Here is a 144,179-nt window from a genome sequence, read left to right as displayed (position 1 = left end):
AATGACAGCAAGCAGAGATGTAAAAAACTATGAGGAATCGGTACAGAAAGTATATTGGAAAACCTTTGTATATTGTATAACTTTTTCCTGCAGAAACCATATAAATTATTTTATATTTTATAAATTAAGTGGACAACCCCTTAAATATTTAGGAGCACAGTGTGAGAAGTAGGTGTTAATCAGGGAGCCCTATATTGTAAGTAACTGTTACATTTTCAAGGTTTGGTATAAAGGTTTCTGCAAAAGACATCTGAGTGGCAACATCAACAGTGACAAGTCACGACCAGGAGAAGGCGCCATGAATTTCTTACGTTTGTGAGACAACGCTTAGCATGTGTGGTGTTAGCAAGACTGGTTTGCCTCCTAAATATAAGTTGAGGGCACTGGCTAGGGGTGTTATCATTTGTCAGCATTTCTGATTTATGGTGGGTGCTTATTCACCCAAATGTCTATGTGGTGTCTGAAATGGATGTGTATTGGTGGGTCCATGAAAAAAACAACCAAACACATACAGATGTTTAGCATCTTCACATTTGTCTAATTATAGCCTTTGTGTGCATGATATAGCGAAGACTCAGGGGTAAGAGACAAATCTATGATATAGATTTAAAAATTCTTGAAATTCTTTTCCGACGATTTGCTCAAAAAATTCTTCTGCCAAATTCTACTTTTTTGCCGTCAATAGGAACTCAATCCAAGTCTCGCCTCCATTGGTTATATGTCAGAAAACTGTAGGGCCACTTATTTTAGGTGCAGAACTTGTATTTCTTGATCTCCATAGATATAAACATGGTGATGGCTTCTAGGCATCTAGTACTACTATGGGGGTTCTCCTTCTGACTGGTCTGTAATACTCCTCGATTATTGCTGCTATAAGAAGTAGTTATGCTGCACTTATGCTTCATACTCTTCTTTTTATGGCCGACAAAGTGATACTTTCTAGTTATGAAGCCGTAATGTCTCATCAATATGCATAAGCAGCAAAGCCAACATCATATACATAAAATATTCCTGAATAATAGATACAATGTATATAAATGATATCATAAAACAATGTATTTTAATGAACAGCGCAGCTCCTTCTACCCACCAGTACAGATATTACAAGACTGCTTGGATTCTTAGGTTCTGTATACCAGCTCATAGCCTCGGGGCTTTTGCTTTTATACAGCTACACTCACACAACTCCTTGGTGGCTCTGCACAAATCTATATTTTGTTTTGCCTTCTTGAGATTTACAGTTCCATTTTTCTCATCCTGCATCATTAAAGTACATGTACTGTCCACAAGAGGGAGATCATGACAAAGCCCTGCAATAATAAGCAGCTATTCCGCAGTTTGAGGCTCGGAAACATAAATTAATTCTGATTTAATGTAGTGTAATTAATGTTTTATATAAATACCCACACTACTGTATTTCAAATCCTTATTTTGCAATTATTTGACTGGAAGACAAACTACATAAATAAAATACAATATAGAACAGCAAAAGAAATTGCAGAGGAAATGTTAACATAAAAATATGGATAAAGCTTATAATGCACCTCGAAAAAAAACATAAAATATATATATATAATTTAAAGGGTTTATGTTTAATTATAATTTACATATTTTTGTCATTAATGTAACTTGTGGGTACATAGTTAAGGATTAGATGTCCTGAAAAGAGTTGTCTAAGAGAGGACATGATTAACTTATAAAGAGATAACATACATGAATAATACCAAATATAAATAGTGCACACAAAAATTATGGTAAAAAGTTATTTCATTTAAAATCCACTCCGAAGAAAAGGGGCAACTATTGTCTCCAGTGGTAGTTAAGTTTCTTTATCAGAAGAACTGTGAAATCTGGGGAATAGCTGATCTCAGGTACTGGACACAGCAGGAACAGCAGAAGGCTTTAAGAAGAGGTTATTATGGGGCACATTTACTAAGGGCCGTGCGCCAGTTTTCTGTCAGACTTTGCATGTTCTTTTTAGTGCAAACTGCTTGCACAGGTATTTAAGAAGTGTCTTCACCACAAATGAGTGGCACCTGCACTAGGCATCATCCAACACAAAATAGGAGGCATTACAGTGCTCAGTCGGACCATGCGCCAGATTTATCATGCAAATCCGATAGAAGTGTATCCCCGCCCCATGTTAAAGATTGACCAGAAAAAAAGTGGTGCACTCTGTCAATGCAGTTCAGGGAGTTCCAGATTCATGAAGAACGGGTGCCAAAAATCCTGAATCTGGGGCACCCTGCATTATACACAGGCGAGCCACACTTAGGGGCATATTTATCAGGATCTGTAATATAGGACCTATTGCTAGCACTTGCTACTATTAAGCCATCTCCGCCAACTTCACGCCAGTGGGGGTTCTCCTGTAGCAGCAAATGCAACAAATGGGGCTACAGTAGTTCTTCCAAAATCAACTTTTAAAATTATGCCAATGATCCATAAGGGCTCTGGGGGAGTTATTAGAGCCCTCCGTGATGCATAGTCACAGACTTTTACACTGTGCAGGAGCCCATGGATAACAATTATTAGAAGATTACAAAGTCATGGCGCCTGGACTTAGTGTCATTTGTTATCAAGCAAAGTAACATTAGTAATAAAGTAACAAACAAAAGTACATTGAAAATGAAAGACTGGAAGGAAATAACCTACATGATTTACCGTAATAGTTTGTACAACCAGCTTTATATCAATAATTGATTTTTCATCAGCTCTGACTTTTTTTTTACTTTTTAACTTGAGCTCATTTAGATTTGTGGGCCCAATTTTTTCGTTCCTTTGTGGCCATTTTTTCTTGCTGTATTTTAGATTATTAACTTGTTTCATTAAAGGGGTTATCCGGGTGTTAAAAATTACTTAGGGCCGGACTGGCTATTTAAAAATAATAAACATCTACTTACCTCATCCGTCTCATCTGTTCACCGGTTTGATTACAGAGGCGCACAGGGAGGTCCCTGTGCGCGGCTTCTTTGCCCCTGTAAACAAACAGGGTCACGGATCAAACGGACCGCGGTACGGGACATCGGAGGCGCCGGAGGAGGTAAGTACAAGTTTATTATTTTTAAATAGCCTGCACCAGCCCGGCCCTAAGTAAATTTTTATAACCGGATAACCCCTTTAACTGGTTGCATCCAAGCTTTAACCTCCACTGTTCTTAACATATATGCTGTTTTAAATTTTTTTCCATTTCAGTCATTTGTAGACATTATTGTAGATTTCTTGTAGTAAGTCCGGAAATAACTTAGCAAACTTTTTGCCATGTTCTTTTGGAAAGAAGATTTCTCTTCTGTCTACCATTTCACCCACGTCATACTTCTTTAGTATCTTAACAATTGTTTTGTCATGAGCTTGAACATTTAACATACTGAGACTTGTAGGTGCTTGGGTTCTCTATGGGGAGCGAAGTTCTACCTTTTCAATGCATAATCTATGCTGCTGGTTACGATACTACAGCCTGGATATTATTGCTGCAGATTCCTAACCAGAATCATAGATCATTTTATGTTAAAGGTCTTTCCCCATTCATTATGCTGCTAATGTAAATTGCTACAGGTTACGGCGATCCAGTTTTGACTTACCCGAAGCAATTGATTGCGCCCAGCGGTGCGACCAAGAGTGATAAATTTGGCGCAGTCTTTCCCTGTCCTGTCTTGGTTTGGTGTAATTTTACTTTAGAACAGTAACATTAAATCTCCACTGGAGTTCCAGTTGTGACCGGTAATATTTGTATTCAGCCGTTTATTACCATGATACATTTTTTAGTCACTACCATAAATTTCACTACAAAGAAGAAGTTGCTACGGATGAATGTCAATGAAAATGAGTCGCCTAATCAAAGTAAGTGTCATGTGTGGAACACAAGAGGACTGTACATTTTTATTCCTTCTGATCCAGCAGAGCACAAAAGATTTCACCTTCTCACCTTTCAACAAGACGGAATAACTTTGATCTTTTCAAATTTGCTTAACTTCACAGAACCAGTAGTTGCCAAAACTAGTGATCGTTTAGATGATGAGAAGAGAACTTCTGACTTGGCTAAATTGTGCTGCAATTTTTAGGATATTATTCACTTTTCATCGGATTCATTTAAAGCTTTTTCACAATGAAAAACCACCGGCAGTTTTCAATTACATTGTCCTAGTATGACCCCATCATTTCTTAGGTATTTGCCTCTCATCTGTGATGCAAAGTTAATCTACTATGTAACATATTATTATTAATTTATTTATTTATAGGTCACCATTAATTCCTTGATGCTGTACAATCAGTCAATCAGTTAGGGGCTCACATACAGTACATTAAAGGGAACCTATTACCAAAGATCTAATTTTCACGAAAGACAGGTTGCCGAAGCTCATTACACCTGCATTACAAAGATGCCTTAGTGCCTTCTCTAGGACAGGTGTTAGGAGTGGCAAACTGGGCATTTGCCCACTTAAGGTGCCCCCTGCATGTGGACTTTTGTGGGCAAATGATGTATTGCTCCTTTAATACCCCTTGATTGAATGCCTGGGTATTATCTGTCTCGTGTCTCTATATATCTATCTGTCTAGTTATCTATCTCCTATTTATATATTTAGTTTTGTCCAGGGTCACACTTTGTCTAAAATTGGCCATATCCTTCTCTAAGCATTTTATTACAATATAATTGTGTGTTTTAACTTACATGGCTACCTGCCAGAATCCGGTGCTGAGCCCCAGGGGTTGGGCTTTGGTTTAGATGCATTTAAAAAAAAAATCTGTCTTTCCTGCGCTGCAGACTCTTCAACTCTCAGCCCCCACCTTTTTGCTTATGTACAATTCCTCCCTCCTCCACTTGTGTCAGCCCACCACATGTGGTGGGTGAAAAAGCAGGAGAGAGGAGTTGTACACAAGCAGAACAAAAGAGGTGGGGGCTGAGAGCTTAGTAGTGATTAAGCAGAACACACATGTTTTTTTAATGCATCCAGACCAAAGCCAAGCATTTTTAATCCAGAACAAACACCTAAATAGTATCCCTTAAAGGGGTTCTCCCAAGTTTAGCAGTTGTTTGCTATTCACATTATAGGGGATAACTCCCTGATCGGGGAGGGTTCGACTGCTTGGATTACTACAATCACGTGATCCGTAGAATGCAGATCCTGTTTTTCACTAGAGGGTGAAGCGGCAGGACAAACATGTCCCCTTCCAATCCATTCGATTTTAAGAGAGTGCCATATATAGCTGAGCGCTGTGCCACCTGTCGACCATTAACAAGTGAAAATGGGATCCCCATTGTCCCATAGAGTCTCTGCCGGAGTCCCATTCTTGTGGTTGTGGGGGAGACCAAGCAGTCAGAACCTCACTTAGTAGCTAGTTATTCTCTATCCTGTGGATAGGGAATCATTTCTAAACATGAATCATGGACTTCCAGTTGCCAGATTTCACAAACTGACCACAGTTCGGGGGACGGGACTCCATGAATCTGAAGAGGGGAAGTATCTGAAGGGGAAGTGTCTGAAACAGCCCTTATATGCATGCTAACAGTCATGTATTTTATGAGTTTTTATGGCTTTTTTAACACGTTTTAGGTAGATTTTTTTGGATTTTTTGTTTAGGTTTTTCTGCTACAAACAAAAATCATGCGATTTTCAAAAATGTTACAAAAACATCAAAGATCAAAACACTGGGGCACTTTTGCTTACCCGGTCCAGTTGCGATCCAGCGGCGCATTCTCCGATGATGATTCGGGTCTGCCGGGATTCACTAAGGTAGTCCGCCCGATATCCACCAGGTGTCGCTGCTGCTCTGAGGTCCGCCGGAGTTTACCCTCTTCGTCTCGGTGCATGTGACTGATGATCTTGCAACACAAATTCTTTTTTAAATTCCGTGTTTTTTCCGAATCCGTCCACGCCCCCGATTTCTGTCACGTGAAAGCCGGCACCAATGCGCCAAAATCCCGGGGTAATATGGCAGAAATCGTCGGGAAACCCATCGAAAGTGCGCAATTTGGACCCTTAGTAAATGAGCCCCACTGTATGTTGCTATTCTTTCATTCCAATCCTATTTTTCATATTTTCAATTCAGTAAACAGTTTGTGGTTTACAATTATCTGAGCAACTTTGAGGTTTACAAAAAAATAGAAACTACAAATGTAGATATTTCTATTTCTTGTTCTATACTGAACTGATTATGTCCCCAGTTATTTTTAGCCATTGGCTGCTAAAAAGTTAAAAAAAAAAAAAAAAACATTTATAGTCCTACCTGAAATCCCAAATGTAAAACTTTGGGATTTCGAGTTGGACATTTCATTGTTGAAGGTTTGGGTCACAATTGAGTTCAAATCTATATTTATTTGGAAGCATATATATTCATAATTGCTGATTTTTATTATTATTTATTTATTTAGTCATTCGGAATTCAATTATTGCTGCTCAACTATTAACATAGTAAAAGAATAAAAAAGTATGTCTGTGTTTATGATTGAAAAGTGACAGATATATGTCAATTTAGAATATTTATAAATGAGGAGCCTTAAATCATTTTGACATGCATGATATGATTGAGAGGATGATGTGACAATAGTTCACGGAGACATATTATACCTGCATTAGGGAATCAGTTATAATGGTTATGGTGTAAAAAATGAAATATATTAAAATTAAGGATACCTGCCGAATAATGTTACACTTCGGTTAACATAAAGGGTTGGCCACTTATAGGAAACTAACTGGATAAGTATAGGACCATAAAAGGATCACCCATTCTATACTTACCCTATTAAAGTATGGTGTACAGGTAGGAGGGGGAGATAAGCTGTAACATCATCTATAGTTAGTAGTGATGTAATGATGGGTCAGTGTTATCTATATAGAGGTCATTGAACAGGGAGGGGGGGATAAGCTGTGACATCAACTATTGTCTGTAGTGATGTAATGATGGGTCAGTGTTATCTATATAGAGGTCATTGAACAGGGAGGTGGGAATAAGCTGTGACATCATCTATTGTCAGTAGTGATGTTATGATGGGTCAGTGTTATCTATATAGAGGTCATTGTACAGGGAGGAGGAGGAGATAAGCTGTGACATCATCTATTGTCAGTAGTGATGTAATGATGGGTCAGTGTTATCTATATAGAGGTCATTGTACAGGTAGGGGGAGGAGATAAGCTGTGACATCATCTATTGTCAGTAGTGATGTAATGATGGGTCAGTGTTATCTATATAGAGGACATTGTACAGGGAGGGGGAGGAGATAAGCTGTGACATCATCTATTGTCAGTAGTTATGTAATGATAGGTCAGTGTTATCTATATAAAGGTCATTGTACAGGGAGGAGGGGAGGAGATAAGCTGTGACATCATCTATTGTCAGTAGTGATGTAATGATGGGTCAGTGTTGTCTATATAGAGGTCATTGTACAGGGAGGGGGAGGAGATAAGCTGTGACATCATCTATTGTCAGTAGTGATGTAATGATGGGTCAGTGATATCTATATAGAGGACATTGTACAGGGAGGGGGAGGAGATAAGCTGTGACATCATCTGTTGTCAGTAGTGATGTAATGATGGGTCAGTGTTATCTATATAGAGGTCATTGTACGTGGATGAGGAGATAAGCTGTGACATCATCTATTGTCAGTAGTGATGTAATGATGGGTCAGTGTTATCTATATAGAGGTCACTGTACAGGGAGGGAGAGGAGATAAGCTGTGACATCATCTATTGTCAGTAGTGATGTAATGATGGGTCAGTGTTATCTATATAGAAGTCATTGTACAGAGAGGGGGAGGAGATAAGCTGTGACATCATCTATTGTCAGTAGTGATGTAATGATGGGTCAGTGTAATCTATATAGAGGTTATTGTACAGGGAGGAGGAGATAACCTGTGACATCATCTATAGTCAGTAGTGATGTATTGATGGGTCAGCGTTATCTATATAGAGGACACTGTACAGGGAGGGGGAGAAGATAAGCTGTGACATCATCTATTGTCAGTAGTGATGTAATGATGGGTCAGTGTTATTTATATAGAAGTCATTGTACAGAGAGGGGGAGGAGATAAGCTGTGACATCATCTATTGTCAGTAGTGATGTAATGATGGGTCAGTGTTATCTATATAGAGGTCATTGTACAGGGAGTGGGAGGAGATAAGCTGTGACATAATCTATAGTTAGTAGTGATGTAATGATGGGTCAGTGTTATCTATATAGAGGTCACTGTACAGGGAGGGAGAGGAGATAAGCTGTGACATCATCTATTGTCAGTAGTGATGTAATGATGGGTCAGTGTTATCTATATAGAAGTCATTGTACAGAGAGGGGGAGGAGATAAGCTGTGACATCATCTATTGTCAGTAGTGATGTAATGATGGGTCAGTGTAATCTATATAGAGGTTATTGTACAGGGAGGAGGAGATAACCTGTGACATCATCTATAGTCAGTAGTGATGTATTGATGGGTCAGCGTTATCTATATAGAGGACACTGTACAGGGAGGGGGAGAAGATAAGCTGTGACATCATCTATTGTCAGTAGTGATGTAATGATGGGTCAGTGTTATTTATATAGAAGTCATTGTACAGAGAGGGGGAGGAGATAAGCTGTGACATCATCTATTGTCAGTAGTGATGTAATGATGGGTCAGTGTTATCTATATAGAGGTCATTGTACAGGGAGTGGGAGGAGATAAGCTGTGACATAATCTATAGTTAGTAGTGATGTAATGATGGGTCAGTGTTATCTATATAGAGGTCATTGTACGTGGATGAGGAGATAAGCTGTGACATCATCTATTGTCAGTAGTGATGTAATGATGGGTCAGTGTTATCTATATAGAGGTCACTGTACAGGGAGGGGGAGGAGATAAGCTGTGACATCATCTATTGTCAGTAGTGATGTAATGATGGGTCAGTGTTATCTATATAGAAGTCATTGTACAGAGAGGGGGAGGAGATAAGCTGTGACATCATCTATTGTCAGTAGTGATGTAATGATGGGTCAGTGTAATCTATATAGAGGTCATTGTACAGGGAGGAGGAGATAACCTGTGACATCATCTATTGTCAGTAGTGATGTAATGATGGGTCAGTGTTATCTATATAGAAGTCATTGTACAGGGAGGAGGAGGAGATAAGCTGTGACATCATCTATTGTCAGTAGTGATGTAATGATGGGTCAGTGTTATCTATATAGAAGTCATTGTACAGAGAGGGGGAGGAGATAAGCTGTGACATCATCTATTGTCAGTAGTGATGTAATGATGGGTCAGTGTTATCTATATAGAGGTCATTGTACAGGGAGGAGGAGGAGATAAGCTGTGACATCATCTATTGTCAGTAGCGATGTAATGATGCGTCAGTGTTATCTTTATAGAAGTTATTGTACAGGGAGGAGGAGATAAGCTGTGACATCATCTATTGTCAGTAGTGTTATAATGATGGGTCAGTGTTTTCTATATAGAGGTCATTGTACAGGGAGGGGGGGGGGAGATAAGCCGTGTCTATTGTCAGTAAGACATAACAAAGCCCATACAGAATTAGTAATAACAGTCTATTGTCAGACTTGGTGAACATACTGGAAACAATACTAAGATTAATTTTAAAATTTTAAGAAATATGAAACATTCTTAAAATATATTTTGAAGAAAATCTACCATCAAAATCCATCAGGATAAACCGGGGACACTTACTCATAGATCCAGGCACTGTGACTGTGGTATCTTCTTATATTTGTTATCAATGACCGCCTTCCTTCTATAATTAATGTTTCAAATTATGCTAATGAACCAGAATGATGATGGGGTCGTTACCAGATCTGGATCTACGAGTAACCAATAATCAATCAATAATCAAATAGCATGGCAAACACACCGATAGATAATCTTTTCTTCTTTTATTAGTAGAGAATAATATTTACATGGATATTCTATAGCCTTCACCATAGTATAAAGAACAAATTGGGGCAGATTTACTTACCCAGCCCATTCGCGATCCAGCGGCGCGTTCTCTGCGGTGGATTCAGGTCCGGCCGAGATTCATTAAGGCAGTTCCTCCGACGTCCACCAGGTGGCGCTGCTGCGCTGAAAAGCATCGTTCCGAGCTCAAGTTCACCGGCCTATTCCTAGTGAAGGTAACTGCAAGCTCCGCAACACATTTTTTGTTTTAAATGCGGTGGTTTTTCCGAATCCGTCGGGTTTTCGTTCAGCCACGCCCCACATTTCCGTCGCGTGCATGCCAGCGCCGATGCGCCAAAATCCGATCGCGTGCGCCAAAATCCCGGGGAAATTCAGGGAAAATTGCCGGAAATATTCGGGTAACACGTCGGGAAAACGCGAATCGGTCCCTTAGTAAATGACCCCCATTGTATCATATAGAATGCAGATCAAAATTATACAATGTATCGGTCCTCTCGACCTTTGTCAAGATACATGTGTGTTGTAGGTACATGAGCTGGGAGGACTGTCACTGGTTTATCATGATGGATGTTAATGGTAAATTTCCTTTAAATGAAAAAAATTTATATTGACATATTTCCTTTAAGGCTGCCACTAACTTTTTTTCTTTCCTAAACTGCTCCCACCCAAATAAAACCATTGAATAGGTTCCTCTTTACTCTATAGCATATAATAGACTCCTGTACACACTATAGTACATAATAGACTCCTGTATATACTATGACACATAATAGACTCCTGTATACACTATTACACATAATAGACTCCTGTATATACTATAGCACATAATAGACTCCTGTATACACTATAGCACATAATAGACTCCTGTATACACTATTACACATAATAGACTCCTGTATACACTATAGCACATAATATACTCCTGTATACAGTATAGCACATAATAGACTCCTGTATACACTATTACACATAATAGACGCCTGTATACACTATTACACATAATAGACTCCTGTAAACACTATAGCACATAATAGACTCCTGTATACACTATAGCATATAATAGACTCCTGTATACACTATAGCACATAATAGACTCCTGTATACAGTATAGCACATAATATACTCCTGTATATACTATAGCATATAATATACTCCTGTATATACTATAGCACATAATATACTCCTGTATACACTATTACACATAATATACTCCTGTATACACTATTACACATAATATACTCCTGTATACACTATAGCACATAATAGACTCCTGTATAAACTATTACACATAATAGACTCCTGTATACACTATAGCATATAATAGACTCCTGTATATACTATAGCACATAATAGACTCCTGTATACACTATGACACATAATAGACTCCTGTATACACTGAAGTACATAATAGACTCCTATATACACTATAGCATATAATAGACTCCTGTATACACTATAGCACATAATATACTCCTGTATACACTATGACACATAATAGACTCCTGTATACACTATAGCACATAATAGACTCCTGTATATACTATAGCACATAATAGACTCCTGTATACACTATTACACATTATAGACTCCTGTATACACTATAGTACATAATAGACTCCTGTATACACTATTACACATTATAGACTCCTGTATACACTATAGTACATAATAGACTCCTGTATACACTATAGTACATAATAGACTCCTGTATACAGTATTACACATAATAGACTCCTGTATACAGTAAAGTACATAATAGACTCCTGTATACACTATAGCACATAATAGACTCCTGTATATACTATAGCACATAATAGACTCCTGTATACAGTATTACACATAATAGACTCCTGTATACACTATAGCACATAATAGACTCCTGTATATACTATAGCACATAATAGACTCCTGTATACAGTATTACACATAATAGACTCCTGTATACAGTATAGCATATAATAGACTCCTGTATACACTATAGTACATAATAGACTCCTGTATACACTATTACACATAATAGACTATTGTATACACTATTGTACATAATAGACTCCTGTATACACTATAGAATATAATAGACTCCTGTATACACTATAGCACATAATAGACTCCTGTATACACTATAGTACATAATAGACTCCTGTATACACTATAGCACATAATAGACTCCTGTATACACTATAGTACATAATAGACTCCTGTATACACTATAGCACATAATAGACTCCTGTATACACTATAGAATATAATAGACTCCTGTATACACTATAGCACATAATATACTCCTGTATACACTATAGAATATAATAGACTCCTGTATACACTATAGCACATAATAGACTCCTGTATACACTATAGCACATAATAGACTCCTGTATACACGATAGTACATAATAGACTCCTGTATACACGATAGTACATAATAGACTCCTGTATATACTATAGCACATAATAGACTCCTGTATACACTATAGTACATAATAGACTCCTGTATACACTATAGCACATAATAGACTCCTGTATACACTATAGAATATAATAGACTCCTGTATACACTATAGCACATAATATACTCCTGTATACACTATAGAATATAATAGACTCCTGTATACACTATAGCCAGGGCCGCATCTGCCATGAGGCGAGATGAAAATCTCGCTTCAGGCGGCAGAATGCGGGTCCCTGTAAAGGGCGGCGAAATTCGCCGCTCTAAAGTGGGCGATTCGGGCGTCCATTAACGCCCGAATCGCCCACCAGCTAAATAAATCGCGCCTGTCTCTTTAAGACACAGGCGCGATTTATATGCGGAGCGACGCAGCGCCTTTCCGGCAGCTGCGTCGCTCCGTTCTAAGCAGTGACACAGGCGTCATGACGTCACGCGCCTGTGTCACTGTGCGGAGCCGCGTCTCACAGGAGAGCCGCGTGAACACCGGAGCCGCGCCGAGGGAGCAGCTGCCTGCAGGTGAGTATGATTTTTATTATTTTTCATGTATTTAATTAATTGTGGCTAATAATTAATACTGCGGGGGGGGGGGGGGGGCTATATATATATCATATGGGGCCAGAATTATTTTAAACTGGGGGGGGGGGGGGATCATGGAATGCTATTTTATTTGGGGCTATAACTATTTCTTTATTACTGGGGGGGATGCAATATATATTTATATTATTTGGGGCTATACTGTAATTATTTTATACTGGGGGGAATGCTATATATATATTATTTGGGGCTATGATTGTTTAATACTAGGGGGATGCTATAGATATTATATGGGGCCAGAATTATTTTATACTAGGGGTGGGGGTGGGGGTGGGGGTTCTGTATATTTTATTTGGGGATTTGGAGCTATAATTATTTTATACTGGGGGGGGGGATGCTATAGATATTATTTGGGGCTATAATTATTTTATACTGGGGGGGGGGATGCTATATATATTATTTGGGGCTATAATTATTTTATACTGGGGGGGGGATGCTATATATATTATTTGGGGCTATAATTATTTTATACTGGGGGGGGGATGCTATAGATATTATTTGGGGCTATAATTATTTTATACTGGGGGGGGTGATGCTATATATATTATTTGGGGCTATAATTATTTTATACGGGGGGGGGATGCTATAGATATTATTTGGGGCTATAATTATTTTATACTGGGGGGGGGGATGCTATATATATTATTTGGGGCTATAATTATTTTATACGGGGGGGGGATGCTATAGATATTATTTGGGTCTATAATTATTTTATACTGGGGGGTGCTATAGATATTATTTGGGGCTATAATTATTTTATACTGGGGGGCACGCTATATATATTATTTGGGGCTATAATTATTTTATACTGGGGGGGGATGCTATATATATATTATATGGGGCCAGAATTATTTTATACTAGGGGTGGGGGTGGGGGTTCTGTATATTTTATTTGGGGATTTGGAGCTATAATTATTTTATACTGGGGGGGGATGCTATAGATATTATTTGGGGCTATACTTATTTTATACTGGGGGGATGCTATAGATATTATTTGGGGCTATAATTATTTTATACTGGGGGGGGGATGCTATAGATATTATTTGGGGCTATAATTATTTTATACTGGGGGGGGGGATGCTATATATATTATTTGGGGCTATAATTATTTTATACGGGGGGGGGATGCTATAGATATTATTTGGGGCTATAATTATTTTATACTGGGGGGGGGGATGCTATATATATTATTTGGGGCTATAATTATTTTATACGGGGGGGGGATGCTATAGATATTATTTGGGTCTATAATTATTTTATACTGGGGGGTGCTATAGATATTATTTGGGGCTATAATTATTTTATACTGGGGGGCACGCTATATATATTATTTGGGGCTATAATTATTTTATACTGGGGGGGGATGCTATATATATATTATATGGGGCCAGAATTATTTTATACTAGGGGTGGGGGTGGGGGTGGGGGTTCTGTATATTTTATTTGGGGATTTGGAGCTATAATTATTTTATACTGGGGGGGGATGCTATAGATATTATTTGGGGCTATACTTATTTTATACTGGGGGGATGCTATAGATATTATTTGGGGCTATAATTATTTTATACTGGGGGGGATTCAGTATATATTATATGGGGCCAGAATCATTTTATACTGGGGGGTGCTGTATATATTATATATCACTATATCACTAAGCTGGGGGGATGTATATGGGATACAGTATATTACTAAGCTGGGGGGATGTATATGGGATACAGTATATTACTAAGCTGGGGGGATGTATATGGGATACAGTATATTACTATGCTGGGGGGGGGCTGTATATTGGGTACAGTATATTACTTAGCTGCAGGGGCTGTATATGGGATACAGTATATTATATGTATATAGATTTTATCCCTATATAATGAAGGGATGTGTTATATGTGGGGTAGCGTGCGGTCAGTTGTGTTGTGAGGGGTATATATTATTTAGGAGCGCAGTGTTGTTTTCCAGGAGACTTTATACTGTAAGTGACTGTGGTATTTTTAGGGACGCCGGGTGGAGATGCTGCACGGAGCTGAAGATATCCGGCCGTGAATTCAGCAGTGATACGTCATGGATTGGAGAACCCGGAATAAAGTCCTCCTGATGGAAGAGATTGTCATCTATAAGGTACTAGATGCCACTAATGTCTCTCAGATCCTGTAGTCAGTCACACAGTGTCAGGGAGCTGCCTGTAGGGTTGTTAATTGTTAGTAAAGTTTTCAGCATTTACTTAACAGGGAGCGGGGGGGGGGGGGCAGCATTTTAATATTCGCCTCAGGCAGCAAATATGCTAGAATCGGCCCTGACTATAGCACATAATAGACTCCTGTATACAGTATAGCACATAATATACTCCTGTATACACTATAGCACATAATAGACTCCTGTATACACTATAGCACATAATAGACTCCTGTATACACGATAGTATATAATAGACTCCTGTATATACTATAGCACATAATAGACTCCTGTATATACTATAGCACATAATAGACTCCTGTATACACTATAGCATATAATAGACTCCTGTATATACTATAGCACATAATAGACTCCTGTATACACTATAGCATATAATAGACTCCTGTATACACTATAGCACATAATAGACTCCTGTATACACTATAGCATATAATAGACTCCTGTATACACTATAGCACATAATAGACTCCTGTATACAGTATAGCACATAATATACTCCTGTATACACTATAGCATATAATAGACTCCTGTATACACTATGACACATAATAGACTCCTGTATACACTATAGCACATAATAGACTCCTGTATACACTATAGTACATAATAGACTCCTGTATACACTATAGCATATAATAGACTCCTGTATATACTATAGCACATAATAGACTCCTGTATATACTATAGAATATAATAGACTCCTGTATACACTATAGCACATAATAGACTCCTGTATACACTATAGCACATAATAGACTCCTGTATACACTATAGCATATAATAGACTCCTGTATATACTATAGCACATAATAGACTCCTGTATACACTATAGCACATAATAGACTCCTGTATACACTATTACACATTATAGACTCCTGTATACAGTATAGCACATAATATACTCCTGTATACACTATAGCATATAATAGACTCCTGTATACACTATAGCACATAATAGACTCCTGTATACACTATAGTACATAATAGACTCCTGTATACAGTATAGCACATAATATACTCCTGTATACACTATAGCACATAATAGACTCCTGTATACAGTATAGCACATAATAGACTCCTGTATACACTATAGCACATAATATACTCCTGTATACACTATAGCACATAATAGACTCCTGTATACACTATAGCACATAATAGACTCCTGTATACACTATAGCACATAATAGACTCCTGTATACAGTATAGCACATAATAGACTCCTGTATACACTATAGCACATAATATACTCCTGTATACACTATAGAATATAATAGACTCCTGTATACACTATAGCACATAATAGACTCCTGTATACACTATAGCACATAATAGACTCCTGTATATACTATAGCACATAATAGACTCCTGTATACACTATAGCATATAATAGACTCCTGTATACACTATAGCACATAATATACTCCTGTATACACTATAGCACATAATAGACTCCTGTATACAGTATAGCACATAATAGACTCCTGTATACAGTATTACACATAATAGACTCCTGTATACACTATAGCATATAATAGACTCCTTTATATACTATAGCACATAATAGACTCCTGTATACACTATAGCATATAATAGACTCCTGTATACACTATAGCACATAATAGACTCCTGTATACACTATAGCATATAATAGACTCCTGTATACACTATAGCACATAATATACTCCTGTATACACTATAGCATATAATAGACTCCTGTATACACTATGACACATAATAGACTCCTGTATACACTGAAGTACATAATAGACTCCTATATACACTATAGCATATAATAGACTCCTGTATACACTATAGCACATAATATACTCCTGTATACACTATGACACATAATAGACTCCTGTATACACTATAGCACATAATAGACTCCTGTATATACTATAGCACATAATAGACTCCTGTATATACTATAGCACATAATAGACTCCTGTATACACTATTACACATTATAGACTCCTGTATACACTATAGTACATAATAGACTCCTGTATACACTATAGTACATAATAGACTCCTGTATACAGTATTACACATAATAGACTCCTGTATACAGTATAGTACATAATAGACTCCTGTATACACTATAGCACATAATATACTCCTGTATACACTATAGCACATAATAGACTCCTGTATATACTATAGCACATAATAGACTCCTGTATACAGTATTACACATAATAGACTCCTGTATACACTATAGCACATAATAGACTCCTGTATATACTATAGCACATAATAGACTCCTGTATACAGTATTACACATAATAGACTCCTGTATACAGTATAGCATATAATAGACTCCTGTATACACTATAGTACATAATAGACTCCTGTATACACTATTACACATAATAGACTATTGTATACACTATTGTACATAATAGACTCCTGTATACACTATTACACATAATATACTCCTGTATACACTATAGTACATAATAGACTCCTGTATACACTATTACACATAATAGACTCCTGTATACACTATAGCACATAATAGACTCCTGTATACACTATTACACATAATAGACTCCTGTATACAGTATAGCAAATAATAGACTCCTGTATACACTATAGCACATAATAGACTCCTGTATACACTATAGTACATAATAGACTCCTGTATACAGTATAGCAAATAATAGACTCCTGTATACAGTATAGCACATAATATACTCCTGTATACAGTATAGCACATAATAGACTCCTGTATACAGTATTACACATTATAGACTCCTGTATACACTATAGCACATAATAGACTCCTGTATACACTATAGTACATAATAGACTCCTGTATACAGTATAGCAAATAATAGACTCCTGTATACAGTATAGCACATAATATACTCCTGTATACACTATAGCACATAATAGACTCCTGTATACAGTATTACACATTATAGACTCCTGTATACACTATGACACATAATAGACTCCTGTATACAGTATAGCACATAATAGACTCCTGTATACACTATAGCACATAATAGACTCCTGTATACACTATTACACATAATAGACTCCTGTATACACTATAGCACATAATAGACTCCTGTATATACTATAGCACATAATAGACTCCTGTATACACTATAGCATATAATAGACTCCTGTATACACTATAGCACATAATAGACTCCTGTATACACTATAGCACATAATAGACTCCTGTATACACTATAGCATATAATAGACTCCTGTATACAGTATAGCACATAATAGACTCCTGTATACACTATAGCACATAATAGACTCCTGTATACAGTATTACACATTATAGACTCCTGTATACACTATGACACATAATAGACTCCTGTATACAGTATAGCACATAATAGACTCCTGTATACACTATAGCACATAATAGACTCCTGTATACACTATAGCACATAATAGACTCCTGTATACACTATTACACATAATAGACTCCTGTATACACTATAGCACATAATAGACTCCTGTATATACTATAGCACATAATAGACTCCTGTATACACTATAGCATATAATAGACTCCTGTATACACTATAGCACATAATAGACTCCTGTATACACTATAGCACATAATAGACTCCTGTATACACTATAGCATATAATAGACTCCTGTATACAGTATAGCACATAATAGACTCCTGTATACACTATAGCACATAATATACTCCTGTATACAGTATAGCACATAATATACTCCTGTATACACTATTACACGTAATAGACTCCTGTATACACTATTACACATAATATACTCCTGTATACACTATTACACATAATAGACTCCTGTATACACTATTACACATAATAGACTCCTGTATACACTATTACACATAATATACTCCTGTATACAGTATAGCACATAATATACTCCTGTATACACTATAGCACATAATAGACTCCTGTATACAGTATAGCACATAATAGACTCCTGTGTACACTATAGCACATAATAGACTCCTGTATACACTATGACACATAATAGACTCCTGTATACAGTATAGCACATAAAAGACTCCTGTATACACTATTACACATAATGGACTCCTGTTTTATCATGTAACATCTTTGATTTTATTCAGATTTTGTTCATCTATCACTCGTCTATAACTTGAAACTACAGGTATATTCCGCCTCAAAAAGTCAAGCGCTTCATTATAATTAGACAGTAAAGCCGGGGAGGTAGTGATGTGGAAATCTGTTGCAATTAATTTAGTGATCCAGAAGGGCAAATTTGCTAAATAAAACTGTTTGCCAGATGTTAGAACAATCAGGATTTGAAGTATGAAAATGTATACAATATGTTCCCATCTCTGGGTCAGCAGCTCCAATCCGGAGGGAGCGCCGTTCTGTCGTATTCCCATTCATTCAGAATTCTAATTTGTACCTTCCTCAGACTCGTCTCCGACACCCGGTACGGCTAAGGTTAGTGTCTAAAGTCACCGCGAGGCGATCTCCATAACAATATGCTAGGTTATTGTCCATGAAGTCAAGCATCAGCTGATTACACTAGAAGTAGGAATCATGCACAGCGAATGAATATAACAATAAAAGACGTATAATTATTACCTTTAGGGGGAGATGTCATAAAAAGCTAATTCACACGAGATAATTGGCGACATTTTATTTGCAGTTCATGTTGTTTTAGTCCATTATGAATTTCCAATACACTGAATATCTAACAGAACATCCATCATGTTCACTCAGTGATGCCCCTCTCCATTCAGCTGCATGTAACTTAGTGAATGGTAAGAGCCACACTTATCATCTGTGACACTACATTTTTTTGTGATACTTTGTGAACCATAGAAAACCTTTAAAGGACATCTACTACCAGGATGAAGGATTGTAAACCAAGCACACTTCCTTGCTGGTGTGCCCCTATGCCAGGATCTGCTTTTTGTTTAGCTTCTTATGCTCTGGTTTAAAAAAAAGAAGCTTCTAGAAATATGCAAATGAGTCTGAGGGGCATTCCATAGGTGTTAATGGAGCCTGGAGCCCCTCAGGCTCATTTGCATATTTTTTCTTAAAACAAGAAGCTAAAAGAAGATAGGATCCTGTCAGGAGGGGCTTGCACCAGTATGTCAGTGTGCTTGGTTTACAATCCTTAAACCTGGTGGTAGATGTCCTTTAATAAATGATCAGTTCATCAACCCTGGTGGTTCTTCTTATACCCCCATCAAGCACTTGATTCCACTTTGATAAACCTTGATGAGCCAGGTGTGTTCCCTTTGGTGGATGCAGGGGTGCACCACACATGTGATGAATTGAGCCTCTTTCCTCAGGCAGCACCACCTGAAGCAAGAAGGGGGACAACATCAGAGGCAAAGTAGGAAATGCCAATAAATTAGCAAAGCAGGGTATGTAGATACTCCGGTTTTACTGTTAGACATTAGCGCCACCCTCTTTGGTCCTCTTAAGGCCAGTGTCAAACACGTTATCTACCTGGAAGTTTCGACATTTTGGATCCACATGGATAACTGCACTTCTTCATTCAAATTACGTCAGTTGACAATTTTTTAACGCAGTCGGTAGTCCGGAGCACTGTCAGAACATGTCAGTGTCTAACCCAATCCACATTATTTACGGTATATTTTCGGATGAGGAATAACATATGAAAGGTGCATATATGAGTATATGAAAATGCTATGTATGTCCATTATGCTACATCATGCATTGATAGGATCCCGGACAATCATCAAGCACCAAACCGAGACCACTATTTCCCTACCTTTACTTACTTTTGGAAAAAAAATCTTTGCAAATGATTTTTCTTTGGCTTGCAGTTAAATGAACAACATTTTCAGAGGCAGATTGCAAATCATCATGGACGTCTGGGTCAGTAATTATTTATAGCTGGAGAATGCACTAAAACATGTTCTCGGGAAGAAAATCGCCTAATTCTGAGCGCTAAGCCCTGAAAGCATGGTGGGAAAAGTTAATGTAATTGAAGAAAAAGGAAGTACAAAACAAAAAAAGTAATAAAATTATATTTCTACCCGAGGAGGTCAGGACTACAAATTACAGTGTTTTAAGAACATTAACTATATAAAACGTCATCTTTAATATCGATGATTTAATGATATAAAAATAAAAGGTTCATAAAGAACACGGCTGTAAACCCAAAATATATAGAGGAAAAAGCCAATTTGCATTGATGGCTTATACTGCAGAATCTTTACTTCAGTACCAAGACGGAGGCACATGTGTTACTGCCGCTCATCTGATCACTTGAGACTGCAATACCAGACACAGCCACACACATTTAAGTGTCACTATGTCAGGATAGTTCAAGCCAAATTAACTGCGGCACCTGAAAACAATGTATTGACACCATGGCCATGGGGATCTCCTGCTTGTGTGACCACCTATTAACTAATCATGTGCTAATAACTTCCCCTTCCCAATGTACAAGACATGACATATTGATTCTCATTCACTACTGTCGGCGAGTTTCCTGACAATTTCCGTTTTGCACCTCATTTAACAGGGGATTTTGGCGCACGCGATCGGATTTTGGTGCATTGGCGTCGGCTTGCACGTGACACAAGCCGGGGAGTGGGCCGTCGGACAACCCGATGGATACGGACTACGAGCGGGATCTATAACTCACCTTTCACCGTGCGCATGTCGAAGAAAGAAGGCAGCTGCAGGCGCTGCTCCGGGGGAACGAGGAAAGGTGAGGGGTTTTTTTTCTTTCCCAGAGGGGGGCAGTGTGACTACAGGGGGGAGAGCAAGGGGCAACCTAGTATAGCTACATGGAGAGGGGGGAACCCGTGTGGCTACAGGGGGAGGGGGGATCCAGTGTGGATACAGTGGGTGGGGGAGATCCAGTGTAGCTACAGGGTGTGGTGGAATCCAGTGTGGCTACAGGGGGAGGGGCGCTATAGTGTGGCTATGTGGGTAGGACAGTGTAGCTACTGGAGGGAGGCCCACAAAGTTGCTTACTAAGGCTCTGTTGCCCAGGGGCTTACTAAAACCTGGAGCCGGCCCTGGCTGAAAACATAATAAAATTGAAACATGACCATTTTTATCTATAGTGGGATTGCCTAGTGTCTTCACTCTTGTACTGCTGCAGTTCTTTATATAAGCTCAAGACACCTCTTTAGTGTTCATGGTATATGCATAGCTAGATTACTTTCACAGAAGGTTTGTGGTGTCAACAGACAATGGGACTTGGAGGGGTGCCGTCAACAGATTTTACTCCATTAATCCTTCAAGACGCAGACTTTTTTTCGTTCATTTATATATAGCTTTTTCACTTTTCTGTGTAAAGAGCTGTGTGAGGCTTGTTCCTGAGTAACAAATTGCACTTCGCAGTGATGTTATTTATTATTTCATGCTGTGTACATGGAAGCAGGAAAAAAAATCCAAATGCATGAAATGAGTGAAAAAATGCATTTGCACCATTTTCTTGTCATCTCAGTTTTTTACGACTTTCACAGTGCACTCAAAATAACACCTCTACTTTATTCTTTGGTTCGGTACAATCACGGAGATACTAATTTTAAACAGATTTTATTGTGTTTTAACATGTTTAAAAAAAAATTAAAACCTTGTGTACTAAAAAAAATAAATTTGTTTTGCCATCTTCTGACACCAACAACTTTATTCATACTTTGAAGTACAAAGCTGTGTGAGGTGTCATTTTTTACAAGAGGTATCATTTTGACGACTGTACAATTTTTGTTACATTTTTTTAAATGTTGCAAAATGCCAAAAAGCTTTATTGTTAATCCTGGTTCTTATGACAACCCAACATTTTTCAAATCCAATTGTGACAGAGACCAATAACATTTTCTCTGGGGTTACAATTAGAGATGAGCGAGCACTAAAATGCTCAAGTGCTCGTTATCCGATACGAACTTTTCCCAATGCTCGAGTGCTCGTATCGAATAACGAACCCCATTAAAGTCAATGGGAGATGTTCGCGCACATCTCCTAACTTAGCAGAAGACACGCGCAAACACCTGCAAAGTGAAGAATAGTGTTCTTTCAATGTGTTCTTACAAGCAAAACATCTGTAAACATGTGTAATGTGTTATTCTTCACTGTAAACACTGTTCTTCACTGTCTGTTTTTAATTTAATGCTCGGTCTCATGCCGTCGAGATACTTGTCCGAGCAACGAGCCGGTCCGAGTATGCTAATACTAGACCGAGCAGTACACTCGGACGAGTATACTCGCTCATCTCTAGTTACAATTATAAAATATACAGTTCCGAAATTCAACAAAGATGGTGGCACCCTATGGTGCCATAGCCATTAATGGGGGAAGTATATCCGGTCGCAAATTTGTAGTCCCGACGGTCATGTGAATGGGGCCTTAGACTGACTTTTATGTTAAATGGTGTTTCTATTTGAAAATGTGCTGTAAATGAGGCAGGTAACTCCACTGATCCTCTCATATTCTGCATAGTGAAATCACAGCTTGAGAAACATATTCCCAAACTACTCCAATTGCAATTCAATACTGACAAAATAATACAATCTTAGGATAATCGTAAAGCTGTAAAATATCTGTGATACTCGCAGCGAAATAATCTCTAAAGAAAAATGCCTAGAACTTCTCCGCTTCTCCTCCAGAGAGAAGTCTTGATATGTTTACCAGCTATAAAGCGTTGCCTCTGATTTCGCAGTCTGTGACTGCACACATCCCAAACCTATTGATGTGTATGACCCAAGCAGAGATAGAAAAATGTCATCGTCCCTGAAATGGAAACTGTACGTTATTTTGTCTTTGATTAATGTGTCTGTTGTCAAAACGCTATATGAAAGAAACTGTCAGACTGAACAAAGGCAGAAGATAAGTAGATCCTTGTTTTATATAACATTTGTGCACAATAGAAAACTATTTCAATCATTCTATCCCGGTAACATATTGCAGAAAGTGAAGATTAGATTAGGAGAGGTAAATTACCTTTTTGTTGTCGTAAGTGCCAGTGGAAAGGAGGTCTCATGTAATTCTATGAATATGTGCTTGGAAAAGTGCGCACACAGTAAACCAAATGTAGATATTGTTTTAATAGAAGACTCTAAATTATATTAAAATGAAAGGGGTGTCTTCTGCAAATCTTCTACCTTACTGCGCTCATATAAAAAGGACATATCTATATAATAGGTCCTCATTTTTAAATAGGCGAGTGTTCAAACCCCAGCACCAGGGCTGGATTATAAGGTGGGATCCAGGGGCATGCGCCCTGGGCCCCCATCAATTTATCAGTAAGGGGGCCTCCATCAATAGCAATGAGGGGATTGTGTGGACTGCTGCAGCTGAATGTCTCTGCAAGCGATTGTGTTGCCACAGGCTAAACTCAGACATTGCTGCTGATGGAGGTCCTTTTACTAGTAAATTGGTGGGGCTTCTGGGAGTGATGCGCAGCTGCACACTTCTAGGATCATATGACTAGTGAATAGTAAGCAGAAGGTCCCACCCCTTCAGTGATATTCCGTTCAGTGGGGGCCTCCACCGGATTTTGCACCCAGGGGCCCCCACCAATGTTAATCTGGCCCTGCCTAGTGCCCCCACAGTTTAAATTTTCTCAGAATATAATAAACAGAGAATGAAACAGGAGGCTGACATCTCTGTTTTCAATGTAGTGGAGAGACCAGGTTTCTGCATATCATCTCCAATGCATTTGAATGAGACATAAGCTGCTGTAACTCAGTTCAGCCACAACACAGAGAATGGAGCTGTCTTCTTCCTTCTCTATTCTCTGTTTATTAGATTCTGAAAAGAGCTGATCTGTGGTGGTGATCAGTGTTGATAATGTAATCAATTTTTCTAACCTGGAAAAGAATAAATTAAGAATAAATTGCTCCAAAACGCACACGGTTTTTGATGCAGTTTTGACTAGGGTTGGTGGAGAAAGGTTTGTGGGAAAATACTTGTACCACAAATAATGTAAATATTAACAACCAATCATGTGTTCTAAAATAATTTCACATTCTATGTATAAATCTATGTATAAATCTAATACAACATTTTAGCGATCTATTACTTTTACCTATCTGGAAAGTAAAGAACCTTTTATCTAAGTGAACAGTGAAGCCATCTTATCTCCAAATGACCTCTTGCTATTTGCACAGGCCTTTGTGAACAAATAGACTCTTTATTGACTATGGCTATATTTATCTAACTAAATTAGGACACGTCGAAAATACCTTTTTTAGAGAAAATAAAAATCTCCTAAAGTGACTTTAATGCTCAGGACACAAATCACATCATGATTGTGGAAAAAGATGTAAATGCACAGTAAAAGCCTACACAGCACTTATACAGTATATGGAGGGGTGGAAAGATAATCAATATTCTATGTGTATAACAAGGAGAATTCCTGTGTCTTTAGATAAAGTGAAAGGCAGCTGAATATGGCGGAGAAGAAACAAATTGATAGAAATATCAATTACATTCCAACACTTTTTTCATCAGACAATTTCTTGCTGTCCACCAGCAGAAATCAGGAGGTCCTGCAGATTATTGGCAATGGTCAGATGTCAGAGTCCACCAAACCATCTGGTGGGAGAATGAGAAGCTGATCAATGCATAGATGAAATTTTCTAGTGCCTGAAGGGTTAATACTAGGGATGAATAGACCTGATTAGGTTTGGGTTCAACTCAACCTGAAAGTTTTGTTTGGGGTCTGGATATTGAACCCCAACACTGACCTTCTCTGGTAACACCGGGCACCAATCGCAGGTGTTATCTTTTAAATGCTGCCAGCAAAGTGGAAGGGCCATGTTTTAGCGAACAGTTAAAACCTATGGTTATTACCAACTGGAGGAGGGGCCTAAACTTGCCTAACCTTGCAGTTCAAGTCTGTTCATCACCAGTATAAGAATGATCATTGACATTGAGATAACACTTAACCCCTTAAGGACGCAGCCATTTTGTAGCTTAAGGCTCAGCCCGATTTTTTGGATTCTGACCTGCGTCGCTTTATATGGTTATAACTTTTGAACGCTGTTACTTATCAAAACGATTCTGAGATTGTTTTTTCCCCACATGTTGTACTTCATTTTAGTGGTAAATTTTGGCTGATAAGTTTTGCGTTTACTTACAAAAAAAAAGCAAATATGATAAATTTTTTGAAAAATTTGCCATTTTCGAAATTCAAAATCATTGCGTTTTCAGGCAGATAGATTTACCACCTAAATAAGTTGCTGAATAACATTTCCCATTTGTCTACTTTACATTTTCATAATTTCTGAAATGTCTGGATAATTTATTTTGATGTCACGCGGCTTACAAAAAGAATATCGCTTTTCCGGATTTTCAGAATTGACTATTTTGGGGATAAATACAGTTTTGAATGAAATTTTACATATTTAGCATCAAAACCCCCTATATAACCAACCCATTTTCAAATCTGCACCCCTCAAGCTATCAGAAACAGCATTTACAAAGATTGTTAACCCCTTGAGATCTTCATAGTAATTGAATCAAAATGGAGGTGAAATTTAGAATGGTCAAATTGTTCCCTTATACGTTCATTTAGCACTAAAATTTACACATTTCCAAAATATAAAAAGAGAAAACCCACCATACAATTTGTTCTACAATTTCTCCTGAGTACAAAGACCCCCCACATGTGGCCGTTACTTGTGTTATGGGGGCACAGCGAGACGCAGAAGGGAAGGAGAGCCCTGCAGCTGCCAGGATTTTAGTTTCCTCATTGGCCCCTTTTGAAGGCTATAAAATTTTCGCTTTTTCGTTATTTGGGCCATGTGATGCCATTTTTTTTGCGCGATGAGATGCTTTTTCCATTGTTACCATTTTGGGGTTAGTATCACCTATTGTTGAAAATTTAGGAACTTTTTTTGAGGGCAGGAGTAGAAAAGCATCAATTCTGTACTGGATTTTTTACTTTTTTTTTTTTGGTGTTCACCGTATAGACTAATAATCATATTATCTTCATTCTATGGGTTGATACGATTACGGGGATACCAGACATGAATATATTTTCTTACGTTTTACTAAATTTGTCAAACAAAACCCTAATGTGGGGAAAAATCTATCATTTATGTATTGCCGTCTTCCAAGTGGCATAACATTGTTACTTTTTTGGCTACGGAGCTGGTTGATGGCTTATTTTTTGCGGGACATGTTGTACTTTGCACCAGTATCATGTCGGAGTACACATGGTTTTTTGATCACATTTTATAGCATTTTTTGTGGGATTGAATAGCTAAAAATCATAATTTTTGGAAGGTTTATAGCAGTTTTTTTTTACGGCGTTTATCGTGGGGGTTCAATAATGATTTACTTGTATTCTACGGGTTGTTACGGACGCGGTGATACTATATATGTGGGGTTTTTGTTATGATTTAGACTTTTTTGGGGTTATATGTCTCTTTATATGTTATGGGGCTTATGGGCATTTTTATTGATTTATTACTTTATTTTTTATTGAATAACATTTTTTTTTTAACTTTTTCACTTTTTCCACCATGGGAAATGACCAAGCAATCATCTGATTGCTTGTTCATGATAATACTCTGCAATAATCATGTATTGCAGAGTATTATCAGTGTCAGCCTATGCACTTGCATAGGCTGGCACTATGCCAGTAAGATGACGTCACAGACGCCATCTTACTGGCAGTGCCTGCAGGCTATGCTGGGGACCAGATCGGACCCCAGCACTTCCATAGCAGCGATCGGTGCCCCCCGAAAACGATTCGGGGGGGGGCGATCGAGGGGGAAAGACACCCCAGAGACATGCTAGATGCCGCGGTCGTGCTGACCGCGGCATTTAACGGGTTACACACCCGCGATCGGAGCCGACTCCGATCGCGGGTGTTACACTGGGGTGCCGGCTATTAGTTACAGCCGGCACCCCGTGTTTCCCCATGCCGGTTCGGCTCTGATCCAGAGCCGAGCCGGCATAAGCGCCGTGGCGGATATATCCGCCACTGAGCGCTAAGTCACTGCGCTCCGTGGCGGATATATCCGCCACGGAGCGTGAAGGGGTTAAAGAGTCAACTGACTTCAATAGGGCTGGCCAATTATGCATACAGGGGTGTCTAAAATCTCCAAAGAGGTAAGATAACTAGGTAGAGAATGATCAAGCACATTGAATTTAAAAGAGTTTGCCCGTGAAAGAAAGTCTCAAATTTTAATCCCCTACTGATGTTTACACAATATATGTTTACTCCGTTTTAGCTCCTATCACTCAGTGATGGTCAGTGTAAAATTCCAGGGTGTGGACGGGGAATCTCTAAGCTTAAACTTCCTGATTCCCCTGTGCTGTGAGATGCTGTGTGCTGACAATGTGCTTAGATTATCAGGGTCCAGGTTTATATACACTTTCATTTAGCTTCAGAACATTGTACTAGTATTTAACACATAGAAAAAGAGATGAGACAGGTCAGAGATGAGAGATGATGACATCAATGATTGTGTATTACACACATTGGGGCACATGTAACATCAATCCAGCTTGTCCGCCTGCTTTTTGGGACTTTTCTTGGCTTTTCTGCTGGTCAGATGTATTTTAGTGGTTTTTAGTGCAACTTTTTAAAACAAAAGTAACAAAAAGTCTACAAAAAATATCTAGACAACTACAAACTTTGAAGGGAGACTGTGCCATAAAAATTAAACAAAAAGGCAAGCCACAAGTTGGATATATGTGCCCCAATGACACACTGAGCTATAACACAAACACAGAGTACCTCCTCCCCCTGGATAAAGAGGATAATGACATTATCTTATCTGTAGCTTGTAGAGCAAGTCTCTACACACTGCTGCTGCTTGCAGGCAGGAAGTGTCTGTGTGTGAGCTCCTCTTGTAATGGATTGGAGAGGGGGACTGGAGGCAGAGAGGAGATGCAGCAGAAGCTATTCATGAGAAGAATCTGCCATGCCCGACCATTATCAGAAGATTTATGGTCGGATCCTGGGGCAACCAAAATTGTGAACACCAGGACTGATAGAGACAGGTTGGAAATGCTGTATATTTGTTAATAACAGTGAAGTAGAGAATATGTTATGTCCGCATCTGATACGTAACAGTTTTGACTCCCATTATCCCCATGCACCAAAGTGTCAGTAATTGGGTTTGGCCCAGACATAAATGAAAGATGGCCGAAACCAAATGCATAAAATATGCCCACATCCTGTCATCATGGTGGAGTTACCTTACATTAAATTACATTTCGGTAACAAGGCAAGACACATGTAATAAATTCCAAGATAAACAGAAAAATACTGACAAATTCCATAAATTATTTGCTTTCTACATTATAAATAGGAAAAATGTCATCTTGATCAAACGAGAGGAAACAAAAACTGAAAGTCTGGTGTGATTTCCCCAAATGATTGTTCGCCAAGGCAAGGACATATTTCGAGGAACAAAACATTGCAGGATAATCAAAGCTAATAAGCAATGCTAATATTATAAGAAATACCGGCGCATATGTGAGATTATAACATTTCTGAGACACCAGTGGTTTATGTGTAGCTCTTCAAGTGAGACGCGTTTCACTGCGTCTGGCCTATACCTCTTCAGCGCAGATGGTGTACATATGCAAATGAGACATACTGCAATCAATACAGTGGCACTTGGGAATATCTTTAAGGTTGGTAATAATGCATTAGGAAGAAGTGATGTAGGAACATACTGAGATCATGCACATAAAACCAAAGTATTTTGTGTAGACACTTCAGGGGGGACAACTTGCTAAGGGCTTGCCTGGGGCTAAGTATACATTAGGGAATTCAATATTTTAAACAAAAAGAAAGCACAGATAATATAAAATTAACAGCATTTTTAATGAATAGAATTTGTTTTATGTCAAGTGACCGGAATTATTTTATTAACGATTTTATTGCACAAAAACAGCCCAATGCTTGTTCACCTGTTTTTCACCGTTCACCTTCGTTCTATACATTGCTGAATGGGCTCCCTGGAAATTCACATATTTTTGTTATTTCTGTATATACAGTGGTTATGGAAAGTATTCAGACCCCTTTAATTTTTTCACTATTTTTTTTATTGCTGCCAATTGGTAAGATCAAAAGAGTTGTTTTTTTGCTCATTAATGTACACTCTGCCCCCATCTTGACAGAAAAAAGCAGAAATGTAGATATTTTTGCTAATTTACTTAACAAGAAAAACTGAAATATCACATGATCATAATTATTCATCCCCTTTTCTCAGTATTGAGTAGACACAGATTCTGAGCTAGTACAGCCAGGAGTCTTCTCGGGAAAGATGCAACACGTTTCTCACCCCTGAACATTGGCGGAGGCCATTTTCTGTCAGTCCAGAGATGCTCAATTGGGTTTAGGTCAGAGCTCTGGCTGGTCCAGTCAGGAATAGTCACATAGTTGTTCTGAAGATTCTGCTTTGTTATTTTAGCCGTGGGCTTAGGGTCATTGTTTGAAGACGAACTCTCGGCCCCGTCTGAGGTCCGGAGCACTCTGGAAGTGGTTATCATTCTGGAAGTCTCTGTACTTGGCCGCATTCATCTTTCCTTCAATTACAACCAGTCATCCTGTCCCTGCCCCCATAGCATAATGCTGCCACCACCATGTGTCACTGCTGGGATTGTATTTGGAAGGTGAAGAGCAGCACCTGGTTTTCTTCACACATAGCACTTAGAATTAACACCAAAAAATTCAATCTTCATCTCATCAGACCAAAGAATCTTATTTCTTATAGTCTGAGAGTCCATCATGTGCCTCTCTAATCTTCCTGCAGACTCCGGGACCTTGATTTCCAAATGAAATGTAAAATTTACTTTCATCTAAAAATACCTTAGTCCAGAGAGCAACAGTCCAGTTTTTTCTATCCTTGGCCCAGGTAATATGCTAATGGTTTTGTCTATTGCTCAGAAGTGACTTGACACGAGGGATGCGACACTTGTAGCCCATGTCCTGGATATGTCTGTGTATAGTGGCACTTGAAGCACTGAATGCCTTGTGGAGAGTGCCAATGACTGCTGACTTCTGGGCATCTGTCAAGTCAGCAGTCTTCTCCATGATTTGTATCACCTATTGACCCAGACTAAGGGAACTTTCAAAAAGTTTAGGAAGCTTTTGCAGGTGTTTTGGATAAAAATTATAATTTTCTGAACAGTATTGTGAACTGCACTATGTACAGTTTGCCTCACTAATGTGCAAAGTGTGCCAGATTATTGAATACTGGGGTGTGGTCTTCATTAATCTTGGTATCCTGCTGTGCTTGGTGCACCTTCAACATAAAGCATGCAATGCAATTCTGTCGAGTTGCAGTAATAAATGTGGCGTGCTGTCCAAATCGGCACCGCAGAATCGGAGGCCCTGCGGACACAGTGCAGCCGCAACACAAAACATGTGGAAGCAGTTTGCACGTTCTTTTCAGTGCAAAGTCAGACTTAAATAAAACTTTAATAAATGTGGGCCAATGACTTTTGGTGTTTCCTTGGTTGTAAGCCATAATCATAAATAATAACATAAATAAACACTTTAAAAAGTTCACTGGGCTAACATTAAAAAAATAACTTTTTGTTACTATTCTCATTTGAGAATTGAGAAGCACGGTAGAAGCATTGGTTTTGAAAAAAAAAGGCATTTACTCCCCTCTCCTTTGGACTCCTTGGTTCTCTTGACTTCGGTGATTGGACCTTTGGATGGATTGCCTTTGCAGTAATGTTGAAATGAACGGAAAGTGACCACTGAGATCAGAAACAGGCTCACCTGTCTTGTGCACATTACATGTGACATCAACTGGAAGCACCAGAAACCACTGGAACCTAGGGGAGCTTCCTCTTGGAAAACATTCCATGATTCCTATAGTTAAAAATTAAGGGCGATTGTCCAATCATACTCCGACTTACCTTGTATAACTTACATTGTACCCTGACAAAATCCTCAGTTTAGTCCCAGGGGTTGGGCACTTCAAAAACAACATGTGATTTGTCTGTTTTACATGTTACTCACTCCTAAGCTCTTGGCTCCCACCTTTGTGCTCCTTCACAGGAATGTAGCTCACAGCCTGGTGACATCAGTGGGGGAGGGAGGAGCTGTACAGGAGCACAAAGGTGGGGACTGAGAGCTGAGGACTGAGCTGCACAGACAAGTCACATGGTGCTTTTGAAATGCATTCAAACCAAAGCCCAACCCCTGGGACTACACAGAGGCTTCTGTCAGGGTACAAGGTAAGGTATAACACACAATTATATTGTAATGCGAATGCTTAGAGAAGGCAGAAATGCAGATTTGCAATGAAGATGTAATAATTTTCTGCAACTTGTCTTTAGTGAAAATAAGGTCCTTGGTGACAGGTTCCCTTTAAGACTACAAATTGGCTACAGTTTATGGGTCCAATTAAGAAGAGGATCTATGATACTTATTGGATATAAGACGATTCCTCTTGACATCCCTCTTTTATCTCTTTGTGCACTGACATGATGTTAACTTAATGTAGACTATCGGTGTCCAAAGATAGATAGACAGATATTATTTTCTTACATGTAGGTCTGGGAATATAACTGTGCAGAGTAACTAAAGTAAACACGAAAACTATGAAAATACAATTCCATGGCACAGATACTATATTTAGATATGTAAGGGATTCACAATGTTTTAAAGAACAGACAGTTCTAAACCTCATAGGAAATTTAGCTGTACAGCAAGTCAGAGATTATACACATTTTGTGCTATGGTGGTTTCAGTGGGAGCTGGGGAATGATAGATAATAAATGATCATTCGTTACCGGTGGTTTATGTGAGAAGAGTGTCAGGGGAAGAATGGGGAACACTACTGACAGGCCAGGGTCAACATGTCAACGATGAAGGGAACAGACAGCAAAGCTAAACCACTAATACGCGGAGCTAATGCACCCGACACATATAGCCGGCCCCAATACTGACACGTTAGAAATACCTAGTATACACTGCATCATAAAAAGTACATTAAAAGGGACAAATCCTAAGGAACTGCAGAGAGTCTGTAAGAAGCGTTACACTGATTGGCTATTAGCTGTTCTCTTACTAAGGAGACAGAGATTATTTTTACTAACCCTTTTCTTCTCTACCTGCCAGATGTATTAGAGAGTGACCTAAGTCCAATTTTCAGATACATATCTTGTATTGTAATCCTGCGTTTTAATGATAGGAGTGAATAGGCAAAAAGGAAGGTACAAGTGTAACTCCTACTATTAACTGATGCCCTGCAGATATATGTATGTATCCGGAGACTTTTATAAAAATTCTATATCCGAGACAGGTTCATACTTGTGTTTTATATTAAAGCATTCCAATAATAATCCTCTTACGAAATCTGTGTTAATGTGTCATGTGTGATCTGTATTTAAAAACATGTACTCTTTATTTTTTTATATTTTACTATGCTTAGGAAGAGAATTGCAGGACTTTATTTTTTTTCCAGCTGGAGAAGCTGATACAGGAGTCCTGTGATTACAGCAGCAGCAGCAGCATTTACCAGAGTCCTGTGATTACAGCAGCAGAAGTACTGTAGATACAGGAATTTTGTGATTACAGCAGCAGTGGCAGATACCAGAATCATTTGATTACAGCAGCATAAGCATATATTGCAGTCCTGTGATTCCAGCAGAAGCAGATACAGGAGTCCTTTGATTACATTAGCAGTAGCAGATACAGGAGTCCTGTGATTACAGCAGCAGAAGCTTATACAGGAATTCTGTGATTACAGCAGCAGTGGCAGATACCAGAATTATGTGATTACAGCAGCATAAGCATATATTGGAGTCCTGTGATTACAGCAGAAGCATATACAGGAGTCCTGTAATTACAGTAGCATAAGCAGATACAGGAGTCCTGTGATTACATTAGCAGTAGAAGATACAGGAGTCATGTGATTACAGCAGCAGAAGCTGATACAGGAGTCATGTGAATACATTAGCAGTAGAAGATACAGGAGTCATGTGATTACAGCAGCAGAAGCTGATACAGGAGCCCTGTGATTACATTAGCAGTAGAAGATACAGGAGTCATGTGATTACAGCAGCAGAAGCTGATACAGGAGCCCTGTGATTACATTAGCAGTAGAAGATACAGGAGTCATGTGATTACAGCAGCAGAAGCTGATACAGGAGCCCTGTGATTACATTAGCAGTAGAAGATACAGGAGTCATGTGATTACAGCAGCAGAAGCTGATACAGGAGTCATGTGATTACAGCAGCAGTCTCCAAAGTCAAAATTCCACTTTTTTGCCATTTTGCAAAGTATAAAAAATTCTATAAAAAGTTATCAAAAGGCTGTACAGTCCTTAACATTGTAGCATTGGAAATGTCAACAAAGTTCGCAAAAATTGACACCGTTCCGTACACTGAAGTATGAAAGAGTTATTAGTACCAAAAGATCGCCAAATGAAAAAAAAAATTTTGGTCAAGTAGGCTTAAATTTTTGTATATAGATAAAAACATTATAAAACCTATAGAAATTTGGTATCCACTTGATCACATTGACCCAAAAAATAAAGTAGACATGTCATTCGGGGTGCACAGTGAAATCCATAAAATCCTAGCCCACAAGAAAATGGTGCAGATGCATTTTTTCACTAATTTGACTGCATTTGGAATGTTTTCCCGCTTCCCAGTACAGGGCATGGAATATTAAATACTGTCACTATGAAGTGCAATTTGTTACACAGAAAACAAGTCCTCATACAGATCTTTACATGGAAAAAAGTTATGAATTTTTGAAGGTGAGTAACGAAAAAAAAAAAGGGCCTGATCGTTAAAGGAAATCTACCATCAGGACCATGGATTATAGACCAAATACATGTACATGCTGGTGTGTGCCCCTTTCTCAGGATTTGCTCTTGTTTTAATTACTTTTGCCCTCAATTTTAAGAAAATATGGTATAAAAACTATGCAAATGAGCCTGAGGGGCTCCAGGCTCCATTAACTTCATTTTGAAGCCTTTTTTTGTAAAAACAAAGGCATACAAAGCTTAAAGAAGAGCGGATCCTGACAAAGGGGGCACACTCCAGCATGTAAGTGTACTTCGTTTATAATCCATAATCCTGATGGTAGATGTACTTTAAGGAGTTAATGTCTATTAGGCTTTGCCAGACTTAAGTCATTAATGTTCTAATGCTAACCAAATCAAATATACTTAGATTCCTTCATCTTGATGGAATCTGCATTATTTTCATCATTTTCACTCTCATAACATTTCTGAAACCAAATCTGTGACGTGTAAAGGCAGTTTAGTTGTTAAAGTTACCACATCACAAACTCACATAGGAAGCATTTGACAAACTCATCTTTGCTAGACCACACGTCAAATAAAATGTTATGTTCTGCATCCATCATTTATTGTACTTGGCTTATTAGGCTATTCAGTGGCCGTCTTCACAATATTTGCTCTCTTGGTTGCATTTGGGCGGCAGTAAAAAGATATTGGCTTTATTTGCTGTTATAACACGGCTGGTTACAGATGTCCTACAAAGAGAATGGCGCGGGCAGTCATAAAATAGGATTATGTGGAGATATGTCATAGCATATTGTCTGGCCTTTGGAGTTTATGATGAGCGCGGCACCACAGGTGTTTTTCCATTAGGGGGCTGTGAGGTCTCGTCTTCCAAGCTGTTCTCTGGACCTCCAAGGTTCATTGTATTTATCTTCATCAATGGGTGGTAAATGCTGGAAGCTCGGAGATTTTCCCTTAAGAAAAACACCAGGCGCCGGCAGATGGAAATCTCACAGAACTTCACCATCTGTGTCCATTTTTATTGTGTAATTGCCAACATTTTCATATCATTTAAATGTTGAGACAATGGAGATAAGTTTGTACTGTACAATACTAGAACTACATTGTGGAACTGCTTACTGGAGCTCAGAGGTCCATAATGTTGGTGTCACTTGTGTCACTTCCGAAATGATAGAATCTACTTGCTCCAAAAAGCACCCCATAAAGTAAAGCAACATTGTTTAGGGCACCTTATAAGCTTTTCTATTTCATAGCAATCTGTTATTTTGGAGACAATTCAGATTATGTAGATTTATGCAGAATAACTTCTTGGTGCATCAAGGCTGTAGGGATGCTTCTTGGTGCACCCACTTTCTTCTTCTATGCAGGGTAGGCTCCAGGTTTCATTGGACAGATGGGCGACAGAGCCTCAGTAGGCCCCTTTGCAGTGAACTCCCATGGCGGCATTAAAATTTCATAAACTAAAACAGACTCCTGTTCCCTAAAATACTCACTAGTTTATCATCCCAAACAATCCCTTGTGGTTATTTTATATACAGCCCCCTTATGGTTATTTTATATAAAGCCCCCTTCATGCCATATAGATTTATTAGATCCAGCCCTTTCATCCCCATGGATTCCTTATGTACAGCCTTCTGTGGGCCACCCCCAGGAGTCCTTGTCCCCTGGACTTGCCCAGGTATGCCCAGTGCTACTGCCGGCCCTATATACAATGTCAATCATGGATTTGCCTTAGGCTACTAACATATGCATGTTGTAAAAAGCAAACGTGAAAAACAGACGTTAAATGAAATCTACCACCAGGATGAAGGATTGTAAACTGACATACTGGTGTGCACCCCCTCTGGTAGGATCTGCTCTTCATTTAGCTTCTTATACCCTTGCTTTTAAGAAAAAAAGGCTTTAACATAATGCAAATGAACCTTGGGGGCTCCAGGCTCCATTAGCATCTATGGAGAAATGAGCCTCTCAAGCCAATTTGCATAATTTTGAAAGCCTTTTTTGTACAAACCAGGGAATAAGAAGCTAAAAGAATAGTGGATCCTGCCAGATGAGGCACCCACCAGTATGTCCGTGTACTAGGTTTACAATTACTTAATCCTGGTGGTAGATTTCCTTTAATGTTTGTTTTTTCCGTGGATGATTTGCATCCATTATTCATGGATCCACATAACCTATAGTCTATGAGTAATTCATGAAAAAATAGACATGCTCTACTTTTTTACTTTCATACTTTAATTTAATGGGGTTGTCCCTCCTGTCGTCCCCATTTAATGGAAGAAACAAGAAAAGGTAGTAAATTGAATGCTTAGTCCACAATTATAGAAATTACTGTAATAGGTCCAAATGCGTCTCCCATCAGGCTGGTACACCCTATGTCCAACTTGGTTAGTTAAAAGCGTCAATCAATAAAATGTCCTCCACCGGATTTAAAGAGTGACCATCATTTCATATGATTTTTGATATTGTGTGGGGGGAAAGTGTTGTGATCATTTTTCTAATGTACTTTATTAAGAAATTCTCCTTAGTATGTAAAGAAACAGGCTTCAACGTGACGCTTAGTACAATGTTACTTCTATGTTGCTATGGCAAATTTGTCTACCAGATTGAAAATGTGTTTCTCTCTCTCCTCTCCTATCTGTTACACAGCTACGAGTGTTAACCCTTTCTGCTCTCTCCCTGGCTGTAGTATGCTATGAGAATTATTTTCAAATATCAAGCTGAAAGTGTAGGGGGTTAATCCTCCCTGCCAGAGCCGTGTAACCAAACACACTTAGATGTGAGCTAATGCGGCCTCCATAGATACACACTATACAGGATGGAATATGCATCTCTATAAAAGGGAGTAAGCAGGATTTATTGATGAAGTATATAAAAAGAAATTTCACCACATCCCCCATCAACAATTTGAAAAATTATCTCGAATGATGGTTATGCTTTAACATAAAATAAAGTACATAAAATGATTTCTTTCTTTATTTACCTTTATTGGTACTTTGTCTCTGTGGTCATGGACACAAGAGCTACTTCCTGTTAGGGTAAATCTACAGACATGGCATCATTTCCCCTAATGCAGCATTCCAGAACATGTCAGCTTTGTACATCCTCCCTATGGCTTTTTGTCCCTGGTGGAAGTGGTTCATAAGATTGGGGCACATTTACTTATCCGTCCCGTTGCGATCCTCGAGGTGCGTTGTCCGATGAGGATTCGGAGCTGCCGTGATTCACTAAGATCGTGTGTCCAATTTCCTGCATGTGTCGCTTCCCCGCAGAGGTCCGTCGGAGTTCACCATCTTCTTCCCGGTGCATGTAAGTGCATGGCTTGCGACACAATTTTGAATGTTAAATCCTACGCTTAGTCCGAATTAGTCGGGTTGTCCGACGGCCACGCCCCCCGATTTGTGTCGCTTGATGCGCCAAAATCCGATCACGTGTGCCAAAAGCCCCAGTTAAATGCGCCGCAAAACAGCAAAATACAAAAATGCCGTCTGTGGACACTTAGTAAATATGCCCCAATGTGTTTCTTAGCGCTTGCTACATGATTATTTAGATTAGTCCGTTTAGCTCATTTCAACAAATATATCCAAATAGAACATATTGAGATGTAGGTCAATATCACAGCACTCGTCCTTCCTTCTCTACATTGTCTGAGAGACAATCTCTCTAGAAAGTATCTGCTACAGAGGAATAAAAAAAAGATATCAGGTAGATGATCCAACAGTTACACCTAATATGGTGATATTTTTATCTGGGTAATGACCCACAGTGTGTGATTAATTTAATATCCCAGTAACATTAGTGATTTGTACGCACCGTTACCTTATATTTGAACCATTTACACTTAATGGTGAATGGCGTCATTTTGTTGCCATGCTATACACTTCATAACCTGCTCTACGAGCCTTTAAGAGACTAAGAATATTAAAGGCTCTGGAAGTCTAGAAGTTATGTCCAAATTGTTTCTCTTGCTTAAGATAGATGCAATATTTCTTTTAACTCTGTGTTGTAAAATGATACTATTCAGATTATTTTAGTGATAATGTGGATAAAAAATTATACAAAAATAATACAAAAAATAATACAAAATAATACAAAAAATAATACAAAATAATACAAAAAAAAAAATTACAGATGCCTCCTTCTTTACCATTTGGCTAAACACATCCAGGTATTTGTTCAAAGAGATGAGTAGATTTTTTACCAAAATTATGTTTTGTGATATTAAGTCCACATTAGATTAAACAAAATTGCCAATTTCATTGGGTTTGGCAGACTCCTCGAAGGCACCTCGCACCTCCAATGGCAAATGTCAGGTGCTTGAAATTCAAATTCTCAATCCTTTAGTTCTCAGGAGATAAGCTGAGGTGTCTGCACAGAGTGGACAACGTTTTACTACACATGCACTTTTGGCAATAAGGAAAGATAGCTTGCAATCTAATGCTAGTTCATCTCAGTGATACGATTTGTGTCCATGAATTTCTGCCAGTGCATGGAAAGCTTTCTTTGGATCAACCCTTGCAGGTCACAGAGTTTGGCAAACCTCATCCTGAAAGTTTAGTTCAGGTTTGGGCACTGATCGCGGGTGTTATTCTTTAAATGACACCAAGACTATCGCTCCCATGATGTCATCGGGAAATGTTGAGTTTTGGCTTCACTGGCTTATTTAAATTTTTAACACCAGTGACCAGAGCCAGCACCTATTATAGGTGTTACTAATGGTGGTGGTGGGGTGAGCCCAAACTCCAGACGTCTAGCTGAACATTGCAGGAATTGGGTCTGCTCATCCCTACTCATGGGCAGACAACCTAAATTTCATCTTCCATTGTATGCATGCAAGCTGACAAGTGCTTACTGGATGTGGCTTTGCTAAGCAAATATCATGACTTTTTTATCCCAACTTCCACCACAACTTCTCTACTTTCAATTTAACTGATGTGTCCAGTACATGGCTATATCAGAGACCCGCAGTAACAGAGATGGTCATTCAGACTAATATCCACTGGACATGTTACTGTTATATGTTATCTCTGTGTAATTTCAGTAAGATTTATGGCTTATTCAGTCTTGTTATATGCAGACACCTTTATTTTCAATGATGCACTCCAGCACTCCTAAACATAAACATTCCTTTTTTTGATCCATTAATGAATACCTATGTGTCTCAAGCTCCATATTCTAAGGGAGTTTGAAATGCATAGGTCTTCATTGTTTATGTATATCATTCAATACATATTTGAATAGATCAATAAAGATGGACTGCTTTTATATATAAGGGGTACATTTACAACTTGCCTTTCTCCATGGTTTCTGCTACTCACACAGCACAGCATGGAGTTCATAGGATTTTTACCTTTTTTCCCTTATCTCTCTTTGCAGGACTCTTTGGAATGTTGCTTCTTGGGTGAGCTGATCATTTTTTCTTCTTTGTATATTTCATATAGAACCAGATGATTTGCAGAATTACACACCTGAATGGATGAGCTGTAACTGTGGTGTTGGGAAATATTGGGCCTATCAGTCCAATTAAAAAATAATGGTTGGAGAGGGTTTACTGAGAAAAAAGACAAGAAACACACTAAGGCTGCATTCACACACATGTATGGGGGACGTATATAGGGACGACGGATATATACGGACGACGGATACACTTCTATGGGCTCACGACCCTGTATGGGAGCGGTACGGTGCAGCACACGTGCGGCACTGTATCGCTCCGTAGCCCGTAGAAAGATAGGACATGTCCTATCTTTCTATGTGATACGGTGCCGTGCGCTGTATAGGCCTATGGAGTGGGGCGGGGTGAGCTGTGAGCTCTCCGCAGCTCCGATGTATGCCCGCCGTACTACGGGCATACATTGTCTGAATGTAGCCTTAGCAAGAGAATATACTGCCGCATTTGCTTGTTAAACGGAACCTGTCACCACATTTTCACAGCTAGTGGTAGCATCCTATAGAGCCTGTCGTTGCAGCGGCTAACAGCAAGTTATCTATGGGTGTGAGAGAGTGAGAGACAGACTGACAGACATACAGAGAGAACAGAGTCATCCCCCCCATGGGAGATGGTGGGGTAGGGAGTAGGGACAGAGACACAGGTGACACGTTGTTGCTTAGTGCTCCATCCACCTTTCCCCCCCCCCCCCCCCCGAGCATTCAAATAAACTTTATTATATATAGTGAAATCCTGGGACTGACCCTCACAATCTACATAGACATGTGACTTATGACATAAGAGAACACATGATGCCATATATGTCCTTTACATAAAGCTGATGATAAAGCTAGAATGTGCAACTAAATATATAAATAGTCTTTAGTGAGGCGGGTAGTCTTGCAGAGTCCAGCTACAGCTGTCATTCACAAACTTGTACAATGTCTATTCTTGTCAGAGGTCAGTAACCTAAGACAGCCAGCACAAGGCAATAATTGTGTTCACATAAACTTAATACATTATTATTTTATTTGCATTCACAAGCCCTAGTAAACATCTCACATCCCCATTAAATCAGAGTTATAAACTTGCCTGGTATCTAGGTATTTATAGAGCAAATGGAGGGCGTGGCCAATGTCAGGTTACCAGGGGGACATCATCACAGGTCCTTTAACTTCTTTACATTAGCAAACTGTACCAAATGCACCTATCTGACCACAAAAATTGTAGACTCTAGTGTAGATACAGGTAATCTTTCAAAAAATTTAACATGGAGAGAGAGAAAGCCATTGACGCATTTTGAAACTAATCCTTAGTGATAGTCTATGCTGGAGTCTTGTATCTGCATCTCGGAGAAGCCCGACTCTTTACTCTGTACAACTAATCTACACTCGACATCTAGATTTTTTGGTGAGCTGAAAAAACTTTTTTTTTACTATTTCTAGACTTATACTCATCTCCATGCCGGCTGCTGTGAATTAATGTGATATGATAAGCAGTGATTTTTTGAGATATATACTTGGTGTTAAGGTTAGAAGGCTAAAGGATCTGCAATGATGTCACCCTGGTCCATGGCATTACTGCTGCATGCAGAGAAAGCATGGGGAGGAGCTGCTAGATTCAGCCCAAGGAGGCCGCGGCCACCTTGACTTGCTATAGACATCCTTGGATACCAGGTGACAGGTTCCCCTTGAGTTGTATATGACATGAGAGAATTAAGTTCATTTTTATAACTTTCCTTATGCTATGAATGGCCAGATAGTACATTTTATTTGTGTTCATATTTAGTAGTCAGTAACCTGAAGCATGATAACAGACATTATATATTTGTTAAAAAAAAAACATACAATGCTGATATAAAAATGCATCCAAAATATGATGAAGATAACCATGATTAACAAATCTTTCACAATATGTGGAACCTTTGGACACCAGTGTTCTAGAGCGCAGAGCTTGATAAATCCTCCCCTCCCCCGACATATTTAGTATCCACATAAAGTTTTGTTTTTGTGCTTGGAGGTCTTTAATCTCAGCTTTCTTACAAAAATAGCTTTTGTCCTTTCCTTTCCATCGAAAATTATTTATGGGCGTAAACTCTGCAAAGCCATTGACAATATCTCATACAAAATGCATGATAGCTACAATAAAATGCTGTATTAATAAAACACAGGCCATAAAATCTAAGCTGCAAAAATTAAATAAATTATTAAATAAATGATGTTCTATAAATGAGATACATTTTCATAGAATACAAGCCCATGTGTAGAAACTGCCGGGGGTTAGAATAAAATGAAAGATTTTATGGAAGTCAGTGATTTTTCACAGAATCCTGTGTGCCTGTAATAGCTTCTCAATCATAATCATGAACATATTTTAATATAGCCATCAAGTGAAAATGTTCCGGCAACTCTAATTTAAGTACTACAACAAACATGCAAATGAGGTTTCTTAATTATGGTTATTTAATGCTTCTCCTAAACAAAGCTCTTCAATTTCAAACATGTCAAAGAACTGTTCTCATTACGAGGGTTTTTACTTGTATATTAATAAGAACTAACTACAATCAAATGTGTTATAGAAATGTCAACCTTTATTAAATGACGTACTCAACACTGAAAGCTGGCAGTTTCTCCAGCTTGAAAGACTATTGGCCAAATAATACACAGTAGTTGACATAAAGCAGTTGCTAAGAAAGTAGAATACGGAGCTTAGAGTTATTTATAGTTTGAGTGCTAAACAGCCAAGAAAATATCAAAAAGTAGAATATTTCAAAAAGAATATATTTTGCCTCTATTTGTATTGTGTTGCATAATTTGAAAGAAGAAGGAATATTACCTGCAACCACATCCTTTCTGTGAGACCAAAGGAGCACCGAGTGGCCTTTGGTAAGTCATTAAGCATGACTGGGTGCGGTTGGTTGTCTCAGACCTTGTGCAATTTCCAGACCATTGCTTTTGGTCTGTTTGACATTGGTAGGGGAGCCAAGATCACACCTCTGATGTCCATAGGGAATGACTGGCTGCGTTGCAAATCCAGGCAGAAATAGGACCTGCTCTATAATTTACAATGAGTCTGGTTGGCACCTTTACCGTGTGTTGAGAAATGGTGCATCACCAACAGAAGTCTATTAGTGAATTAGCCAACGTATGGGTGGCTACTTCACAGCACACAAATCCACTTCTGTGCATGAGGCTTTAAAATGGATATGGCATAGAATTATGTCTTTCGATAAATGAGGTCGCATTTACACAAACATATGCCTGCCTGGCCATAGCCGAGCAGGCATACGTCCAGCGTGATGGAGAGTAGGAGGGGTGACCTCTCCTCTCTCCAAAAAGATGCATGTCCGTGTACGGAGTGGTACTTTGTTCCACACTGTGGCACCATATGGCTCTGTGCGGCCATTGCCATCTATGGGGGACGTATGTATGGCTGAAAGTTCGCGGCCGTACAAACGTCCACCATATGGTCATGTGAATGCGGCCTAACAAAGATATTCAAGTTTACAAGAATAAATATTCTAAGAGTTTTATAGCACCAGCACCAGATCTAACACAGTGTTAAGGAGATCGCACTGGTTTCGGACGCCATCTTGACTTAAGAAATCCCAGAATAAGGGGCTGTCCGCCATTTTAAGTATTAGCCAAGGGTCAGTTAGTCTCATGATTCAAACTTCATTTTATGTAACGTGTTTGCTCGCCTGTCAGCTAATTCCCTTTGACATTTAATGAGAAGCCAGTCTGTCCTTCATCTTTAGTTCTATATTTTGATTTTTGGTGCCAGTTTATCTCTTTCTTCTCAGGAAATTAGTATAAACAATATCTGTGTACAAGGTCCCTGAGAACTGAGCACAATTAATTAACTTTTTGTAAAATGTATTAGAGGGCGGTTGTAGTACATTTAAACTAAGCCTATAGCATCCAAGCACCTTATCTCCTCGTCACGCCGACCAATGCGGATTCTTCTGTCTTTTTATACATGCAGCTGTGATTAAACGTGGGAAGATCTTTACATACACTAAGAGACTGACGTGTCTTGGTTTTATGTTCAAGTTCCTGGTACCAGGACAACCATGAAATATTTAATATGAAAGTCGCCTGTACAACTGATAAGGGCGGTTAGGCCCTAGATAAAAATCTCTAAGAACAGGGACCTGGAATCACAGCTCTATTAGATATTTACAACCTAACGTAGGGATCTCTATTTTAGGTGAAGAAGCCCTGATGAAGGCAGGTGACAGATATGTCATTCTCTGGCTTTCCTCTTACTGATATGTGTCACCAGATGATCAGTTTTTCAAAACAATATTATTTTGTGATATGACATGGAAAGATTTATTTCCTATAACTGTCTATGTGCCACCATCCTCAGGTTGTGTTGCACATTATATTCTGTCAATGTTTTTTTTACCATGTACAAATACTGTATTGAATTGGATTCATAAATAATTGGAGACCTTAACCAAATTTGTGTTCAAGCTGGAAACATTTGTAGACTTATAAAAGACATTCGCCCTCTCTGAGCTTTTTGATAAGGACTGATTTTTCTCTACGGCGCCATCAAATTTGTGACAATCAATTTGATTTTTAAAAGTGAAAAATTGATGATAATGACACACTTAGTCTCAAGTGAAGCAAGTATGAGTGCCATTACTCGGACAGATTTAGTGGGGGAGAAAATGTTGACGATAAAGATTTGCTTTTATAAAACCGTGTTGTGTGTTGTGCCATAAATCGTTTTATGACCTGTCCATTGTTGCAATATTAAATCCTTTTAGATCAAAAAGCTGAACCAGCTACAAAGAGAATACAAAAACAAACTGTGCATGCAAAAAAAAGTAAACTTTGATGGTCGGAGATGCGAGTGTTGGAGAAACACGTACAACCTGCTGTTTAGTACTTACATCTGCTCTTACGGTTTGCTACAAGTCTTCTTTCTCCAAGACAAACAGACAAGCTGCTTTTTGTTTAGAACTAGCTAAAAGCTAATTTATGTCAAATTCCAACTGAGATTATCCTCCGGTCTAACTGCTCCATCTTCAAAGAATCCTGCGGAAAACTGCTGTCTTTTCCCTAATTGGAATCTTGGATGCCACAAACAGGTACTGGTACCATTTACTCAGTTAACAAGCACTTATATGTTTTATCCCTCTATGAAAGTGAAATACAGTTTATTCAGCAACAACTCATTGGGGCAGATTTACTTACCCGGTCCATTTGCGATCCAGCGGCGCGTTCTCTGCGCTGGATTCGGGTCCGGCCGGGATTCATTAAGGCAGTTCCTCCGCCGTCCACCAGATGGCGCTGCTGCGCTGAAAAGCATCGGAACGCGCTGGAATTTACCAAGCCGGGCTGAGTGAAGGCGGTTAAAAATTTTTTTTTAAATGCGGCGGTTTTTCCGAATCCCGTCGGGTTTTCGTTCGGCGCGCCACAATCCGATCGCAAAAACGCAAATCGGGCCCTTAGTAAATGACCCCCAATGTTATGCTTTCAGTCCCAGTAAGCCTGAAAATGAACCCAATAAGAAGACACAATTCAGCTCCTTTTTCTAGTTTCATTTTGCTGTTCTGCTGGCACTTGGGCCTCAATGTTAGTTATTCCTCACAAATATTGGATAATTACTGAGTTAGTCACTTGCTCACTGAAGTATTCATCATTCCTTGTATAGATGATGGAAATGAAGTATAGATGATAAGTCAAGAACTATAAAGTATCTCAAGTGAACATTTTAAGGTCCAGCAGAAGCCAAGAGGGCAAAATGTCTAAAAGTTCTTGGTTAGGCTAAATGCCATGACTGTGGTGTGCTCTCAGGCCACAAACAGGCAGCTGTGTATCACCGGTGTATGAGATATAGTCCCATATTGATGACAATATAAGGGACTGCCTAAACTGCAAAGACTGCCTGAGGACCTGCTCTGAGTGTTATGATCAGGTAGTCGGCACACATTGGGCCATGGAAAACGTGCCCCTGTGTATGAGCCCAGAAAGATACAAACTGGGTGCATACTGGGTGCTAGCCACTGAAACTGTCAGTACACAGCAAAACACAACATCATTGTCAAGTGCATTGAACCTAAGGCAGATTATCTATGACCAAAACAAAATAATATTAAAATTTAGGGTGAAAATTAATCCACTGGATCTATACAATATCACCACAGATCATAATATATTTTTAAGTGATCATTGTAATATTTGGTCAACTGCAAAATTATCACATAGTTATTGTGGCACGACCATAAAGTGACTGCACGAGAAAACTGCCCCCTATCACTGCCTGTACACTGACTCCTATATACTTTACCCTTCTTCCCCCAACAGATATAGACTACAAACCAATAGACAAAAAATAAAAAGATTCTGTGCACTTACCATAAAATTCAAGGGTTTATTCAGTCTTCCGAGGAAGCGGGAGTCGAGCAAAACAGTCCATCCTTCACGTGTTTGGCATGTGTTTGCATGAAATCTTTTTTCTTTTTGTACTTTGAATAAAACTTGTGTAATTATCTGTAGCACCGCTTGGCATACGATGGTCTCTGTCTTGAATGGGTTTTACCTTGAAACAAGTTAGGCCTATCCACACTGCTGATCAGTGGGTGTCTCAGTGATAACTCTGCTCATCTCTGGGAGCGACGAGGAGTCCAACGGAGGTACATCAGCCCCGACGGACCACCTATTCTTGGGTCATCTCAGAGATCAGCAAGTTAGGCCCTATCCTATATTTTTGTGAGAAAACCCCTTTAAGAATTTACTTCTTTTGACATACTATAAACCCTCTTTGCTTTCACTATAGTAAATTATTCTCCTGTTATACCCTCACATCTATATAATATATAAACCTCACACCCCACTCCAATATAATAAGACCCCCCTGTGCCCCCACTCCTTTAGTTTGTTACACATTGTCAGCCTGGTAATGGAGGAGAGAATATTCCTGCTGATGTGGATGCTCTCACTGCAACACCCTGGGCACAGTAAGGCTTGTGCCTAGTGGAAAAAATGAAATGAATGAACATAATCACTTTTTCAGGATGGGGGGGTACCCCTTTATTTTTATACTTTGAAAAAAATTCCAAAACCATGGCCGCGAAATGAATGACATGTTTTGATGAGCTCTAATGAATTTCTAGATCAATGGGAAATGCTTTGTAGAATAACACCACAGGCAATTTCATCCCCTAATTGCTCCAGGTCCTTGTATTTGTTCTTTTTAAAGAAATGGTCAGGGCAGCATTGTTTAAGGAAAACAAAATCAATACAGACAATAAAGCTGACAATAATTGTGAGAGCAAGCAAATTAAATCATTCAAAAATATACACAAATCAATACAAACAACAGCAATAATTATTAATAAATGCCTCTTATTTTAGCACCAAGACTTTGTTCCATTTATATCTGTGTATTTCACTTCTAGTCGCATTACTTTGCTTGACTTAACTATTTTGTTCCATTGACGAAAATCTTTCAGGTCATGAAATGTCCTTTATGATTGTAATGTTGCTTAGGTGTCTGAAAAGAATTTATGTTCCTGCACAAAAGGTCTTTTCAGAGTTTACCGAACAGTATGACAATCTGAAAAAGCTTCAACAATCATCTCATAAGACAAAATAAACTTTATATAAGCTAGATAAGAAATTGGTTTCATGAGTGTAGATACATAGCGCTAAAGGGGTTTACGATCAAACCTTGGAGTGGCAGAGGCAGGGGAAGCAAAAAAAAAAAAAGCCTCGCTACCCTACTCCTCCTCCCCGTTTTTGAGAAGCCCCCCACTGTCTTTGTATAAAGGACTGGACCAAAAAAGTTTTTGGACTTCTTCTACACAAGATTCTGGGTAAGGAATATGCAAATATGTTATCTAAGGTAAGAAAAGGAAAACGTTTCCTCTGGCGCAAGGCAGATCCCTCTACATCAATATCTGACTTTCAAGAAGCCTAGTGACATGACCTGGGATAATAGGCCAGCAAGTCTTACCCAAACAAAGTCTTTTCAATGACATTGAAATAAAAAGTGATCAAAAGGTAATATATTTAGCTAAAATTGTGCAAAAAGTATAAATGAAAACTACAACTTCCCTTGCAAAAAAATTGACCCCTTACAAAGTAAAGTATAATAATAATGGGTGTCTGAGTAAGTCAATGTGAATACATTTTAATTTTCAAAAGTGTTTTTTTTAGGTTTTAAGAGACAACAAAACTACAGTATACATATTTGGTATGGATCAAACTTAGAGATGAGTCATTCAAATCAGGGCCGGCGCTAGCACGGGGCATAACGTGCCAGGGCCCAGAGCTGCTGGGGGACCACATAAGGCTGTACAAGGAATCCATAGGGGTGAGGGGGCTTTATCTAATGAATCCATATGGGGTCAGGAGACTTTATATAAAATAACCATGAGGGGCTGTTTGGGATGATAAACTAGGGAATATTTGAAAGAACAGGAAACTGTTTTAGTTTCTGAATTTTTAATGCTGCCACATGACTCCCTGTCACCCAGGGGCCTACTAAGGCTCGGATGCCAAGGGGCTTACTGAAACCAGGAGCCATAGGAAACAAAAGGATTTTTATGAAAAATTTTATCCCAGGATTTTTGTCTTTATTTGAACATACAAAAATAACATACCAGCATCATGGTTCTTCTGATGTCTTTCAGGCAAAAAAGTTCCAGCAGCCCTTAATCATAGCATACAATCCATGGACACAGGTAAGGTTAAATAAGTACACTATAGCCCAGTGATGGCAAACCTTTTAGACCCTCAGTGCCCAAACTTAAACAAAAAGCCACCTATTTATTGCAAAGTGCCAGCGCAGCAATTCTAAGCAGTAATGTATTTCATTGACAGCTTTCAATCTTTCAGCCTCCCAACGACACCAACGCAGTTGAAAGGAGGAGGGCAAATTCATCTATCATTGTAGGAAGGTTCTGCAGTCAGATTCTTTGACTTCTCTCTGGGGTGATGGCCTGGGTGCCCACAGAAAGGGCTCAGAGTGCCGCCTCTGGCACCCGTGCCATAAGTTCGCCACCCCCGCTCTAGCCAATCACAAAGTGAGATGCAAGACAAGTGACCTGTCGGGCATCACACACCTACCGCAACTGGGTAATCAGAGGGTTTTACATCGTAATAGTGCATGCAAAAGAGTGCACATAAAACATACAAACATACATGTCCATGCTGAGTTCATCCCAGTGATCGGAGGTTGAAGTAGGGAGAACCCTTAAGCGCACGGATCGATTTTCACTGACTGCACCAACTTGTGGATAAAAAACCTAAAACCAACACAATCGGCACCTAAGGATCTGAAATGTGCCCACCAACTTCAGTAGCACAACATTCCTCGGTAGCCGAAATCAACACAAGATGACTGAATAAGATGTGTGATGTTCCAACCAACAATACAGAATTTCCAGAATTGCCAAGTGGACCTGGTTCTAGTTTCTAATTCCATTGTTGAAACCATAAACAACAAAATAAACCAAGCAAATAAAATCCAGAATATGTGCTGAAGACAAGCAACATCACTCATCGTAGCTGGAAATAATGGTGCCGTTCACATACTGTAGATATAGCGCAGTAAAATCTAGAACATTTTATGCATAAAACTTAAATTATAAGATATGGGAAGTTAATAGACAAAAATAAATATGCCGTCCTTTGACATTTTAAGCTTAAGCCTTTCTGTGTTAACCTTTAAAGACAATTTTCTCAGCATGTGTTAGATATTTCTGGCAAGCATTTTAACAGTGATTATCAACCAGTGTTCCTGTCAGGACTCGTTTTTTTTTTTTAAGAAAGGTTAAGAAATGTGAGGAATCCAAACCAAATTTTAATGCAAATGTTAAAGCTATCTGATTTATATTCATATGGCAGGGGATATTTTAAAATCGCATTCAAGTTGCATATGGTTTTCTGTGATAGAAAAGCGTCAGGGATTTCCGGATTCATTTGGTAAAATTGCAACGTAAAATATAATAGGAACAAGAAAGACAGAGGAAGTGATCGGCTCCCGATGTTTAGGGCTAGAGACCGACCTGCAGCACTTGCTTACTCCAGAGATCATTAAAGGGGTCTTCCCACAAAACAAGTCGGACCCCTGTGTCGTACCTGTCGGACTCCTCGTCACTTCCCATGGTGAGCGGGGCAGACGGACGCGCATATCCGTTTTGCTTCATTCATCTCTATGGAGCTGCCGTTGATTGCTGCTCCATACAGATGAATAGTGCAGAATGGACATTCGCAGCTGTCTGCTCCATTCATCTCGGGGAGCGACGAATGATCCGACGAAGGTGCATCAGACCCCATCGGTTCCCCTGTTCTCGAGATCTGTTGGTGTGTAGAGATGAGCGAACATGCTCGTCCGAGCTTGATGCTCGGTCGAGCATTAGCGTACTCGAAACTGCTCGTTGCTCGGACGAATACTTCGCCCGCTCGAGAAAATGGCAGCTCCCGCCGTTTTGCTTTTTGGCGGCCAGAAACAGAGCCAATCACAAGCCAGGAGACTCTGCACTCCACCCAGCATGACGTGGTACCCTTACACGTCGATAGCAGTGGTTGGCTGGCCAGATCAGGTGACCCTGGGATAGACTAGCCGCTGCCCGCGCTGCTCGGATCATTCTGTGTCTGGATGCCGCTAGGGAGAGAGCTGCTGCTGGTCAGGGAAAGCGTTAGGGTGTTCTATTAGCTTACTGTTAGGCAGGAGTGATTCTCCAAGAACCCAACAGCCCTTCTTAGGGCTACAATAACGTTATACTTTTTTTTTTTTATTTGCAGCTAGTACCATATTGTGAGGAATTTGCAGGGGGACTTGCTACCGTTGTGTTTAGCTCTTAGTGACACACATATCCACCTCAAACACCAAAGTGGGAAAATTTATTAGGGGTTTGATTTCAATTAGGCACAGTCTGCCATTTACTTTTTATTTTACGTTTATTTTTTTAATAACTCAGTGTCATCTCATCTTGCATAGTAGTGTGCTTTCATACTTGGCTAGAAAATAGCCATAGGAGAATCCAAACGGCTTACTTACGCCTACAGTAGCGTTATATATATTTGATTTCTGGTTGATCTGCTGGTGGCTGTACTTGCTGCAGTGCATCTACTAGCAAATTGTGAGCAATTTGTAGTGAGACTTGCGACCGCTGTGTTTTGCGCTTAGTGACGCACATATCCATTGCAAAGACCGAAGTGGGAAAATATATTAGGGGTTGGATTTCAATTAGGCACAGTCTGCCATTTCCTTTTTTATTTTACGTTTATTTTTTTAATAACTCAGTGTCATCTCATCTTGCATAGTAGTGTGTTTTCATACTTGGCTAGAAAATAGCCATAGGAGAATCCAAATGGCTTACTTACGCCTACAGTAGCGTTATATATATTTGATTTCTGGTTGATCTGCTGGTGGCTGTACTTGCTGCAGTGCATCTACTAGCAAATTGTGAGCAATTTGTAGTGAGACTTGCGACCGCTGTGTTTTGCGCTTAGTGACGCACATATCCATTGCAAAGACCGAAGTGGGAAAATTTATTAGGGGTTGGATTTCAATTAGGCACAGTCTGCCATTTCCTTTTTTATTTTACGTTTATTTTGTTTAATAACTCAGCGTCATCTCATCTGGCATAGTAGTGTGTTTTCATACTTGGCTAGAAAATAGCCATAGCAATAGGATAGCATCGTTTGGTTTTAAAAACTAAAAAACACAAAAAAAACAAAAAAACACAAAAAAAAGTAAAAAAAAAATTAAAGTTATAACTCTCATTTTCAAAATGTTTAACCCGAGGGCTAGGGGTAGAGGACGAGGGCGGGGACGTGGGCGTCCAACTACTGCAGGGGTCAGAGGCCGTGGTCCTGGGCGGGGTGAGACACCACCTGCTTATGAGGGAGCAGGGGAACGCCGCAGAGCTACACTCCCTAGGTTCATGTCTGAAGTTACTGGGACTCGTGGTAGAGCACTGTTGAGGCCAGAACAGTGCGAACAGGTGATGTCGTGGATTGCCGACAATGCTTCGAGCAATTTGTCCACCAGTCAGTCTTCCACGCAGTCCACCCATGTCACCGAAATCGGCACTCCTCCAGCTCCTGCACCTCAGCCTCCTCCCCCCCAGTCTGCCCCCTCCCAGGAAAATTTGCCATTTGAACCGGCATACTCTGAGGAACTGTTTTCTGGACCCTTCCCACACTCACAAACCACTTGTCCGGTTGCTGCTGAGCAATTTTCCGATGCCCAGGTTTTCCACCAGTCGCAGTCTGTGGGTGATGATGACCTTCTTGACGTAGTGGAAGAAGTGTCTAAAGAGGTGTCCGACGATGAGGAGACACGGTTGTCAGACAGTGGGGAAGTTGTTGTCAGGGCAGGAAGTCCGAGGGGGGAGCAGACTGAGGGATCGGAGGATGATGAGGTGACAGACCCAAGCTGGGTTGATAGGCCGGGTGAACACAGTGCTTCTGAGACAGAGGAGAGTCCTCGACCAGAACAGGTTGGAAGAGGCAGTGGTGGGGCCAGACGGAGAGGCAGGGCCAGAGCTGGTGCATCAGCGCCAAATGTGTCAACTAGTGAAGCTCCCGTGGCGAGGGCTCTTGCAGCGAGGGCTAGATTTTCAGAAGTCTGGAGGTTCTTTAAGGAAACACCGGATGACCGACGGACTGTGGTGTGCAACATTTGCCAAACCAGGCTCAGCAGGGGTTCCACCACTATTAGCTTAACTACCACCAGTATGCGCAGGCATATTAAACACCCCACTCAGTGGCAACAAGCCCGTTCACCTCCGGCCGTGCACACCACTGCTCCTTCCCCTGTGTCAGCTGATAGTCAGCCCCCTGCCCAGGACCCTGCCACAAAAACCCCATCGTCGCCTCCACAATCCTCCACAGCATCCACCAGCGTTCAGCTCTCCATACCCCAGACGCTGGAGCGGAAACGCAAATATAGTGCAACCCACCCACACGCCCAAGCCCTTAATGTCCACATCTCCAGATTGCTTAGCCTGGAGATGCTGCCCTATAGGCTAGTAGAGACCGAGGCCTTTCGCAACCTCATGGCGGCGGCCGCCCCTCGGTATTTGGTCCCCAGCCGCCACTACTTTTCCCGATGTGCCGTCCCAGCCCTGCACCAGCACGTGTCAGACAACATCATCCGTGCCCTGACCAACGCCGTTTCTGACAAGGTCCACCTGACCACGGACACGTGGACGAGTGCTGCCGGGCAGGGCCACTATATATCGCTGACGGCACATTGGGTTAACTTGGTGGAGGCTGGGACCGAGTCTGACCCTGCGGCTGGTCATATACTGCCGACGCCGAGGATTGCGGGGCCTACCTCGGTCCAGGTGTTTCAGGCCTACTATGCCTCCTCCTCCTCCCACCCCTCCTCCACCTCCTCCTCCTCCGAATTACCATCCGTGGGCATGGCGCCATCAGTCGGTAGCTCTAGGCACAGCAGCAGTGCCATCGCTAAGCGACAGCAGGCGGTGCTCAAACTGCTGAGCCTAGGCGATAAAAGGCACACCGCCCAAGAGCTATTACAGGGCATCATGGCGCAGACTGATCTGTGGCTGGCACCGCTGAACCTGAAGCCAGGCATGGTTGTGTGTGACAACGGCCGTAACCTGGTGGCGGCTCTGCAACTCGGCAGACTGACACATGTGCCATGCCTGGCCCATGTGTTAAATCTGATAGTTCAGCGTTTCCTCAAGACATACCCCAATCTGTCTGATTTGCTCACGAAGGTGCGCCGCATCTGTGCGCATTTCAGGAAGTCCAGCACAGATGCTGCCACTCTCAGGGCAGCGCAGCGCCGCCTCCAACTGCCCGCTCACCGACTGTTGTGCGACGTGCCCACGAGGTGGAATTCAACACTGACCATGTTATCCAGAGTTTACCAGCAGCGCCGAGCCATTGTAGACTGCCAGATGTCAACTTCCACCAGAACTGGTAGTCAGGTCAGTCAGCTTCCTCAAGTCCACAATGAGGAGTGGACGTGGATGTCTGATATCTGTCAGGTGCTGAGTAACTTTGAGGAGTCAACACAGATGGTCAGTGGCGATGCCGCCATCATCAGCCTCACCATCCCGCTGCTTGGCCTGTTGAAAAACTCTCTGATCAGCATGAAGTCGGAAGCTTTGCGCTCGTCACAAGAGACGGGGGAAGAAGATTCCCTTGTTGATAGCCAAAGCACCCTTAGGTCTGTTTCTCAGCGCATATCGGAGGAGGTGGAGGTGGAGGAGGATGAGGAGGAAGAGGAGGAGAATGTTGGCGAGACACAAGAGGGGACCATTGTTGAGTCCTTCACTGTTCAGCGTGTATGGGCAGAAGAAGAGGAGTTGGAGGAGTTGGAGGAGGAGGAAATGGACAGTCAGGCCAGTGAGGGGAGTGAATTCTTACGCGTTGGTACTCTGGCGCATATGGCAGATTTCATGCTAGGCTGCCTATCCCGTGACCCTCGCGTTCAAAGAATTTATTCCAGCACTGATTACTGGGTGTTCACTCTCCTGGACCCACGGTACAAGCAAAATCTTTCCACTCTCATCCCTGGAGAGGAAAGGAGTGTGAGAATGCATGAATACCAGCAGGCCCTGGTTCACAAGCTGAAACAGTATTTCCCTTCTGACAGCGCTAGCGGCAGAGTGCGTAGTTCTGCGGGACAAGTAGCGAGGGAGAGTAGGCGAGCAGGCAGCTTGTCCAGCACTGGCAAGGGTACGCTTTACAAGGCTTTTGCCAGCTTTATGTCACCCCAGCAAGACACTGTCACCTGTCCCCAGTCTCGGCAGAGTAGGGCTGATCTTTACAGAAAGATGGTGAGGGAGTACGTAGCTGACCATACCATCATCCTAAATGATCACACAGCTCCCTACAACTACTGGGTTTCAAAGCTGGACATATGGCACGAACTGGCGCTGTACGCCTTGGAGGTTCTTGCCTGCCCTGTCGCTAGCGTCTTGTCCGAGCGGGTTTTCAGTGCAGCTGGTGGCATCATCACCGATAAGCGTACAGGCCTGTCGACTGACAGCGCTGACAGGCTGACGCTTATTAAGATGAATAAAGCCTGGATTTCTCATAATTTCCAATCTCCACCAGGTGAAGGAAGCTCAACCTGAATAATTTATCCACTCCTCCTCCTCCTCATTTTCCTCCTTCTCCTCCTCTTTGTACAGTAAAGCAGAGGAAACTGGCTATTTTTTGACAGGGCCCACTGGCTCTAGCTATAGTACTCTATGCATTTAATTTTTCTGGAGGGCCACCTACCCGGTCCTCTGTTTTAAACAATTTTTGGGAGTGCCACATACAGGCACTCAATCTATTCAATTTTTCTGGAGGGCCACCTACCCGGTCCTCTGTTTTAAACAATTTTTGGGAGTGCCACATACAGGCACTCAATCTATTCAATTTTTCTGGAGGGCCACCTACCTGCTCCTCTGGTTTGAAAACTTTTTTGGACTGCCACATACAGGCACTCAATCTATTCCATTTTACTGGAGGGCCACCTACCTGCTCCTCTGGTTTGAAAAGTTTTTTGGACTGCCACATACAGGCACTCAATCTATTCAATTTTTCTGGAGGGCCACCTACCCGCTCCTCTGGTTTGAAAACTTTTTTGGACTGCCACATACAGGCACTCAATCTATTCCATTTTACTGGAGGGCCACCTACCTGCTCCTCTGGTTTGAAAACTTTTTTGGACTGCCACATACAGGCACTATCCAAATTAAATTGTCTCCATAGCAGCCTCCACACGTTGTCTCCATTGCTACCTCCAAAAGTCGTCCATATAGCTGCCTCCATACATCGTCCCCTTATCAAACGAGGTGTGTCAGGCAGAAATTTGGGTTGTTTTCATGGATTCCACATCAAAGTTGTTAACTTTGTCGCCACCCTGCTGTGTTATCCACAAAATATACTGGCAAACTTTTATCATTTACCAATATTATTTCAGCGCTTCTTGCGCATCTGTTTACATTCCCCTCACCCGGCATATCCTAAACTTATAAGAACGCTACTACACTTGATCTTATACAAAAGGTTCTTAGAAGTGCTGTTTGGGGAGTAGCCTAGAGACAGGGGCTTGGATTGGCGAAAGCTCGCCTGGCAGCGGAGCGCCAGCTCCATGCGCATCATGCGCTTCTTGCGCATCTGTTTGCATTCCCCTCACCCGCCATATCCCAAACTTATAAGAACGCTACTACACTTAACTTGGTGCAGGCTGGGACCGAGTCTGACCCTGGGGCTGGTCATATACTGCCGACGCAGAGAATTGCGGGGCCTACCTCGGTCCAGGTCTCAAAGGTCTAGTGTACCTCCTCCGCCTCCCACCCCTCCTCCACCTCCTCCTCCTCCGAATTACCATCCGTGGCCATGGCGCCATCAGTCGGTAGCTCTAGGCACAGCAGCAGTGCCGTCGCTAAGCGACAGCAGGCGGTGCTCAAACTGCTGAGCCTAGGCGATAAAAGGCACACCGCCCAAGAGCTATTACAGGGCATTCCACATCAAACTTGTTAACTTTGTCGCCACCCTGCTGTGTAATCCACAAAATATACTTGCAAACTTTTATCATTTACCGATATTATTTCAGCGCTTCTTGCGCATCTGTTTACATTCCCCTCACCCGCCATATCCTAAACTTATAAGAACGCTACTACACTTGATCTTATACAAAAGGTTCTTAGAAGTGCTGTTTGGGGAGTAGCCTAGAGACAGGGGCTTGGATTGGCGAAAGCTCGCCTGGCAGCGGAGCGCCAGCTCCATGCCAAGATCCAACTAACATAGTTTTAACTGCAGCACCTTTAATCTACTACTAGTTCACTGCCTCCATACATGGTCCCCTTATCAAACGAGCTGTGTCAGGCAGAATTTTGGGTTGTTTTCATGGCTTCCATGTTAACTTTGTCGCCACCCTGCTGTGTAATCCACAAAATATACTGGCAAACTTTTATCATGTACCGATATTATTTGAGCGCTTCTTGCTCACCTCCTTTGGTTCCTCTCTGCCACCCATTGGTTTGAAGCCTGAGTCCATTTAGAGTATGTCGCCATGCCACTCTCTAGCCTGCCGCTGCTGCCTCTGCATGCCGTCCCCTATAGTGTCAGGGTCAATTATTGGATGTTTTACATGCTTTCTAGCTTCATTCTGTCACTCTGTCATGGCCATGCTGTTGCCCATAGTTTTGGCATAATGGTGCGATTAAGCAGCCTCAGAGGCATCCATGCATGCTGCCCCTGCTGTTTCCTGTCCATTTCCGTGGTGTTTCCATCCTTTTCTGAGGTTCCCAGGTGTTTGGCCAAGCTTCCCTGTGCAGAGCCTTGGTCCCCTTGAAAAATGCTCGAGTCTCCCATTGACTTCAATGGAGCTCGTTATTCGAGACGAGCACTCGAGCATCGGGAAAAGTTCGTCTCGAATAACGAGTACCCGAGCATTTTAGTGCTCGCTCATCTCTATTGGTGTGTCATCACTGAGACGCCCACCGATCCGCAAGTTAGGCCCTATCCTGTGGATAGGACTTAACTTGTTTTTTGGGAAAACTCCTTTAAGGTGGTCATCACCACAGGTATAATGGAGTTGTCCCGACTTATCTCCTTTATACGAGATGTTGGGAGTCTGGGAAAAGTATTTGACTAATCTAACCACATACTACATACATTAGTTATCTACTTCTTTGAACGTTTACTGGAAGCCTAGATTGAAAGCCTATCCTAAAGCTAGGTTATCAGTGTGAGATTAGTGGGGGGTCTGACCTTCTGGTTACACATGATCATCACTGCCAAGCAGTAACTACTGTGTGAAAAAAATTGGAGAGACTGTAGCATTGGGCTCAAAAACAACAAAGAGAGAACACCTTGGGCCATTCAATCTTCTGGTCAGACCTGTTAAACATTGATGTGCCTATCATTAATTTATAATGACCCATTCTTTCTGCTTGTGTCTCCTTAAAGGAAACCTGCCACCAGATTTTACCCCACTTATCTACTAGTTCCCTCATGACGGATAAGAAATGTCCTTTCTAGAATTCCCCTTTTATTTGAAATCTCATCTGTTCACCTATAATGTGACTCTTCTTATTGCATTTCCAATTGTTTAGTGGTGGCAGGGGTAGGTTCCCTTCAAAAGCCCCTATCTTTGGTTATATAGCACATAGTAATAAACTTTTTGTGTCATATTAAAGATAAGAATTTGTGATTTACAGAGCTGGACATACAGGTAGATAAAAAATAGGCAGGAAGTGGATCTTTATCTGCAGCTTCCAACAATTTCTTAAGCTGCCGGTATCTTGAGTTCTGTAGCTCACAAAGCCATAATCTTTATGCCCTCTGAAAGATCAGCTTCTTATATTTTATATGCCACATGTTTCTAGGTAGCCAAAGATTGGGGCTTCTGAAGTGAAATTATACCTGCAACAACTAAACTTGACTCATGTAAACCAGTGAGATTTCACATAAAAGTTGGAATTCTATAAAGAACATTTCTTGACTAGTGATGAGCGACCTGTTAAAATTTTGTATGAGTTCCGAGCTGGGACCCCAACCAGTAACACCCACAATGGTTGCTGGCACCGTTCTTGGGTGTTTACTGTTTAAATGCTGCTAGTAATGCCATGTAAACTACTGCAGCGGTGCGTGCTGGCACTAACCTGCCAAAGTGTTGATGTGCAGCTGCAGCATTTAATGCCAAAGCCATACAAAGAGTTAATAACTGTGATCGGTGCAAGCACCAATTGCAGGCGTTAATCAAGGAGGTGGAGTTAGATTGTGGTCCTGTAGATTTGTGTAACCCTATCTTTGCATGTGTTGTTAGTAGCAGCAGGATTGTGATCCTTCTGGTGCACTGTTATGTGAGATCCTTTCACTGAACAGCACAACCTCTCCCCCTGAGTAACTGCTGTAGTATTCAAGTGGAAGCCTAACACAGCATTAACTCATAGCAGAGAGGAGGGTTGTTCTGTGGGATCTCACACACTAATGTACCTCTGTACTGCAAGTCCGGGTATTTAAATGCATTTTCATAGTCCTGTTGCTACTAACAACACACACAAAGGTATGGTTAAAGGGCGAATACATAGCATTCTCTGCAACTGTATATGGTTATAGCCATATAGAGGTTACCTTGCCATGAATACTTGCTGGAAGTCTGCAGCTAACTAGAGATAAGTAATGACGAGTCCTCATCTATGCAGCTGCTAGTCTGATAGAGCCACAGAGCTCAGTTATGGAACCGCCAGCTGAAATATATTAGGAGTTTCCTGATATTTTGTGAAAGATGTGAGATTTTCTTGTGTCTGTGCTATATAAAGTGATCTATATTTATATCTGCCTATCAATAGTCATCTGTGAATAGTACACTCCACATTTATATACGTATATTTTGGCACTGAACTTGGAGCTTTGATAATTTCTACTATTTTCTAGAAGTAAATTTTGGAAAGGGAATTGGGCTTTGGTTGTTATATCTATTTATGGCTAGGCCTAGGCATAATTAAGCCCTAGAACTGCATTGCTGAGTTATTTCAAAGAGAATTGTTTCTAATTGCATCATGGTCGGCTTCAGTGTTGAGATCCTGTTAGGAGAGTTGAAGAAGTGGGAAAAGAGAAAAAAAAAAAGCCCATAAAGCTCATTAGGAAGTGTACTGCTAAATCCATGCAGTGGAACTGACTCAAGATCCAAAGGGGCTTTCTGCCATTCTTGTAGCAAGACGTGATCTTATCTGGAACAGGAGCCTTAGAAGGTCACATCCCGTAGGCAGTGATGATGAACTTTAAGCTCATTAGAAGAAATCTGATTTGAAATAATTATATCTGAACCTGGAAATACAGTTCTGAAAACAAATACACAGAAGGAAGATTATGCTGCGGATAGGTTTTGTTCCATTGTATTCCCATCCTAACAAAACCTGTTATTACAGGCAATCTCTTCATGTTCTCAATTCACAGGAGAAGAACTATAGGGGCTGCAGAGGCTCGGGTGATATCACATAAGAAACCAACAAAATGACTTTATAAAGGAGTGAAGCAGAGGTGTGATGATGGTTCAGGTAACAAAATGTAGTATATGTCACATGTTACTGCCGGAGCTACTGTAGACATTTGTAGCATTTAGTAAATGAATGGATGTGAACAATGGTTCTTTGTTCTAGGACATTGATGGTGAACCTTTTAAAGGCAGAGTAACCAGGCTCTAACCAAAACCCACATATTTATCGCAAAGTACCAACATGGTAATTTATGTAGTAACTAACTGCTACTCCATAATTTACAATCATACAGGTGTCCTGAGGACACCAATATGGTTGAAAGAAAGAGGAGAAATTTAGATAATCTTTGTAGCTTCCTTCCGAGGTCACCTGTAAGGGAACAATTGCAGGGCCAAGACCAATCGCTCCATTTATAATCCACTCCATCCATATCTCCTTGCTACTCCCGCAGTTCCAGGCAGCCCAGTGTTAAGGTAAACCTAGCTGATAGATCGAATCCTGTCATTTCTACTTGTCTTATTTTGCTAAAAAGTAATGTAATAGAAACAATGAACTCAAGATGGCGCCGGCATCGTGGACCGCAACCCACGACATCAAGGCTAAAGAATTTCAGAAATGCACTATGATGACATCAATGTGCGACAGCAGGGAAGTTCTCCAATCAAGAGACTTCATAAACTCGGAACTCTGATGAGTATGATTAGTATTCTCCTCCTCTTCTGCTTCTTTCCTATTTTTCTATATAGAATGTTAAACCAAATAAAGCTTGCTCAGTGCTGATTTGCCCCGGGCAATGGCATAAGTGAGACTTGAATCAGCAGTAGTCTGAGTCATTCTTTACAAGTTGCTTATTGATTAGAAACACAGCCAACGCACACTAAAAGAGGATATCTTAAATCCTACCCTAACACCAGGAGGTGTCACTTAAACCATAACTGATTTTTATTCTAGATCAGTTATGGTGATCCTTGGGCTGAGTAACTAAACTCTAACCAAACCCGACTTATTTATTGTAGAGTGCCAACTCAGTAACTTATTGCTAACTCCTCTGCCATAGCTTTCAATCATATGGGCATCCTAAGGACCACAATACAGTCGAAAGAAGTGGGGGAAATTCGGATTAGGTTTGTAGCTACTCTCCATGGTCCCCTGAACAGGAAAAATCATGGGTTCCCGTCCAGGCCCTCCAATGATAATCCACCCTTGTCCTCACCGCCTTGCTTTTCCTGCAGTCCTAGACAGCCCAGAATCTAATTAAAATTGTCACATGAAAATAATGTTGGACGTGACGATTCAGGGGCTGCCAGGGCCTGCATTCCCAAAAATTGCTAGAATCTGTGCTAGATTGACCTGGGTGCCCCCAGAGAAGGCTGTGAGAGCCACTTCTGAGACCTGTGCCCCCCCTCTCTAATAATACACACATAAATTATTGCAGGACTACCGATTGACATGAATCTGATCTTCCATGTGATAAAACATTATGATGCAGCAAAGTTCTGTATCATAAGCCAAATGGATATAGCTACATCTTGTCCACAGCAATGGTACAGGGGAGCTAAGACAAGAGACACTTTTTAAATCTCAGTTGTATTATATACATTTAGTCTGTTGATTTGGGAGATGGAAGCAGCAATATAAAATATTCCAAAAATCCCATTTGGATTAATTAAAGATTATTTAAAAAATTACTCTGCAGAAAAATGTCATCTACACAGGAGTCAAATTAAATTAGGCAAATACAAAAGCAAAACAGAAATGAGGCTTAATTAGGGATTATTCATTAGCACAGTATAAGGGATAGGAATGTTAGAAGAAAAATGGGTTTCTCATCTCTGGGATGACATGTATGCATGATTTTTCGATTTTCCTGTGACCTGCTTTGTATTGGAAACTGCATTAGATTAGTGTCTCAGTCTATTGATGTGACTCAGGAGATTCCTTTATAGGCTTTGGTTTGGTAGGCTGGCCCAATTTTACTGTTCTGCTCAATTACCAGACCCCAAGATTAGTTCCAGTCGGTTCAACATGTTCTTTTGACGCTTCCCCTGAGCTTAATACTTACAATGGTTGGAGTGTGTATTTAACTCAGCATTGTATTTCCAAACTATGGATGAAAGCAGCAAATGCGGCACCTTATTTTCTTTGGAGCTCCTCTATGTTTTAAGCTTCCAATTACCTTATGAGGCTTGAATTCAATTTGAACTAAATAACAATTTTGTGGTTTATTTATTTATTTTTTTTTTTTCTGTTTTTGTCAATAAATGTTCGTCAGTCTCATGCCCGTTTAGTTTGCACCTGCTAAAGCACCTGCTAAGAAGTTTGCAGGAAAGATCATGTATAACACGAACAGGAGAAGACCTGTAAATCTTTATTTTACATGGTGGCATATTTCATGTCTGCTCATCCATTAGAGTATATTCCCATGGTGATGCTTACAATCACAAGTGTAACCTGAAGTTGCTGAGCACAATCTCCAATTATACTGTATAGTTTACACGTCCATGGTGCAGTGATTTTAATGGATGCCTTATGGAGCTATTGTTTTCTGTGTGTGTTTTCACATTTCAGTTGTTTTCCACTGATCCGTTGTCCTTGAAAAAAATATTGAAACCTGTCCTATTTTTTTCATGGATGCAGATCATGGAGGGCAATAGAAGTCTATGGGTCCTACATTCCCCCCAGGAGTGATTACACTTCCCCTTTCAACATTTTTTAATTTCCTTCTGCAGCCGATACCACTGCCCATTCATGCGCAGCATCTCCTGTTGCTCCAGGGTTGCTCTTTGCATGTGCAGTAGCTCCTGATGCACTGCCGGCGCCATGGCAGATACTGCGCATGTGTGGGCAGTGACCTAAGAGATGCAGAAGGAATCGAGAATGCAGAAGGGGTATTTTAAGCAGCGCTCCTTGGTGGACTGGGAAATCTGCCACAGGAGGTATTTGAATAAGTACATTTTAGTACATTCCAGATGATCGACTAACCCAATAAGTTACCATCACTGGGATAAAGAGGCTCAGTGGTGCTAATATTAAGTGCCAAAACTCTACAGGGGTCCACTGAATATAAGAATAGCTTGGTACCAATGTCCCCTCTTTACGCTCCACTGGGCTTCCTAGGTGCCTCGGAAATCTATCTAATCAGTGATGCAGGAATCAGTGCGCAAAATAAACATATGTTACAAAAGGTTTAACTGCAAAATGACATTATGATAAAAGGTTGACTTTCAGAAATTAGGATCTGTTACTGTAATCTATGGATCTCATTGAGTGATGAATAGTGAACTATTTGTCTGTGTGTCTGTACCTTTCTCTGCTTTTCTCCTCCTGCTGCCAGCAAACCTTTGTCTCTGTCTGCTATAATTTCTACACAGAGACTGATTTAGCATTCACCACTCAGCATTACCTGATCTTACCTGGGGTGGAAAACCTGAGCAGAGGGTGTGCACCAGATTAAGGGCAGGTGATGTAGAGCTGCAGCCATGAGATATGTGCTTGTATTTCTTAGGATTTGGTTACTTGTGTATATTGTAAGCTAAAAGGAGACAGACTCGATTGTGATAGAGTACATTATTTATGTCTAAAATGTATCTTATGTGTGATATTTGTTTTGAAAGATGCAAAGCTGTATTTCTTTAAGACTATAGGAGTCTAGGAAAAATTGGGGATTTAATGACACCTGTATGTACATAGGTCTTCCCCTCTGAGCTACAGCAACTCTATCATATGCCGACCTCGCCCCCTGGTGGGCTGCTGGATACATCAAGGAGCTTATGCTTCCTCATGTATCCTGAGGGCGGTCCGACCCGGCTAAATTTTGCTTAAAAACCTGGAAACCAAGGAACTCAGATTTTTTTAACATTTCTGCCCCATGCCCGCCGACTCCGCCAGCTACCAAGCCCCTCTATGCTCCCTCCACGCCCACATGCCACGGAGGTGGCGTAGTCATATTTTAACCAGGTGTAGAAGCATTTATCAATCGCCCCCAGAGTGTCTGAGCTGACTATAGGGAAGCTGCTTGTATAACGGTAGCTGCAACCTGATCCCTGAATTTTCAGCATTTTGTTCTTGAATATTCAATTCAAATCTTCAATATTTTGTTCATTTTTTCCTTCTTTTGACCAGATGCCTTAGTGAAGACCTTTTTCAACGACTAGAAAACCCCACATCTCAACAAGCCTCCTGTTAGACTGGCCCTTTAAATATCTACTATTATACACATTTACATTCTATCTACATGCTCACAGCTAGATCCATTTGTCAGACAGACACACAGATTCTCAATACTCGTGGTGACGCATGTCACATACATGATTTGCAGACAACACATATTCAGAAACAGTTTTGTTTTGCCAGAAAAGAAATTACACAACAATTCTAAATGTGCATTGGTTTTACGCAATCACCGCCTGGCGTAATCTTTAAAAGTCAGCGTACTTCAGTGGATGTCTGTTCTTGATAAGAAAACAATGCTCGGCTTGATTTCTGCGCAGGGATCCTGTGAAACTGAACAGATTAGGCATTTCATTTACCCTGGGGGGTAAACATGGTATTTGGAGAAGGAGAGCAGGATTAAACTGAGAGGCCTATTGGAAGGAGAGAAAATATAAAACAGATGAGAGAGATTTTTGGGGTGTGAAAATAAAATATGGATGTAATACCTATAATGCTAGGGAGAAGTTTATACATTTAAGTGTATATATATATAGAGAACACATTACATTTAATATGCAGGTCTGTCTTTGCTCTATAAATAGCATCTAATGGGGGTGCTATTAAGGTCAGGGACAACTATCCACTATCCCTTTTTAATTATTATCAGGGTAAAGCCGGTTGTACGTCTTTTTCCATGAAAAACAAACCGAAAATTGTCACATTGCACATTCAGACCGCAGTGTAGAGGTAGTAATATATGATATAAGGAGCCAGGGCTGGCGTTAGGAGGTGGCAAAGTGGGAATTTGCCCAGGGCCCCCTGTCCTAAAAGGGCTCCCTGCATGTGTACATTTGTGGGCAGAGGATGTATTGACTTTTTAATACCTCTTGAATCCCGCAGTGAAGATGCTTATTATATCTCCTGTCTATATCCTATCTATCATCTATCCGTTTAGTTATCTATCTCCTATATTTTGCTTATTTCCTATCAAAATATCTGTCTTTCTAACCATTTATCTATCTAGCTTTCTGTTTATATATTTATCTATGTATCTTCTACTTATCTTCAATCTATTATCTATCTATCCTTCTTCAATCGATCTTCTATGTCTCTTTTACTCTATCTATCAGCTATCACCTAACTAGCCATATATATATACATATGCGCAACATCCCCCCACCGGGGCCTAGCCTTTTTCTCTTGGGGCCTGGAGTCAGCCGGGGCCCGGGATACTGGAGTGGCTGGCGGTTGCGGCCTAGGCACGCTAGTGTCACGGTGCTTGGTATGGGGACCGGAGGGCTGTCCTACAGCCTGGCAGGTCTCCAGCAGGATGGTGTTGGCAAGAAATGATGAGGAAGAGGCTGTTATAGCGGATCTCCCTGGGGCAACCCTTTGGGGTCTAGGTTATGAGTCCCTGTGTAATGGATAGGGTGCCTGTGATGGTGACAGCCGTAGTAGCAGGGAGCAGACTGAGGCAGACGTTGTCTAAAAGCAACTTACAGTTCTTTATTGGAACCAACAGGAACAGTGGATAACGTGCCAAACGAATCTTGACAAAATAGGAAAATGCTGGGGATGCACTTGGAGAGGGAACCACAGGGATTGATCACCAGCCTTGATGCAGGGGCAGGCTGGGAGGTAGCTGTGTCCTAGTAGGATGCTTCAGCTTGTCCTGGGTTACTTCAGATATCACCCTTGAAGGTAGGATGATACCCCTTTACTCTCACTAACTCCTCAGAGCTGTTCAGGCAGTGAGCTAAGGTCTCCTCTGTCTGACTAGACTGGTCTGATCTAGTTTACTGGCTGCACTGTACTGGTCTCCCTCAGAGGCCAACTGATCTGACTGACTCTTGTCAGTCTCTCTCCTCTGACTGACTCCTGTCAGACTAACCTGACTGGATTAACTCCAGTCTTCTTCTTCTGATCTCTAGAACTTTTCTGGCCAGGGGTTTTATTACTCCCACTGGTCAGGTGGTGATTACTCCTCCTATTGCATCCCAGCTTACAATACAATATGATAACAGCTGTGATTGGCTGATGGAATGGCATCACATTAAACAATTTACTCCTGCCTTACCAGGCAGCATCTACTGCTGCAGTGTTTCCCTGTGTTGTGTAGTGACCTGCTGTGGGGTTGATCAGACTCCACACAGGATGCAAGCTACATATTGGGACGTATTCGCAACAACCCCTCTGCCTTGTATCGGCAGGGGTGTTGCATATATATATATATATATATATATATATATATATATATATATATATATATACATATATATAAAATATATATATACACACTATAAATATACTTTATATTTCTGCATCTATAAATGTATCTATCATCTACCTATAAATCTATATCATCTTTCATATTTATCTTCTATCATAAATCTACCCATCATCTGTCTCTCCTATAACATTCTCCTACAGTCCCATATTAACCCCTTAACGCTCTGCGCCGTAGCTCTACGGCGCAGAGGTATAAGGGAAGTATGAAGAGGGCTCACGGGCTGAGTCCTCTTCATACAGAGGTGGGGGTTTTTGCATTTTGCACAAAACCCCCACCGCTAATAACCGCGGTCGGTGCTTGCACCGATCGCGGCTATTAACCCTCTAAACGCCGCCCGCAAAGTCGCGGGCGGCGTTTAAAAGACGGCGGCGCGCGGGCGCCGCCATCTTTTTTTCGATCGCCACGCCCCCGAACGTCATCGGGGGGCGGCGATCGGTTACCATGGTAGCCTCGGGTCTTCTCTTGACACGAGGCTACATGGTTTATGCAGGTTCGTTACAATGAGCCAGTGGCTCATTGTAATGTAAGACCTGCAAAAACGCCATATATTGCAATACTGTAGTATTGCAGTATATGGTAGGAGCGATCTGATCATCTAGGGTTATTGTACCCTAGATGGTCTAAAAAATAGTGAAAAAAAAAAGAAAAAAAAAAGTTTGAAAAATAAAAAAAATTAATAAAATATTAAAAGTTCAAATCACCCCCCTTTCCCTAGAACGGATATAAAACATAACAAACAGTAAAAATCACAGACATATTAGGTATCGCCGCGTCCCAAAATGCCCGATCTATCAAAATATAAAAACGGTTACGGCCGGCGGTGACCTCCGAGGCGGGAAATGGCGCCCAAATGTCCGAGATGCGACTTTTACACCTTTTTACATAACATAAAAAATGAAATAAAAAATGATCAAAATGTCGCACAGACCTCAAAATGGTAGCAATGAAAACGTCGCCTCATTTCGCAAAAAATGACCCCTCACACATTTCCGTGCGCCAAAGTATGAAAAAGTTATTAGCGTCAGAAGATGGCAAAAATTTTTTTTTCTTTTTTGTACACATTCGTTTAATTTTTGAAAATGTATTAAAACACAATAAAACCTATATAAATTTGGTATCACCGCGATCGCACCGAACTAAAGAATAAAGTAGGCGTGTTATTTGGAGCGAAGAGTGAAAGTCGTAAAAACTGAGCCCACAAGAACGTGACGCACGTGCGGTTTTTTTTCAATTTTTCCACATTTGGAATTTTTTTTCAGCTTCGCAGTACACGGCATGTTAAAATAAATAACATTACGGGAAAGTAAAATTTGTTATGCACAAAATAAGCCCTCACACAGGTCTGTACACGGAAAAATGAAAAAGTTATGGATTTTTGAAGTTGGAGAGCGAGAAATGAGCCGGAAAACCCTCCGTCCTTAAGGGGTTAAAGATACTTACCATACTACTGTGTGTAACTACAAAGTGTTATTATTGTCCAGGGCTAAAGGAGCCTCTTACTGACTGTGACTGTTCATAAAATTGTTTGATTTTGGGGCCCCACTTTTAGTTTTGCCCCAGGACCCCATTATGTCAAAATCCGGCCCTGCAATGAGCACCTTCTTCCCCAGGGAATAATAGTGCTGTAATGTTATCATGATCACAATTTGGAGCTGCTGTACTACGGGGAAGAGGGGAACAGCTTGTATCATATATTGCTATGATGCATGTAGTCCTGTTCTCTGCATTGTGGACAGTCCATGAAATGTGGCCACTGCGTGGTCCGTTTTTGATAGGGTTGTAAAATGATGTTGCATGGAATTTATTATTTGCACATTTTTTTTATTCTTTGGGTGTTTTTGTGTTGCTTATACCCCCTATAACTGTATGTGGGCAATTTTCTTATTACTGGAATCTCTGGCAAAAATGATTGTTTTTGCAAAGTTTTTAGCCAGAGCCAATGTGTGTGTCAAAAATAGTTATGACTATAGGGGACGACTCATAGCATAAAGCAAAATAAAATAAGCATTTTGACCATTATGGACCTTTCCACCCCTGGCTAGCTCTTAGGGGCGTCCATTTGCCGGATTGGCTGTTGGGGTCAGGCTGACCCCGAACTGGAACGTCAGGTCCGCTCAACTCTACCAATAATGCATAAATCATTTAAATAATTAACATATTAGGTATTTTCTGCGTCCAAAAATGCCAGATCTATTAAAATATAAAAATATTTATTATATATCGAACAGTGTAACAGAAAAAAAATGACAATTCATTCATCGTAAAATGATCTTAAGGCTCACCTCCGCTGATTTTCATGATATGATTCCACAGAAAAAACTTATACGCAGTCAGTTTTTTCCTCTAATTATGCTGGGGAACCAAGTGTTATGAATTCTAGCTAATGTTAAACCATAAGGGGTTTTTTTTTAAGTGTTTTTTTTTTCTTTTTGGAACCATGTTAAAAAAGACCAAACAACGGATTTCAAGTGGCCTTAAAAAAATCGAATGCGGATACAAAACGATAAGCACCTTCAGTGCTGCCACAGCCATTAATCCCAGAAACTTCTTGTGCCTCAGGCCTAGTGCCTAGCACACAGGGAAAGTCGGGAGACTTACACCCAGAACTGCAGCTTCCACCTCTTCCTGTGGGCCGGCTCTCCATGACCTTTCCAGCTTAAGAATCTGCTGTTACCTGTTATGGCCATTGTCTACTGGACAATAAAGAACTGTAAGTTGATTTGTACAATGTTGCCTCCGTCTGATCCCTGGATATGGCCGTTTACCACCACGAGCTTCCCCATCCATCACCCAGGGACTCTTCCTATAGGGGTTGCCGCAGGGAGAAACCATTGCATCAGCCTCTCCCTCCATATTTCTTGCACACACCACCTGCTGGAAACCTGCCAGGCTGTAGGTCATCTCTCCGGTCTCTATACCAAGCACCGTTACCACAGCATGCCCAAGGCCGCACTAGCTAGCCACTCCGGTATTCTGGGCACCGGCTGCCTCTAGGCACCAAGAAAAGGCCAGGCCTCGTGGGGGATGTTGCACATGGATGTAGCAACTTTTACTGTATGAAATTACAAGATTACCTCCCTCTTGACTAACCTTCTGGGGGTCCTATCTTCTGAATGGGTTGATGGATTTAAAATAAACCCAAAAATAAAGATGGAATTGCTGTAAATTTATCACATGGTTTAGATAAAAGCAGACCTTGGTGCCTGGTCTGCTTTTAGTATATATTGAATGTTTTATGAATCCATGAGGTGGTCGTCTCCATGTGTATACTGGATAAAGATTTTCTACTTTTGTCATCTATAGGAAATATGTATTAAGCAATGACTCTTTGTAAAGGTTATTTCTAAATGTTTATAAAGCAGACCGGTGACTTTAATATGACGCCTACTATCCTGAATATATTCCATTAACGGATACAGCTATGACATGAGGTGAGTGTCACAGTGTTAGCGAGCTGCACTTAGGAGCCTGAAGAAGCAGTATTTTTGGAACCTCTTCTTAACCCTGCGTTCTATATGCTGAAACCATTTTTCATTCCAAGGATAATGGATCCTGAAATAGGGTACCATGGATCGCCTGAATTGACTGTCAGTGATTGCCATAGAAACTGCAGTTTCCAACTAAAGTAGAATTATTGTAACGTTTTCACCTTTAAAAATGGATTATGGTCGATTTGACTGATAGTGACCTGCAGCGATTTCTGTAATAAAATACATGTAAATGTTATTACAGTTCAAGGGGAATTTCAGTAGATATGCGTTTTGGTGAATACTGTGACACATAAGTAACAAAAGAATAATACAGTATATAATGGGGGGAATTCATTATACTACATTTGGACTGTTTTTGGTACATGTCTTGCTGCGCTCACCTCCTCCTCCTCTCCCCGTGCCGCCGTGTGCCCGCTCTCAATGCATCAGTCCAGTGCCGTTTGTTTGCAGATTCAAGGGAAGTCAGGGTGGATAATAGATTTTTGAGTTTAAAGGCATTTTTCTTCTTGAGCCTAGCCCCGTGCAACATAAATATTCTACACAAGTCGCATTTTAGTACTTCCCACATGATCGGGGCATTAGTGTGGTCAATGCCATTGCCAGTTTTAAATCCCTCTATGGCATTTTTAATCTCATTTTTAATCTCAGGCAGAGGGCGTCTTTCAATAAGTGATCATTAAGCCGCCAGGAAAATGACTTCCTCTTAAGGGGATAAGGACTAATAGCGCCCAACACTGGCGCATGGTCAGACCATAAAATAGAGTCTATGGAGCATGTAGGACTATGATCAAGAAGAGAATGTGAAACTAACACAATGTCTATACAACTAAATGTGTTGTGAACACTAGAGTGATGACTATAGTCCCTTTGTGCAGTATGCAGTATCCTCCGAAGACCAACTAGATTCAATTTGGCTATCTCTTGCCTTAATCTACAGGTGGCTGCATATGAGATTGAGGACCTACCTTCAGAAGTGCCAAGATCCGAGTCTGTTTCTGAATTTTTAATGTCGCCGTGTAAGTTCACTGCAAAGGGGCCAACTGAGGCTCTGTCGCCGAGGGGCCTACTGAAACCTGGAGCCGGCCCTGACTGCCTCTATATTCCTTATTTTTCTTAGTGATTAGGGACAATCTAATTCCGACACTGCCTATATCTACAATCACACTGCAGCCCACCTCCTTGTTGCTCCGATGTTTACACAATGTTGTACTCTTTCCCAATATTGTACTTGTAAAGTGACATGAGGGATCTAAAGGAGTCTGCGGTCAAAAAGAAATAAAAAGTTTGCTGTGTAGCTCTCCTTTGATATTTAAATGCAGACCTGATATTGAAACACAAATGTCATGCAAACACATATCCAATTATTTTTAAGTGCATTTGTCCTTGTAAAATGTTAAAATGCCAGGGGAAGAAAAAACTGTTGTCATGCCAACAGGTTTTGTCACATTGTACAGATAAATCAAAGCATCTAACATCTAGAAATTGCCTACATCGATATCAGTGAAGTTTGTAAATGCTTCTTGAGTTTAATAAAAAAAAAAATAGCAAATTGCATAAAGAAATATTTTCAATGCACTGGATTTTTTGTGCGTCCTTGTGCTTTATATTTTGCTCTTCTGTGAGACCGTTGGATAAAGATGGCCACTGGTTAAGAAACATGATCTGCAAAACTGTGGCGATAAGTTTCGGATCTGATAGAACATTTAATTGCCAGATATAACATGGTTTGAATAAATGCCTATACGAATCAAAAAGTACTCGAGTTGCCCTGAAAAGACACCTGTGACCCCAAGCAGGAAACCCGCTACTCGATACAGAGCAGCTTCTCCAGATTACGGGCCAGATTACGGTCCCCATCGAGGCCTATGGCACCTGGTTGTGGTGCAGTGAGCACAAAGTGTGACCCATACCAGTGCTCGCCCAGGATAGCACACAGGCGCATGAATGGAGCCTTACACTTACAACTTGAGGAATGGAAACAATGGGGGTCATTTACTAAGGGCCCGATTCGCATTTTCCCGACGTTTTACCCAAATATTTCCAATTTGCGCCGATTTTCCCTGTATTGCCCCGGGATTTTGGCACACGCGATCGGATTGTGGCGCATCGGCACCGGCATGCAAGCGACGGAAATCGGGGGGCGCCGCATTTAAAAAAAAGAAATGTGTCGCTTGGGACGCACTTACCTTCACTTGGTCCGGCCCGGTGAACTCCAGTGCGTTCAGATGCTTTTCAACGCAGTAGCGCCACCTGGTGGACGGCGGAGGAACTACCTTGATGAATCCCGGCCAGACCCCAATCCAGCGCAGAGAATGCGCCGCTGGATCGCGAACGGACCGGGTAAGTAAATCTGCCCCAATATTTTGCTCTGTTGCTGTGGACCAGAAGAATTGGTGAGTAAGAAGCAGATGAGAACTGACTGGGATCAGACCTGCACAAACATGAAGGTGTCTCTAGCACCTTGTCTTGTTGTGGCGATATATTGTCGTACTGCCAAGCAAAGCATTGACCCAGTTCACAATGAATAACATGTACTTTCCCCAGTCATAATTATTGGTCCATGTTTCAGCAGTGTTGTGGAGCTTCCCACATTATTCCCTACATAACAGAACAGAGCAGGGATATCCTTTTTGGAGTAATAGTGGTAGCTAGGAGTCCCCCATCAACTGTGTACCATATGTTGCCTCAAGGCCTCCAAAATTAAAACAAAAAAAAAATAAAAATTTTTATTACTCTAAATTGCCGTACTTAAATAGTTATAATTAAAGAAGTTCCTCAGGAACTTAGTAGGACACGTCTTCCATCAGTAATATTGATGGTAGATGCCCATTAAAGTATTAAAGAGGACCTGTCACCCAAAAAAAAATCACTAGGAGCTGCTTACTAAAGTAAGCGCTATCTCCGATGCAGCAGTGTTACAATAATAGCGTTATCGGAACCCTCCTATAACGCTAGCAAACACTGCTGCGAAGTACAATAGAAACGCCAGATCGCGCTCAAAGTGGTCCGGGGTATTCATGAGTGGGCGGGCTAGGGGCTGTGACTTCTGCATGAAGCTCGGCAGTCACTGCTGGCCCATGGAGTGGGAGGGGTGATCTGGAGGAAGAGGCAGCGCCTCGGACCGCCCCTTCATGAATACACTGGATAGCTTTGAGCGCAGTCCGGTGCTGCATCAGAGATAGCGCTAGTTATTTTTTTCATGGGTGACAGGACCACTTTAACCCGTTCACGACCCGTGACGCAATAGCACGTCACGGGTCGGCCGCGGGTGCATGGAGAGGGCTCACGCGCTGAGCCCTCTCCATAGCCGGTAAGTCTTTGCTGCATATTGCAGCAAAGGCTTACCGGTAACACCCGCGATCGGTGCTAGCACGGGTGTTTTCACCTCGATCGCAGCCGGCAATGCTGCCGGCGGCTTCAAAAGGATTGCGGCGCGTGGGCGCCGCCATCTTTTTGAGGATCGCCGCTCCCCGTGACGTCATCAGCACATGTGCTATCAGCACATTGTAATGTATGAGTAGTAAAATCCCCATATACTGCCATACTGTAGTATGGCAGTATATGATAGGATCGTGCAGACACCCTAGGGTTAAAGTACCCTAGGGAGTCTGAAAAGTACTAAAAATAAAAATAAAAAAAGTTAAAAAAAAATTATAATAAAAAACCCTAAAAACTCAAATCACCCCCCTTTCCCTAGAACTGATATAAATATAAATAAACAGTAAAAATCATAAACACATTAGGTATCACCGCGTCCGAAAATGCCCGATCTATCAAAATATGATAACGTTTTTTCACTGCGTTTAATCCCGTAACGGAAAATCGCGCCCAAAGTCGAAAATGGCACTTTTTTGTCATTTAAAAAAATTAAAAAATTCTATAAAAAGTGATCACAAGGTCAAACAGTCCTAAAATTGATAACATTGTAAACTACATCAAAATCCGCAAAAAACAACACCACCCACAGCTCAGTACACCAAAGTATAAAAAAGTTATTAGCCCCAGAAGATGGCAAAATCCCCCCAAAAAATTTTGTACAGGAGGTTTTAATTTTTTTAAATGTATGAAAACATTATAAAACCTATACAAATTTGGTATCCCCGTAATCGCACAGACCAAAAGAATAAAGTAGACATGTCATTTGGGGCGCACAGTGAAATCCGTAAGATCTAAGCCCACAAGAAGACGGCACAAATGTGTTTTTTTACCAATTTCACTGCATTTGGAATTTTTTTCCCACTTCCTAGTACACGGCATGGAATATTCAATACCATCTCTATGAAGTGCAATTTGTTATGCAGAAAATAAGCCGTCACACAGCTCTGTACATGGAAAAATAAAAAAGTTATGGATTTTTGATCATGGGGAGTAAAAAATGAAAATGAAAAAACAAAAAGGGCCAGGTCCTGAAAGGGTTAATGGCTTACGTTATAGTGCTCAGCTGCCTCTTATCACTTCTCCCTATTTGAGCTTGCAACACAATTTGAAAGTTAAATCCCGCACTCAGTCCAACACATCCCCTGATTTCTGTCGCATGTAAGCCAGCGCAGCTGCGACAAAATTGGATCCCATGAGACACAACCCTCTGTTAAATATCTGTCACAGCCGCGCAAAACCCCAAAACGTTGGGAAGTCTGACGAAAGTGCGTCCACGGACCCTTAGTAAATAAGCCCCAATGTGTTGCACAGCATAAAGGATGCATTGGGGCACATTTACTAAGGGTCCGCACACCGCCTTTCCGTTGGGTTTCCCGACTTTTACCGAGTTGCGCCTCATTTAACAGGGGTTTTTGGCGCACGTGGTCGGATTTTGGCACAATCACGCCGACTTTCATGCAACACAAATTGCAGGGAGTGGCCGTCTTACAACCCGACTGATTCGGACTCAGCACGGATTTAAAATTCAAATTGGGTCATTCACTAACATGCACGGGGAAGAAGAAGGTCAACTCCGGCGGACCTCAGCGGAGAAGCGACACATGCAGGATATCGGGCGCGCAATATTAGTGCATCGCGCCAGACTTCATCCTCGTCGGACAACACACCTCAGGGATCGCGACAGAACCGGGTAAGTAAATGTGCCCCATTGAGTCCAGTTTTTGTGGTTTAACCTCTGGTACTTTCACTCTCAAAATTTATATCAAATGTTTCAGATTGAGACTGCAATTTACATTATCACTTTCAGAATGTAGGTTTAATGTTACATTTCCAAGCAGGTTTAAGGAAAGGATTCATTATTTTTACTCACCCAAAATTATTTAATACAATTGTTTATTTAAGGGACAACTACCATCAAAATCCAGCATGATAAACCAGGGGCACTTACTCATAGGCATCACAACTGTGGTCATAATTTTTATATTTATATCCATGGTCTCCTTCCTTCTAAAATCAACGTTTTAAATTATGCTTATTATCCTGAAGGGGTGTTATAAGACCCCCTCTGTGCTGTAGCTTCACAGGCTGTTACACTGTGCAATGAGCACTTCCTCCTCCCACTCTGTGCTTAAACTTCCGCTACTGCAGTGAAATTTAATAAGGCAGGGAGGAGGGTTAGACAGGGTGTAACAGCCTGTGAAACTACAGCACAGAGAGGCTCTAGTAACACCCCCCAAAGTCCATCAAGCTCATTATATTAATTTTAAAAGGAAGAAGGCCATGGATAACACATATAAGAAGATACCACAGTCTCCCTGCCTGGATCTATGAGTAAGTGTCCCTGGTTTATCATACTGGATTTTGATGGGTGATTTCCTTTAATATAATGATACTATTTTGGTATTAAAAATATAATAATGAAATGTCTTTCTCATGTGGAGTGACTATTATTCTGAAAATAAAACCAGGGGAACAAGTTTCTTTGCTGCAGATAGAGATGCTGAATGGCAGGAGTTAGGATAGAGACCTCACTAAATCAGCTGCAGGAAAGTAATTCAAGTCTGGAACCAAACTCATCTCCCTAATACATCCCCAAGAACAGGCAAGAAAGTGTATTTCATGTGACAGGTCTAAGACTGTGACTGGGTAAGAAGTGGTTGCACGGTATCAGCACTTCATCCCATAATGAGCCCCAGGTTATATGAAGTACACAAAGAAGCTTTTATACATTTCTATGGTAACGCTCCCAAAATAGCCTTCAAGTATGTGCGTTTCATTTGCGGCTCTGGTGTCCAGAACGGACTTACTGCCATAGGAAGACATGCACTTAGCAGTGAGATGAATGTTACTATACGTGTACTCACTGCGGGTCAGAGGGCAAGGCGGTGACCTTGTACTGCGGTGGCCTCGGACATACAACATGGCTCCTGAGGTATTCATGTGTCACCTTCTACTGCTAGACAGAAATCCAAAAACATTCGTGAGGTGTAAAGGGGCTGCCCACTTTTAGCAAATACTTGATATATTTTGTGATTTTGTGTTTGTGATTTTCCAATATACTTTCTGTATCAATTCCTCACAGATTTCTAGATCTCTGCTTGCTGTCATTCTATAAGAAGCTTTTATGTTTACTTCCAGTGGGTAATAATCTGACCATGGTCACACAGGTGCACGGCTCGTTAGTATCACAGAGAGTAATCAGAGCTGTGCGAAATAACGAGCCGTGCACCTGTGTGACCCTGGTCAGATTTCTATCCACTGTTAGTACCACAGTAGATGCCCCCCCAAAAAATGTAGGTTCATGTCGTGAAAGTACCTGGTGGCTGATGGAAATATAAATATATGGACAAAATGTCAAGAAACAATCAACAGTAATCAATGATTGTACAGGCGGTCCCCTACTTAAGGACACCCGACTTATAGACGACCCATAGTTAAAGACGTTGTTACTATAGTCCAGACTGCAATAATCAGCTGTAAGGTGTCTGTAATGAAGCTTTATGAATAATCCTTGGTCCAATTACAGCAAAAAATTTTGAAACTCCAATTGTCACTGAGGCAAAAAAAATTTTTGTCTGGATCTACCATTATAAAATATACATACAAATTATGATTTACATACAAATTCAACTTAAGAACAAACCTACGGACCCTATCTTGTATGTAACCCGAGGACTGCCTGTACATATAAAGAGATGCAGATCCCAGCAAAACAGCCTGTCTGTACGCAGGTATACAACATGCCAATGCAATGCCCCTGAAAAGGCAAAAAGAAATACTACCTGAATGAATGAATATGTTAGAACCATGTTACCATGTAAAATGTTACTGGCCCTTTAATCAGTCCTGTGACTTTGTCCATGTGAAGTAGACACAGGACAGAAGATGGCCGCTGGTCACATGTCCACATCACATGTCCTGCACCTGCCTGGGCAGGTCATGTGATCATCACTATGTTTGTCTGTAGTCGTTAGTTGCAGTGCATTCAGTATGGCCAGTGTTGTGGTGAGACATCTCTCAGTGAGGTACTGGTAATGTGCAGTGATGGCCGTTACACATCTTTCTATGGTAACAGAGCAGGACAGTCTGTTACATCATCACTGGGAGCAGAGCCTGGGAGGGAGGAGGAGTTACTGAGAACTGTGGGATAGTGGGACTTGTAGTTGTAGGTGACTTCCATCTTGGAGATAACTCCACCTACTTTAGACAGCCCATAAACTTCTGTGAATTATAAAAGCAAAGCAAACATTTTCAGCTCCATTTTGTGATTCATCACATTGAGTTTTGTATCCATTGTATTTAGCATTATTTGTATTTACCATTTTTGTATTAGATACCTATATTTGCAGGAATACCCCTTTAAGGCAATTAAAGGAAATTCACGGAATACCCCTTTAATGTAAATGGGCTACACTTGGTGCATCAGCGGCATTGATCAATGGGGCAGATTTACTTACCCGGTCCATTCGCAATCCAGCGGCGCGTTCTCTGCGGTGGATTCGGGTCTTCCAGCGATTCACTAAGGTAGTTCCTCTGACGTCCACCGGGTGTTGGAAGCTGCTGCGCTGAAGTCCGCCAAGGCCCGCCAGAGTTTACGATGTTATACTTGGTGAAGGTAAGTGCGTGTCGATGCGCCACAATCCGATCGAGTGCGCCAAAAGCTCGGGGCATTTCAGGAAAAATCGGCGCTAATCGGAAATATTTGGGTAACACGTCGGGAAAACGCGAATCGGGCCCTTAGTAAATGACCCCCAACGTGTTGGGTCATCAGACGGCCAGGGTGCCGGTTTATTCCTCCACTATTCTTTACCCTGTCCTACTGCTAGGTGGCTGTTTTGCAAATAGCACTGATTTCTACTATACCAAGGATATCATTCAGCTACATATAAGTAAAGTATCTGGGAGAAGAAGAGTAGTATAAGATGACTGCCACACAGTATTATAAGCATGAGAAAGAGGGATTCCACTAATCCGGATCCACTTTAATTCATCTAGAGTTGTATCCTTTGTTCTAATGTGGTTATACACTTTAAGTTAATGTCAGGCTCAAGAAAATCTACATATTATTCAGTAATCATTAGGTTTTAGGTGTAATTTATACTGTTTCTGAACATTTCTGAAGCACGTAATGTTTTTACAGCAGAATTTGGCTTCTCACTGCGTGTATGCACCCACACAGGTAATATAATAGCAATGCTGTTCTGTATCATAGCGTAACTGTGTGTCTTGCCAAATTCTAGGTGTGCGGGCGCCTCCTACCCCTCTGTCCAATCAATATGAACCCTTTATGTATAATAAAATCCCTATTGTGATAGTATAGTTAGCAATGTTCTTTGTTCTTACACTATTGATATCATTACATAATAAGGAGCAATGCTGCTGGCTCCGCATGACGGGAGAAATATCTGTTAGGGAGCCATTACCGGAACAAAATATAGATATTGATCGTAAAGGAGATTGCTTGTAAAAATAGAACATTGACATTTTAAATGTATTTGCTATAGTCACTATATAGGGGATCCGGACCAGAACAGACAGGTTCCTAGTTCCATCTAAAAGCTAGAACTAAAGGAGTTCTGCTAAAAGCTATGTAATGAACTTGTCCTAATGCCACCCTGGCTGGTTGCCACAGTCAGGTTGGCAGAAAAGTCCCACAGACCTGCTATGAAAGGGTTAATTCTCTTTCAGCTCCTTGTTTTGTGGCTGTGCAGAGTTTAATACTTAGGTTTAGCTTTATAATCCAGCATTCTCATGCCTTCTTTGTTCTTAGTTAGACGTTGTGCCCTACACTCTGATTCAATTGCGCGTCCAACTTCCTGCAGGTGTCACTGCTGCGCCGAGGTCCGCCGGAATTCACCATCTTCTCCTCGGTGCATGTATGTGCTTGATTTTGCGACACACTTAGTTTTTTAAATTCTGCAGTTTTTCCAAATCCGTCGGCCACGCCCCCCGATTTCTGTCGCATGAAAGCTGCCGTGATTGCACCGACATCAGATTGCGTGCGGAAAAATCCCAGTGGAATTCGGCGCAAAACGGAAAAAGTCGAGAAACCCAACGAAAGCCCTTAGTAAATGAGCCCCAATGTGTGTACTTCCTACCATTACCTAATGAGAGATTCTCCATTGGATTAATCCTTTTATTGGCTCTCATGTTTAGATGGTGGCTTGCTGGTGCTGACTCTTTCTACATATCTGCCTCTTACATATTGATCATCGGTCTTTGATGCTGTGATGGTTACGCTTCACCTACCATCACTTCTAGTTGGCAACATCTCCACACATACCACCTGGATATTGTTGGCTGCAAAAAAGTTGATCACAGTTACAAGCCAGCAGACTTGTGCAGTAGCTTCCATGAGCTAACCTGCAGCCTCTCTATCCAACAGCATTCTGCTTCCAATCCCAGCACACGTCGCAGATGTTTGCAGAGGCAAAAATAACACAATTCTGAAATCCCCCAGCCCATGGCAAGCACCATGATCCATTGGACCCCTTGCCACTCCATCAGACTTATGGAGCAGACGGTCACGCATGGCCATTCTGCTCCATTAATCTTTCATTCTCGTGATCTGTGGGGGTCTCATGGGATAGGGCCTAACTTTAGTTTGTGAGAAAACCCCTTTAACAGGAAAAATTCTAGGTGTCAAGGATCCAAAACCCTCTAAAATGTGCTGACCCTCCAGCTTCTTAGCTGGCAGGCTGCAGGGAGAAGCACATTGGAACTTCTCACAGCTCAAAGATAAAGTAAATATTGACTTTATCTGTTGCTAAATTTTGATAAGGGATACTGTTAACTAATGTTCATATTATTGACCCTTTCCTACACAGAACAATCAGAGCACACTTGCTTTCTGATTTTCATATATTGCGTGATCAATTTTTTAATATAAATTGAGTGAGAGGATGAACATTTGATCCTCTATGCCTAATGTGGCTACATATTACCTCCGTGACCCAGAACTTGTCCAAAAAGTTAAGTAGAAAAACACACATTCCTGAATAAAGTTTTTATATCATGCCAAAAAATATAGGTTTTTGGGGTGCCTTTATGTTTTAATCTGTTTAATCGCTATATATTTTGCAGGTTGAGACCATCTTAAAGATTATCTTAAGATTTAGTGATTTTATGATGATTTATTCATGTGAACATATGGCTATGAGGTATATATGAACTTTACATATGTTCACATATTAAATTTTTAGGTGTGCAAATTATTCTCTGTTTGGGGCACATTTTTTGTTATCAAAGTAAACCTTTATGCATTTTTTATAAAATTTTTCAATTTGATTCAAAATTGCATGAAGGTGCCACTGTCTAATAACTCCTTAATGCAATGTTAAAAATGTGGCTAGTGTCTGCTTTCAGAAAGGATATGGTTTGTTGGGGTTTAGTCTAATTCTTTATGCTTTTTTTGTATTTGTCAAAAAGGGTTGGACGCACCCTTCCGCTACAAATCAAGATTTTCCTTTAGTAGTCAAATGTCAACCAACAGCTCAAGCTTGGCTTGGAAATTGGGTCTCGTAACAGGGAAATCATTCCAAGAACACTAACAAATCTGAATCATAATCTTGGGGAAAAAAGATGTAGGTGTTACAATGTTCTAGCCAGTCATTTAGTGGGGAGAGGGTACTTAGTTATTTAAACATTTTTTCCAATTTCATTTCTGGAATCTGTTATGTTTTTCATTAAAGATCCTTTCTAAGGATCAGGGTGGAGTTTTCTCAAGGCTGTTTGCTTTTTAAAAAAAATGTATTTATTTATATATGCTCCTATTATTAATGTATTTATGTATAAATAATACAAATTCAAGATCTCGTGAAATCTTTTTCTCTTTTATTCCTTATTTATTTGCTCCTCCACTTTTCCTTAGCTACATGTGGGTATAATTCTTAGAGCATCCTTCTTATCCAGGCTAACAATATACAGAACACATGGTTGTTAAAAAATAAGGATACTGAGTAGCATTATCAATTTGCTGTATCATATTGATTTTTTTTTTCCAGCTAAGATATTAATGGGGAAAAAAAAAACTTCTTTGTAAAGTTTACCCCAATCATCAGAAAGAGTACAGGAGGCTATTACCACCATGAAGAAATCTGCTGTCAAGAAATTGCAATAAAGGAGTAAATTGAAAGTAGAACAGAAGAATTGTACAGTTATGCTGTGCCAGTTATCACACTGTTTCTTTACAGCAAGAATGATAAGAATCTACAAGCAAGTAGAGCCCAAGGGACTTCAACATGCCTAGTGAAAATTGGAAATCAATAGGAGTCTATAATCGCAAGCAAACTGCATCATTTTCATTAGGGTGAAAGATGACAGACATCGCACTCTTTCTATAGAAATGGTAACACACAGGGCATTTCGGGAAGCTTGCCTCCTCAGTCATCAACAATTCATCACAGTGGTGGAGAAGAAAATACCTGGCTTTTCTATAAAAGCCTCACTGATAAAATCAGCTACCATGTCACATACCTCCCTTTCAGCGCAGACCTTCTTATGATTATGGATGAATATCGGATACCTTGGAAAGATGGAAGGGGGAAGGGAAGGACAGATAGAAAATAATGAGGAATTGGCATTAATCAAAAGCGCAGATGAAAATATTCCAGTGGGTTTTTTTATATCCTTTCTGTTCTTTTTTTTTTTTTAATGTACAGGTAAGAAGAGTAAATCATGTTTTTTAATGATGTGCGGAGGTCCAGAGGGCAGCCGAGGCTTGCTTTCATGTTTTTATTGTTTAAGGTGATAGATGTATAACTTTAGTCAGTCTGGACAAGACCTTTTAGATTCATAAGGTTTGTGTGTAAGAGGTAAAAGAACCTTTCTTCTAAAGACTGTCCTGGAAATTATGGCAAATGGGCAATATCCCATGGATCCAAAGCATCGCAGCGATTTGGGGTGGGTGAAACTTTATCTAGAAACTGTACCATATACTCTTATTGTGGGTTATCGTTTTTATTACTCCACTGGTGGCCCCAAAATAAAAAAAAAGAAACCTGTAACCAAAATAGATTTGTCCTTACAAGTTCCCCCTGATTTGCCAAAGTGCTGTTACCCACAGAGAGGTTGTCACTTGAACCCCATAGACCAGTGGTGGTGATGGATGCCAAATGTGGCATTTAGAGCCTTTTTTGTGGGCACACGGGCCATCACCTCAGTGCCAAGCTGATCATATAAGACTCAAGACCTTCTCCTGCAGTCCCAGGACATCCAGTGCTCTGCCTGGAACTGTGAGGGGGTGTGGAAAGAGTTGGATAGTCATTGGAGCTTCTCCTCCAAGTCCTGTTATTCTGACTGTTCTGGGGGACCCTGGAATTTGAATTCCCTCTTATTTTTCTATTTTATTTCTTTATCAATGGTATTGATGTCCTAAAGTGGCAGATGATGGGTACGTTTTGTAATAGGTTTTGAAACAATACCAGAGAGAAACTCTTGAATTTAGCCTGAAGATACATACAGGGGTACATTTACTTACCCAGTCCAGTCGCGATCCTGCGGCACATTGTCCGACGCTGATTCAGGTCTGCCGGGATTCACAAAGGTCCGTGCGCCCGATATCCTGCATGTCCTGGTGCATGTAAGTGCTGATCTTGTGACACAAATTCTTTTTTAAATTCCGCAGTTTTTCCGAATCCGTCGGGTTGTCGGACGGCCACGCCCCCCGATTTCTGACGTGTGAAAGCCGGCGCCGATGCGACACAATCCGATCGATTGCGCCAAAATCCTGGGGCAATTCGGCGCAAAGCGGAAATATTTGGGAAACCCGATGAAAGTGGGGCGTTCGGACCCTTAGTAAATGAGCCCCACACTGTGTAAATATGTTATCCCGGAAAATCTCCCTGGACCACAGCTATTGCCTACTGTAACTCTACCCCTGGACCACACACCAAACATCACACCTCTCAAGAGTAGTCTGCATGATTTTCACAATCTGCATGAAATGTAGACACCGGCTATATAAAAGGACTCGGGCAAGTCATTTTTCAACTTGCTGATGGTACATAATTTGCACTTGTATGGTGATTCTCCATATAAGCGTTAACATTCCATTGCGTATGGATCATTTGCTTTTGTTGCTTTCTAAAAAGGAATTAATTTGCAGACAAAGTGAAATCAAGTTAAAGAGAGAATAAAACAAAATCCTGTGGGGAAAAATAGAAATCTGTCACCTCATATTAAGTATAAACCTTAACAAGCCAATCTGGATAAAATACTTACCGTACTTACATGTCTATTTATATATCGCTGACCACGTGATTTTGCATTATGTGAATTTGGTCTCTTAAAAAATTCTGTATTTATATCTATGAGCTGCTCGTAATGGAAAGAATAAGAATAGATGAAAAACAAGAGCATTGAATAAAAATCAGAGAATGTAATTAAAAGTTAGGGAGTGACAGGAAGATGATGAAGGCACCTCCAGCCTCAGCAAGTTAAACCACACACATGGATATGTGGCTTGGGTACCAGAGATAAATACTGTTAGTTTGGTGTGGTGACACCACAAAGATCAGGTACAATGAAAAATTTGCTCTTCTCTTCTTTTTGTTCCATCATTCAATAAAATCAACCAGATGTGAAAAGGCCTTAACACATATTTGTAATCAGTAGGAATGAACAGGCCATATTAAATACTAGGGGGGGCAGGTGCTAGCAGACTAGGGAACAGGGGTTGGCTATTATAATATGGGGCTGGTGGCTATATACTAGGGGACTGTTGGCTATATACTAGGGGGCAGGCACTGGCTATATACTAGGGGGCTGTTGGCTATATACTAGGGGGCAGGCACTGGCTATATACTAGGGGGCTGTTGGCTATATACTAGGGGGTAGGTACTGGCTATATACTAGGGGGATGCTGGCTATATACTAGGGGTCTGCTGGAGGACATGGGCTGTTGGCTATATACTAAGGCGACATGGGCTGCTGGCTATATACTGGGGGAAGGTGCTGGCTATATACTGGAGGACATGGGCTGCTGGCTGTATACTAGAGGGCAAAGGCTGCTGTCAATATCCTGGGGGCAGGGGCTGCTGGCTATATACACGAGGGCAGAGGCTGGATATACTGGGTGGTGGCTGTGACCAATGCATTTCCTACCCTAGGCTTATACTTGAGTCAATAAGTTTTCCCATTTTTTTTGTGGTAAAATTAGGTACCTCGGCTTATACCCAGAACGGCTTATATACAAATATATACAGTAAACTGACTGAAGTTCATCTCCGGGTTCGGGGCACGAAGTCACAAAGTTCAGACCTGCTCATCAGGTATTACACAGAGCCCACCGCAGGACTTCAGATTCTTTTTATACAATAACAATGCATTTTGGGGGCATAGAAAAACATAGAAACATAGAAACAGTTGGCGTCCATCCATGAGACTGGCTATGCTATGTTTTGTCTTCTCCTATACTCTAACCCCCCAATTTCATCTCCAGCATTACTCTTAAATGTAACCTTGAGAGCCGGAATTCAGGGGACTCCATAGTATTTCTAATAATGGCTAACAATCTGTAAATCTTTTTGCAAACTGCATATCAATTCAGTCATTTTTAATTAGAAAAATTTGAAAAAGTACAAAAATCATTGAAAATGATTGAAGGATTAAAAACTGATTTGCGGCAAAGTTTAATTTAATTCTAAGAAGTCTGGTTGTGGTGAGTTGTACAGGAGGCATGATGCTCCTAGTAGTCCTATGTAAAAAGCAATTTAAAGTAAAAGCAGCAGACGTTAATTTTCATGAACTGTTCATTTGCATATTGCTCATTACATTTTAATATCTGGGAACATTACATTTAAATAATAATTTAAATAATAAGACAATCCTGTGAGCAAAACCTCTTCTACGCTCAGCTATCTTTTCAGGCTGTTTTATCAAGCATGAAAATTGTACCAATAATAGCAATGAGTTGTACATAGACTGCAATTTCTGCCAATTTATTTTAGAAATGTTTTATTAGGCTGAGATGATGACTTCTCTGATGAATGCGCAAGTCAGGTTACACTGATAAGTTTCTATCTCCTGTCTAGTCAATAACTCGTTTATGTAGAAGTCACAGTGCAATAAAGCCATTATTACACTTTAGGTACTGTCCATTAGCTGGAGTGTTCTCCAGAGAGCGACATTTTGTTTTCTGTCATCCCATCATCGTTTGCACCATCATAGGGAATAAAATGAAAGTACAGTAGTTGAAATAACACAAATGTGTTACTAAATGAAATATAAGGATTTAATAGGTTAAAAAACAAAAAGGGATAAAAATTACGTCATAGGGAGTCCCTTAGAAGGTAACTCACTTCCCTATGGTAGGCCATTGCTCTTCTGCTAAGCACCAGGGATCTTACAGATCTGAACAAAGTGGGGGGAATTCATTAAGACTGACATTTAGAACATGTGTTAAAATTTCCCCCCACAGACTGCTCTCTACCCATATTAAGAAATATTGGCCTCTTAGTAGATATGGGCGCAAACTCCACTAGTTCCGATCTGTAGACCACATCAGAACTGGAAGAGTTTTTTTACTCTACTCTCTGGAGGATTAATGTATAGTCAAAGTGGCGGGCCAGGCACCCACCCGCTTCTTTCCCATTGTACACCCCAACATGCCCAAAGTGGCATATGGGTCGTAGAATGGGAAAAACTGTGAAGGACGGGGAGATTCAAGTGGTTTCTCATACTGGTGGAGAAGCCATAATGAACCTCCCGCTAGTGTCTTTATTCTTGAAGCCTCTCTAATTCTTAGAAATTAGGGCACTGGAGTGTAGTTACAGATGCCTATAAATGATACTGTGCTGGTTTTTACGCAGTGTTTCATCCAGTGCATCAGCACAGTCTCATTTATAGGTATCTGTAACTACATTCCAGTGCTGTAATCTCTAAGAATTAACCTTTCATGGTACCAGCTCCCCTAAAATGCCAAAGACTGTGAAACACGTCATGTCTGGACATACGAAGCCCCTTGGAGTAACAACCATACAGAAGTGGCACAATAGGGCATCTTATTTACGGGCAAGTTTCCGGTCAGGGGGCAGCTCCCTACGGTGGACACTCCGAGAATAGGACTGCAGCGGTAAATAGCTATTTATATACAGGGTGTACAGGGATAGATAATCGTCCTATTGTAGCTACCAGATATCAACATGCACACCATTAACCTTGCAATGGGGTCTTAACCCTCCCCCTGCCTTTCCCCCTCAACTGCTGCCTCCTTGTGTGCCTAGAAGCCTATTGATTCTGAAGTGTGGACACAGGGACCGGATAATGCACACTTTATTGGATCAACACATAAGCACTGACCACATCAAGAATTGGTAAGACCCGCAAACAGGGCCGGATCATAGGGGGGGCTCCCTGGGCTAGAGCTATATATATGGGGTATATAGTTAGTTATTATTAGAGCTGTTGTGTATATATTTATAATAGGGGGGTGCATATAGTTATTATGGGGGCTATGTACTTAGTTATTATAGGAGGTGTTGTGTAATTAGTTATAATAGGAGAACTGTATATAGTTAGTTATTATAGGGGGTGTATATAGTTATTATAGGAGGTATATAGTTAGTTATTATAGAGTGGTGTATATAGTTATTATAGGGGGTATATAGTTAGTTATTATAGAGTGGTGTATATAGTTATTATAGGAGGTCTATAGTTAGTTATTATAGGGGGTGTATATAGTTATTATAGGGGGTAGATAGTTATTTTGGGGGTATATAGTTAGTTATTAAAGGGTGGTGTATACAGTTATTATAGGGGGTATATAGTTATTATAGAGTGGTGTATATAGTTATTATAGGAGGTGTTGTGTATATAGTTATAATAGGGGAACTGTATATAGTTAGTTAATATAGGGTGGTGTATATAGTTATTATGGGGGTATATAGTTAGTTATTATAGGGGGTGTATATAGTTATTATGGGGGGTATATAGTTAGCTATTATAGGAGGTGTTGTGAATAGTTATAATAATGGGACTGTACGTAGTTAGTTATTATAGGGGGTGCATATAGTTATTATGGGGGGTATATAGTTATAATAGGGAACTGTATATAGTTATTATAGGAGGTGTTTATAGTTATTATGGGGTCTGTATATAGTTGTTATAGGGGGACTTTATATAAATAATGCTGGGGGTTCGAATAGTGATTACTAGGGGGCTGTATATAGTTATTGTTAGGGGGTTGTATATAGTGGTTGCTGGGGGAGCTGTATACAGTGATTGCTGGGGGAGCTGTATATAGTGATTGCTGGGGGAGCTGTATATAGTGATTGCAGGGGGAGCTGTATATAGTGATTGTTAGAGGGTTGTATATCGTGATTGCTGGGGGAGCTGTATATAGTGATTGCTGGGGGAGCTGTATACAGTGATTGCTGGGGGAGCTGTATATAGTGATTGCTGGGGGAGCTGTATACAGTGATTGCTGGGGGAGCTGTATATAGTGATTGCTGGTGGAGCAGTATATAGTGATTGCTGGGGGAGCTGTATACAGTAGTTGCTGGGGGAGCTGTATATAGTGATTGCTGGGGGAGCTGTATATAGTGATTGCTGGGGGAGCTGTATATAGTTATTGCTGGGGGAGCTGTATATAGTGATTGCTGGGGGAGCTGTATACAGTGATTTCTGGGGGAGCTGTATACAGTGATTGTCGGGAGATGTATATAGTGATTGCTGGGGGAGCTGTATGTATTGATTGCTGGGGGAGCTGTATATAGTGATTGCTGGGGGAGCTGTATATAGTGATAACTGGGGGAGCTGTATATAGTGATTGCTGGGGGAGCTGTATATAGTGATTGCTGGGGGAGCTGTATATAGTGATAACTGGGGGAGCTGTATATAGTGATTGCTGGGGGAGCTGTATATAGTGATTGCTGGGGGAGCTGTATATAGTGATTGCTGGGGGAGCTGTATATAGTGATTGCTGGGGGAGCTGTATATAGTGATTGCTGGGGGAGCTGTATACAGTGATTTCTGGGGGAGCTGTATACAGTGATTGTCGGGAGATGTATATAGTGATTGCTGGGGGAGCTGTATGTATTGATTGCTGGGGGAGCTGTATATAGTGATTGCTGGGGGAGCTGTATATAGTGATTGCTGGGGGAGCTGTTTATAGTGATTGCTGAAAGAGCTGTATACAGTGATTGCTGGGGGAGCTGTATATAGTGATTGCAGGGGGAGCTGTATATAGTTATTGTTAGAGGGTTGTATATAGTGATTGCTGGGGGAGCTATATATAGTGATTGCTGGGGGAGCTGTATACAGTGGTTGCTGGAGGAGCTGTATACAGTGATTGCTGAGGGAGCTGTATACAGTGGTTGCAGGGGGAGCTGTATATAGTGATTGCTGGGGGAGCTGTATATAGTAATTGCTGGGGGAGCTGTATATAGTGATTGCAGGGGGAGCTGTATATAGTTATTGTTAGAGGGTTGTATATAGTAATTGCTGGGGGTACTGTATATAGTGATTGCTGGGGGAGCTGTATATAGTGATTGCTGGGGGTGCTGTATATAGTGATTGCTGGGGGAGCTGTATATAGTGATTGCTGGGGGAGCTGTATATAGTGATTGCTGGGGGAGCTGTATATAGTGATTGCTGGGGGAGCTGTATATACTGATTGCTGGGGGAGCTGTATATACTGATTGCTGGGGGAGCTGTATACAGGGATTATTGGGGCTGTATATATAGATTACTGGGGTGCTGTAAATAGTGATTACTGGGGGCTGTATACAATCATTGCTGGAGGGTTTTATATATTGATTACTGGGAGCTGTATATAGTGGTTGCTGGGGGCAGCTGTATATAGTGATTGCTGGGAGCTGTATATAGTGGTTGCTGAAAGAGCTGTATACAGTGATTGCCGGGGTGTATACAGTGATTACTGCAGGCTGTATATAGTGATTACTGGAAGCTGTATACAGTGATTGCTGGGGGCTGTATATATTGATTGCTGGGGGCTGTATATAGTGATTGCTGGGGGGCTGTATATAGTGATTGCTGGGGGGCTGTATATAGTGATTGCTGAGGACTGTATATAGTGATTGCTGTGGGCCTTTGTATAGCGATATCTGTTCCCTGTCTGGACTACATTTAATGGGGGCCCCACCATATTTTGCACTCAGGGGCCCCCACCAACCTTAATCCGGCCCTGCCCGCAAATGGGGCCTGGCTTTAATAATTGCTTACAGCTGGTGTAATGTTTTTGCCTATCATCCTTTCATGTTTTGTCTCCACAGAGACAACATTGGCCTGCACCTAGAATGGTGGTGCAGCTGGTTGTCTAGCATTTACACGTTTGATAATTTATATTTTTAAACAACGTAAAAGTTACATTTTATAAATAAATAAGGTCTATTCCATATTTTTAGAGTTTTATTCTTTTACTAGTAGAATCAGCAGCAAGGATTAACTTAGATTGCTGAACTTGTTATTTTCTTTCCTAAACTTGAGAAATAAAGCTGGAAGAGTTGGATCCATTATCTGCGTCATAGTTAGAGGTTGTGACTATAGCCATGGTCTATGAAAGCCATGGCTGTAGCTACAGCTGCTAGCCACTACAGAAAGCATAAAGCCAACTGCTTCCGGCTCTGAGATCTGTGCTTACGATGGGCCAAACAGTTGATCCATGTGCAATCCAGGAGTCAGCCCAACCCATTCAGACATTTAGGGTCTATCATGACAATATGCTACCAATTGTGATGCTTAAAAAAATCCCTATCAAAAATACGAAACCACTGGAATAACAAACCACCCTCAGAAACTACTAAGACGTTTTCCATTAATGTGTTAAACAGACAAAGGGCCAGGGTAAGAGAAATAAAATCGCATGCTTACCCTGCTGTGGCTTCCAGTTCCAAAGTCCCTCTGGTACTTTCCGTTTCGCACCAAGTGTCTCGACAGAAGTTCTGGGGGTCATAAAGGGTTTTTTTTCAGACATGGGATGTCACATCTGTTTTCCAGGACACAATTCCTTCGTTGTCCCTTGGTTTGAGGAAGCCATTCATTGGACAAAGTGGGTCACATGACCACCTAGAACGCTTGTTCAGGCGGATTGCTAAAACCCGAAATACAGGAGCAACATGGGAAACGGAATATCCATATTCGTGGACAACACCTACGACTTTCACCCATAAATCACAGAAGCCCAATTGTCAAAGCTTTAGATGCGGTAGCATAATAGTAGGTCTCAATCTAGTAGTATTCTTCTCAATTCATTATTTACTTTTATTATTTTTTGTGATTGCGGTGATTATATTGACATTGACTAATTACTCTATGGTCTGGTAGTTTTTTGCCTCGAGACTTGTTCTGTAGATCTTTGAATTTGTGTTTATTCGTACAGCTGAGAATTTTTAATAAAGCATATTTTATATTACTTTTTGGTCATAATTGTTTTCCAATAACTTGTGATATTCTAATAGCTTTTTTTCATCACAGATGTTTTGGAAGGGCTGGGAGATCTACATTAGTGTGTTTCATTTTAATTGAGACAGCAGATAACTGTGTAGAGTGAAAAATTGAAATGGAAGAGATCTTCAACAACACTAGCCGGTAATCTGTCAGAGTTCATCTGCCTTTAATTAGAAGGAGAAGGATTTTATAGAAGTCTAACAGTAATCACAAAGGATAGATGGTGGTAGAGCTGGCTAGACATACAATAGATATACAAATCAATATTCTGTAAAATTAATATCAACATACACCAACTACTGTAGCTCAGGTTAAGCAAGCAAACCACCTACTCGAAAGCATTTCAATCTCTTGATAAATTTAAGAAATCAAAATGTATTAAAGCGATTTTATTTGAGCCTGCAGAACTACTGATGGAGACCAGTAGGGGCAGTAGAAAGCAGGTTATATATACCGTATTTTTCGGACTATAAGGTGCACAAAAAATCCTTTGATTTTCTCAGAAATCAAAGGTGCGCTTTATAGTCCAGTGCACCTTATATATGAACCGTACTTACAGACAACAGCTGCCTTGAACTGTGCACAGGTCTGCCACCTGCTGGTCATTCATCCTTATAATCAGGCGCGCCTTATAATCCGGTGCACCTTATATATGAACCAAAACATTTTAGCAGGCATTTATTGATAGTGCGCCTTTTAATTGTGTGCGCCTTATAGTCCGAAAAATACAGTACATAAGATTTTGAATTTCATAAAGGGATCATTTTTAAAATCTGATTTTGATCCCTAGGTACTAGCTGTACAAGTGCAGTGGTTCACAAAGTTTCTTCAGTTCCCCTACCTTCCTTTCTCTTCTGAATGACTTCTGTAGCTTCCAACTAGGAGAATGTTACAGTTTTTAAAAGGATTTTCCAGCAAATCCACTGGAGGCAAGTGTAACCAAAACAGAGAAAATGTACATACCCTGTTCCTGTATCCAGCATCATGTTGGTCACTGACAGCTTGGCCAAAATCACAGGACATCACTTCCTCTGATATAAAAATGATGTTCCCTGGCCCAATAGACTGTGCTGCGACTGAAATCAAGGGCTGGAGCAGTGTGCATCCACTCTCTTTTTTTGGGTCACCTAAGCCCCTTTTCTGGATGGCTGGAAAACCCTTGTAACCCTTTAAAAATCCTGAGTGATTTGTGCTTTTAGTTTTTTTACATTTTGTTTTACCTTTTTTCAACCCCCCTAGGGTTTTTTAACCCCACTAAGTGTAATTGTTGCCTTCTCCTCCTTCGCTTCCTATTTTCCTGCCATCTCATCCAGTCAGCTCAACCGGCACCACCAATAGGCCGTGCTGAAACACTACCCAAAGTAGGGAAAGATTCCCACCCAAGCCCGAGTTACCTCCTGGATCAACTGAATCTTTTTTTTACAAAGACAATGCAAATAAAACACAATTTTTTTGAAAAAAAGAACCATTTTAAAACAAAATTATAAATAAAAAAAACTTTGTGAAAATATACACTTTTTGGAAACATTAAACTTTTTTTTTTACAAATATTTACAAATTATTTACAAAAACAAACTACTCAACCAATTTTTTTTTTTGCCCTGTTTAGTGATTAGCATACAAAAAATGCTTCTGAATACCCTTTGTTTCTTTCATGGTAGTGAAAGGAATGGCCAGGTTTTTCCCATTGCATCTTTTATGGCAGTGAAAGGAGGGACCAGTTTTTTCTAATAGCCACCAGTGACGATTAATGGATAGGAATTCTGAAAATGTTGGGGTATTGAGTCGTCTTTTGTTTTCTTTGATGGATTATATTCAGTGTAAATTTGTTAAGATCTCCACTATTCAAGGGACAAATGTGTTTTTATTAATGAGGGAGAAACCAGCTGCACCATTGATTTACTGAAAAGCTCTAGCCCAGAACTTATTGCTCTGGGTCAGGGGTTGTTGTAGGCCTGGAAAAACAAGAAGCAGGAGAAGGAGCTTTGTCCATATATTAAAACCTTTGGATACTGCAACTTAGACATTTATGCTTGTCCTCATCGGAATCATATTGTCAGGCTCCACTGAACCACTGACGATGACGTAAGTCGACACCAGGGAACGGAGTCTAAGTGGCATCCGGTTTTCACCAGAGTCCGCCGGAAAGTGGATTGGACTTGCTGCGGCGTGGTACCACCAGGTCGTTCCACAGATGTCCACGGTGGCAGTCAAGGCGAGGTACAAAGATGTTGAGCAAAATTGTAGTCGGGGACAGGCAGGAGGTCAGGACGGGCAGCACGGGATCAGAGTCGGGGACGTAGCAATATGTCAAGGCAGGCAGCCCAGGAGCGTAGTCAGGAACAGAACTGGGGTCACAACAGGAAATCACAATAACAGTACAGAGCATGGAACACAGCTTTCTGTAAAGCACAAGGCACAAAGATTCAGCAGGTTTATATAAAATTCTGGAAAATGGGCATCGCCAATTAACAATGTGTTGCCCTTGAAATTTTCCTAAGCCGGCGCGTGTGCGCCCTAGGAGACTGGGATGCGTGTGTATGGCTGGAGGACCGAGAACAGGTAAGAAGCGCAGGCGCCACGCTTGCGAACACAGAGGGGACCTTTCATGGGACTTTCATAGTGGATTCCCTGCCAAACCAGAGAGAAATCCGTATATTACAATCCTCCCTCTCTGTATCGTGGATGTAGTTCTTTTGTTTGGCTGTTTAGGAACCAAAAATGATCCATTTAATAAACATACTGCAGAACAGGACATTCAAGATTTTACTGGATGATGCAGCAAATGCTAATATTTATGTCTGGTCTTTCTAAGTATTGCTATATATAACCCTCTATAATCAGTAAGAATATCCCTGCACTTTAGCAACCTTTGAGTAGCCTAATGCAAATCTTCAGTTTGCCCAAATAAGGGCAGTTATTTCAGCCTCCTCTATACCCATAAGTGCCCTGAAAAGGGCACATACTGGTTTTTCAATAGTCCCTGTCTAGCTACTGACCCTATAACAAGCAGGAAGCTCTCTTTAGCTCTATCTGTTATGTGTAATTGCATCTGAACATGTGACGCTGCTCTTAAACTTCAAAGTCACATCCTTGGCCAATCACAGGCATGTCTACAGAGGACAAGCCTGTGGTTGCTATGGGGCTGTAAGCTGCTTGATTGACCGCTGAAGCACCCAATCAAGCAGCTTGGCGCTATATCCCGAATATGGATCCAGATCCCAAACAGTAGGCTCCAGGGCTCCAGGTTTGCGGTGCTGAGCCCACTAAATTCTGAAGGGACCTAAATTTGGTGGTTCAGTTTTGCTCATCAGCCATTAGTACACCTCACATAATTTCAGTCACAGGTGTTTAACTCTCTAGAATGATGCTGTGCTTAGTTGTGACAACTGCCTTAAATGGATTGTTCTCAAATATTGACATCCCAAAATCCACCTCTTATTTCCTATTCTATTCAATTAAACCCTTCTAGAATGCTTCAACAAGCAATCAGTATGCACTGAAATACCTAGTATTTTTTATATATTATTTATTATTTTTTATTAAGTTGGTTTTCTAACAAACGTACATATATTAACACTCAAACACAAAGTGCAAAGACTGCACTTGAGTATGTAAACAAATCGGCCCGATTATCAAAGTATTATCTCTAATGTCATCAATACTGTGGCAAAGAGATACAAAATTACTAAAATTAGACTAATAGTACAGCACAGAACAAGGGAAGAAATAAACTGGAAACAAGGGGAATAAAGAGAGGGGATAGGGGAGAAGGAACCACACCCTTTTCCTCCTGGTACCTGGGTCTATGAGAGCCTAGCACTGTGTCATCTGCACTGGAACCGTACTCAATACCCTAGTATTTTTGTCTATAATAATAATATTTTTTTATTTATATAGCGCTCACAGATTACGCAGCGCTGCACAAAGCATGACAAATTGGTCCCTGTCCTCAGGGGCTCACAATGTAATCAACCTAACATTATGTTTTTGGAGTGTGGGAGGAAACCGGAGTACCCGGAGGAAACCCACGCAAACACGGAGAGAACATACAAACTCTTTGCAGATGTTGACCTGGATGGATACAATTGCAGGCTTGGGGACCCTTAGAACGCAATGAACCTAACCAGCTCATGTAATTCCACCATAGGTTGGGGCATTTGATTGCCAGAAATAGCACAGAAACTCAAAGTGAGATTTGAGATGACCTCAGCATCCTGTAGGGTCATGTGATTGATGTCTATTCCTATCAAAGACAGCACCAGAGAGTCCTTGCTGTGTAAAACAGCAGCAACCTAGCAACCTTTAAATGGTGACATGTACGAAGAATGGTAGCAAGGGGTTAATTTTCCTTGTGTTTTTAAATTGCTTTAGTTCCAGCCAATGTTCTGGAAAGAACACTAATTAGGCCCTACGTTAGATCATTAAGATGATCACAGGTGTGGATCTGCTGATAGTTAACTGCATTATGAGGAAATATATAACATGCGTAAGAGATTTTTATTTTGTCACAACATCCTTTCTGGATATATACCACCACGGATGATATCTACTGTATGTTGAGTAACAGGCTTCCATAAGACATACCTGAAATACATGAAATACTTGGCTTTGCATTTTAACCTCTTGGAAACATGATCAAGATGTTAAAGCTGTATGGAGAAGGGTCTCAGCCTGAGTTCGCTCCATGTAGGGCCTGTATCTGCTGCGAGCCACAATCGGTGCTGGCAGTTAGCTCATCATTTCACATAAACAGCAACTTCACATGGGCGTCACCATACTGCTGCCAATCAGCAACCCCCACCCCACCACATCATCAGGGGTTGCTTATTAATTACCATTACAGCAGGGAGGCTTTGGAAGGCTCCTATGGCTACCAATTAACACTCTCTATCACAGACTGCCGGTATGGCTTTATATTCCTAATATACTGCAAAATATTGCATGAGCGATCAAATACCCCTGGTTCAAACACCATAGGTTACCTAAAAAAGTAGCAAATAAAAAATTGGGGGAAAAAAACTTTAAAAAATATTTTAAAACATTTTACAAAAATAAAAATTCAAATCACCCCCCCATTCCATAGAATGTATACATAAAAAATAAACAAATAATATCATAAACATGTCAGATTTTGCTGCGTACCTGATCCTGGTCCTGATCTATCAAAATATAAAGTTATACAGTTATTCCAGGCCGTGAACCCTGTAACAGAATATAGCCCTCAAATGCTCAAATTGCCACAACACATATATTTTAGAATAAAAAGTGAGCAAAAAGTCACACAGTCCCCAGAATTGTAGCAATGAAAACATCAGCTAATCACGCAAAAGATAACGCATTACCCATCTCCGTGCACTGAAGTATGAAAAAGTTATTAGCCTCAGAATAGGGCAAAATGAAATAAAAGAATTTTCTACAAAAGGCTTTAATTTTTTAAATTCTCTTAAAACATAATAAAACCTATATAAATTTGGTAACAGCCGGTAACTTATTACACATGACTCATCATAGACCTTGGGGTTAAAGCAATTCAACTTTTGAAACATCTTGTAATTTCAGAAATCAAAAGTACAGGTGATAATAATAACTTTGTATTATACTTCATCAAAGAAAAAAATGCTCTTATCTTCATTGTTTCTGAAAATAGTGAGAAGGCTTAAAGGGGTTTCCCCACAAAAGAAAATTCTCACATTTCTGTCCCCTAGTGATGTTAACAAAACAAAGATCGTTTTAACACATTACTGTACAATTTTACTCATTTTTAATGCTGTTTTAGCTCCTATCTCTCCCTCAGCTGCTCAGTGCAGAATCCCAGGGTGTGGACGTGGATTCTCTAAGCAGACACATTACTGTATTATCCATCTAGTTTTGTGAGGTGACAATGTGGTTACACTGACACATAGACAGAGATGATTACAGAGGCTGATAGACCATTACACTGTTACACTCTGGGCTCTGCTACATCTCACAAACATGTGTCTGCCTCCCACCTCGCCCGGGTCACTTATTTTATTGTAACTTGTTACACTGTGAGCTCTGCTACATCTCACAGACATGTTACTGCCTCCCCCTTCTCCTGGATCACTTATCTCCTTGTAGCTTATAGTTTGCAGCCTCTCTCTCTGCTCACGATCTCCTGACAGGATGTGATATAGTGAGTTTCTGAGCACCGTGCAGGGTTTGTGGCTACAGCCACACAGTAGATACAGACAGTAATCTCAGCTGCACAATCTCACACAAAAATCCAAGAGTCATGTCTAGGGGAAACTGAAATTGTGTACAGCAGGCCTGATAGAGACAGGCTGTAAAATGTTGTGTTGTTGTTAATAACAGTGAATTATAGCAGTGATTTTCAACCTTTTTTGAGCCGCGGCACACTTTTTATACTTAGAAAATCCTGGGGCTCACCACCAACCAAAATAGCACAAAATGACACTAAAACAGTCATATTATACATATAGTTAATAATATAGATTCTAAATTTATTTTACTCACTCAGTGTGAAACCTGGGCCTGTTTCGATAAACACCAAAGGGATATCCTGGCAGGAATGGTGGAAAGACACACACGAAGCTCTTCCTCAACAGTTCTCAGTTTCTCCCTGTTTTTAGTATATGGTGCTGATTATTATGTGGCTCATATACTGCAAAATAAAGGGGTACAATGAGAAGTACTATGGCCATGAGGCCAGAGTACAAGTGCCAGCTCGTATACTCAGCATATGAGCTGGTACTTGTAGTACTCCAGCCTCATGACTATAGTATTTCTCATTTTACATTTCTCATTGTTATATGCAGTATACTGCTGGAGTACTAAAAGTACCAGCTCATATGCTGAGTATTCTGCCAACAGTTCATATACGCAGGCAAAAGCTCATATAGTCAGCATTATTGGTGGGCATTACATTGGCGGTGGGCAAATGCGAGAGTCTCTCTGCTCTCAGGATGATGCGCCGGCCTCGGTGACGTCATTTTGTTGCGCGAGGTTCAAAGCTTGTGCATGTGTTATTGTACACGTCTCCTACATTGTAAGAAGCCGTGACTGCGCATTGCTGCAAATTGCCGGGAAACAAAACACAGGGGGCACCATAGTTTGGGGAACTTCCCCTGCAGCACACCCGACGATGTGTCGCGGCACACTAGTGTGCCACGGCACACTGGTTGAAAATCACTGAATTAGAGAATGTGTTATTTTGTTATCCTGAATACATATAAGAAACTTGTCTTTGTGGAAATACCCCTTTAAGTTAAGGGTTCACTTATTAAGCCCTGTACGCCACTTTTACTCCGCCTCTCGCCATCTCTACACCCAGTCCTTCTAAATTCCTTCTGATAAATCTTGCATTAAGTCAATAGAAACTTTCTTTTCAGGTGAGTGGTAGAGTTTGGTAAGCCATAATACTAAACCCCCAGCTGCCCTTGGCTACTTGGTGTCCTAGATGATGGCCTCCACTTAGGTAATGTTCTCTACACAAATAGCATGATTGGTGAGGAGACAAAGGCCCACGTTTACTAAAAACAGTGCAAACCGCACTATATGCGAGATTTATGATTTGTGGCACTCGTTCTGCATGAATCTGGCACCCCTTGCACTGCACCAACAGAGTTCAGCAACTTTTCTTTAGGGCACCTTTAACATGGGGCATGCAACACAATTCTGATAAATGTGGCACACGGTCCAACTATGCTCCGGAACGCCTATTTAAGTGCAGAAATTTGTGTCACATGACTATTAGTGTAGCCGTGTCACAAAACGGTTGTGTGCGACACATATGTGGTGTGGACATTTCTTAAATACATGTGCAAGAAGTTTGCACTGAAAAGAACGTGCAAAGTCCGCGAGAAAACTGGCGAAAAGCCCTTAGTAAGTGTGGGCCAAAATGTAATTGTCCCCAACTGGGCATCTTTTCTCTAAAGTGAATAACATGAAGTTATGTCAGAACAAAATCCCTGACCAGAGAAATAGTGCTTTATAAGCAAGAAGGCAATGCAGTACAAAATGTCAATGAACAAAGTAGAAGGTCAAGAAGAATAAACACAAAGGTAGGTAAACCAAAATCATTGGCAGAGAAATCCAGCTCCAAGGATAACTTTATAGCTGGTCGGCTTTTGAGATAACTGGGAGAAAGCTGAGTAAACCCCTAGGACTTAACCCTAGGTAGCTTAGTACTCCGAAACTGGCTGATAGATTCCCTTCAACTTTTACATGATTCATCTACACAGGGGTGACTCATACAAGATGTAAATATATCAGAAGTGGCTTCTCAGTGCAGTGTATCACACCCATGCTGACATTGGGGGTGAAGTAACACTGTTTGTAAGTGTTTTATAACTGCACCCCGGTACTGCCTCCATCAAGCTGTAGGTGGTGCTGCATGAGGCATGAGATTCAAATTGCCTTGGCTGGTGCACCCTGCATCTATTGCACAATAATGTATTTATATGAAAATAGCTGGGTTGGACCACTTTAAATTAAGTGGATTTATTTCACAGATATTGCAAAGCAAAAATCTACAAAAATCTGGAGAAAAAGAACAATTATAAATGAATTTTAAATAAATTATAAATACAATAAATTATGACAAATTATTTTATTATAAATTGAAATGTAATTTTGTATACCTAACCTATACATTTCTAGTATTCCAGGTTTTACAGTTGACTTTACTGAACTCCATACCTACAGCTGGGGAGAAGCAGAGATTCACATTTCATTATTTAATTTGTACGCTACTGGAATTCAAAGAACAGTCATAATAAATGAAAACCATTTCCCTGTACGTTTTACTAAGAATACAGTTATAGACTCCCGCTACAGAGATAACAGGTAATGAATGCAGAATTAGGAAGCTCATTGGGTTTGCATGGCTGGTTGACTAACAGAGATTTAAGAATTGGTAAGCGTTACTGATTATGCTCTGCAATTTTTTTTTTTTTTCGCACAGCAATAACTCTATATTGCGTGATTGTCTCATGTAAACAAAACCCCAACCAACAAAAAGTTTGAGGACATACCTTTTACCCCCTTCCCGATGTGTGACGTAAATAGTATGCCACACGTCGGGTGCATGGAGAGGGCCCTACAAGTGATATAAATATAAATAAACAGTAAAAATCATAAACACATTGGCGCACATTTACTTACCCATCCAGAGGAGTACACAGAAAGTGCATTGTCTGACTATAATGCACTATGCCGCGATTCACTAAGATCGTGCGCTCGATATCCTGCATGTGTTGCTTCCCCGCTCAGGTCCGACGGAGTTCACAATCTTCTTCCTGTTGCATGTAAGTGCATTGTTTTGCGACACAATTTGAAAGTTAAATCCTGCGCTCAGTCCGGATCATTCGATGCCAAGCTCCCTGATTTCTGTCACATGAAAGCCAGCGCAGCTGCGTCAAATTCCGTTAGCATGCAACAAATTCCCATTGCAGACCCCTGTTAAACACCTGTCAAATCTGCGCAAATCCTGAAAAGTGCAAAGTCTGCCGAAAGTGTGATCCGCGATCGTTAGTAAATAAGCCCCATTGGGTATCGCCATATCCGAAAATGCCCGATCTATCAAAATATAATAATGGTTTTCACTGCGTTTAACCCCGTAACAGAAAATAGCACCCAAAGTCGAAAATGGCACTTTTTTGCCATTTTTAAAAATATATAAAATTCAATAAAAATGGTCGCATTGAAAATGTCATCAAAAGTTGCAAAAAATGAAACAACCCACAGCTCCATACATTGAAGTATGAAAAAGTTATTAGCGCCAGAAAATAGCAAAATAAAACATTTTTTTTTGTACAGGAGGTTTTAATTCTTGGAAATGTATGAGAAAAATATAAAACCCATAGAAATTTGGTATCCCCTTGATCATAACGACCCAAAGAATAAAGTAGACATGTCATTTGGGGCAAACAGTGAAATCCGTAAAATCCAACCCCACAAGAAAAAGGCGCAAATGCGTTTTTTCTCCAATGTCACGGCGTTTGGAATTTTCTTCCCGCTCCGCGGTACACAACATGAAATATTAAATACCATCACTATGAAGAGCAATTTGTTACGCAGAAAACAAGCTATTACATAGCTCTTCACAAAGAAAAATAAGAAAGCTATAGATTTTTGAAGGTGGTGAGTGAAAATGCAAAAACGAAAAAGGGCCTCGGTGGGATAAATAATGTCTGCAATCTTAAGACCTTGTCTTGCTGTAACCTGTTGTTGACCACTTTGCAGGCTGTAACTTCATCTAAGGTGAACCATTTTGACAGAGAATCTGGCCATGACAGTAATGGAGAACAGTTGGGGCTACATTCCCAGGTCTGCTGTAATTCTGACCTTTTGCCTGAACCTTGACTACTCTATTACATTACTATTTTGTACCTCACTGACATCTTAATTTTCAACCATTTTTTTCTGACTTTTGTCTGTCGTGTGCCTCTTTGTCTGTCTCACTGTACAGGGTACAGACCACTGCCAGTTGTCAGCTGCGGTTTAGCGCAGGACCGCCAAGTAGGGAGGGACAGAGGTGGTGTGAAGCTCAGGGCTCATACTTCTTCCCAGTGTTGACAATGACTTCTCACGATCCCCACTTGTGCAATGTAGATGTTCCAGCAACCCGCAAGAGAGTTCGAAGAAAGGAAAAAAAGTGCTATCTATAAAATATATGAAAAAAATGGTGACAACACATGCAAAGTACCGTATTTTTCGGCCTATAAGGCGCACCGGCCTATACGGCGCACCTCTAATAAATGCCTGCTAAGACATCTAGGTTCATATATAAGGCGCACTGGAGTATAAGGCGCAGGATCAAATGCAGTACCTAAAAATGACCAGCAGGTGGCAGACCTGTGCACAGTACAAGCCAGCTACACTTCCCGGGAAACTTGTCTTCAGCGTGTCAGAGAGCTCTGATCTCAGAGGTATGGGCTGCTGGGGGTTAATGCAGGGTGATGCAGCAGGGGTTAAGTGGTCTCCCTCTGCCCCTTCTCCTTCCCTCCTCAGCCAGGGAGTTATTCCTGTGGGGTTCCCTGTGGCTCCTGTTACAGGGCTATCAGGTATGGGGGATTGTTTACTGATGATGATGATTGCCTCGTGGTCAGCACTATGGCGGCTCCAGTCTCTCCGTGCTAGGGGAGGGCAGGATGGGCACAATGTTAGTTGTGGTGCCAGGGCACTTCAGGAGCTAGGGACCCTGTGTACAGTGTGGGAAGGTGCAGAATGGAGCTATTAAACACTGGTAAATGTACAGTACATCTTGTCTGTAGTACATTTCTGTATAAGTTCATATATAAGGCGCACTGGCCTATAAGGCGCACCTATGATTTCTGAGAAAATTAATGGATTTTTGGTGCGCCTTATAGGCCGAAAAATACGGTAATTATACATTGCATAAAATATTTATGTTAAATACGAAAAGATAAAAAACATAAAAATTGTAAATTTACACAGAATGTAAGTAAAAAGGAACAACATTTCTAATAAGAATTTTTGTGTTCTGTTTTTTTTTATATTCCAATTTAAGCAGTGTGTATGAATCAGCTTTCTATTATACTTTATCTTCTTATTACTTGTCTTATTCCCTGTTTGTAATGCTGGCCTCAGAGCTTGGCGAGGGTTAGAACCCTGAGGGCAGCACACCTTATACACTGCGCAGTTACTGCCCAATATCCCGAGCAGTGAAAAAGTGGGTGGGAAGTGAAGTGGGAAAGTCGTAAGCTTTACCCAAAGTATTGCGCATGAACCAAAGGCTCATGTGGACCCATTTTATTGGATATATATTTAAAGGAAGTCTACCAATAATATTAAGTAAAATGAAACTACACATACTTACCTATAGCCCCCTTCTCCTTAATCTCGGAGCTGGTCTTCACTAAGCTTGACATGCCAGGATCAATGTAAAAAAAGACTTATAAAAGGGCCCAGAGCACAGGGACACAATGTGAATAATTAACAGCCAGGAGATTTCCTGCACTCTGGGCTGCTTTTTATAACTAATTTTTTTTATCGGGATCCCAGGTGCCAAGCTTAATGAAGACCAACGCTGGGATTAAGGAGAAGAGGGCTATAGGTAAGTATGTATAGTTTAATTTTACTTAATATTACTTTTATATTTCCTTTAAGACCCTAAACCCCGGATATATGAAAGCATACCAGTGGTTTAGTGGTCCCAAACTGGCTCAAAGATTCCATTTAAAGGCACTATCTATAGGATGGGGTCTAACTTGCTGATTGGTGGTGGTCTCCAGCGAGATGGCCGAAGCAACCGGTCGCACATGGCCGGGCTGCTCCGTTCATCTCTATGGAGCTGACGGAGAGATGAATAGGGCAGCCCGGGACTGGATGCTTAGGCCATCTCGGTAGTGTTACTAGGGATAGGCACTGGTGTTAGGGCCTAACTTTACAGGTAATCTGTCATTAAAACCAAGCATGATAAACCAGGGGCACTTACTGCAGACCCTGTGATGGTGCTAATCTTCATATGTTTGTTATCCATAGCCTCCTTCCTTGTAAAATCAACTTTGAAATTGATATAAGCCAGAAGTTCTCTGGGAGACATTACCAGAGCCCCTCCCTGTTGTAGCTTTACAGGCTGTTACAGTGTGCAAGGACCCCTTCCACTGTGTATTGAAACTTTCTGTGCTAAGGTAAGAGAGAGGGAGACGTGCCCCTGTAAGAACGAGTACTGAGGGGCTCTGTAACCTGTACATGTATTGTGCCAGCCCAGAGCACTTCGTCAGGACTTGTCCTGTCCGTCCCCAACGTCCGGGAATCGCCAGCACCTAGGCTTCTCAGAAAAAGCGTCCCTAGGTGTGAATAAAGCTTCTCCACGCCTGATTCTCCCCGTGCTCCTCAACGTTGGCACCGGTACTCCGATCCAATTTTCCACTTTCCTGGATTCGTGCTCCACAGCGAACTTTGTAGATGCTGCCTTGGTCTCCCAGCATCACTTCCCGGTGGTTAGTCTCGAGAAGCCATTGTCCATTGCCTCAGTCAGTGGCCAGGTTCTCTCCGTGCCCATCTGGTTTCGCACAGAACCCCTGATCCTTCAAGTTGTGCTACCACAGTGCACTTCCACTCTCCTGCTGGGTCTCCCCTGGTTGCAGCATCATGCCCCTGTTCTGGACTGGTCTTCTGGGGAGATTCTCCGTTGTGGTCCGGATTGTTCCTCAGGCTGCATGACAGTTCCACATCCACTCCCTGTCAGGACTTCTACCTTAAAAAATAGAAAGAGACACAGGCGGCGCCCCTAGTGCAATGGGTAACTTATGAAAGTGATGAGATGACAAAGATATCTGCTCACCTGAAGACACCTTGTGTCTTATGCGTTTAGAGCAGATATTCGTTGTTCCGTCTATTCTTCAATAGTGGTTGGTAGGGTATGCTGCGTCTTCCCGGAGTCCGGTACAGGATTGTGCCGGATAGGGAATCACATAGATATGGAGTTTAGAAAAACCCGGGTTGGTATAAGACGTGCTGCCCAAATAGGTCCGACACAGTTTATGTGGTTCAAGGTTAAGTTTATTTGTATGGTAAAAAGGACTACGCATTTCGGGGGTGGTCTACCCCCTTCATCAGGTCCTTGGTGGATACTTATGTGCCGGGATGACAAAGTTAGGCTGTGTGTAAAGCCCAAAAGCAGGTAAAGGACGATTGGTCCGAGGGTGATGGTGATGTACTTGATTCTGAGCGTCCCCTCTGATCGGGAGCTCTTTATGTGCGCGCGAGTGAAAGGGACTTCTACCTTGTCTCCTAAGCCTCTGGAGGGACTTCCCGCTCCGTACCGGGACTTCCCAGATGTGTTTTACAAAAAACAAGTTTAGACCCTTCCTCCACATCGTCCCTATGATTGCCCCATTGACCTGCTGCCTGGAATATGTTAAGGAAAATCTGCAAAGAGGTTTCATCCGCAAATCCTCCTCACCAGCTGGCGCTGGTTTCTTTTTTGTCACTAAGAAGGATGGCTCTCTCCGCCCATGTATAGAATTTGGCGGTCTTAACAAGGTCTTAAAGCTACCTTCTGCCGCTTATCACGGAGCTGTTTGATCGTCTGCGGGGTGCAAGAATTTTTCCAAGTTAGATCTTCGTGGGGCCTACAACCTTATCCACATCAGGAAGGGTGACGAGTGGAAGACCGCCTTTAACACCCGTGATGGGCATTTTGAATAACTAGTTATGCCCTTCGGACTTTGGAATGCGCCAGCCGTTTTCCAGGAATTTGTGAATTATATTTTCCAGGACTTGTACAGTTGTGTTGTGGTTTACCTGGATGACATCCTTGTGTATTCTGCTGATCTCGAGTCCCACCAGTCTCATGTATGGCAAGTTCTCAGCCACCTCAGGATGAACCACCTCTACGCCAAGCTTGAGAAGTGATCACTGTGGATATGCAGAGAAAAAGGGATGGGGACAGAGAGAAATAACGCTACCTAGTGCGAGATTATCCTTGGTTAGTTCGGGGTGCTCTTGAGGAAGAGGTGCTCTTGGGTGAGATTGGGTACTCACCTTTGCTAGTTGTGCTAGAGACAGGCACAACGCTGGGTCAGGCATATGTGATAAGTAACCGGGCTTTGCTAATTATTATAGACAATTCATCCTGGACAAGAGCCTGCTTCAACATTTTCTCAGGCCCAAGAAGAGAGGGAGAACAAAGGGGGGGTACTGTCACGGGTCTCGGATCACGGGCGCATCCGTACTCCTCCGTGTGCCCCCGCTGCAGCCCGGCCAGCTCATTCACCTCTCCCAGATCCTGCTCTTCCCCGGACTGCCATGCGAGCCTCCCTGCCTCCTAGGGCTCCTGCTGAAAATTTAAAGGGTCAGTTCACCGCTAATTGGTGCACTGGCTGAACACCTCACCTTTAAAAATCCTGCCTCTTCCTGTGTCCCCTGCCGGATCTTTGTGCCTCACAGCCTAAGAGAAAGCTTCCTGGTGATTATTACTGCCTTCCTGTGTATTCCTACGTTCCTGTGTGTCTCCGCTCCTGACTCCTGTGTAGCCGTGTTACCCGAGTTCCTCCGTGTTGCTGTGTTCCGTGTGCCTGTGTTCCCGTTCCCACCTGCCTGGACCTCCCATTGCTGAACCCGGATTTGGACTTGACCTTGCATCTCTGCCGCCTGCCCTGAGCCCGGACCTGACCTCGGGACTGTCTTCCGCTAAGGTACCTTGACCTCGGCTGCCACCACGGGCTTGTCGCATCTGTGGAATGACCTGGTGGTATCCTGCCACAGCAAGTCCAACCCGCTTTCCGACGGGCTCTGGTGAAAACCAGGTGTCACTCTAGTGCTCCAGAGGATCCACAGATCCTGACACCAACACCATCTAACTGTATACAAAGACTAAGCCGTGGACCCACTAGACCCGCAGCTGCTGATGACAATGCTCTGTCACTGCAGAACCACTGTGTACGAACAAAGGCCTGTGGTGATTGGCTACTCCGTATTGAATCAGATCGCCTGAGAGTATAGAACGTTTGGTATTTTTTAAATCCCCACTTGGCCCATATAAAAAAACACATGATCATGGACAAACCCTTTGTTGCCAGATTTCCTTTAGAGGGTTATTTTTCAAAAGACACTGTAAAGTATAAAGTAGACATGTTTTTATAAAAAATTTGGTTTGAGAAATAATTGATAGGAAACTTTACCTGGCTCCCTGGCAGAAACTTCAGCCAAGTCCTGGTAAAGGGGGGCCTAATGTGCTCTTGCTCTTTTGAATAACTCCTTGTTTGTGGCTTCACTCATCAATATTACTCTCACATCCTCCTTCCCTCCCCCTCATGTCATCACAGCAAGTGAAAATCCGTCTGATCCCTGGATACAGCTGTCTACCACCACGGGCTTCCCCATCCATTACCCAGGGACTTATCTTGCAGACACCTCAGGGGTTGCCCCAGGGAGAAGGAGAAACCACTGCTTCAGCTTCTCCCTCCTTATTTCTTGCACATACCACCTGCTGGAGACCTGCCAGGCTGTAGGTCAGCCCTCCGGTCCCCATACCAAGCACCGTGACATCAGCGTGCCTAGGCGGCAACCGCCAGCCACTCCGGTATTCTGAGCCCCGGCTGTCTCCAGGCCATTAGAAAGGGCTAGGCCCCGGTGGGGGATTTTGCACAGATAAGTTTTCATAAAGACATGTTTGCTGTATACTTTACCGTGTCTATAGAAACTTATAGCAGGCGTTTCTTTAAACCATGGTGAGTTGCAAATGTTGTTAATCTGCTATAAATAGGGGCATTTCTGACCCAAATGTGTAATGAAAGCTATTTGATGAAATAAAGCTTTGATGGCAACTGCAGTGCTGCTCTTTTAAGTTGTCCAGGTCCTTTGGCTAAATTTCCCTTTGGGTAGTAAAATCCTGGCTGTGACTATGCCCAGTGATGGCAAACTGTAGAAGGCAGGGGGTAAATATCAAGCACTGCAGTCATGATCTTGTGTATGAACCGTCTATCCTTCATCCAAGGCATCTGAAAAATCACCACAATTCTACTCTAACACCCCAGCGAGTGCTGTTGTGATTTGGATCTATTACCTCTGAATATTGCATGAGACTGACAAGAACTTGTCATTTAAAGACCACATGGAGCCATTCAGTTTTCAATTTAGACATAACAACACATTATGCAAATGTACATGCCAAGGAAAGCTCGAGGCTTCTATGATACGACCTGCCAAACACCACTTCCTAATAAATGAACGTTTTATACCTCATCTAAAGTTGTGAGACAGGAAAGCGGCATCTCGCCCACCTCAGACGCCCCGCACTTTCTCTGTGTACCGCCGATCTACAGTCGCTCCAAGAAACTGCTTTAATGTGGTCATTTACAAGAAAATATCTAAATTGTCCTTAAATGAAAATGTAATATTTTCATGAAGAAACGCGCAGGATAATTTGCTTTAAACAGACGCGTATTATCATAATCAGCTCATTTTTGGCGATAAGATTTTCTCCAGCACATTAGAAATAGTTTGCTGGAAATCCTTATTGTAATTAATGCAACAAATTGTATTATCTATTCATGATATGCAAGCAAATTGGGGCTGAAGAAGCAAATAATAAAAATGAAGCAGTAAAATACTATCAAAATTCCGCTGTTCCTTAATGTCAATGCTTTATCTTAATAAGGAGTTTTCTGGATTTCGTACTTAATAGATGCGAACAAGAAACAGGAAAGTGCATGTGGTTTGCAGTTTGTATGAAGCTGTTACAAATGCTTTTTTTTTAATAACTGGGTGTTTTTTTAGAAGATCTTCAATGTAAAGGAAAATAAATAGATAAATAGATTAATATTTCATATTAATATTTAGAATATCTCATTCAAGATGGCTTAGTGGTTAGCATTACAGCCCTGCAGCGCTGGGGTCCTCAGTTCAAGTCCCAGAGTTTGTATGTTCTCTTTGTGTTTGCGTGGTTTTCCTCCGGTTTCCTCCCACACTTCAAAACATACAGGTAGGTTGATTCGATTGTGAGCCCCATTGGGGACAGGGACTAATTTTGGCAAACTCTGTGCAGTGCTGTGTAATCTGTGTGTGCTATATGAATAGAGGAATTATTATTATTCATTCAGGTGTGTGTCCGCCAAAAATGTGAACGCGTGATGTGCGTGTGCAGTCAAAATTTTATCCGCATCCATTTTTTTCCCCATCTGAAAAAAAAAAAAGCTGGGTTCTACTTCCTGCCCAGTTGGTTGCCCTTGGTCCGCATGTGAGAAAAATATAGTGCATGATGCTATTTTTTTCTCACGATCCATGAAAAACAATGGATATATGAACAGGCCTATAGAAATCAATGGGTTAATATTCTATCTGCAGAAAAGAATGTATGATATACGGACGTCAAAAATGCCCATCTGAATGAGCAAGTTATGATTGTTTTGGAAGAAATGTGACTTAAAGGGGTTATCCAGTCCCTGATGCCAACCCCCCCCCCCTCCTATGTGTGATAAATACACCCACTACTCCTAAAAATACACTGAAATCTGTTATCACTTATTACCTTTTTATCACTTTTTATGACCGAGCTTCCAAGATGGCCGCCGCGTTCTGCATTGAGATTTAAAGGCCCTTGATGCTCCGCTCCCACGGAGTGTTATGTACTCATGCTTTCGGCTGCTGTGCGCTTGCGATTGTATTGCAGAGAGTGCACGACTGCTCCGCTGTGAGCGCGTACACGGGATGATAGAGACTACAAGCGTCTGGGGATCGCAGACTGCGGACCAGACTGTCTACCTGTAGTTTCCCCAGAGATTGGTTATTAAAAACAAATGTTGACTTTCTAACTTCAGATTTAATTACCTCTAAAACTCCCTAGAATCGCTGATAACATTGAATTAGTGTAGGGGGGGATTTTTGTTTATCTAGCATGTGAAGGGCAATGTCTGCGACCGTACAACACCTTTAATAAAAATAAACAATTGCTGTCAAATGTGGATGGTCTATTAATCACAGACTGACCACAGTGCTGAGGATGGGGCTCCAAGCATCATTGTGCTATTTGATGCAAGGATTCCCTGCCTCCCCGCAAAACAGTAATGTCAATTTCTACATGATTAGAGTTCGGCGCTGCTGTTCTGCAGGGAGCCTTGCATCATATGAATCATTGAGGTTCGGAGTTTCATCCTCATCAATGCGGTTGGTCAGTGAAGTCCGGAAGTGCATAGTCCACGATTCACAGTGGTGTGCTTTTTGCCCATAATGAAAGAGTCAATCAAGCACTGCTTATGTAATAAATAGTGATGAGCAGACCCATCATAATAAAATGTTAAAAATCGTTGCTCCTTAGCAGCGTGCATGCTAGACCTCTTGCTTTGGGGTACAAGGAACCCCCAATCTCATAATCCATGTGGGTCCCACTGTTGGAACCCCCACTGATAAGCAAGTTACCCCTATTCTGTGTTGTATCCTTGTAGTGACCAGAATACCCCTTTAATGACAAGCCATTTTCTGCATTTTTCCATGATCACATACCAAGAGTCCTGGCCTTTTTATTTTTTCTGTAATTAAATGAGGGTTTGTTTTTTGCATGAAAAGTCATCGGAAGAGTGTTTTAAAAAATGCAAACTTAGACAGACAGTCATCAGCAATGTGTCTGATTCTAGACAAAACGTCTGCTGTAGTCTAAAACAGTCCAGTCTATATAGTCTTGTTCTCATAGATTCTTAATGGTGACATTTAAGTTAATATATGTCATTGTTTAAAATAAAACCCTTCTGTAAGATGGTGATATGCAGGCTGTGGTACTGAGTAAAGCTAATCTGAAGATCAAACAACAATTCTAAGCTTTAAAGGTGTTGTCTGACTATTTAAAAACTTTGCTGGCGAGCTGTGACTGGCTGATAGTGCTCCCGTACTATGGTGGCCTAGTGTGCTAACTATGTGCCAGTGCTGTATCCAGAAAAAAAAACTGTCACCCTCCTCAGAATAAATTATATGTACTGTATTAGCATTTTCGGTTTTTTTCAGTCCATCTTCAAAATGTCTACCCAGATCACTGAATTATTCTGCACCATTAATATAAACACTGAAGACACATTACAAAGATTTTACATGTACACAAATCTAACATATACCGTATATACTCGAGTATAAGCCGACCCAAGTATAAGCCGAGACCCCTAATTTCAACACAAAAAACTGGGAAAACCTATTGACTCGAGTATAAGCCGAGGGTGGGAAATGCATTGGTTACAGCCTCCCAGTATATAGTCTGCCAGCCCCTGTAGCATACAGCCTGCGCAACCCCTGTAGCATACAGCCTGCCCAACCCCTGTAGTAGGAAAAAAAAAATAACACTGTACTCATCTTTCCGACGTCCCCCATAGGTCCTCTCAGACTCTCTCAGACAGAAGAGGACCTACGGGTGACATCAGAAAGGTGAGTTTTGTCTTTATTTTTTTAGTTGATTCGAGTATAAGCCGAGTTAGGGTTTTTGAGCACAAATTTTGTGCTGAAAAACTAGGCTTATACTCGAGTATATAAGGGTAAATAGGTATAGACCTAACAAAGAGAAAGTAGCTGCAAACACTACACACATATATATATATATATATATATATATATATAGCATTCTATAATCTCAAAGTCACTTGTACAAGCCTGCGAAGGCGCACGGCCTAGAAAGAACTGCTAATTTAAAGACAACAAAAAAAAAGATCTGTAACAATCTGCGTTTGCTGTAAGTGAAATCATCTTTCTTCAAAAAAATAGCAATAATGTGTTAATTTCATCATTAATCTTTCTACCTTGAAAATTATTGATGAGAAAATTAGCACTGGAACCCCTAAAGCACTTTCATATGAGCACAATATGTTATATTTCTTCTATAATGAAAGTCTGCGTCATGAACACATTAGTTCCCTTTAATAAGAGGACATTCATCATCACTTATCATAAACCTGGAGCCACACAAATGGTCGGCCTCAGCTCAAAGTTTTAGCATAGAATCTTAGAACTATAAAGGATAGAATTCCAGCCGGGGCTGCATGATGCTTCTATGAAGCCGACTGTCAGCAATCGCACAACCACAACCAGACTTGGCGCTAGCTGTCAGACTAGGTAGGTGGTGGCGAACTCACCCTGCGACGTCCCTGCGGACTAAGGCCCTGCCTAAAGCAGATAAAACGCCCTGGTAAGAGCGAACCCACTATCAGGAACCTAACTGACGGTCCCTGAGTGACCCTACAAGATGACAGGGAAAACCTACTTTGTCTGGCAGCTGCTGGATGGTGGAGCGGACAGGTAACCAGAATACAGGTATAGGTCAGTGTTCACAATGGTAACAGAAACCGACACAAGACTGACAGGAAAGTGGGGTCACACTACGGTAGGAGATAAACGATACTGAGGGACAAACAACAAATACAGACAGACAAGCGGAGTCAAACAAACCGGGTCAAAACCAAGATGGCGGCAAAGGTACAGATTCGTAAAGCAAATAGAATGGTCAGTAGGCAAAGCAGAAGTCAGTACACAAAATAGCCAGAAACACAATAGCAAGAGCACTAGATACACAGATAGACTGCAATAACCAGCACCAAATGAAGGGGCTGAGCAGAATATAAGGCAGTAATGGACACTGCCTCCAGCACTGACTGGCTCAGCCGTCCATCACTCAAACCGCAGCTGCAGGCAAAACGAGTTCAGAGGCACACCCAGCTTTCCCAGGATCAGAAATGCAGCTGTCAATCACAGGCAGCTCTGGGTGTGGCTTTCCAGCAAAAAGCCTGAAACCTGATCCATTCAGTACAATTTGCGAGTCCTGACACCGACATAGTATGACCGGCTTCACTGTACTACGCCGGCTTCACTGTACTACGCCGGCTTCACTGACTGACTGCACAGGATCCGAGAACTCTGAACCCAGGTAAGTATAAGGGTTTGGGTTTTTTTTGGCCTGAAGTGTTATAGGGCAAATTGAGAGACTAAACCACCGGTCCATAATGACCTGTAGGTGGTGTTGCGTTACAGATTGGCTTGCCAGGTTCTCTTTAAAGCCTGGTACCAGGCAATACTGCCATGTAAGTCATAGCAAAAAGATCTCCAGCAATTCAAATCTTGAAATAATATAAAAGCCAAGCTTTATTAGCACGTGTTAAAAATTTGAGATGTACATCCATGGCTAAAAGCAAAATGAGAAATACACAAGTTATTATCCAAGGAAAACGGTTCATCATCTCCCTCTTGGGGAAAGGGAGATGATCAAGCTCAGCGCTTTATTAAACTGGAAGATATTCATTATATAAATTAGCCAGATAAAAATCATCAAGACAAATTAACTCCACGATGGTTTTCTGACGGCCGGCGATTGGTAATGTTTCGCTAGAGGTTGGCTTTTTCAGGATTGTACACAATTAAAAGCTAAGGATTGGACTAAACTGAATAATTAGAAAAAACTAAGGAAAAATAAACAGAAGACTGTATACATTCCCTTACCCCGGCATTGGTTGTCTTGCCTTCCACAAGCAATTTTTTATTTTTCTGTCACTATAGCTGAATGAGGGTTGTTTTTTTGTAGGACAAATTGCAGTTTCAAATAGCAGGATTGGTTTTCACATATTCTACAGATGAACTTTCATTGACCTTATCCGTAATTATCCGTAGTTTAATTAAGGGCTCATTCACAATGCCGTCTGCGGGGCCGTACATGCGGCCGCATGTACATCCCCATAGACGGCAATAGCGGCACGGCGGGGATCCGGGCCGCACACCGCAAAAAGATACAGCATGCTCTATCTTTCGGCGGATGTGCGGCCGTGTGCCGCTATTTCCTATGGAGGGAGGAGGGGTCACCTCCTCCTCTCCAGCACATGGCGGTATGCCCGCACGGCGGGCATACTGTGTGTGAATGTACCCTAAAACAAGAACACAAAAAGCACCTTAGTTTTTACTAATAACTCATTGTTGCGTAACATAAAGGGCAAATTCACATGAATGTACCGTAGCTTTGGCGCACAGGAGAGAAGGAGGGGGTGAGCGCTGGTCACCCCCGCCCTTCTCCATAGAGATTCATGGTGCACGGCGCCATACTACGGGGAAAGATAAGACATGTGCTGCACCTGTTCCGTATATATGGTGCTGCACCGTGTATATGGTGACCGTATATACGTCCCCCAATGGTCGTGTAAATGAACCTTAAAAGTGTTCTCTGGATCAATGTGAAAATAGTGAAACAAGATCTAGATATTTATTTTTTTATGTTCTACATTTGCACAATTTAAACATTTTGGCACAAGTGACAAACCTGTGGAATGGGCATAAGATAGTACAGGCAGCTTCAGGGTCCTTCAAAGGATCCCTGACTGCCATGTGATGCCATCAGCACCTCCTTGCCGCAGGGTGGCAATGCAGAGAGGGTGCCCCCTCCCTATAAAGCTGGGGTGCACAACCTTTATTGAACTGAGGGCTGCACTGTAATATACATACAAGGGGCCCTACTAGTAACAAGCAGTGTAGAAAGACCAGCAGAATGTTTACCCCAGAGATTATATATACTGGTTTACAGCACTTAATACCTGAAATCAAGAAATCAAATACACTTAAGAGCACCTGACTTACAGACAGCCCTCTGGATGTTGGTAATATACTGTACTTTAGCCTTAGGCTGTAACAGTTATCACAGGTGTCTGTAATGAAGCTTTATTGTTAATCCTGGTTCTTATGACAACCCAACATTTTTTCAATCCAATTGTCACAGAGACCAAAAAAAAAACTTGGCCTCTGACCTACAGAACCAATCTTATGTGTAACCCTGTACTGCATTCAGACAATAGCGGATACCAGCCAACAACCCAGCAATATGTAATAATAAAGACCCCCCACACCGAGAAGATAGTAATAATGGAGACCCCAGAGCAGACTATATTAGTCCAGGCGTATAATACTGGAGATCCCCCAGCACAGACCATAATGCTAGAGACTCCAGACCATACTATAATACTGGAGATAAGAATACTGAAGACGCAAGAGAGGCAAGACTACACATCAGAAGTGAAGAAAGCACTTACTGGAGTCCGCAGTCCAGTGCTTGTGCACCCCAGATCTAAAGCTTCTTAGACACCTGCATGACAGTTTTGTCAAACCGCAGCTTTACCAGTACTCGGGGTTAGCGCTAGTGCTGGGCTGTGATAACACAGTCAGGTCTGGCTGCAATCTGGGGCAATCTTGTAGTGTGGGCACCTGCAGCTTATCATGCCTATTACTGAAGGGTTAAAATGTGATGTTTATGTTATATTGCAACTTTTATTATCTTTTTTGCAGAAACGCTGCAGGATCCCAGGATGTGATTGGTTGGTAGCTCAGCATGCTTTGGGATGAGCTCTGCATAGGGGATCATTCTGAGGTGCTGCATCCCAATAGTGATAGGAATTCCGGCTCTTCTTAGTGAGCCGGCTCTTCTGGCTCCTGAACGGCTGCAGGGAGCCGGTTAGGATTAAGAGATCACTTCATCTCAAGGTGCGGTGACACGTTGCAGTTAAAACTGCATCGCAATTAGTTTTGGGGTGGTTTTAAGTGGTACTACTTATTTTAACAAGTGAAAGACATCAAATCACCAGGTGAATGACATTTGTGGAACAGCTTTCTCCGTCAAAATGAAATTCACCCGTTCAGTTCATGTCTTTCACCTGTGAAATTGACAAAACTGCACCTAAAACCACCTCAAAACTAATTGCGATAGTTTTAACTGCAACGTGTGACCGCACCCATAGTGTTGTAAGTCACTGCTCTTAATCAGTCTTTATGCTCTTTTTCTTCAGATACATTTCTGCATCCAGCTTGCTGCCCAATCAGCAGAGCCAACCTGACTCCTCCGGACTTTCGTGCAAGCACATGTCAGTGTGCACGTAGCCCAAGGCTCAGTTCACACTAACGTTCCTTACCTCTGTTAAAATAGCAAAAAACTGAGGATTTACATTGTAATTAAAAATCCTATTGAGGTAAATGTCATGTCATCCGTATGTCGGTGGTGACAGCTTTACTTTTCCTCAGATGTCAATGGGATTTTTTATACATTAAAACTGCGTTATTTAAATGTTTTTAACACAGGTATTGAATGGAGATTTGACTGGTAGTGTGAACTTTGCCTAACTACTACAAGTCTATTGAAATCAATTGGGAAAAAAAACTAATCAGTTATTCATTCACTTTTAAACTGAAAACTGCAAAACGTCATCCAAACATCATATGACACATCATAATGTGCAGTCGCTCAAATTCGCTTAATAATCGCAGGAATATAACGCATGTGAACCGCGTGCCCCGCTCTCCCGCCCCCGCCGCTGAGGAGGAGGGCTGTCCGTCCCTATCCCGCCTCACGTCCCTCCGAGCTCCACATTCGGCAATTTCCGCCCAGTGTCGTCGCTCGGCTCGCCCAGCACTCGGCTGTTTCCGTCCTATCGGGCGGCGCCATTTTGTTTATGTGTGAAGTCGGCGGCGGAGCTGCAGTTTGAGATAACGAAAGGAGCGGAGACCAATCCGGCAATGGACGGGTAGGTTTTGTGAGCCGGTTATAGGTGCGGAGTGAGTGGGCTGTAGGTAGCCTCCGTGCTGTGTGTGTGACGTGACTTACCTCAGAGCCCGGTGCAGCCCCCGTTATGGCGGGAAGGAGCGGAGTCTCCGGTACAGGCGGCCGCTGTGTGGCGGGAGGGAAGGCCTGGCTGTGCAGAGCCATGGAGAGGGCACCTGCTGCCATTGTGTGCCCGGGCCTCACAGCACACATGGCGCCGCTCACCGCCGTCTATTGTTCTCTGGCAGCAGCCATGTCTGGCGGGGGAGAGGCTGGTGGGGCTCTGTCAGCTTTGTTCCAGTTCACATGGAGCGGATTGCATTATTGTGCTGGAAGTGACACAATTGTTTGGATTCGCTGCCATATTGTCTACATATGTCACAGGCCATGGATGCCACGTCATCTGTCACCTGCGCGTGTGTGGCCACGTCATCATCTGTCACCTGCGCGTGCGTGGCCACGTCATCATCTGTCACCTGCGCGTGCGTGGCCACGTCATCATCTGTCACCTGTGCGTGCGTGGCCACGTCATCATCTGTCACCTGTGCGTGCGTGGCCACGTCATCATCTGTCACCTGCGCGTGCGTGGCCACGTCATCATATGTCACCTGTGCGTGCGTGGCCCCTTGCCGTCCCACTGTGGTGGGAAGTTTGGCTCCTGGACGGCTCCCTATTAAATATATAATAGGGAGCCTCAGTCCAGCCAGTCACCCCACACTGCGGTGAGCTAGTGTTCATGGGAAAGGTTTGCGTACGTACGACACTTAACTAGTTAGCAGAGCTGGAGCGTGTCATTGTGTTTTGTGTCCGTCTCTCATCTTTGATCTGTCTCGCCTTTCTATGTGTCAGATACTAGTGAATGTTCAGAAGCTAAATGAAAGTGTATATAAACCCTGGACCCTGATAATCTAAGCACATTGTCGGCACACAACATCTAATAGCACTAGAGGAATCATGAAGTGTAAAGTAAGGGGTTAAAATTGATCTTCCTTCTGTAAACTTTATTTTCTTCATGCAAACAAAAATATTAATTTGCCGAAATGAGAATACCCCTTTAAGCAAACCCTTGACTACTCTGCTCTGGAGTTTATTTGCGCAAACAATTGTTCCTTTTACCGCAGTTTCTTATAGTTGTGTGACTTTCCGATGCCAACTTTAGTTTTTTTTTTTTAGGTGAATGGGGCACAGCCGTGTAAAACTCAGTCACAGTGAACTTGGCAAAACGAGTGTAAAAGTTGCAAAGAAAGACATTTCTCAAACTTTACTCCCCTGAAAACCTGAATGTTTGAACGCACTCTTATGTAGAAAAGCCACAGCTAGTTCTTGTATTATAGATCAGTCATCATCACCTTAGGGGCACAGACAAGTGAATGATTCCGGTTTTAGAAATCTGTGACTTTCCTTCCGGTCACCATATAGTTCCAGGCCCATTTGATGGGTAAATAACTTAACTTTGGATAAGCCACATTTCTACTCTTCAGCAGAGCCCAGCAGCCTCTTCATGGCTTACATTGGTCCATAAAACTAGTAGTGTCTGTTTCGGGTATTGCAGCTTTCGTCTGTTTAAATAAATGTGTTTTATGAATTGGTAATTTTAGCCATCAACTTTTAGATTGAGGTTAAGCAAAGAAGTTTATTACCCAGCTTCTAAAATTGTACAGTGTGTCATCGCTGCCTTCAGTACAAGCTTTTCCTCCATACTGCGACTGTAGCTCAGTTGTTATAATCAGGAACTTATACTACACAGTTGTGAGTGTAGTCCTGGCAATCATACTAATCTATGAATGTAGCAGATGAATATTATCCGTTCACATTTTCTATGTTGTTAAGGATGAAGGAAGTAAAAGTTGTATACGAGTTATACTTCTACGTTTTCTCAAAGTCTTAAAAATGTTTCTGAAATTTGAATAATGGAGTTGGTATTGGACATTTATCCTGCCATTTGTCACCCCAACTTTCTCTTTCATTTCAGTAGTTAAAGGGGTATTCCAGGAAGACATTCTCTAATTCACTGTTACTTAAAAATACAGCATTTCACAAATATAATTCCAACCTGTCCTGGTGTATAAAATTTGGTTGCCCCAGGATTCAACCGTAAATCTTCTGACTATGGTCAGACAGGGACGTTTCTTTTCATGAATAACTTCTTCTGTCTGCAACATACAGCACACTCTGGGTCCATCCCCTCTCCCTGCCAACTACAGAAAGATGAGGTCTTTTTAGCAGGTGAGGAGGCATATAGCAGAGCTGACTGTGTGTACGTGTTATAGCTGAGATGTACCAGAGCTGGAGTGTGTCTCCGATACTAGTGAATGTTCAGATACAAAATAAGGTTACATTCACACAACTGTTGGGGGCCAGCAATGGGCGCACTGAGCTATACGGTGCGGCACCGTACTGTTCCATACCAGGGGAAGAGATAGGACTTGTCTCATCTTTCCCCATATAACGGCGGCGTGCACCATGAATCTCTATGGAGAAGGGCGGGCGCTGACTATGGTATGGTGGGCAAACGGTAGCGTGAATGCAGCCTAAAAGTTTTTATAAACCTTTACCTTGATGATCTAAGCACATTGTCAGCACACAGCATCTTATAGAATAGAGGGATCATGAAGTGCGTGCTTACACAGTCCCTGCCCACACTCTGAAATCTTTAACTTAGTGATGGTCAGTGTTAGGGGCTAAAACGGCAATAAAACGGAGTAAAAACGTAAGGGGTTAAAAATTATCATTAACATCACTAGAGGATTACAATTTGAGAACTTTCTTTGATGGACAAACCCCTTTAATGAGTGTGACATTGCTGGGGATCCTAAAGAAGTGATGAATGACATAGTTGTGTAGACTGAATTACACAATTACCTGCACACTGTGACATGCGTATGGTTGCTTTTGCTTTGGATCAGAGAACGACACTGGTGGCTCCATCCAATGGTCAGGGAGATGTTCACCTGTGGCCGCTGTGTTGTTGGACTGCTTTGTAAAGGTGAAAAAAGTCTTCTTGTGTGTTCATACAATTGTTTTAGACATTTTTATTGTGTGTATACAGAAGCTTATACGTCCATGTAAACATTATAGGACAATTTTGGCAAAATTGGCAATGGTTGCAGGGTCAGACCTAAGCAGCAGAAATGTGCGCGCTGCTCTCGTCGATACCATTGTGTGGGAATCCTTCCTTTGTCTTGCAGTGTGTGCCCTCTTATCAATCTCCATCAGTGTTTGCCCCTTACAAATCTGTTCCCTCTTTATGGTCAGGAGAAAATGGTCCTGTGCATGTGGCCTGTTGTATCATTTGTTCAGCTTCCCCCTTGTATCCTGATGCTTTATCATTGTCTGGGGCTTTCCTCCACCTATTGTTCCCAAGACACTGGTGTAAAATGAAAGGCGGTTGCTGTATCTCTATGCATTGTATTCCTGCCACTTGGATATGATATCTCCTTTTTACACATTATTTGTATAATCGTGTAGCTTAATTTGACACACAGTAATCTAGACTATGGGAAAGGGAAGTTTTGCTTTCAGGACAGTCTGGCAATGGAAGTTTCAGCCATATGGAATTGGTCCTTTGTATCCTGGCATGTATCCAGAGCGAGCAGTCAGCACATTACATGGCTCTGTGTGATGATGGAAGGGAGGAGGGGGAGGGCTATGCTTATTGTGACCAGCGCATCCGCCTTCATAAATGCAGCATGATGGAGATAATTGAGCCTTGTGGTAAAAAGGCAGACAAAACAAAGGCTTGGATGAGATTAGGCCTTGTTAACCCTCTGTGATGATAGTGATTCTTTTCATTTGGGTGAAAAGATTCAAGTAATATTTCCATATCTTGTATATAAAAGCTTACTTACCGCAATATCTATTTACATGGAGTCAGACCTGGACTTTTTGTTGCTGTGTATAGATAAAATTTATCTGGTCTGTCTCAAAGTGGGTTTTCCCACCAAACAAGTTTAGGCCCAGTCCTGTGGATATGGCCTAACTTGCTGATTAGCGAGGGTTTCTGTGATGAGGCTCCCACAAATAACGAGAACGGGGGCTCCTATTGGGTCCACTGTATCTCAGTTGAACCCTTCGTCGTACAGGACCGTTGTGCTCCATTCATCTCCATGGAGTTGGCAGAGATTGCCGGGCATTCACTCGTACACAATATCTCCAGAAAATGTATTGTATGACTTTTAATATATTCCTAAAAGAAGGGGTTCAGCATTTAGCTGTGATATCTAGAAGGTATCTTAACATCTAACAGAATTTTTCTGGGTTTCCTAGATAAAATACACAAAACCTCCCGTCTCTGCTTCATGTGGAGCCCTGGTCTCCTTAGATTAGGATTTGTAAAGCTTCCTTTTGTTTTGATGAGGCAGCTCATAAGCTAGTGCAGGCCTGGAAAAACTTTTTTCCTGTTTTAAGAGTAAGTAAAAGTACCTGATGCTGAAGGACATGTTCCATACTTCTACTCGGGAGATACAAACCTGGATCTGCATCGCTGAAGGCAGATTTTCGGTGATTGTGGTAAATAAATTCCAATTTATAGGTGTTTTTCATTGTGATGTGACAGAGCAGTTCTTTGCTACAGCTTTACCGTCTCATGAAAATGTAGGTAGTAAACTATGCCCTATATTCTTCAATCCTCATGGGTGGGCCACATCGGTTCCAATGATGACTATTGGACCAAACAGGAATTATGGGATATCAAGAGAATGAATGAATAATGGGTATGATGTGGGGGGATATATATATCCTAGTATAGGCTGATATTATGGATGGGTTACAAGAGGAGAGACCACCAGCTTCTAATAGTTACAGTGGTGCAATCATTACAGGTCCTTAGGTCACTATGACTTCTCTCGCTACTGATCTCCCCCTCTTCAAATGTACAGGTCACGTGGTGGTGACATCATCACAGGGCCTAAATCGTCACTTTCTTCTGCTCCCCTCCACATACAACAGGTCAGAAATTCTTGCTTCTGCTTAGTCAACTTATCCAGTACCTCTACCCCTTATAGGACTCCCTATACATGGCAACTGCAGTACCTAGGGGTGGTTCACTGACAGATTCTGTTATTAGTGGGGTCGACAGGCCAGTGGTTCATGTACATTACATCAAGACAAGTGCAAAAGGGCCAAGTTGAACTGGCATAAGTGGAAGGAGGGCACGAGCTAAAAGGGCTCACAATCTAAAGGCAGCTTAGTATTGAAATTTTTCCTAATTTCTCATCTGTTTGATCTTAAAAATGTTTGAAAACTTGATGTGTAGTCAACCCTGGTTCACTTTTAATGTCGCTGCCTGGTTACTGTAGTTCAGTCAGTACACTGTGCCTGGTTCTATAGCTCTGGGGCCCTGGCGGTCAACTGGTTGGTTCAACTTCTGGTTCCCTAAAACTGCTATAGATGGCCAATCCTACACTCTGTAGAAGTCCTGAAAAACTTACTAAGGAGAAACTGTCTTGAGGGCAACTACAAAGACTACAGGGTGTTTCTGTAGGTGGAGTTGAGCTTTAATACACTTTTTTTATGTCCCTTTAAATCTGGTGGTAAACATGTTTTAGTTGTGTTGTATCTGTTGTGGATACTTGTAGAAGATGTATTGTAACATCTGCCGAGACATCTGTGCACTTAATTATAGGACAGCAAATCTATCTCTTCCTGTTTTTCATTTTGCTTAAAATATGCCTTCATTACCTTTTTTATATAGTTTTTTTTTTTTTTTTTTTTTTTTTTTTTATAAAGAGGATCAGTTTAGTTTGTCATGTTGTGCATTAATGTGCCGATATTATGGTCAAAATATTTTCTTTTCTGATGAACAGATTCATTCATTCTCAACATGATTAATTTTTTTTTTTTTTTATTGCTAATTTTACTCTGCCAGAGCTGCACTGTGTAACCACAGTCTAATTTTTTCAGAATGCAACAAAATCTTAATCACTTTTTACTCCATCTCATGACTCCATATGCTTAGTATAAGGAGTTTGTAGCTGTTACTATGTTGAGCCCACTGGGCAATTCTTCTAAGGCAGAGGCCTTATGACCAAGGCGCTGGCACCTATGCAACGACAGTGGTGACACTTGGGTCATAGAGAAGTTTTCCAGCTGTAGGGAGCACCGCTAGGTTAGTATTTTTTAAACTTTTTTTTTTTTTTTTTTTTTTTTTTTGCTGTGACTACTTATCTACATGGGGGCATGTGGTATAGCTCTCACAGAATTACAGTATAAAATATGTGGCGTTCATGGCTCTCACCAAAAAAGCTTCCTGACCCCTGTTCTAAGGTATTGACCAATACATACGGGTCAGACATGTTGTACATTATTGGAACACCATTATTTTATTGAAAAACTCATTAATTCACAATTGACTATAGGGAGAACTAGCTTAGCGGCTCATAAGAAGCAAATATCTTGAAATTAGTGAGGAGATCTAAAAAAGTGCAGTTTGTTTATTGTGCTGTTTGAGGTGTAAAATTAAGTTGCAAACTTTCACCGAAATTCGTGATTTTCTAAAAGTGGCAATGGAATGTAAGGAATTTTTAAAAATTGTGGGTGGCGTTTATACTTTGATTGCAGGGGGCAAGAGACTGTTTACCATCACTGCACATGGTCAATAAGGAAACCAAAGTGCCCAAACTGCAACAAAAACACACTTATTTATTGTAAAGTGCCAACATAGCAACTCAAGCAGAAACTTATTTCTTACTGCTTTGTCACTGCTTTCATGTCATGAGGACATCAATACAATAGAAATGAGTAGATATTTTGATTATTTATTTCCCTGAACAGCAAGAATTACGTGGCAGGAGATCCAATGATGATCCAGCTCTGTCCACACTTTCTTGCTCCTCCTGTAGTTCCAGGCAGCCAAGGTTGGGTTGCTTTAAAATGGCAATTATCCCTTTCTGGGACTATAGGAGGAGGCCTTTATTCCTGTCTAGTGAACTATGTGCTGGAGGTCTCTGAGTGCCACCTCTGGTACCCATGCAAAAGGTTCGCCACCACTTGTCTAAGGGCTAAACATACAAGCGTGGTCCGGCTGTGAATGCTACATAGATTTCACCGACTGCAGTGCAGAGGAAGGGACACATAGAAACGGATTATATTATACAAAGAGTCCCTGCTTCCCCGCTGCGCCAAACGTCCTTTGGGTGCGCAGTGTTATTCCCAGCACCGCGGTCAGTCTGTTTAAGCCTCAACACATTCATTGTATAGCCCTGTACACATTATGCTGGAAGACTTCTCCAAAATCCTCCATGTGAACATACCTTAACATCAATCCAGAGGCCTGGAAGTGAATAGGTAATGTTCATTTAAAAGTTTTTCTTGTGTTTACCCCATACATACACTGACAGTTTCTCCTGGGGTTTATGCCAAACAGGAATTAGTCTCCTGCAGCATTTTCTGTGTGTGTGTGTTTACTTTGTTGGGTACTTGTGACTCGCTTCATTATGTATCCACGGTTTCTAGCCTTCGGCTGTCCCTTTTGGCGTCTGAGTATCCTGGATCCGGAAGGCCGCAGTATTGTGCACTCCCCAGTTGCACACTGATTTACTTGCTGGTTAATGTGCTGGAGTCTGACCAGCGTAGGGCTCCAGTGTGATTTTCAGGCCAAACAGAAATGGTTTGTGATCCCAGCTTATATTAATCAGGGAGTTTAATGCAATTCTTTCCTGCAGTTTTACTTGGCTCATGTTCAGGTCTCTGTTACTCGTTCACTATTGTACCGCTTCTTGATGTTAAAATAGAGGTTTGTTATTTTAGATTCATGTTATTTTTTCCTGCCAGATAATTATTTTAACATCTCTTTAGAAAATGGATATTAATCTTTCTGTTTTCTTCTTTTAGTATTGTTACTGATGTTGCAGTGGGCGTTAAGGTAAGCATTTGTATTTATGAAGAATGAGATGACTAATGAATGTCTATATTTCTGTATAACTTTTGTTCCTCTCCAGTAAAAGTTTTTTCAATAATCTCTACCATTTACTGAGCCCCAACTAAAAAGTGGTTTGACAGTATATGGCTGTCTTCATATCCCTGGTATTAGTATATATCTGGAGAACATGTCTATGGCTGGAACATGTACCTGTGCATGTTCTTGGTGTCTCCCTAGTGGCGTAACTGTCCCTATATGGACAACTAGAACACTGGGGAAATACATCCCCTGTACAGAGCTTTCCTGGCGTACATCCTGAACATGCACAAAAACCTCGGTGTGAATGTAGCCTAAAGCAGGGAGGTTGGACAGGGCAGGATACTTGTAGACTGATGTACACTCTTATAAAAGGTTTACTTTAGAAGTGATCACACATCTATAAGCTGTATTTTGCTGCACATGTAAAGCTCTTATGTCGTTGTGAGGTCCTTTCACCACCTCACTTACATGGAGATTAGTATATCATTCTGTAGGGGAGGCTTCACAAGAGCCACTGAATCTGCTTTCTAGCCTGCACGGTTGCAGAGAGATCAGTCCCAGTATCTTACCATTTATTATCTGTCTCCTGTCAGAGAGGAGGAGCTTGAGCTGGAGGCGTGTTTTATGCTAATCTTCTCTCATACTGTCTAATCAGCAGCAGGCAATGTGAGAGAAGCTACTTTCAACAGTAGTGAGCTGTGATTTCTCTAAGCTCATCTAAAGGCGATGTTCACACACAATCCAATAATATTCTGTTGACATTGCGTTGTGAAAGCGAATGCAATTTTACCACAAATGTAAATATGATAGTTTGCATATACATCACATTAGCGTTTATGCGGCGCATTTACATTGCAATTGCGTTTACGTGGTGTTTGCGCTGTTATGCGTTCATGTAGCGTTTACATGGCATTTGCGTTGCGTTTATGTTGCATTAGCATTTTAAGTTTGTGTGTGTGTGCATTGCATTTGTGTTCATGTGGTGTTTGTGGCGCATTTGCGTCTGTCTGCATGGCGTTTGCATTGCATTTAAATGGTGTTTGTGGTATTTACATGGCAGTTGTGTTTGTAATGCGTTGGCATTTATATTCCGTTTGCAGGTACATGGTGTTTACATTACATGTATTCACAATGCATTTGCGTTTATGCTGCACTTATGTTTACATTGCTTTTGCATCTTATTGTGTTTTTAACACTGTATACACAATGTTAACATAATAGCAGCATGTTAACACAATGTATGAACACCGCACCTAGAAGAGCATAGAGAAGGTCGCACTGATTGGACAGTATGAGAGGAGATTGGCATAACACACGCCTCCAGCTCCTGCTCTCTGACAGTTACAATGGTCAGATACTGGGACTGATATCTCCACAACTGTAAGGGCTTGAAAGAAAATTCAATGTGCCCCTGAATCTGTGTAGCAGTCCCTACAGAATGACATGCTCATCTCTGCATGTGTGAGTTGGTGAAAGGTCCTCTTTGACCAACCCCCCATCCATGTTTGGCTGCCAGTGACTGATGCATGATGAAATATCTGTAATTGGATTTGGAAAAGTGAAGCAATGGAAGGATGGCAGTCACATGTCTAACCTTTACCATTCTTGTCTTCCTTAGAGAGGTTCTGACGAGCTGCTTTCTGGAAGTGTTCTCAATGGTCCCAGTTCTAATATGACCAGCATAGTTGTGACCGGTAAGTAAATAAGTCACCAGTTATGTGTTTTTAGATTACAGGAGGTCCCCTACTTACAAAGATAGTTAAAGACGGACCACATTGACCTCTGGTGAAGCTCTCTAGATGCTTTACTATAGTCCAGACTGCAATGATTAGCTGTAAGCTGTCTGTAATGAAGCTTTATTGATAATCCTTGGTCCCATTACAGCAAATTTTAAAGCTCCAATTGTCACTGGGGAAACATTATTATTATGATGGGAGGCATGGTGACTCAGTGAGTAGCACTTCTGCCTTGTAGCGCTGGGGTCCTGGGTTCGAATCCCACCCAGGTCAACATCTGCAAAGAGTTTGTATGTTCTCTCCGTGTTTGCCTGGGTTTCCTCCTACACTCCAAAACATACTGGTAGGTTGTTTAGATTGTGAGCCCCATGGGGACAGGGACCAATTTGACAAGCTTTGTGCAGTGCTGCGTGACCTTTGCGCTATATAAATAATTAATAATAGTACTTTTTTTTTTTTTTTGATCTACAATTATAAAATACACAGCTTTGACTTGCATACAAATTCAAGAACAAACCTATGGAACCTATCTTGTACGTAACCAAGGGACTGCTTGTATATATAATATTATTGCAATAGCCTGACGCGAGGCACCTAATTCACAGTACTACACAGGATTTTTTTTATACACTCTAGGAGCGTGTAAGAGATTAATTGCCAATTTTGATTTGAACTAATTAGAAAAAGGGATTTTTTTTTTCTTACCTTTTTTAGTATTTTCCGAAAGTAGATTTCTTCTGTTTTCTGTCCATGATTTTGGGGGCCGTCTTGCCTGAGCTCTGGTAACCGCATTTAGTGTTATGCCTTACGACAGCCTCATGGCTTTAGGCAGAAATAATCTGGAGGAAACTTATTGAGGGTTATCTAGGCACGAGCTGTGACTGGTCTATGCTACCACCTACCGCCTCTAATCTCCCTGACGCTGGGAGTACGGGACCATCCGTGAGGATGGTTAATCTAGACACGGGTGGTCCAAGAAATACTTGTGGGCCTTGACTGCGCTGTTCTGTCATCCATGTTCCGAATTTATTTTTGTTTAGTATAAATCTGTAATGACATTGATTATCAAATATGTGCTTGATAAGAGTTAAAGAGAGAAACAAATTGGAACCAATTCTATCTGCATTGTAACGCCCCCACTCCAAATGTTCCATTATTGATTCCATAAGTTGCAACTTTCTGGCTGTTGAAAAGCCTTCAATTTCTCAATTGTGATGCTCTTGTACTTATTTTAATTTACCATGAAACCGCCATCATCCGGCCCTCCAAAAGGGAGCCTCTTTTCTTTTCGTGTTCTCGCTGGATGTGAATAGCGGTTTTATAAAGGCGTACATTTAGGACACTTTAAAAGTAAAGCTGTTCAGAATGTGTAGCGCCTTTTGTTAGCTGGTAAATGGGATTCAGAGACACAGTGCAGAATTATTCCCCATGATTATGACATTGTAGAGAATCTATTCATTGCTACTTTCCTCACTTATTCCAAGGTCATTTTCTGCTGAGAGAAGACAGTAAAGCAGGTGCAGAAATGCCCATGAACAGAGACCTAAACGCTTTACATTGGCAGTTGTCAAACAAAACAGGAGATTTCTCTTCTGCAAGAACAAAACCCTCTTTATTGATCTGAAATGGAAGGACTGTCAGAACTTTTATAAAGTGTGTTGTTTTCACCTTCCCGAGCACAGACTTGCCTCAGATTTGCAAGGTGCATGAATGGTTTATAAAGGACCTAAATGTAAGCCAATTGTTAATGGGACATGCCATATATCGTGTGTCTATGCATTAAAACTTGTAGTGACCAGCCACACACGACCCAAATATCAACAATTTATTTCCTCCACATTTTGAGATCCATAATGTATTTTTCAATTGTTTATTGAGCCGATATAAATGGCATTTTGTTTTTTTTTTGTTTTTTTGGCTATTAATAATTGAAGATAACCTTCCATACATTGAAGTGAACAAACAAGACCAGCCATTTTTGGTTTTCATTACTCTGCGTTTTAGGAGAGTGCAATAGAAAATCCCAACACAGGTGTGAACTGGGCCAGTAAAAATATCAGTGGAACCCAACCGGATCATTTCTTAATCTGTGTTCGTTATTCTGGGTTCACACACCCCTTATTCACCATACATTGTAAGAACACATAAGAATTATTCCGAAGTGTCCTTACAATTTTTGGCACAGGAGTATCCCACTGTATGCCTATGCAGTCGAATACGTCGCCCGGGAACCCCTCCCCCTCCTTCTTGAAAGGCAGAGGTGTGTGCAGCGGCTGGCAAATGGCTGACGCCAATAAACGGGCTCTACTCCTATTGATCTCACTCTCCTAATATGGACCGTGACATTACCGGCTCCTTCCTCCTGTGGAGCGACACGTGCGCTTTACGGGGCTGTGGGGAGTGATGCAATACGCTGCTTCCGGTGAACGCATACGCTGCTCAGGCAGAGGCTGCAGGATGAGAAGACTTATCTTGCTATGTCTTTCCATCTTGCATTTTTTTGAGGTAACAGAGGGCATAGTGGCCAGACGGAGGCAACAACTATGTCAGTCTACAAGAAATGTGATGTGAAAACAGCCTTAGTAAGATAATCAAATGGAAGGATCACCCTAGGACTGCAGGTGATGTTTAAAAAAAAAAATTAAATAAATAAAAAAAAATACTTTCCTGATCTGGACTTGAGAAAAGCGATGTTGAGGCCTTCTGGCACAATTGCTGGAGATTGGGTTCTTTATATTTTCCTGGAAGTTTCCCTATAATACCTTCGATTGTGAGCTCATCCACACTTATTGTTAATTTATTATTTTTTTTCAGCCAATGGAAATGATAACAAGAAATTCAAAGGAGACGATAAAATGGAAAGTGCACCCTCTCGAGTGCTTCACATCCGCAAACTTCCTGGTGAAGTAACAGAGACCGAAGTCATCGCTTTGGGCTTACCCTTTGGGAAAGTAACGAATATCCTAATGCTTAAAGGGAAAAATCAGGTAGGTCTTTTTACACCCTTTTCTGGTGTAAGTGTAGGAGACTCTTACCCCCTGCTGGGTCCTACTACTTGATTACTTGTCTCTAGTAGCGCACTGTATTCATTTCTAGTGAGTGTTTTATATCCTTTATCACTTGTTCAAGGGATAGGTGATAGGAGCCTGATCTGTTTGGTTGATGGTCTTGCATTCCCTTTTTGTATAGCTGAATTGTTTCAGAATCACTCCAAATAAATTTAGATACTTATCCACAGCAGATTTTCGGAAAGCCCTTTCACAGACATGAATATTTAGTTTAAAACAGACATTTTTTTTTTTTTTTAATGTTTAGTTTAAAACAAACATCACATTTTTCTATTGAAGTTGTAAGTTTATCTTTTTGGGGGACTTAGTAAATTTTTGACGAGTCGGAGAATAATGAGCACTTTACATTTTTATAAAGCACTCTCATAAAAGTAAAAAAATAGCTGTAACTCCGATTGAGCGGCGCGGTCACCAGCCATCTGACAGAAATATGTTAACCAGGGCAGAAAGCTGTGTAGACTTGCACACGGACAGAAGTGCACAATGTGTTAAGACTCGTGCCCCTTAGTAAACGTCTGCTTCCATTGCCCTCTGCTGTGTAGGTCTTGTTCGGGAGGATGCCAGGCGCAACTATTTGTCGGACCCCCCTCTTCCCACCGATCTAAAACTGATGATGCGATATCTGTATCGAATTTGGCCTGTGGACTGGAAAATAATCTTTTCAAGCCTAGGGAATATGGGCCGGGATTGGAGCTCAGCCTTTGTGTAAATCTGCAGCAGAAATTAGTTTTTGGTTCAGGTTTCTAAAAATCCCCTCCACTATGCAGCTAATGTAAATTGCTGTGGGTCAGCTGCAGACTATGCTGCCATACAGCCATGTGTGCCTAATGCCAGATAATGGCTCATGTTATACTAATCTCTATATATATATCTCTAATTGTGATCTCTTAATGTTATAGGCATTTTTGGAGTTGGCAACAGAAGAAGCTGCTGGAACGATGGTCAATTATTACACTACTTTGACGCCTCACCTTCGTAACCAACCCATCTACATTCAGTACTCTAATCATAAAGAACTTAAAACAGACAGTGCTCTAAACCAGGTATTTATGGGAGGATCTTTGATCATTTACATTGTTATTTCCGTGTTGAAGTTTTGGTTTTGTCTATCCTGGCGTGCTCCAGTACTATGGGTAATTGTAACTGGTTGTGTAATCTTCTTGAACCTGTGTTATTAAAAGATTTTCAGAGACTTCCAAGTTAATATGTGAGGTTCTGATATGACACCAGCTCTACCTTTGTTTACAACTCAAATTTTACTCGATTGCAGATGAAGATGAACATGATAGTATTACCATACATTGAAGTGCCAAAACTCGGTCATGGAGTTGCTAGGTTTTGTCTTCCCTTTATATTTTTATGCTTGCTCAGCATTTTCAGGGACCTAACTGGCATGTTGGCCCCTAAATAGATTTGTTAGGTCACCATTTTGATAAGATTCACAGGATGCTGAAGTCTTGTTTAAAATATAATGTGAGTTTAATCATTATCAATTTAATCAAATATTCAACATTTATACTGCCACATTTTCTGTATATTAGATTATACATGAGCTCGTTCTGAAGTGGACCTGGAAACCACTCTGGATAATAAATTGTCTTGTTCCCCAAGTACCAAGTGGTGCTGTACGTTCCCTAACATTAAAAGGAATGTTCGATGGTATAAAAAACCCTTGGTGGCCGGGATGGGGTGGGTTAAAAAAAAAATAAACATGTATTTGCCTCCCGGCGCCCTCCCTGCATCCAGCACTGCAATTTCTCCGGTCCGTCCCCCATGTTAACAAACGGGCACGGAAGCCACCCTAGGGTTTTTGTTTTTTTTATACCCTCGGACAACCCCTTTAAGTGCTGTGGTCTCTCATTGTCTTCTGAATGGACACTAAGTCTTCGGGATGGTGCAGGGAAGAATCTAAATTTTGATTCTCAAAATAACCTTGAAGCAGCAGATTTCTATCTTGCAGTTTAACATTTTATTTTCAAACTATTAAAAGTTTTTAATAAAAAGACGACTTCCTTTGTGGTTCATTGAGAATTAAACAAACTTTTCCTTATGTTTTATTCCCTCTTCTGTCCTGTGATCGGCGGTGTCTGCACATTTCCCTTTTATTCCCTTGTACAATGCAGCTGCTTTCTTTCCCACCACCTCAAAGTTGTTTGTGTTTTCTTTCAGCGTGCCCAAGCAGTGCTTCAGGCGGTATCTGCCGTTCAGTCTAGCAATTCCACTGTGGCTAATACTGCTGGGAGTGAGAATACAGTATCCTCTGCGCAGAGCCCAGTGCTGAGAATAATCATTGACAACATGTACTACCCTGTAACACTTGATGTCCTTCACCAGGTTTGTAAAGCAAATTTTTAATCTTGCTCTCATGATTTGATGTGTACAAGTAACCGGGTAGTTCATATTGCTTGTTGTTTTGACCCCCAGATCTTTTCAAAGTTTGGCACAGTCTTGAAGATAATCACATTCACAAAAAACAATCAGTTTCAAGCATTGCTTCAGTATGCAGACCCCACAAACGCACAACAAGCAAAGCTGGTAGGTGGTGTTACTGTGTGCCCCAGGACATGTAGTTCATGCCACAATTATTTATTCTGCAGAAGAGTGTATGAAATAAAGTACCTTTTTTTTCTTCTTCTATGTAGGCATTAGATGGGCAGAATATCTATAATGCTTGTTGTACCCTCCGAATTGATTTCTCTAAGCTGGTGAACCTAAATGTGAAGTACAATAATGACAAAAGTCGTGACTATACACGTCCAGACTTGCCATCTGGGGACGGGCAACCTACGTTAGATCCAGCCATCGCTGCAGCATTTGCCAAGGAGACATCACTTCTAGGTATGTCTGCAAAATGTTCTTCAGATCTAAGAGTAATTTCTTGTTGCTGTTCCTTCCCTTATATAGTTGTTTGGAGCTCTGCTAGGCTTCTCTAGTGTCTGTGTTGTATATCATTGTTTTATGTGGCTTCAGATTCCTGTTGCCCTAATACGGTGGTGTAGAGGTCTGCTTACATGAAATGACGAGACTAATGTAAACTGTCCTGTGCATCTGGAGAAATTCACTTGCTTTCCTCCGGACAGTTTCATGTATACAGTGGCATTTAAAGCCTGTGATATTGTAACCCACTGCCTTCACACAGAACCATCGGCTTTATATCCCAGACCACTGCAGGCCACAGATGAGCTTTACAGCCACAACTTCCACTCCCTCCCAGTAGTTTTGATTAGTCTCCTCTTCCATGACTGTATTGACAGGTTCTCCAGAGTTTCAGCTTTAAGGATTTAAGTAAAAAATCCCCTATTCCATCATTTCTAGATTTCCTGATGTTTATGTTTAATGTTCTGCAGCGTACAACAGCAAAATACATATGGAAATGTCAATAGTGTGGTATTGGTGTCACATGTAAATTAAATAAGGGAGCATCTATCACTGCTCCTGACACATTCATATTAGTAAATGCATTTATTGCTGTTGAAATAACTCTGGAGCATTTAAAACCTACATTAAAATTTGGAAATGTACAGGGTTTCTTGGGCCGGTTGCAGACAAGCAAGTTTGTTATTATACTATGCTATTAAAGCCACTCTGTTGGGGGTATTTATCATATGTGGGTTCTAGTTGCCCCAGAGTATTATTTAATTCCCACCCCTTCCGCTGAAGCCTCCAGATTGCTCTACAGATGCATTGCTATGTGAGTGCCCCTGCCTGGCGTACAGTTGCGCCTCATCCTGTGCCCATTTGGCATTGATTTGGAGAAGGGTATATTGAGTGCACAAAAATGCCCCGCACCTGCCCGCTGCGCTGCCTCTCTACCACTTGTTTTTACAACAGTCTGCTCAAGACAGCCGTTATATTAACCCCTTAATGACCAGGCCCTTTTTTGTTTGTTTTTTTCCCATTTCCATTTTTAACTCCCCACTTTCAAAAATCTATAACTTTTTATTTTTCATGAGAAAAATTCAAAATGCTGTGAAATTGTTGAAAAATGCATTTGTGGCATTTTCTTGTGGGCTTGGATTTTATGGCTTTCACTGTGCGCCCCAAATCACACGTCTCTTTTATGCTTTGGGTCAGTGCCATCAAGGGAATACCAAATTTGTATAGGTTTTATAATGTTTTCATACATTTGGCAAAATGAAGAATTATTCTGTTTTGTATAGTCTGGCAGTAATAACTTTGTCATTCGGGCTATGTAGCTACTTTTGATGACTTTTTCAGTTCTGCCATTTTAAGGACTGTACAGCCTTTAAATCACTTTTTATTGAATTTTGGCCATTTTGAAAAATATTCAAAAAGTGAAAAAGCAACACTTGTCGCTATTTTTTGTTACGAGGTTAGACACCAGGAAAAAGACGTTATTATATTTCGATAGGTCGGACATTTTGGGACACGGCGATGCCCAACATGTTTTTGATTTTTACTGTTTGTTTTATATTTATATCAGTTCTATGGAAAGGGGGTGATTGAATTTTTGTGTTTTTCAATTTTTTTTTTTTTTTTTTTTTTTACTACTTTAGACTCCCTAGAGTACTTTAACCCTAGGTTATCTGATCCTACAGTATGGCAGTATATGGGGATTTTACACATCATCTGTTACAATTCGCACATTGTAATACATGTAAAAATCAGATGGCCTGGGTCTTTGTATGTCCCGAGACTGTCATAGTACCCGTTCGCATCCCCCCTGATGACTTCACAGCGGGGTGGCGTTCAAATCCAATATGGCGCCGCCCACAGAATGTGATTTACAGGCTTAACAGCCCCTGCAATATGCTGCAGCATGTGAGCCCACTCCATACAGCAGGAGTCAGTAAGGGGTTAATGGTCTGATCCATTCAAAAGTAGACAATGTTCCAGACAGAATCCTTTTTAAGGATCACTTATAGTCTAAAGCTTCTGAGGATCTATGAAAAACTGATAGTAGACTGAAGAAAAGTATCTGTAAAGCAACAAACCGCGTTCAATTTTTTTAAATTTTTTATTTTGTCCATGTTTTGGTGCTGGTAGTTTATATATTACTTATATATGTAGTAAAATAGAAACTGTTACATTTATAAGTAGAACAGAGGATTTTTAAGGAATTTTATTTTAACATGACTCTTCATTTTGCAGCTGTTCCTGGTGCACTAAGTCCACTAGGAATCCCCAATGCAGCCGCTGCTGCTGCGGCCGCCGCTGCGGGCCGTGTTGGTATGCATGGTGTAACAACGGCCGGCAACACTGTTCTCCTTGTGAGCAATCTGAATGAAGAGGTCAGTGATGCAAATTCATGTTGAATACCTTCAAACATAACCTCTCCTGCTTCTTTTCCTCTCTTTTAATGTTTTGTTTATTTACAACATACAATCTTAATTTCTTGGATTTGCCAAAACTATTTACTTTGCTCATTGTAAAAAGTAAGTTGAAGTGGAAAAACTAACGCAGGGGAGGAGAAGGAGGAGGAGATCATTATGGACATAAAGCCAACTTCTCCTAAACCATCCAATCCTGCTTCTAGTTTCTCTATTTCGAGTACTGCACACGTCATCTTGCCATGAGTTTGTGCCATGCTGGTGTTTGTGTTCTCCTGTTGTCTTTTCTTTCTTGTATGTGTCATACTTTTTGATTATTTTTATTTCTACAATTTTCAATTTGTATCAACTGCTCTAATACATTTTTCTTTCAAGGTTCTTCCAAAGATTTTGATGAAGGTCTCTTCCTGTCTTAGTAATCTCTTATTCTTTCCAGTATTTGGCCATGCTCTCACCTTCTCTAACGCTGTATCTCTCTCTTTCTCTATAAGATTTGTCTCTCCTCTCCCAGTGCTGGTATATTTGCTCCTCTCCTTCATTTCTGTTTGGATGTTGAGTATAGTGGAATGAAATGTGGGAAGTTTGAGGGATTGTACTTCCATGTTCTTTCCTTTGTCGCTATGTTCTAGATTGACCTCTCGTCACTCCCCAGGGCAGAGGCCTCCTAAGGCATCTCCTGGAGAGCAACAAGATGATGTCCTCCACAACATGTTCTTATTTCTGTGCTGACTATAGGTAGCATAGGTCACTTGTATATTGACGCCTAAATAATTGGGCAGCCATCCACATTGATACTTCTACCCATTCCTGAGTCCAATACTTAATGCAGTTAAGAGTAAACCCTACTTTGTTTTTACAGCAGGCCGTCCCCATGTCAGACCAGATTAGCACTGTGATCTCTGATATGAATGTGATTTTTCCCATATTTGTCTTGGATGACTACATTTTTAGTTTTTCTTGTACAGTGCATAAGCCAACCATTATTCTGACCAAACTCCTGCATTTCCTTTGTACTGACCTTTATTTTATTTTCTCCCTTTTTTTTCTTTTGTTCTGCATCATCCCCGCCCTCCCCTTTACATCCTCCTCTCCCTTGTGTGTGACGTTCTTCCTGTTTTATTGTTTTCCAAATACTGCTATCAATCTTTCCCCATCTTGTGTCTGTCTTCCCCTCCCTCCTCCCCCTCCCTTCCCCCTACGTTCATGCTTCTTTGCTTGAACAATATGTTCCTCGGACCAACTTGCCCCAATTAACTGCCTTGAACCATGATCCATGACCACCTTCACCATTCTACGGGAACCACCCTTCGTTATGGATGATCTGTTCATCTCCGCTCTTCCTCGACTCTTCTCTCTTCTTGTCTTACGCTGCTTGCTCTTCTCTCCTTCTAAAGATGGTTTCGCCCCAAAGTCTGTTTACCCTCTTCGGTATGTTATTGTTAGCACTATACTTTTATTATTAATTTCATTTTTATTTCACCTTTTTTAATTTTATTTTCCTTTTTTATTTGTAGCTAGCACTTTGGTGTAATTTTCAATAGTAATTTAATTTATTACCTTTTTTATTTTTTTTTTTATTTTTTTTTATTTCTTAGAGCTTTTTTTTTTCTCTTTTCATTTTTTTTCTTTTTTTTTCTCACCATAGTCACTATTTTATTTAAATGCATGTGAATTTATTTTGCATGATCTTTTTAATTTTGTCTTTCACATAGGTTTGAGGGTATATCAAATATATTCTTATCTGAAATTCACTGTTCAAGATCTGCTTTCATTCTTGTGTATGTTAGGCCTGGTTGAATGGTACTTTTGGTGTCTGGTTGTTTCATTTGACCTTTCAGTATCTAAAGTGGCAAACCAAGCTCATATCTGCTATTTATACTCTTGTGGGTTTTTTTCTTTTTGAATTTCAATGAAAGGTGTTTATGGCGATGTGCAGCGCGTGAAGATTTTGTACAACAAGAAAGACAGTGCTCTTATACAGATGGCTGATGGCAACCAGTCACAATTGGGTAAGAGGTGTCTTATTGCATTAGTGCCTAAGAGAACTGCCATAAGCAAAATAATACTAAATAAAAACCTGTTATGTTTCACTAGGGGTGGGGGCATTTGATTTTATCCAAGTTGTGAAAGATGAGGTAAAGGAAAGTTCATTGAGAAAAGTGTTAATGCCTCCTTTACATTACATGGCAGGATAACATCCAGAAGTCCAGCTTTTGTTTTTATGTCTGCATTTTTATAGTATTAAAGGAATAAAACAAATGAAGGATAGATCATTAATATCAGATTGGTTGTGTGGTGGGGGGGTCGTTCCCACCTTTTTTAATTTTTTTTTTTTTAACAAAGCTTGTTTGGCTTTTACCTAGTCACAATCTGCAGTGTCTGTGCTCCTATGTGATTACATTTACACAATTTTTGTTTGTCACAGATTGTAACTTACCCTGCTGTCTGCGATGGTCACCCAATGTCGGCCATTTAATGATTTTATTTTATTTTTTTTTTTAGCAATCAGCATAGTCTTATGGGAACCTGTCATTAGGTTTGTTAGTGAAAGGTTCCTTTAAAGATGCGCTTCTCAGCAGGGTAAAAATCTTTTAATGAAAAGCCCTCTGTATACTTCACTCAGCAGGTGGTGGACCAAAGCAGCGCAGGTACAAGTATTTTACTTTGTTGGTACGTTTGTTACAGCTCTTCACCTACCTGTTGACAGGTAGTAAACATTCGGTACATAGCTTCTCTGTACAGTACCTTGATGACCCTCATCGCTGCCTTCATCCTCTGCTGCTTATGACAAGTCTGTGCTGTGCGAGGGAGGGTTCTGCTGGCGCTGACTTGGAGCATCAGCAGGGACTGCAGCCAGAGACTGCACATCACACGCTCTATGAAACCACAAGACTGTTGTGAGGGAGACTGGGGTCACGCGTGTCAGATAAGCACAGAGATCCGCCATCTGTAATCATTTTACTTATCATCTACAATGCAGGACATGCATTCAATGCACTTACTGAAAGGTTATCCTCCTCGTTCTGAGAATTTCTAGTAAAAGTTGAAGAATGTTCAAGCTGCTAGGGATGGCAGGGGATAATCTCACACAATGCTCCGAAAGCTGGTCTTGTATGTGCTTCGTGAGAATCACCTGTATATAAACTGTGCTAAATACATACAATTACATCTATGCTTTTTCCCTCCTCCAGCCATGAGCCATCTTAATGGACAGAAGATGTATGGAAAGATTATCAGGGTCACATTGTCCAAACATCAAACCGTACAGCTACCTCGAGAAGGGCTTGATGATCAGGGACTGACAAAAGATTTTGGCAACTCTCCTCTCCATCGTTTCAAGAAACCCGGCTCTAAAAATTTTCAGAATATCTTTCCACCATCTGCAACTCTTCACTTGTCAAACATTCCGTAAGTAAAGTCACATGTTGCCCAGGACCCGAGACCTGCCCCCTTCCAGGTTGCCAACTGGTCATGTTTTTAAAGTGTCCAGAATGGACTGCAATGTGTAATGTTTGTATATTTTATTATTTTAGGCAAACCATTACTGAAGATGACTTGCGCACACTGTTTACCAACACAGGAGGAACTGTAAAGGCTTTCAAATTTTTTCAGTAAGTGACAAAGTAATGTTATCTTTAGACCCCAAAAGGGCTTAAGGGTCTGCAGTCTTTAGTTTACTACACTGTCGGCAAGCAAATGTCATACATCCCACACTATTGAAGCTCAGTGGTGTTAGGTAAAGGGGTTATTGGAACAGTGGGCTGTTGTTTATCTGTTATTCCTCTAGGGAATAGGCGTTTAAATGGATTTGGTCTCCTTACAGAGTTTAAGATTTTCTAACCATTACCAACTGGTAGAAGACAATGTCGGGGCAAGCTCCTCAGCCCAGATAATTGTGTAGTATTTTATACATTTCTCCTCTTGTGCATAGTTTCTTATCTTGCTTCTTGTTAGGGATTCTGAGTATTGGGTCGGATCTACTATTTATGACCTGTTGCCTGAATAGGTAATCAATACATATAGACCAAGGGCCTAAAAGAGTTGGCTATTATGTGGCCTAGTAGGCTTCTGTTCCTGCAGTGAGCAAGCAAAACGACCCCAGGTTGGATCTGGCATAATCTTGTGAAAAAAAAAGTAGAAGCGTAGCCGTGCCATTCTACTCCCTCTCCACACCATCATGGCCACATTGCACTGCGCAAGAATTTGTGATTAATCCACTGCTTCTATGCCAGAAAACTGGCTAGTCTGGTGTGGGAGCGGTACGAGCAAAGGACGCCCCCTAGAGTATTTTATTCTATAGCTCTGTTTATTATTATGATTTACATTTAAATAATTCTCTCTCTCTCTCCCTCCCCTTCCCCCGTGTGGTGTGTTTTTTTTGTTTTTAATTCAGGGACCATAAAATGGCTCTCCTCCAGATGTCTACTGTGGAAGAAGCGATACAGGCGCTGATTGACCTTCACAACTACAACATCGGTGATAATCACCATCTGAGAGTTTCATTCTCCAAGTCCACTATATAAAAGGCGAGAAGGGGATGAAAAAAAAAAACAAAAAAAAAACGGAGCGTCTGATGTTATTGCGTTTGTTCATTGTATTGTCACCGATAGACTGTTCAGAGAAGTGGGGACCAGAGTCTATTTTGTTCTTCACTCTGTTATCATTCCTTGGTTCATTACATGACGTGAATTTCCCTTGCAGTTAACATTTAGCTGCAGGTTGTACCTGGTGACTAGGGAAGCCATTTGTGTTTAAGTTTCCATTTCAGCTTTTTGCTTTTTCTCCATGGACATGTGCCTTATGAAAATGTGTATTTTTTCCTTAAGTGTTACCATTTTAGAATACAGGTGAATCCTCACGGGCACATTGTTACATGTGTATAAAGACATTTTTACACCAGGAGGTGTATAAAAAGGTTATGCGTTGCATCTTCTGCTCGTTTCACTTCTTTGCCTTGTTACTTTTTTGTGGGTTTCGTTTTCTTTAGTAAACTCGCTTACCATCAGAGGTTTGAAATGAGGAAACTCTGAGCCATTGTCACCCTTTAAAAAAAAAAAAAATTGTCTTTTCTTCCAGTTATTGGAACTACAGCTCTGAGGGTTTTGTGTTCTGGCGATTCTACTGTTTGGGTCATCACTAGTGATGAGCGAGTATACTCGACTTGATGCTCGGTCGAGTATTAGCATACTCGGACCGGCTCGTTGCTCGGACGAGTATTTGCCCTGCTCGATAACGAGCATTTAATTAAAAAAAAAAAAAAGTGAAGAACAGTAAAAAGATACAATTAAAACATTTAATTTAATTGTTTAATTACCATCAGAGTATTTGAAGAACAATATGTGTGAAGAACACATTACAGATGTTTGGCAACATCTGCAAGTTGTTCTCTACACATATTGTTCTTCAAATACTATTGCGGAGAACACCGTTCTGCACGCGTGTCTCCGGAGCAGATCGCAGATGTTCCCGAACATCTGCAATCTGTTCTGCACTGTGTTCTTTCACTGTGCTCGTTCAGTTTATAATTTTACTGAAAAATGCTCGGGTCTCCCATTGATTTCAATGGGGCTCGTTACTCGAAACGAGCACTCGAGCATCTGGAAATGTTCGGCTCGAGTAACGAGCACCCGAGCATTTTAGTGCTCGCTCATCTCTAGTCATCACTACATAAACATCTCTCAGCGGCGATGATCTGCCTCTGTAGTATAGGTCTTGTCCCGGCACAGTGGGGACCTGATAGTACGTCAATGCAGAGCTCAATTTTGAGTTTAACAACCCATTTAAGACTGGTACATCACCAGGTAAATGTGCAAGACCTTAGCTAATGCATTCTTATGGATGGAGACCAATTTCTACGTGAAGAGGAAACCAATGCAGCTTGTGCCCAGTGAGCGGCTTCAGACTGTCCTACATCGCCTCTCTCGCATGCTCCAGCCTTTGGTCTCTCCAGTATCTTTGTGCAGTCACCTGCTCGATAATTTGGGGTTTACAGAGAGATGTTGTATAGAAAACAAAAGCAATGAGACCTTTTAGGAATAATTGATGAAGGAGAATCTGAGTCCTGGCCCAGTGGCCTCCTGCTACTCATGTACCTATTGCATTAAAGTAATTTGTTTGTTTACTATGGTGGTTTACACTTTTTACCCAGGCAGTTGGAATTTTACGGTGACCATGGCTCCGGCTTTCGCTTAAATTTTTTTTCTTTTTGGAAGCGAGAAAGATCCCTACACTTTTTGGGCACACCTCTTATTGAATCGTAACCTTTTTGTACACTCTTGTGAGACGTATCATTTAAGTGTCGGCACTAAGTACTGTCTTGTTTGTGGCTGAATATTTTCTGTAGTTTTTGAAGTTGACATGACTGATGTGCATTTATCTATATATTGCCATCCTCTGTTTGTAATCTTACTTGGATATAGATGTGGATTTCTGAGCATGTGCAGACTGGTCAAGCAATTTCAGAAACCGCTGCATGTGTATTTTCTATGGCAGGGAGCGCCTCTGACAAATGAACGAGAATAGTGGCAGGTTTTTTTTTTCTTCTTGTCACGAGAACTGACAACCAGGTGGGACCAAAGTTTATGTGCCTTTAGTCTTAATTTTTTTCCCTTGCATTGTAATATTATGTTTTAATAAAGAACTTCAGAAATATTTTGTATTTTAGAAACAGACCTGACTTATAGACATGGCTCAGAATCTAGAGGCTGGGGTCAAGGCGACGGCTCCTCCCCATCCCCCAAGCCGTTCCCTTGATCCCGTTCAGGACAAGTACATTTTTTTTAAATTGATGTATTTGGTTAAAAATTCCATGGATTCTGTTTGTAGGAAATAAATGGTCATGTATATTTTCTATTAGTTGAGTTTTTACATCTTTAGAAATGTAAAATTCAGTCTAGTTTGGTTGCGGCACAATTAAAAATTAATTTTTCTAACAAAGTTGGAAGGTTTGACGGTGGTTTTGATTTCATCTTGTGTGTATTCTGCTTACCTCTGTAGCATGCTCAATAAACACTTCTGTAGCTCTGTATTCTCTCTTCTGTCTCTCTCTCGCTGCCTCTTCTTTCCTCCGCTCTGTTTCTCTCTACTTTGCTTCTAAATTCACACTTCTCCACCAGGGTGAGAAATATTAACCTCTTAAAACAATTGGCGCACTCGGCTTCCATTGCCCTAAAGTCTATAACACTTATATCCGTGTTAGGACCCACTCTATTGTTTTTCCACTTCTCCACTGCTTTTATAGACATTATTTTTAGTTTTAGGGGTGTCATTGTCTCGCTTTACAGCACCATTTCCATTCGCTGGCTTATTGCAGCACATGCAGGGGGCTCAGAGTAGTAAAATGAGTGTTCCTCATCCACAGTATGTACTATCTGTTTTATTAAAGGACTTGTCAGCTCTTCAGAATATCATTTAGAAATCTAGGCTGCTGTTCCTTTGTTGAAAGCTGGATTTTGCCCCTACACTCAAATGCTATCTAATCAGTTCTCACAATATACAGATACAGGATAGGCAAGATGTGAATGTATTTAATGACCTATCTTTGTATGACTCCCTTCCCTCAGCCAGGCCACAAATACTCAGCCAGTGCAAGTACATATACAAAGACAACTGTAACCACTCATGTTTCTTTAAAAGCAAAGTTCTGGTTACTTCTGTTTTTAGGTAGTCCAAAAGCTTTCACATGACTGGTTCCTTAATCGTATCTGTGAAATGTTATTTATAAAGAGTTTTTCTGGATCCTATCCATTCTTTAGTGTAAAGGGGAGCACAATTTTCTCAAGTGCTTTGCAGTTGCTCTTGCACATCCAAGCTCTTGTGCAAATGTAACTGCCCCATCCATATGGATGTGGCTGTGCTGCAGCAAGCATCCTAGAGATCAGTTCTTAGTTCTGTGCCGTAGCATTAAAGGGGTTGTCCCAAAGACTTTTGTTCCAAAGAATTAGGAGTCGGGCTGGGGCAGACTCTTGAAAAAAAAATAAACATGTACCTACTGCCTCCATCGTTCCTGATGTCCCGGACCGCTGTCCGTCTGATCTATGCCCCTGAAGTTGTGCTTGGGGAGCTTCTGACCGAGGTGGCCGACCATGCCCAACCAGTCTTCATACCCCCGCACCTGATAGAGTGCTGAAAGATAGGGATGGGTGGGCGACTTCCGTACCCCTGCAAACAAAAAGCCTGGCTGTGGCGCGGGACATCAGGAGCGACTGATGAGGTGTGTTCACATTTTTTTAAAAAAAGTTTGGCCTCAGCCCGTCTAATTTTCGGAACTCTGACAACCCTTTTATGATGGGAATGCCTCTTTTTTCAGAATATAAATTTGAGCAACTGCATAGGTAACGCTGTATTTTATTTTGTTCCAGGCAGGAAGTGACATTATTATAATGGCCACTAAGAGGGAACCTGTCTTGCTGCCCGTGGTGGCATGGTTTAAGCAGGATCTGTGACCTCCTCATTGCCCTCTAGTATTTGATATCCAGTGGACATTTAGCACAGCCTTGCCAGGCCAATCATTTTGTAGGTAGGCCAGTACCTTCTTCAGTCTTTACCTTGCCATTTTCTCTACTATTTGCCTCTGCTGTTTTTCTATCTCAAATCTGTATTGCTTCTTCTGTAACTTTCCCTATTGGCTACAGCTCTACTGTTATGTCTTTCTCTAATCTAATTTGGCATCATATATTTTCAATATGATGGATCATTCTCTATGCAGATGTGGGATACTGTGTCATTAGACCCAGCAAAGCGTACCAACACGGCTGTCTACTGATGGGTCACCTTTTTCATTTTGGATGAATTTAACCAAAGTGCACAAGACTCATGAGGATTTAAAAATTTCTATAAAGGAGCAATTGGTGGTCTTTTTAATTTAGACTTATGGAGAAGACCTGTAAGGCAAGTTAGGGCTTAACTTGCTGATCACTATCGGGTTAATAAGGCCTGAGGTTCTTAGGGCCAAGAGCCCTGCAGATCACGAGAACGATAGAGATAAATAGAGCAGAATGGTCATGCGCGGCCAGCTTCTCCGTTAGTCTGAGGAGCAGCAAGGGGTCGTTCGGACCCCTTGTTCTTGCGATATGTGGGGGTCTCGGCAAGTTAGGCCCAATCCCGTGGATAGGGCCTAACTTGCCTTTGTGGGAAAACCCCTTTAAGAGGGATCATCAGAGAGGAGGTATAAAGGTCAACTAGTGGCACCCAGAGTCAGACACCAGTTTTGGTTAATCGGATCTCCCGGGTACCTCTTCCTCAGCCCCTCTTTCAAATGCCCCCCTGATCCTCAGGAGGGTGTTGTAAGTAAGTACGACTTCATCTCTTCTGTCTCTGAGGATGAACTGACTTGTTGTCTGCTATTTGCAACCAAAGACACTGAACATTTGTTAAAAATGGTCAGGGCTACCGTGGACATTATAGATATCAAGTTTGAGGGGTTTACAAAAAAAAACCTAAAAGCATCTTCCCTATACATGACACTACTACTACACTCTATAAAGAATGGAAAAATCCAGATACAAGATCATCCCAAGGTTGGTCAAACTAAAGTATCCATTTGATTTAGAAGCTACTTCCTCCTGAGGTTCCTCTCCAAAGATTAGTGTCTCATTCACTAAAATCTAGTGTAGTTCTTCCTTTCTCCTTGAAGATATGGGATCCCTTAGGGCCAATGGACAAAAAAAAAAAAAAAAGGGTTCCTCGGGAACTCTTGGGAGTCCACTACTGCCTCCTTTAAATATTCCAAAAGGTGCTGCCTTTCTGGTTGATGCCTCTATTGATGCACTAAGACTCTGCTAGATCTGCGGCTCTGTCCAACTTGTACCTGTAGAGCCTTATGGTTAAAGGACTGGCCAGGAGACGTTATTCCTAGTAACAAACTCTCTGGTATCCCCTGTGAAGTACCGTAAATCTTCTCTTTGGGTCGGTAATAGATGACCTATTACTGAAAGCAACATGTTTCCCCCTATTTCAAATCAATTCAAATCCTTTTGGAGAGCAAATGCCAGAAGAATTGAAGATTCTAAGGCCCAATCCTCCAAGCTCCCCTAAAAATAGGGCTTCCTTTTCAATCGGCTCTCTGAAATACCTAGACATTCCAACACCGGTCAACAATGAGTCCAGGTCCCAGGTGGGGGGAGACCATCACTTTCTCCCACGCATGGAAACAGTTCACAGGGAGCAAATGGATTTTCAACTCCATTCTGAGAGGTATAACCTTGGACTTTGTTTCTCATCCTCCTCAAAGATTCCATCAGGAGGCGACCAACGATTATAATCTTAAAATCCCTGAACAAACCTCTCTGAATCCC

At 41.1% G+C, this 144,179-nt stretch overlaps 1 protein-coding gene and 1 long non-coding RNA gene across 4 annotated transcripts; one reads left to right on the top strand and one right to left on the bottom strand.

Annotated features, from left to right (window-relative positions):
• Nucleotides 1-63,891: 63,891 nt before the first annotated feature.
• On the bottom strand, nt 63,892-116,203 carry LOC140104818 (uncharacterized). Of its 3 annotated transcripts, none has more exons than XR_011850421.1 (4): nt 115,956-116,203; nt 76,363-76,454; nt 70,279-70,329; nt 63,892-64,770 (listed from the first exon to the last, which is right to left on the bottom strand). It is a non-coding gene; the product is annotated as an uncharacterized lncRNA (long non-coding RNA). The 3 variants fall into 3 exon arrangements; XR_011850420.1 differs by lacking the exon at nt 115,956-116,203 and adding an exon at nt 77,281-77,406; XR_011850422.1 differs by lacking the exon at nt 76,363-76,454 and having other exon boundaries at nt 115,956-116,197.
• Nucleotides 115,718-140,820, top strand: PTBP2 (polypyrimidine tract binding protein 2). Its single transcript, XM_072128546.1, has 14 exons — nt 115,718-115,875; nt 123,723-123,753; nt 125,408-125,483; nt 128,340-128,512; nt 129,493-129,636; nt 130,763-130,927; nt 131,018-131,128; nt 131,236-131,431; nt 133,706-133,845; nt 135,279-135,312; nt 135,801-135,893; nt 137,076-137,292; nt 137,418-137,495; nt 138,278-140,820. Exons 1-14 carry the CDS (start codon nt 115,868-115,870, stop codon nt 138,405-138,407), a joined length of 1,596 nt encoding a protein of 531 aa, XP_071984647.1. The 5' UTR covers nt 115,718-115,867; the 3' UTR covers nt 138,408-140,820.
• Nucleotides 140,821-144,179: the final 3,359 nt, after the last annotated feature.

The sequence above is a fragment of the Engystomops pustulosus genome, chromosome 10 (assembly GCF_040894005.1).
Source record: "Engystomops pustulosus chromosome 10, aEngPut4.maternal, whole genome shotgun sequence".
Classification (NCBI taxonomy): Eukaryota; Metazoa; Chordata; class Amphibia; order Anura; family Leptodactylidae; genus Engystomops; species Engystomops pustulosus.
This window is presented reverse-complemented; position numbering and strand designations above follow the sequence as displayed.

Excerpts from the sequence above, each read along its gene's own strand:
- PTBP2 (XM_072128546.1), top strand. Across the intron at positions 135,313-135,800 it reads AAGTCTGTTTACCCTCTTCG|GTGTTTATGGCGATGTGCAG; the intron begins GTATGTTATTGT and ends TTTCAATGAAAG. Across the intron at positions 137,293-137,417 it reads CTTCACTTGTCAAACATTCC|GCAAACCATTACTGAAGATG; the intron begins GTAAGTAAAGTC and ends TTATTATTTTAG.